We start from the raw sequence: 121,896 nt of genomic DNA, 5'->3' as shown, positions 1-121,896 counted from the left end.
GACCGAGCGGTGGCTGGCCCGAGGGCGAGGGAAGGGACCAGGGGCTCCAGCAGGTGTCCCGACGCAAAGAGGCAGATCGCTCACCCTGCCCCGACCTCTTCCCCCTCCGACCCCCCACCCCCCCGGCCCGCTTCCCCGCACCGTCAGCACTCAGTAGCACCTCCGGAAGGAGCAAGGGGTGGCTTGTCAGGGGTGGCGGGGTTTCTCCTGGCGGCAGCAGTGCAGCCGGAGAGTCCAAGCCCCTGCGGTGGCCGGACGTGCGGGCGTCTGTGGGTGGCCCCGCGTGAGGACAGAGGGTATCGCGCGCGCGCGCGTGCGCGCGGCCTCTCGGGTTTGGGACGGAGGAAGAGGGGGAGCCATGCGAGCGCCCAGGCGAGGCGCCGACGCGCTGCCGTTGGGCGGCCGGCCCGCTGGCGAGGCCAAAAGGGTTGGGCTGGCCGAGGCGACAGGGCAAGGCTTGGGCTCGGCCGTGCGCCTGGCCTTGTCTGGGCCCCGAGGCCGTGGGGCTAGCCGCGAGGCAAGGGAGAAGCCAGCCAGCTTCGGCTAAAAGGGGTGCGGATGCGCTGGGGAGAGGTCGGGAGGCCGAGAGGAAGAAGAAAGGCTTCCCTGACCGGGAATCGAACCCGGGCCGCGGCGGTGAGAGCGCCGAATCCTAACCACTAGACCACCAGGGAGCGTCGGGCTCTGCGCCTGGCCCGCGCGCCCTGGGCGCAGCGCCTCCAGACCACCCCGTCGCCTCCGCTTTGGCTCCAAGGCCCCTGCCTGGCCACGGCCAGCCGCCCGCCCGCCCTACCAACCCACCCGCCCTGCCGGCAGCACCCTCAAAACGCTGCGCACCTCCTTCCCTCCCTCACACACGCGCTCAGCCTCGGGCCACGCTCCGGCTCCGGGCTCTCGGCTCCCGGCTCCCGGCTCCCATCGGGCCTGGGCACGAGGGCCCTGGAGCCGTGCAAAAGGTTGGCCAGCTGCGTTGGCCGGGAATCGAACCCGGGTCAACTGCTTGGAAGGCAGCTATGCTCACCACTATACCACCAACGCTGCACAGCCCCGGCCGCCCCGAGACGCCGGCGCACGCTTCGCAGAGGCGCCTTCACGCCTTCTCGCCGCCGCCTGGGCCGCCTGGCGACGCCCTGCCCCGACGTGCCGCCGGTCGGCAGCTCTGCGCTGCCGCAGGCGCCAGCAGCGGCCGCCCCAGCCCCAGCCGCAGCCCCAGCGCCAGCCCCAGCCCCAGCCCCAGCCCCAGCGCCAGGCCCAGCCCCGCCAGCACGACGCCGCTGTGCGGCTCCGCAGGCCCGACCGCCCGCCGCCCGCCTCTGGGGGGCGCTCTGGCCGCCGTGCCGCTCCCCCGGCCCTCGGCTGCCGGCCGGGCATTCCCCGCCCCGCGAGACACGCTGCCCTCCGGCGACCCGCTCGCCCGGGCCCTTCTCCGCGGAGTGCCCGGCGAGGCCACATCCCGCACCCACAGAGGACCCGACCCAGCCGCCGCCCACCCCGTCCCCCGCGCCCATCCAGCACCGGGCAGCGTCGCGTCGCCGAGGAGCCCGTTGCGGCCAGTCACTCGTCAGGCGCCGGGGGCACGACAGGAGGCCCTGGCTGGGCCGTGGTGACCCCGCACGCGCGCGCGCGCGCGCCCGGGGTCACGAGGAAGGCAAAGGGGTGGGGGCGCTCGACGGTGGGCAAGCCGGGCACCCGTCGTCGCCCCGCGCTTCTCGCCGGACGCGCGAGGGAGGAGAAGGGCCCTGGGGGCAAGCGTTTGGACAGAGCGGCGGTGGCGCCGGCGACCAAAAAGGGCGTCTTGCCTCCCCGTCGGGGAATCGAACCCCGGTCTCCCGCGTGACAGGCGGGGATACTCACCACTATACTAACGAGGACGGCGGCGGCGGCCACCCGGGCGCCCGACCCCTCTCCGCCTGCCCGCCCACGCCTACCCCTGCCCTCGACGCCCTGCCTTACGCAGGCGCCCGCCACGTGCCACACCCGACCGGACCCCAAACCAACCGCGCCAGCCCGCACAGCAGCCCTCCCAGCCCGACTCGGAGTGGACCCCAGGCCCGGGCCCCGGACCCGGACGGCGCGGAACACTCCGAGTGCGCCGGCGCCTAGGGCCTGCCCGGCGCGGATCGCGCAGGGAGAAGAGGCCCGAGCGGGCAAGCAAGGATGCGAGCAGGAGGACGGGCGCCCCGGATGGGCAGGGGCGGAGGAGGGAGGGCGGCGAGGACCTAGTGGGGGTGGGGGGTGGGGGGTGGGGGGGGGCGGCGGCGGCCAGACAGGCTGGGCCGACGCCGGTCTCTGGGTGCGGGGCCGCGATGTGCGAGGGGGCGGGGCGGCGCGGGGCGAGGCGGCGGCGACGGCGGCGGCCGCGGCGGGCGCGGCGCCAGGCGAGGCGGCTGGCGCTGCTCCTGGTCGGCCGGGGCGCGCGTCCCGTCCCTTGCGCGCCCACACAGCCGCCAGCCGCCGCCAGCGTTCGCGCCGGGTCCCAGCCAGGCGAGCGGCGACGCGCCCAGGCCCGCCGTCAGGATGGCCGAGCGGTCTAAGGCGCTGCGTTCAGGTCGCAGTCTCCCCTGGAGGCGTGGGTTCGAATCCCACTCCTGACACGCCCACCTTTTGGCCCGCCCCACCAGGGCACCGGACCCCGGCGGGCCTGGAGCCACGCCCTATCGCAAGCCCGCTCCTGCCTGGCCCGCCGCTCCGGCCTTGCGCCCTAGCACAAAGGGCCCAGTGCCGAGCCCTGACGCCTCGACGCTCCTGGCCCCAGGCTTGGCGCACACACGCCCTCCCCCACCAGGTCACGCGCCTTTCCCGCCCGATCCCACGCCCACCCCCGCAGGCCTGGGCCACTTGGCAGCACGTCTCTCCTCACCTGCTTTCCGGGGGCTGCGTTTTCCTTCCTTCCTCCCTCGGGCTCCCGCTCCCGCTCCACTCCCGCGGCCCCCTGCAGACCAGCCGGCGGCGCAAATGCCCAAAGCCCTCCGCATTCCGTTCTCCACCAGACTGGTGCCTGCTGAAGAGCGCCTCGCTCTCAGAGCCGTGCACTCCCGCCACCAGGAGCACACCGTCCCACAGAGAGCCCGTCCGTCCTTTCCGCCGGCCCCCATTCCCTTCTCTCCACACCCTCCTCAGGTGGCCCGAGGTGCCCACGACGATTTGCCACCTTGATGACGCTTTACCCTGCCCACACCTGCCTGCCTCCCTCCCGGGACCCAGGCTGCCCAGCCACCTGCTCGCCGGCCCACGACAGGGCCCTCCCTTCAGTGGGCCTGGCCCGGGAGTCCAGCCCGGGCAGGTGGCTCCCGTGAGCGCTGAGCCCAAGGAAGCCCTGGATCCCCAGGCCACCCACCTGGGCGCCCCAGCGCATCTCCGCGCCGGCAGCCGCTGCCCGGCCGGGACCCGAGGACCCCAGCGCGCTCCCTCACCGCGCTGTCGGCCAGCTAGCCAGCAGCCACTCTGCCGGAGCGCTCCCGCCAGCCAAGGTCGCGCTCTTGCCTCACAACCACCGCCGCCCTCCCCACGCCCCCCGCCCCCCCGCCGAGCTGGCCCCCGAGGGAGCGCTGCGCGCCCGAGCTCACACACCTCGCTTCGCTCTCCTGGCCTGAGCGGCTACTCGGCGGCGCCGGCGGCGCTACGGGGCCTCCATCTCCTACACACGACACACGCGCCCGCCCACACCCACACCCACACACCCCACCCCGCGACAGCCCACCCCACGGCACCGCACGTGCGCACACAACCGGAGCTCCGGTCCGCCGCCCCGCCCGCCCTCGCACCCTCTGCCCCGGCCAGGAAGCCCTCGGCCAAAGGGGCTTTGGGTGGCGGCTGAGAGGAGCCGCGGAAGGCCACGGCCGTGCTCAGCCGCGCCTGCCACAGCCTCCCCCGCGCTGGGTGGGATTCGGGCGCTGGCCAGCCTGGGTCCGGCTCCCGGCTGCCCCTGGCCACCCCGGCAGGGCAGCGTCTCGCCGCGGCCCTCGACCGAGGAGAAAGCACCGCAGGAGCCTAGTCGGCCGGCGTGCGTCCCCGCCGCGCTCGGCCCGCCTGCGCCGCTCGCTAGGGCTCGGGACGTGCCTGGAGCCTCTGTCCCACACCGCGCGTCCGCCTCCTGCTCAAACGAAGCCGATGCTCCGAACAGGCCCGGACCCGGGTCTGGCCGCCGCTGGGGAGCGCCGCTGGGGAAGCCGTCTGGGGAGCGGCGCCATCGGTGCATGGGTGGTTCAGTGGTAGAATTCTCGCCTGCCACGCGGGAGGCCCGGGTTCGATTCCCGGCCCATGCAGCGCGCCGTCCCCTTTTGGCCGGCCCTGCAGCCCCAGCGCGCCCCCCGGCTTCCTCTGGCCCACGCTCAAGGCGCCTGGCCTAAACCAGCTCCGCTCCGGACCAGGCCGGAGCCCGCCCCTGCCCTTCCTCTCCGTCTCTCTCGCCCAGCGGACCAAACTCCACCCAGCGCCCGAGGCCCCTGGCCCGCCCACACGCCTCCCTTGCCCCTTTTCTCTTCAGGACCCTGAGCACCCCACTTCGCTCACCCGCTTCCCTTCCAGCGAGGCTCCCCCGCACCACCACACACCCGCACGGCGCCGCGCCGCACCAGAGCCCACGGGGCCGCGCCCCACCTCCACGCCTTTCATCACGGTTCCTCCCTCCCGGTCTCACTCTACCCACACTGCCAGAGTCCTCCTCTCTTTGCACAACCAGGGGCAACCAAGTTGCCACCCCGAGCCCTGATCCGTCCCATTCTCCTCCAGGGACCCTCACAAACTCACTGGGCTGCACCAGGAAGACCCGATGCATGGCACCACATGCTCCCGACGCGCGCCCTATAGTCTCTTGAGGCCCCGCTTGGCCGCAGTGGCCTTCCAACTCCGCCGCTCCTGCCACGCTAGGACCCCCGCCAACACCAGGTCCACCAACGCCCGCGCCAGCACTAGCACCAGCAGCACCAGTCTCCCCCTCCGCCGCCACCACCACCACCACCACCAGTCCTCCATCACCACACCGCGTCGGGCACCATCGCCCAGAGCAGGGAAGTTCTCCACCATCAGCACCACCCACCCCACCACCAAGTCCACCACCAAGTCCACCACCACGATCACCAGCAGGACCAAGTCCGCCACCAGCGCACCAGCTTGGCATCATTGCCAACGGTACCGAAGTCCTCCACGATCACCACCCCCACCCCCACCGCCACCACCGCCACCTCCACCATCACCAACACCGCCACCTCCAACATCGCCACCACCAACAACTCCACCACCACCGCCACCTCCAGCACCAGCACCACCACCATCACCAGCAGGACCAAGTCCACCGCCAGCTCACCAGCATGGGCATCATTGCCAACAGTACCGAAGTCCTCCACGATCACCACCCCCACCACCCCCGCCACCACCGCCACCACCACCAGCTCCACCACCACCACCGCCACCTCCACCACCACCACCACCACCATCACCAGCAGGACCAAGTCCACCGCCAGCTCAGCAGCATGGGCATCATTGCCAACGGTACCGAAGTCCTCCACGATCACCACCCCCGCCACCCCCGCCACCCCCGCCACCCCCGCCACCACCTCCACCAACTCCACCAGCTCCACCAACACCAGCTCCACCACCAAGTCCACCATCACCACACCGCGTCGGGCACCATCGCCAACACTCCTGGAGTCCATCACCACCGCCGCCGCCACCGGGACCGTGCACACCATCGCCACAGCAGCCCGCGCACCGGCACCAAGAGCACCGAGGTCAACCCCCAGCACCAGCAGCAGCAGCACCAAGTCGTCCTCCACCAGCAACACAAGCACCAGCACAGCCTGCACCTCCAGCCCCACCAGCCCCTCCTGCCCCAACATCCCCTCACGGTTCCCCTGCCTGCACGCCCCCTCCTCTCCAAGTCCTCACTGGTCAATGATCCTGTGTGGCATTTGTCCCTTTGGCCTCTCTGAATCTCAAGCCCAGGACGCCCCCTGACGCATGACTGGCTGTCCCGATGACAGGTGATCGAAGTCTCGGGGGCGGTGGAATCCCTCACCCCGTTGGGACGGCTCCTAGACCCGGGCCCGCCCTCTCTCTGTGTCTCCCTTCGGCCTGCCCGCCGGCCTGCTTCCCACCCACGCCCCCCACACCCCACCCCTTGGCCTGACCACCTTGCAGCACCGCACAGCAGTCTCCCCCCGCGCACCTCCTCCGCCACGGTCCTGTCCCGCCACGGGGGCCTCCAGCTCTCTTGCACCGGGGCCCGCTCCCCAGCACTTGCCACGCGCAGCTCCTGCCAGCCTCCAGGCTGGACCCCTCCCACCCACCCCCCACCCCCATCGCTCACATTCTCGGCTGGCAGTCCCGGCCTCCCACACGCTCCTCAGGCACACTCGTGCTCTCTCCCCTCCCCTACCTCAGAGCTCACCCTCCCGCACAGGTGCTCACGTCCATGCCTGGCATGGCGCCGGGGAAGGAGCTCTTCCCCCGCCCCACCGAAGCCTCTGCAGACACCCTGCCCGACTGTCCAGCCGCACTCTGGACCGGTCCCGCAAGCCCCACACCTCCCCGCGCCGGGCACCCCACCCACACACCCGGGCTGCCCCCGGCCCTCCCCTCCTTCTGGGATCCTCCTCGCTCTATGCCCTGACCCCCGTGGGAGGCCACCCACGTGAGTAAACACCTTCATCCCGCGGCATCCCCCACCACACACGCTCCACACACACCCCCCCACACACGCTCACACCCACACACCCCACACACACCCCACACGCACCCAGACACACCCCCACACGCTCACACCACACACACACACACACACACACACCCACACACCCACAGAAGCAATGGCGCTGAGGGAAGTTCCCGTGGTGATGGTCAGCGCCCGGCTGCCCACAGCGGCTCCTTTCCACCGCTGGGACGACCTTGCCCCAACCCAGCCAGTGTGGTGCCGCGGCAGGTTTGGCCGGTGCACGGGCTGTCCGCTTGGGCTCCTGAAGGAGACAATCTCTGAACAGACAGCAGACCCGTGGCGGACAGAGGCGTGCAAGTGTTTCTGGGAAGGAGACCGTGGTCTGCGATTTAGCTGGAGGAGCACCCGGACAAGACGACGGGCACAGGGCTGGAGACAGGGCTGGAGTAGCTCCTGGCTAGGTGTCGGCTAAGGCGCCAGTGGGAAAACCTTCAACGGGCAAACTCGGCCGTGGGCCTGCGCGGTGGCGGTCGGGGCTGGGGGAGGTGGAAGGCGTTCCAGGGAACACGCTTGCCACTTTGCCGTGGGACTCAAGGGATGGGTGATGCGATTTCAAGAACCTGTTGGCTACAAGTCCACCGTCTGTCTCCGGTGTGCCTCCACCCCCTCCCCCTGCTTGGCTGTTGGGTTTTCCCCACCGGCCTCCCGAATCTTCCTGCTGTCTCTCCTGCACTGCCCGTCGGTTCTGCTTCGTGCACGCGTCCACGTTCGCTCTCCCAACTCCACATCCCCGGCGCAACCGTGCCGCTCTCTGCTCGTGGTGGCCGGGAAGCTGGACCGAGCGGTGGCTGGCCCGAGGGCGAGGGAAGGGACCAGGGGCTCCAGCAGGTGTCCCGACGCAAAGAGGCAGATCGCTCACCCTGCCCCGACCTCTTCCCCCTCCGACCCCCCACCCCCCCGGCCCGCTTCCCCGCACCGTCAGCACTCAGTAGCACCTCCGGAAGGAGCAAGGGGTGGCTTGTCAGGGGTGGCGGGGTTTCTCCTGGCGGCAGCAGTGCAGCCGGAGAGTCCAAGCCCCTGCGGTGGCCGGACGTGCGGGCGTCTGTGGGTGGCCCCGCGTGAGGACAGAGGGTATCGCGCGCGCGCGCGCGCGTGCGCGCGGCCTCTCGGGTTTGGGACGGAGGAAGAGGGGGAGCCATGCGAGCGCCCAGGCGAGGCGCCGACGCGCTGCCGTTGGGCGGCCGGCCCGCTGGCGAGGCCAAAAGGGTTGGGCTGGCCGAGGCGACAGGGCAAGGCTTGGGCTCGGCCGTGCGCCTGGCCTTGTCTGGGCCCCGAGGCCGTGGGGCTAGCCGCGAGGCAAGGGAGAAGCCAGCCAGCTTCGGCTAAAAGGGGTGCGGATGCGCTGGGGAGAGGTCGGGAGGCCGAGAGGAAGAAGAAAGGCTTCCCTGACCGGGAATCGAACCCGGGCCGCGGCGGTGAGAGCGCCGAATCCTAACCACTAGACCACCAGGGAGCGTCGGGCTCTGCGCCTGGCCCGCGCGCCCTGGGCGCAGCGCCTCCAGACCACCCCGTCGCCTCCGCTTTGGCTCCAAGGCCCCTGCCTGGCCACGGCCAGCCGCCCGCCCGCCCTACCAACCCACCCGCCCTGCCGGCAGCACCCTCAAAACGCTGCGCACCTCCTTCCCTCCCTCACACACGCGCTCAGCCTCGGGCCACGCTCCGGCTCCGGGCTCTCGGCTCCCGGCTCCCGGCTCCCATCGGGCCTGGGCACGAGGGCCCTGGAGCCGTGCAAAAGGTTGGCCAGCTGCGTTGGCCGGGAATCGAACCCGGGTCAACTGCTTGGAAGGCAGCTATGCTCACCACTATACCACCAACGCTGCACAGCCCCGGCCGCCCCGAGACGCCGGCGCACGCTTCGCAGAGGCGCCTTCACGCCTTCTCGCCGCCGCCTGGGCCGCCTGGCGCCGCCCTGCCCCGACGTGCCGCCGGTCGGCAGCTCTGCGCTGCCGCAGGCGCCAGCAGCGGCCGCCCCAGCCCCAGCCGCAGCCCCAGCGCCAGCCCCAGCCCCAGCCCCAGCCCCAGCGCCAGGCCCAGCCCCGCCAGCACGACGCCGCTGTGCGGCTCCGCAGGCCCGACCGCCCGCCGCCCGCCTCTGGGGGGCGCTCTGGCCGCCGTGCCGCTCCCCCGGCCCTCGGCTGCCGGCCGGGCATTCCCCGCCCCGCGAGACACGCTGCCCTCCGGCGACCCGCTCGCCCGGGCCCTTCTCCGCGGAGTGCCCGGCGAGGCCACATCCCGCACCCACAGAGGACCCGACCCAGCCGCCGCCCACCCCGTCCCCCGCGCCCATCCAGCACCGGGCAGCGTCGCGTCGCCGAGGAGCCCGTTGCGGCCAGTCACTCGTCAGGCGCCGGGGGCACGACAGGAGGCCCTGGCTGGGCCGTGGTGACCCCGCACGCGCGCGCGCGCGCGCCCGGGGTCACGAGGAAGGCAAAGGGGTGGGGGCGCTCGACGGTGGGCAAGCCGGGCACCCGTCGTCGCCCCGCGCTTCTCGCCGGACGCGCGAGGGAGGAGAAGGGCCCTGGGGGCAAGCGTTTGGACAGAGCGGCGGTGGCGCCGGCGACCAAAAAGGGCGTCTTGCCTCCCCGTCGGGGAATCGAACCCCGGTCTCCCGCGTGACAGGCGGGGATACTCACCACTATACTAACGAGGACGGCGGCGGCGGCCACCCGGGCGCCCGACCCCTCTCCGCCTGCCCGCCCACGCCTACCCCTGCCCTCGACGCCCTGCCTTACGCAGGCGCCCGCCACGTGCCACACCCGACCGGACCCCAAACCAACCGCGCCAGCCCGCACAGCAGCCCTCCCAGCCCGACTCGGAGTGGACCCCAGGCCCGGGCCCCGGACCCGGACGGCGCGGAACACTCCGAGTGCGCCGGCGCCTAGGGCCTGCCCGGCGCGGATCGCGCAGGGAGAAGAGGCCCGAGCGGGCAAGCAAGGATGCGAGCAGGAGGACGGGCGCCCCGGATGGGCAGGGGCGGAGGAGGGAGGGCGGCGAGGACCTAGTGGGGGTGGGGGGTGGGGGGTGGGGGGGGGCGGCGGCGGCCAGACAGGCTGGGCCGACGCCGGTCTCTGGGTGCGGGGCCGCGATGTGCGAGGGGGCGGGGCGGCGCGGGGCGAGGCGGCGGCGACGGCGGCGGCCGCGGCGGGCGCGGCGCCAGGCGAGGCGGCTGGCGCTGCTCCTGGTCGGCCGGGGCGCGCGTCCCGTCCCTTGCGCGCCCACACAGCCGCCAGCCGCCGCCAGCGTTCGCGCCGGGTCCCAGCCAGGCGAGCGGCGACGCGCCCAGGCCCGCCGTCAGGATGGCCGAGCGGTCTAAGGCGCTGCGTTCAGGTCGCAGTCTCCCCTGGAGGCGTGGGTTCGAATCCCACTCCTGACACGCCCACCTTTTGGCCCGCACCACCAGGGCACCGGACCCCGGCGGGCCTGGAGCCACGCCCTATCGCAAGCCCGCTCCTGCCTGGCCCGCCGCTCCGGCCTTGCGCCCTAGCACAAAGGGCCCAGTGCCGAGCCCTGACGCCTCGACGCTCCTGGCCCCAGGCTTGGCGCACACACGCCCTCCCCCACCAGGTCACGCGCCTTTCCCGCCCGATCCCACGCCCACCCCCGCAGGCCTGGGCCACTTGGCAGCACGTCTCTCCTCACCTGCTTTCCGGGGGCTGCGTTTTCCTTCCTTCCTCCCTCGGGCTCCCGCTCCCGCTCCCGCTCCCGCTCCACTCCCGCGGCCCCCTGCAGACCAGCCGGCGGCGCAAATGCCCAAAGCCCTCCGCATTCCGTTCTCCACCAGACTGGTGCCTGCTGAAGAGCGCCTCGCTCTCAGAGCCGTGCACTCCCGCCACCAGGAGCACACCGTCCCACAGAGAGCCCGTCCGTCCTTTCCGCCGGCCCCCATTCCCTTCTCTCCACACCCTCCTCAGGTGGCCCGAGGTGCCCACGACGATTTGCCACCTTGATGACGCTTTACCCTGCCCACACCTGCCTGCCTCCCTCCCGGGACCCAGGCTGCCCAGCCACCTGCTCGCCGGCCCACGACAGGGCCCTCCCTTCAGTGGGCCTGGCCCGGGAGTCCAGCCCGGGCAGGTGGCTCCCGTGAGCGCTGAGCCCAAGGAAGCCCTGGATCCCCAGGCCACCCACCTGGGCGCCCCAGCGCATCTCCGCGCCGGCAGCCGCTGCCCGGCCGGGACCCGAGGACCCCAGCGCGCTCCCTCACCGCGCTGTCGGCCAGCTAGCCAGCAGCCACTCTGCCGGAGCGCTCCCGCCAGCCAAGGTCGCGCTCTTGCCTCACAACCACCGCCGCCCTCCCCACGCCCCCCGCCCCCCCGCCGAGCTGGCCCCCGAGGGAGCGCTGCGCGCCCGAGCTCACACACCTCGCTTCGCTCTCCTGGCCTGAGCGGCTACTCGGCGGCGCCGGCGGCGCTACGGGGCCTCCATCTCCTACACACGACACACGCGCCCGCCCACACCCACACCCACACACCCCACCCCGCGACAGCCCACCCCACGGCACCGCACGTGCGCACACAACCGGAGCTCCGGTCCGCCGCCCCGCCCGCCCTCGCACCCTCTGCCCCGGCCAGGAAGCCCTCGGCCAAAGGGGCTTTGGGTGGCGGCTGAGAGGAGCCGCGGAAGGCCACGGCCGTGCTCAGCCGCGCCTGCCACAGCCTCCCCCGCGCTGGGTGGGATTCGGGCGCTGGCCAGCCTGGGTCCGGCTCCCGGCTGCCCCTGGCCACCCCGGCAGGGCAGCGTCTCGCCGCGGCCCTCGACCGAGGAGAAAGCACCGCAGGAGCCTAGTCGGCCGGCGTGCGTCCCCGCCGCGCTCGGCCCGTCTGCGCCGCTCGCTAGGGCTCGGGACGTGCCTGGAGCCTCTGTCCCACACCGCGCGTCCGCCTCCTGCTCAAACGAAGCCGATGCTCCGAACAGGCCCGGACCCGGGTCTGGCCGCCGCTGGGGAGCGCCGCTGGGGAAGCCGTCTGGGGAGCGGCGCCATCGGTGCATGGGTGGTTCAGTGGTAGAATTCTCGCCTGCCACGCGGGAGGCCCGGGTTCGATTCCCGGCCCATGCAGCGCGCCGTCCCCTTTTGGCCGGCCCTGCAGCCCCAGCGCGCCCCCCGGCTTCCTCTGGCCCACGCTCAAGGCGCCTGGCCTAAACCAGCTCCGCTCCGGACCAGGCCGGAGCCCGCCCCTGCCCTTCCTCTCCGTCTCTCTCGCCCAGCGGACCAAACTCCACCCAGCGCCCGAGGCCCCTGGCCCGCCCACACGCCTCCCTTGCCCCTTTTCTCTTCAGGACCCTGAGCACCCCGCTTCGCTCACCCGCTTCCCTTCCAGCGAGGCTCCCCCGCACCACCACACACCCGCACGGCGCCGCGCCGCACCAGAGCCCACGGGGCCGCGCCCCACCTCCACGCCTTTCATCACGGTTCCTCCCTCCCGGTCTCACTCTACCCACACTGCCAGAGTCCTCCTCTCTTTGCACAACCAGGGGCAACCAAGTTGCCACCCCGAGCCCTGATCCGTCCCATTCTCCTCCAGGGACCCTCACAAACTCACTGGGCTGCACCAGGAAGACCCGATGCATGGCACCACATGCTCCCGACGCGCGCCCTATAGTCTCTTGAGGCCCCGCTTGGCCGCAGTGGCCTTCCAACTCCGCCGCTCCTGCCACGCTAGGACCCCCGCCAACACCAGGTCCACCAACGCCCGCGCCAGCACTAGCACCAGCAGCACCAGTCTCCCCCTCCGCCGCCACCACCACCACCACCACCAGTCCTCCATCACCACACCGCGTCGGGCACCATCGCCCAGAGCAGGGAAGTTCTCCACCATCAGCACCACCCACCCCACCACCAAGTCCACCACCAAGTCCACCACCACGATCACCCGCAGGACCAAGTCCGCCACCAGCGCACCAGCTTGGCATCATTGCCAACGGTACCGAAGTCCTCCACGATCACCACCCCCACCCCCACCGCCACCACCGCCACCTCCACCATCACCACCACCGCCACCTCCAACATCGCCACCACCAACAACTCCACCACCACCGCCACCTCGACCATCGCCACCACCACCACCACCACCACCAACTCCACCACCACCGCCACCTCCAGCACCAGCACCACCACCATCACCAGCAGGACCAAGTCCACCGCCAGCTCACCAGCATGGGCATCATTGCCAACAGTACCGAAGTCCTCCACGATCACCACCCCCACCACCCCCGCCACCACCGCCACCACCACCAGCTCCACCACCACCACCGCCACCTCCACCACCACCACCACCACCATCACCAGCAGGACCAAGTCCACCGCCAGCTCAGCAGCATGGGCATCATTGCCAACGGTACCGAAGTCCTCCACGATCACCACCCCCGCCACCCCCGCCACCCCCGCCACCCCCGCCACCACCTCCACCAACTCCACCAGCTCCACCAACACCAGCTCCACCACCAAGTCCACCATCACCACACCGCGTCGGGCACCATCGCCAACACTCCTGGAGTCCATCACCACCGCCGCCGCCACCGGGACCGTGCACACCATCGCCACAGCAGCCCGCGCACCGGCACCAAGAGCACCGAGGTCAACCCCCAGCACCAGCAGCAGCAGCACCAAGTCGTCCTCCACCAGCAACACAAGCACCAGCACAGCCTGCACCTCCAGCCCCACCAGCCCCTCCTGCCCCAACATCCCCTCACGGTTCCCCTGCCTGCACGCCCCCTCCTCTCCAAGTCCTCACTGGTCAATGATCCTGTGTGGCATTTGTCCCTTTGGCCTCTCTGAATCTCAAGCCCAGGACGCCCCCTGACGCATGACTGGCTGTCCCGATGACAGGTGATCGAAGTCTCGGGGGCGGTGGAATCCCTCACCCCGTTGGGACGGCTCCTAGACCCGGGCCCGCCCTCTCTCTGTGTCTCCCTTCGGCCTGCCCGCCGGCCTGCTTCCCACCCACGCCCCCCACACCCCACCCCTTGGCCTGACCACCTTGCAGCACCGCACAGCAGTCTCCCCCCGCGCACCTCCTCCGCCACGGTCCTGTCCCGCCACGGGGGCCTCCAGCTCTCTTGCACCGGGGCCCGCTCCCCAGCACTTGCCACGCGCAGCTCCTGCCAGCCTCCAGGCTGGACCCCTCCCACCCACCCCCCACCCCCATCGCTCACATTCTCGGCTGGCAGTCCCGGCCTCCCACACGCTCCTCAGGCACACTCGTGCTCTCTCCCCTCCCCTACCTCAGAGCTCACCCTCCCGCACAGGTGCTCACGTCCATGCCTGGCATGGCGCCGGGGAAGGAGCTCTTCCCCCGCCCCACCGAAGCCTCTGCAGACACCCTGCCCGACTGTCCAGCCGCACTCTGGACCGGTCCCGCAAGCCCCACACCTCCCCGCGCCGGGCACCCCACCCACACACCCGGGCTGCCCCCGGCCCTCCCCTCCTTCTGGGATCCTCCTCGCTCTATGCCCTGACCCCCGTGGGAGGCCACCCACGTGAGTAAACACCTTCATCCCGCGGCATCCCCCACCACACACGCTCCACACACACCCCCACACACACGCTCACACCCACACACCCCACACACACCCCACACACATCCAGACACACCCCCACACGCTCACACCACACACACACACACACACACACCCACACACCCACAGAAGCAATGGCGCTGAGGGAAGTTCCCGTGGTGATGGTCAGCGCCCGGCTGCCCACAGCGGCTCCTTTCCACCGCTGGGACGACCTTGCCCCAACCCAGCCAGTGTGGTGCCGCGGCAGGTTTGGCCGGTGCACGGGCTGTCCGCTTGGGCTCCTGAAGGAGACAATCTCTGAACAGACAGCAGACCCGTGGCGGACAGAGGCGTGCAAGTGTTTCTGGGAAGGAGACCGTGGTCTGCGATTTAGCTGGAGGAGCACCCGGACAAGACGACGGGCACAGGGCTGGAGACAGGGCTGGAGTAGCTCCTGGCTAGGTGTCGGCTAAGGCGCCAGTGGGAAAACCTTCAACGGGCAAACTCGGCCGTGGGCCTGCGCGGTGGCGGTCGGGGCTGGGGGAGGTGGAAGGCGTTCCAGGGAACACGCTTGCCACTTTGCCGTGGGACTCAAGGGATGGGTGATGCGATTTCAAGAACCTGTTGGCTACAAGTCCACCGTCTGTCTCCGGTGTGCCTCCACGCCCTCCCCCTGCTTGGCTGTTGGGTTTTCCCCACCGGCCTCCCGAATCTTCCTGCTGTCTCTCCTGCACTGCCCGTCGGTTCTGCTTCGTGCACGCGTCCACGTTCGCTCTCCCAACTCCACATCCCCGGCGCAACCGTGCCGCTCTCTGCTCGTGGTGGCCGGGAAGCTGGACCGAGCGGTGGCTGGCCCGAGGGCGAGGGAAGGGACCAGGGGCTCCAGCAGGTGTCCCGACGCAAAGAGGCAGATCGCTCACCCTGCCCCGACCTCTTCCCCCTCCGACCCCCCACCCCCCCGGCCCGCTTCCCCGCACCGTCAGCACTCAGTAGCACCTCCGGAAGGAGCAAGGGGTGGCTTGTCAGGGGTGGCGGGGTTTCTCCTGGCGGCAGCAGTGCAGCCGGAGAGTCCAAGCCCCTGCGGTGGCCGGACGTGCGGGCGTCTGTGGGTGGCCCCGCGTGAGGACAGAGGGTATCGCGCGCGCGCGCGCGCGTGCGCGCGGCCTCTCGGGTTTGGGACGGAGGAAGAGGGGGAGCCATGCGAGCGCCCAGGCGAGGCGCCGACGCGCTGCCGTTGGGCGGCCGGCCCGCTGGCGAGGCCAAAAGGGTTGGGCTGGCCGAGGCGACAGGGCAAGGCTTGGGCTCGGCCGTGCGCCTGGCCTTGTCTGGGCCCCGAGGCCGTGGGGCTAGCCGCGAGGCAAGGGAGAAGCCAGCCAGCTTCGGCTAAAAGGGGTGCGGATGCGCTGGGGAGAGGTCGGGAGGCCGAGAGGAAGAAGAAAGGCTTCCCTGACCGGGAATCGAACCCGGGCCGCGGCGGTGAGAGCGCCGAATCCTAACCACTAGACCACCAGGGAGCGTCGGGCTCTGCGCCTGGCCCGCGCGCCCTGGGCGCAGCGCCTCCAGACCACCCCGTCGCCTCCGCTTTGGCTCCAAGGCCCCTGCCTGGCCACGGCCAGCCGCCCGCCCGCCCTACCAACCCACCCGCCCTGCCGGCAGCACCCTCAAAACGCTGCGCACCTCCTTCCCTCCCTCACACACGCGCTCAGCCTCGGGCCACGCTCCGGCTCCGGGCTCTCGGCTCCCGGCTCCCGGCTCCCATCGGGCCTGGGCACGAGGGCCCTGGAGCCGTGCAAAAGGTTGGCCAGCTGCGTTGGCCGGGAATCGAACCCGGGTCAACTGCTTGGAAGGCAGCTATGCTCACCACTATACCACCAACGCTGCACAGCCCCGGCCGCCCCGAGACGCCGGCGCACGCTTCGCAGAGGCGCCTTCACGCCTTCTCGCCGCCGCCTGGGCCGCCTGGCGCCGCCCTGCCCCGACGTGCCGCCGGTCGGCAGCTCTGCGCTGCCGCAGGCGCCAGCAGCGGCCGCCCCAGCCCCAGCCGCAGCCCCAGCGCCAGCCCCAGCCCCAGCCCCAGCCCCAGCGCCAGGCCCAGCCCCGCCAGCACGACGCCGCTGTGCGGCTCCGCAGGCCCGACCGCCCGCCGCCCGCCTCTGGGGGGCGCTCTGGCCGCCGTGCCGCTCCCCCGGCCCTCGGCTGCCGGCCGGGCATTCCCCGCCCCGCGAGACACGCTGCCCTCCGGCGACCCGCTCGCCCGGGCCCTTCTCCGCGGAGTGCCCGGCGAGGCCACATCCCGCACCCACAGAGGACCCGACCCAGCCGCCGCCCACCCCGTCCCCCGCGCCCATCCAGCACCGGGCAGCGTCGCGTCGCCGAGGAGCCCGTTGCGGCCAGTCACTCGTCAGGCGCCGGGGGCACGACAGGAGGCCCTGGCTGGGCCGTGGTGACCCCGCACGCGCGCGCGCGCGCGCCCGGGGTCACGAGGAAGGCAAAGGGGTGGGGGCGCTCGACGGTGGGCAAGCCGGGCACCCGTCGTCGCCCCGCGCTTCTCGCCGGACGCGCGAGGGAGGAGAAGGGCCCTGGGGGCAAGCGTTTGGACAGAGCGGCGGTGGCGCCGGCGACCAAAAAGGGCGTCTTGCCTCCCCGTCGGGGAATCGAACCCCGGTCTCCCGCGTGACAGGCGGGGATACTCACCACTATACTAACGAGGACGGCGGCGGCGGCCACCCGGGCGCCCGACCCCTCTCCGCCTGCCCGCCCACGCCTACCCCTGCCCTCGACGCCCTGCCTTACGCAGGCGCCCGCCACGTGCCACACCCGACCGGACCCCAAACCAACCGCGCCAGCCCGCACAGCAGCCCTCCCAGCCCGACTCGGAGTGGACCCCAGGCCCGGGCCCCGGACCCGGACGGCGCGGAACACTCCGAGTGCGCCGGCGCCTAGGGCCTGCCGGGCGCGGATCGCGCAGGGAGAAGAGGCCCGAGCGGGCAAGCAAGGATGCGAGCAGGAGGACGGGCGCCCCGGATGGGCAGGGGCGGAGGAGGGAGGGCGGCGAGGACCTAGTGGGGGTGGGGGGTGGGGGGTGGGGGGCGGCGGCGGCGGCCAGACAGGCTGGGCCGACGCCGGTCTCTGGGTGCGGGGCCGCGATGTGCGAGGGGGCGGGGCGGCGCGGGGCGAGGCGGCGGCGACGGCGGCGGCCGCGGCGGGCGCGGCGCCAGGCGAGGCGGCTGGCGCTGCTCCTGGTCGGCCGGGGCGCGCGTCCCGTCCCTTGCGCGCCCACACAGCCGCCAGCCGCCGCCAGCGTTCGCGCCGGGTCCCAGCCAGGCGAGCGGCGACGCGCCCAGGCCCGCCGTCAGGATGGCCGAGCGGTCTAAGGCGCTGCGTTCAGGTCGCAGTCTCCCCTGGAGGCGTGGGTTCGAATCCCACTCCTGACACGCCCACCTTTTGGCCCGCCCCACCAGGGCACCGGACCCCGGCGGGCCTGGAGCCACGCCCTATCGCAAGCCCGCTCCTGCCTGGCCCGCCGCTCCGGCCTTGCGCCCTAGCACAAAGGGCCCAGTGCCGAGCCCTGACGCCTCGACGCTCCTGGCCCCAGGCTTGGCGCACACACGCCCTCCCCCACCAGGTCACGCGCCTTTCCCGCCCGATCCCACGCCCACCCCCGCAGGCCTGGGCCACTTGGCAGCACGTCTCTCCTCACCTGCTTTCCGGGGGCTGCGTTTTCCTTCCTTCCTCCCTCGGGCTCCCGCTCCCGCTCCCGCTCCCGCTCCACTCCCGCGGCCCCCTGCAGACCAGCCGGCGGCGCAAATGCCCAAAGCCCTCCGCATTCCGTTCTCCACCAGACTGGTGCCTGCTGAAGAGCGCCTCGCTCTCAGAGCCGTGCACTCCCGCCACCAGGAGCACACCGTCCCACAGAGAGCCCGTCCGTCCTTTCCGCCGGCCCCCATTCCCTTCTCTCCACACCCTCCTCAGGTGGCCCGAGGTGCCCACGACGATTTGCCACCTTGATGACGCTTTACCCTGCCCACACCTGCCTGCCTCCCTCCCGGGACCCAGGCTGCCCAGCCACCTGCTCGCCGGCCCACGACAGGGCCCTCCCTTCAGTGGGCCTGGCCCGGGAGTCCAGCCCGGGCAGGTGGCTCCCGTGAGCGCTGAGCCCAAGGAAGCCCTGGATCCCCAGGCCACCCACCTGGGCGCCCCAGCGCATCTCCGCGCCGGCAGCCGCTGCCCGGCCGGGACGCGAGGACCCCAGCGCGCTCCCTCACCGCGCTGTCGGCCAGCTAGCCAGCAGCCACTCTGCCGGAGCGCTCCCGCCAGCCAAGGTCGCGCTCTTGCCTCACAACCACCGCCGCCCTCCCCACGCCCCCCGCCCCCCCGCCGAGCTGGCCCCCGAGGGAGCGCTGCGCGCCCGAGCTCACACACCTCGCTTCGCTCTCCTGGCCTGAGCGGCTACTCGGCGGCGCCGGCGGCGCTACGGGGCCTCCATCTCCTACACACGACACACGCGCCCGCCCACACCCACACCCACACACCCCACCCCGCGACAGCCCACCCCACGGCACCGCACGTGCGCACACAACCGGAGCTCCGGTCCGCCGCCCCGCCCGCCCTCGCACCCTCTGCCCCGGCCAGGAAGCCCTCGGCCAAAGGGGCTTTGGGTGGCGGCTGAGAGGAGCCGCGGAAGGCCACGGCCGTGCTCAGCCGCGCCTGCCACAGCTTCCCCCGCGCTGGGTGGGATTCGGGCGCTGGCCAGCCTGGGTCCGGCTCCCGGCTGCCCCTGGCCACCCCGGCAGGGCAGCGTCTCGCCGCGGCCCTCGACCGAGGAGAAAGCACCGCAGGAGCCTAGTCGGCCGGCGTGCGTCCCCGCCGCGCTCGGCCCGTCTGCGCCGCTCGCTAGGGCTCGGGACGTGCCTGGAGCCTCTGTCCCACACCGCGCGTCCGCCTCCTGCTCAAACGAAGCCGATGCTCCGAACAGGCCCGGACCCGGGTCTGGCCGCCGCTGGGGAGCGCCGCTGGGGAAGCCGTCTGGGGAGCGGCGCCATCGGTGCATGGGTGGTTCAGTGGTAGAATTCTCGCCTGCCACGCGGGAGGCCCGGGTTCGATTCCCGGCCCATGCAGCGCGCCGTCCCCTTTTGGCCGGCCCTGCAGCCCCAGCGCGCCCCCCGGCTTTCTCTGGCCCACGCTCAAGGCGCCTGGCCTAAACCAGCTCCGCTCCGGACCAGGCCGGAGCCCGCCCCTGCCCTTCCTCTCCGTCTCTCTCGCCCAGCGGACCAAACTCCACCCAGCGCCCGAGGCCCCTGGCCCGCCCACACGCCTCCCTTGCCCCTTTTCTCTTCAGGACCCTGAGCACCCCGCTTCGCTCACCCGCTTCCCTTCCAGCGAGGCTCCCCCGCACCACCACACACCCGCACGGCGCCGCGCCGCACCAGAGCCCACGGGGCCGCGCCCCACCTCCACGCCTTTCATCACGGTTCCTCCCTCCCGGTCTCACTCTACCCACACTGCCAGAGTCCTCCTCTCTTTGCACAACCAGGGGCAACCAAGTTGCCACCCCGAGCCCTGATCCGTCCCATTCTCCTCCAGGGACCCTCACAAACTCACTGGGCTGCACCAGGAAGACCCGATGCATGGCACCACATGCTCCCGACGCGCGCCCTATAGTCTCTTGAGGCCCCGCTTGGCCGCAGTGGCCTTCCAACTCCGCCGCTCCTGCCACGCTAGGACCCCCGCCAACACCAGGTCCACCAACGCCCGCGCCAGCACTAGCACCAGCAGCACCAGTCTCCCCCTCCGCCGCCACCACCACCACCACCACCAGTCCTCCATCACCACACCGCGTCGGGCACCATCGCCCAGAGCAGGGAAGTTCTCCACCATCAGCACCACCCACCCCACCACCAAGTCCACCACCAAGTCCACCACCACGATCACCCGCAGGACCAAGTCCGCCACCAGCGCACCAGCTTGGCATCATTGCCAACGGTACCGAAGTCCTCCACGATCACCACCCCCACCCCCACCGCCACCACCGCCACCTCCACCATCACCACCACCGCCACCTCCAACATCGCCACCACCAACAACTCCACCACCACCGCCACCTCGACCATCGCCACCACCACCACCACCACCACCAACTCCACCACCACCGCCACCTCCAGCACCAGCACCACCACCATCACCAGCAGGACCAAGTCCACCGCCAGCTCACCAGCATGGGCATCATTGCCAACAGTACCGAAGTCCTCCACGATCACCACCCCCACCACCCCCGCCACCACCGCCACCACCACCAGCTCCACCACCACCACCGCCACCTCCACCACCACCACCACCACCATCACCAGCAGGACCAAGTCCACCGCCAGCTCAGCAGCATGGGCATCATTGCCAACGGTACCGAAGTCCTCCACGATCACCACCCCCGCCACCCCCGCCACCCCCGCCACTCCCGCCACCACCTCCACCAACTCCACCAGCTCCACCAACACCAGCTCCACCACCAAGTCCACCATCACCACACCGCGTCGGGCACCATCGCCAACACTCCTGGAGTCCATCACCACCGCCGCCGCCACCGGGACCGTGCACACCATCGCCACAGCAGCCCGCGCACCGGCACCAAGAGCACCGAGGTCAACCCCCAGCACCAGCAGCAGCAGCACCAAGTCGTCCTCCACCAGCAACACAAGCACCAGCACAGCCTGCACCTCCAGCCCCACCAGCCCCTCCTGCCCCAACATCCCCTCACGGTTCCCCTGCCTGCACGCCCCCTCCTCTCCAAGTCCTCACTGGTCAATGATCCTGTGTGGCATTTGTCCCTTTGGCCTCTCTGAATCTCAAGCCCAGGACGCCCCCTGACGCATGACTGGCTGTCCCGATGACAGGTGATCGAAGTCTCGGGGGCGGTGGAATCCCTCACCCCGTTGGGACGGCTCCTAGACCCGGGCCCGCCCTCTCTCTGTGTCTCCCTTCGGCCTGCCCGCCGGCCTGCTTCCCACCCACGCCCCCCACACCCCACCCCTTGGCCTGACCACCTTGCAGCACCGCACAGCAGTCTCCCCCCGCGCACCTCCTCCGCCACGGTCCTGTCCCGCCACGGGGGCCTCCAGCTCTCTTGCACCGGGGCCCGCTCCCCAGCACTTGCCACGCGCAGCTCCTGCCAGCCTCCAGGCTGGACCCCTCCCACCCACCCCCCACCCCCATCGCTCACATTCTCGGCTGGCAGTCCCGGCCTCCCACACGCTCCTCAGGCACACTCGTGCTCTCTCCCCTCCCCTACCTCAGAGCTCACCCTCCCGCACAGGTGCTCACGTCCATGCCTGGCATGGCGCCGGGGAAGGAGCTCTTCCCCCGCCCCACCGAAGCCTCTGCAGACACCCTGCCCGACTGTCCAGCCGCACTCTGGACCGGTCCCGCAAGCCCCACACCTCCCCGCGCCGGGCACCCCACCCACACACCCGGGCTGCCCCCGGCCCTCCCCTCCTTCTGGGATCCTCCTCGCTCTATGCCCTGACCCCCGTGGGAGGCCACCCACGTGAGTAAACACCTTCATCCCGCGGCATCCCCCACCACACACGCTCCACACACACCCCCACACACACGCTCACACCCACACACCCCACACACACCCCACACACATCCAGACACACCCCCACACGCTCACACCACACACACACACGCACACCCCCACACACCCACAGAAGCAATGGCGCTGAGGGAAGTTCCCGTGGTGATGGTCAGCGCCCGGCTGCCCACAGCGGCTCCTTTCCACCGCTGGGACGACCTTGCCCCAACCCAGCCAGTGTGGTGCCGCGGCAGGTTTGGCCGGTGCACGGGCTGTCCGCTTGGGCTCCTGAAGGAGACAATCTCTGAACAGACAGCAGACCCGTGGCGGACAGAGGCGTGCAAGTGTTTCTGGGAAGGAGACCGTGGTCTGCGATTTAGCTGGAGGAGCACCCGGACAAGACGACGGGCACAGGGCTGGAGACAGGGCTGGAGTAGCTCCTGGCTAGGTGTCGGCTAAGGCGCCAGTGGGAAAACCTTCAACGGGCAAACTCGGCCGTGGGCCTGCGCGGTGGCGGTCGGGGCTGGGGGAGGTGGAAGGCGTTCCAGGGAACACGCTTGCCACTTTGCCGTGGGACTCAAGGGATGGGTGATGCGATTTCAAGAACCTGTTGGCTACAAGTCCACCGTCTGTCTCCGGTGTGCCTCCACGCCCTCCCCCTGCTTGGCTGTTGGGTTTTCCCCACCGGCCTCCCGAATCTTCCTGCTGTCTCTCCTGCACTGCCCGTCGGTTCTGCTTCGTGCACGCGTCCACGTTCGCTCTCCCAACTCCACATCCCCGGCGCAACCGTGCCGCTCTCTGCTCGTGGTGGCCGGGAAGCTGGACCGAGCGGTGGCTGGCCCGAGGGCGAGGGAAGGGACCAGGGGCTCCAGCAGGTGTCCCGACGCAAAGAGGCAGATCGCTCACCCTGCCCCGACCTCTTCCCCCTCCGACCCCCCACCCCCCCGGCCCGCTTCCCCGCACCGTCAGCACTCAGTAGCACCTCCGGAAGGAGCAAGGGGTGGCTTGTCAGGGGTGGCGGGGTTTCTCCTGGCGGCAGCAGTGCAGCCGGAGAGTCCAAGCCCCTGCGGTGGCCGGACGTGCGGGCGTCTGTGGGTGGCCCCGCGTGAGGACAGAGGGTATCGCGCGCGCGCGCGCGCGTGCGCGCGGCCTCTCGGGTTTGGGACGGAGGAAGAGGGGGAGCCATGCGAGCGCCCAGGCGAGGCGCCGACGCGCTGCCGTTGGGCGGCCGGCCCGCTGGCGAGGCCAAAAGGGTTGGGCTGGCCGAGGCGACAGGGCAAGGCTTGGGCTCGGCCGTGCGCCTGGCCTTGTCTGGGCCCCGAGGCCGTGGGGCTAGCCGCGAGGCAAGGGAGAAGCCAGCCAGCTTCGGCTAAAAGGGGTGCGGATGCGCTGGGGAGAGGTCGGGAGGCCGAGAGGAAGAAGAAAGGCTTCCCTGACCGGGAATCGAACCCGGGCCGCGGCGGTGAGAGCGCCGAATCCTAACCACTAGACCACCAGGGAGCGTCGGGCTCTGCGCCTGGCCCGCGCGCCCTGGGCGCAGCGCCTCCAGACCACCCCGTCGCCTCCGCTTTGGCTCCAAGGCCCCTGCCTGGCCACGGCCAGCCGCCCGCCCGCCCTACCAACCCACCCGCCCTGCCGGCAGCACCCTCAAAACGCTGCGCACCTCCTTCCCTCCCTCACACACGCGCTCAGCCTCGGGCCACGCTCCGGCTCCGGGCTCTCGGCTCCCGGCTCCCGGCTCCCATCGGGCCTGGGCACGAGGGCCCTGGAGCCGTGCAAAAGGTTGGCCAGCTGCGTTGGCCGGGAATCGAACCCGGGTCAACTGCTTGGAAGGCAGCTATGCTCACCACTATACCACCAACGCTGCACAGCCCCGGCCGCCCCGAGACGCCGGCGCACGCTTCGCAGAGGCGCCTTCACGCCTTCTCGCCGCCGCCTGGGCCGCCTGGCGCCGCCCTGCCCCGACGTGCCGCCGGTCGGCAGCTCTGCGCTGCCGCAGGCGCCAGCAGCGGCCGCCCCAGCCCCAGCCGCAGCCCCAGCGCCAGCCCCAGCCCCAGCCCCAGCCCCAGCGCCAGGCCCAGCCCCGCCAGCACGACGCCGCTGTGCGGCTCCGCAGGCCCGACCGCCCGCCGCCCGCCTCTGGGGGGCGCTCTGGCCGCCGTGCCGCTCCCCCGGCCCTCGGCTGCCGGCCGGGCATTCCCCGCCCCGCGAGACACGCTGCCCTCCGGCGACCCGCTCGCCCGGGCCCTTCTCCGCGGAGTGCCCGGCGAGGCCACATCCCGCACCCACAGAGGACCCGACCCAGCCGCCGCCCACCCCGTCCCCCGCGCCCATCCAGCACCGGGCAGCGTCGCGTCGCCGAGGAGCCCGTTGCGGCCAGTCACTCGTCAGGCGCCGGGGGCACGACAGGAGGCCCTGGCTGGGCCGTGGTGACCCCGCACGCGCGCGCGCGCGCGCCCGGGGTCACGAGGAAGGCAAAGGGGTGGGGGCGCTCGACGGTGGGCAAGCCGGGCACCCGTCGTCGCCCCGCGCTTCTCGCCGGACGCGCGAGGGAGGAGAAGGGCCCTGGGGGCAAGCGTTTGGACAGAGCGGCGGTGGCGCCGGCGACCAAAAAGGGCGTCTTGCCTCCCCGTCGGGGAATCGAACCCCGGTCTCCCGCGTGACAGGCGGGGATACTCACCACTATACTAACGAGGACGGCGGCGGCGGCCACCCGGGCGCCCGACCCCTCTCCGCCTGCCCGCCCACGCCTACCCCTGCCCTCGACGCCCTGCCTTACGCAGGCGCCCGCCACGTGCCACACCCGACCGGACCCCAAACCAACCGCGCCAGCCCGCACAGCAGCCCTCCCAGCCCGACTCGGAGTGGACCCCAGGCCCGGGCCCCGGACCCGGACGGCGCGGAACACTCCGAGTGCGCCGGCGCCTAGGGCCTGCCGGGCGCGGATCGCGCAGGGAGAAGAGGCCCGAGCGGGCAAGCAAGGATGCGAGCAGGAGGACGGGCGCCCCGGATGGGCAGGGGCGGAGGAGGGAGGGCGGCGAGGACCTAGTGGGGGTGGGGGGTGGGGGGTGGGGGGCGGCGGCGGCGGCCAGACAGGCTGGGCCGACGCCGGTCTCTGGGTGCGGGGCCGCGATGTGCGAGGGGGCGGGGCGGCGCGGGGCGAGGCGGCGGCGACGGCGGCGGCCGCGGCGGGCGCGGCGCCAGGCGAGGCGGCTGGCGCTGCTCCTGGTCGGCCGGGGCGCGCGTCCCGTCCCTTGCGCGCCCACACAGCCGCCAGCCGCCGCCAGCGTTCGCGCCGGGTCCCAGCCAGGCGAGCGGCGACGCGCCCAGGCCCGCCGTCAGGATGGCCGAGCGGTCTAAGGCGCTGCGTTCAGGTCGCAGTCTCCCCTGGAGGCGTGGGTTCGAATCCCACTCCTGACACGCCCACCTTTTGGCCCGCCCCACCAGGGCACCGGACCCCGGCGGGCCTGGAGCCACGCCCTATCGCAAGCCCGCTCCTGCCTGGCCCGCCGCTCCGGCCTTGCGCCCTAGCACAAAGGGCCCAGTGCCGAGCCCTGACGCCTCGACGCTCCTGGCCCCAGGCTTGGCGCACACACGCCCTCCCCCACCAGGTCACGCGCCTTTCCCGCCCGATCCCACGCCCACCCCCGCAGGCCTGGGCCACTTGGCAGCACGTCTCTCCTCACCTGCTTTCCGGGGGCTGCGTTTTCCTTCCTTCCTCCCTCGGGCTCCCGCTCCCGCTCCCGCTCCCGCTCCACTCCCGCGGCCCCCTGCAGACCAGCCGGCGGCGCAAATGCCCAAAGCCCTCCGCATTCCGTTCTCCACCAGACTGGTGCCTGCTGAAGAGCGCCTCGCTCTCAGAGCCGTGCACTCCCGCCACCAGGAGCACACCGTCCCACAGAGAGCCCGTCCGTCCTTTCCGCCGGCCCCCATTCCCTTCTCTCCACACCCTCCTCAGGTGGCCCGAGGTGCCCACGACGATTTGCCACCTTGATGACGCTTTACCCTGCCCACACCTGCCTGCCTCCCTCCCGGGACCCAGGCTGCCCAGCCACCTGCTCGCCGGCCCACGACAGGGCCCTCCCTTCAGTGGGCCTGGCCCGGGAGTCCAGCCCGGGCAGGTGGCTCCCGTGAGCGCTGAGCCCAAGGAAGCCCTGGATCCCCAGGCCACCCACCTGGGCGCCCCAGCGCATCTCCGCGCCGGCAGCCGCTGCCCGGCCGGGACGCGAGGACCCCAGCGCGCTCCCTCACCGCGCTGTCGGCCAGCTAGCCAGCAGCCACTCTGCCGGAGCGCTCCCGCCAGCCAAGGTCGCGCTCTTGCCTCACAACCACCGCCGCCCTCCCCACGCCCCCCGCCCCCCCGCCGAGCTGGCCCCCGAGGGAGCGCTGCGCGCCCGAGCTCACACACCTCGCTTCGCTCTCCTGGCCTGAGCGGCTACTCGGCGGCGCCGGCGGCGCTACGGGGCCTCCATCTCCTACACACGACACACGCGCCCGCCCACACCCACACCCACACACCCCACCCCGCGACAGCCCACCCCACGGCACCGCACGTGCGCACACAACCGGAGCTCCGGTCCGCCGCCCCGCCCGCCCTCGCACCCTCTGCCCCGGCCAGGAAGCCCTCGGCCAAAGGGGCTTTGGGTGGCGGCTGAGAGGAGCCGCGGAAGGCCACGGCCGTGCTCAGCCGCGCCTGCCACAGCTTCCCCCGCGCTGGGTGGGATTCGGGCGCTGGCCAGCCTGGGTCCGGCTCCCGGCTGCCCCTGGCCACCCCGGCAGGGCAGCGTCTCGCCGCGGCCCTCGACCGAGGAGAAAGCACCGCAGGAGCCTAGTCGGCCGGCGTGCGTCCCCGCCGCGCTCGGCCCGTCTGCGCCGCTCGCTAGGGCTCGGGACGTGCCTGGAGCCTCTGTCCCACACCGCGCGTCCGCCTCCTGCTCAAACGAAGCCGATGCTCCGAACAGGCCCGGACCCGGGTCTGGCCGCCGCTGGGGAGCGCCGCTGGGGAAGCCGTCTGGGGAGCGGCGCCATCGGTGCATGGGTGGTTCAGTGGTAGAATTCTCGCCTGCCACGCGGGAGGCCCGGGTTCGATTCCCGGCCCATGCAGCGCGCCGTCCCCTTTTGGCCGGCCCTGCAGCCCCAGCGCGCCCCCCGGCTTTCTCTGGCCCACGCTCAAGGCGCCTGGCCTAAACCAGCTCCGCTCCGGACCAGGCCGGAGCCCGCCCCTGCCCTTCCTCTCCGTCTCTCTCGCCCAGCGGACCAAACTCCACCCAGCGCCCGAGGCCCCTGGCCCGCCCACACGCCTCCCTTGCCCCTTTTCTCTTCAGGACCCTGAGCACCCCGCTTCGCTCACCCGCTTCCCTTCCAGCGAGGCTCCCCCGCACCACCACACACCCGCACGGCGCCGCGCCGCACCAGAGCCCACGGGGCCGCGCCCCACCTCCACGCCTTTCATCACGGTTCCTCCCTCCCGGTCTCACTCTACCCACACTGCCAGAGTCCTCCTCTCTTTGCACAACCAGGGGCAACCAAGTTGCCACCCCGAGCCCTGATCCGTCCCATTCTCCTCCAGGGACCCTCACAAACTCACTGGGCTGCACCAGGAAGACCCGATGCATGGCACCACATGCTCCCGACGCGCGCCCTATAGTCTCTTGAGGCCCCGCTTGGCCGCAGTGGCCTTCCAACTCCGCCGCTCCTGCCACGCTAGGACCCCCGCCAACACCAGGTCCACCAACGCCCGCGCCAGCACTAGCACCAGCAGCACCAGTCTCCCCCTCCGCCGCCACCACCACCACCACCACCAGTCCTCCATCACCACACCGCGTCGGGCACCATCGCCCAGAGCAGGGAAGTTCTCCACCATCAGCACCACCCACCCCACCACCAAGTCCACCACCAAGTCCACCACCACGATCACCCGCAGGACCAAGTCCGCCACCAGCGCACCAGCTTGGCATCATTGCCAACGGTACCGAAGTCCTCCACGATCACCACCCCCACCCCCACCGCCACCACCGCCACCTCCACCATCACCACCACCGCCACCTCCAACATCGCCACCACCAACAACTCCACCACCACCGCCACCTCGACCATCGCCACCACCACCACCACCACCACCAACTCCACCACCACCGCCACCTCCAGCACCAGCACCACCACCATCACCAGCAGGACCAAGTCCACCGCCAGCTCACCAGCATGGGCATCATTGCCAACAGTACCGAAGTCCTCCACGATCACCACCCCCACCACCCCCGCCACCACCGCCACCACCACCAGCTCCACCACCACCACCGCCACCTCCACCACCACCACCACCACCATCACCAGCAGGACCAAGTCCACCGCCAGCTCAGCAGCATGGGCATCATTGCCAACGGTACCGAAGTCCTCCACGATCACCACCCCCGCCACCCCCGCCACCCCCGCCACTCCCGCCACCACCTCCACCAACTCCACCAGCTCCACCAACACCAGCTCCACCACCAAGTCCACCATCACCACACCGCGTCGGGCACCATCGCCAACACTCCTGGAGTCCATCACCACCGCCGCCGCCACCGGGACCGTGCACACCATCGCCACAGCAGCCCGCGCACCGGCACCAAGAGCACCGAGGTCAACCCCCAGCACCAGCAGCAGCAGCACCAAGTCGTCCTCCACCAGCAACACAAGCACCAGCACAGCCTGCACCTCCAGCCCCACCAGCCCCTCCTGCCCCAACATCCCCTCACGGTTCCCCTGCCTGCACGCCCCCTCCTCTCCAAGTCCTCACTGGTCAATGATCCTGTGTGGCATTTGTCCCTTTGGCCTCTCTGAATCTCAAGCCCAGGACGCCCCCTGACGCATGACTGGCTGTCCCGATGACAGGTGATCGAAGTCTCGGGGGCGGTGGAATCCCTCACCCCGTTGGGACGGCTCCTAGACCCGGGCCCGCCCTCTCTCTGTGTCTCCCTTCGGCCTGCCCGCCGGCCTGCTTCCCACCCACGCCCCCCACACCCCACCCCTTGGCCTGACCACCTTGCAGCACCGCACAGCAGTCTCCCCCCGCGCACCTCCTCCGCCACGGTCCTGTCCCGCCACGGGGGCCTCCAGCTCTCTTGCACCGGGGCCCGCTCCCCAGCACTTGCCACGCGCAGCTCCTGCCAGCCTCCAGGCTGGACCCCTCCCACCCACCCCCCACCCCCATCGCTCACATTCTCGGCTGGCAGTCCCGGCCTCCCACACGCTCCTCAGGCACACTCGTGCTCTCTCCCCTCCCCTACCTCAGAGCTCACCCTCCCGCACAGGTGCTCACGTCCATGCCTGGCATGGCGCCGGGGAAGGAGCTCTTCCCCCGCCCCACCGAAGCCTCTGCAGACACCCTGCCCGACTGTCCAGCCGCACTCTGGACCGGTCCCGCAAGCCCCACACCTCCCCGCGCCGGGCACCCCACCCACACACCCGGGCTGCCCCCGGCCCTCCCCTCCTTCTGGGATCCTCCTCGCTCTATGCCCTGACCCCCGTGGGAGGCCACCCACGTGAGTAAACACCTTCATCCCGCGGCATCCCCCACCACACACGCTCCACACACACCCCCACACACACGCTCACACCCACACACCCCACACACACCCCACACACATCCAGACACACCCCCACACGCTCACACCACACACACACACGCACACCCCCACACACCCACAGAAGCAATGGCGCTGAGGGAAGTTCCCGTGGTGATGGTCAGCGCCCGGCTGCCCACAGCGGCTCCTTTCCACCGCTGGGACGACCTTGCCCCAACCCAGCCAGTGTGGTGCCGCGGCAGGTTTGGCCGGTGCACGGGCTGTCCGCTTGGGCTCCTGAAGGAGACAATCTCTGAACAGACAGCAGACCCGTGGCGGACAGAGGCGTGCAAGTGTTTCTGGGAAGGAGACCGTGGTCTGCGATTTAGCTGGAGGAGCACCCGGACAAGACGACGGGCACAGGGCTGGAGACAGGGCTGGAGTAGCTCCTGGCTAGGTGTCGGCTAAGGCGCCAGTGGGAAAACCTTCAACGGGCAAACTCGGCCGTGGGCCTGCGCGGTGGCGGTCGGGGCTGGGGGAGGTGGAAGGCGTTCCAGGGAACACGCTTGCCACTTTGCCGTGGGACTCAAGGGATGGGTGATGCGATTTCAAGAACCTGTTGGCTACAAGTCCACCGTCTGTCTCCGGTGTGCCTCCACCCCCTCCCCCTGCTTGGCTGTTGGGTTTTCCCCACCGGCCTCCCGAATCTTCCTGCTGTCTCTCCTGCACTGCCCGTCGGTTCTGCTTCGTGCACGCGTCCACGTTCGCTCTCCCAACTCCACATCCCCGGCGCAACCGTGCCGCTCTCTGCTCGTGGTGGCCGGGAAGCTGGACCGAGCGGTGGCTGGCCCGAGGGCGAGGGAAGGGACCAGGGGCTCCAGCAGGTGTCCCGACGCAAAGAGGCAGATCGCTCACCCTGCCCCGACCTCTTCCCCCTCCGACCCCCCACCCCCCCGGCCCGCTTCCCCGCACCGTCAGCACTCAGTAGCACCTCCGGAAGGAGCAAGGGGTGGCTTGTCAGGGGTGGCGGGGTTTCTCCTGGCGGCAGCAGTGCAGCCGGAGAGTCCAAGCCCCTGCGGTGGCCGGACGTGCGGGCGTCTGTGGGTGGCCCCGCGTGAGGACAGAGGGTATCGCGCGCGCGCGTGCGCGCGGCCTCTCGGGTTTGGGACGGAGGAAGAGGGGGAGCCATGCGAGCGCCCAGGCGAGGCGCCGACGCGCTGCCGTTGGGCGGCCGGCCCGCTGGCGAGGCCAAAAGGGTTGGGCTGGCCGAGGCGACAGGGCAAGGCTTGGGCTCGGCCGTGCGCCTGGCCTTGTCTGGGCCCCGAGGCCGTGGGGCTAGCCGCGAGGCAAGGGAGAAGCCAGCCAGCTTCGGCTAAAAGGGGTGCGGATGCGCTGGGGAGAGGTCGGGAGGCCGAGAGGAAGAAGAAAGGCTTCCCTGACCGGGAATCGAACCCGGGCCGCGGCGGTGAGAGCGCCGAATCCTAACCACTAGACCACCAGGGAGCGTCGGGCTCTGCGCCTGGCCCGCGCGCCCTGGGCGCAGCGCCTCCAGACCACCCCGTCGCCTCCGCTTTGGCTCCAAGGCCCCTGCCTGGCCACGGCCAGCCGCCCGCCCGCCCTACCAACCCACCCGCCCTGCCGGCAGCACCCTCAAAACGCTGCGCACCTCCTTCCCTCCCTCACACACGCGCTCAGCCTCGGGCCACGCTCCGGCTCCGGGCTCTCGGCTCCCGGCTCCCGGCTCCCATCGGGCCTGGGCACGAGGGCCCTGGAGCCGTGCAAAAGGTTGGCCAGCTGCGTTGGCCGGGAATCGAACCCGGGTCAACTGCTTGGAAGGCAGCTATGCTCACCACTATACCACCAACGCTGCACAGCCCCGGCCGCCCCGAGACGCCGGCGCACGCTTCGCAGAGGCGCCTTCACGCCTTCTCGCCGCCGCCTGGGCCGCCTGGCGCCGCCCTGCCCCGACGTGCCGCCGGTCGGCAGCTCTGCGCTGCCGCAGGCGCCAGCAGCGGCCGCCCCAGCCCCAGCCGCAGCCCCAGCGCCAGCCCCAGCCCCAGCCGCAGCCCCAGCGCCAGGCCCAGCCCCGCCAGCACGACGCCGCTGTGCGGCTCCGCAGGCCCGACCGCCCGCCGCCCGCCTCTGGGGGGCGCTCTGGCCGCCGTGCCGCTCCCCCGGCCCTCGGCTGCCGGCCGGGCATTCCCCGCCCCGCGAGACACGCTGCCCTCCGGCGACCCGCTCGCCCGGGCCCTTCTCCGCGGAGTGCCCGGCGAGGCCACATCCCGCACCCACAGAGGACCCGACCCAGCCGCCGCCCACCCCGTCCCCCGCGCCCATCCAGCACCGGGCAGCGTCGCGTCGCCGAGGAGCCCGTTGCGGCCAGTCACTCGTCAGGCGCCGGGGGCACGACAGGAGGCCCTGGCTGGGCCGTGGTGACCCCGCACGCGCGCGCGCGCGCGCCCGGGGTCACGAGGAAGGCAAAGGGGTGGGGGCGCTCGACGGTGGGCAAGCCGGGCACCCGTCGTCGCCCCGCGCTTCTCGCCGGACGCGCGAGGGAGGAGAAGGGCCCTGGGGGCAAGCGTTTGGACAGAGCGGCGGTGGCGCCGGCGACCAAAAAGGGCGTCTTGCCTCCCCGTCGGGGAATCGAACCCCGGTCTCCCGCGTGACAGGCGGGGATACTCACCACTATACTAACGAGGACGGCGGCGGCGGCCACCCGGGCGCCCGACCCCTCTCCGCCTGCCCGCCCACGCCTACCCCTGCCCTCGACGCCCTGCCTTACGCAGGCGCCCGCCACGTGCCACACCCGACCGGACCCCAAACCAACCGCGCCAGCCCGCACAGCAGCCCTCCCAGCCCGACTCGGAGTGGACCCCAGGCCCGGGCCCCGGACCCGGACGGCGCGGAACACTCCGAGTGCGCCGGCGCCTAGGGCCTGCCGGGCGCGGATCGCGCAGGGAGAAGAGGCCCGAGCGGGCAAGCAAGGATGCGAGCAGGAGGACGGGCGCCCCGGATGGGCAGGGGCGGAGGAGGGAGGGCGGCGAGGACCTAGTGGGGGTGGGGGGTGGGGGGTGGGGGGCGGCGGCGGCGGCCAGACAGGCTGGGCCGACGCCGGTCTCTGGGTGCGGGGCCGCGATGTGCGAGGGGGCGGGGCGGCGCGGGGCGAGGCGGCGGCGACGGCGGCGGCCGCGGCGGGCGCGGCGCCAGGCGAGGCGGCGGGCGCGGCGCCAGGCGAGGCGGCTGGCGCTGCTCCTGGTCGGCCGGGGCGCGCGTCCCGTCCCTTGCGCGCCCACACAGCCGCCAGCCGCCGCCAGCGTTCGCGCCGGGTCCCAGCCAGGCGAGCGGCGACGCGCCCAGGCCCGCCGTCAGGATGGCCGAGCGGTCTAAGGCGCTGCGTTCAGGTCGCAGTCTCCCCTGGAGGCGTGGGTTCGAATCCCACTCCTGACACGCCCACCTTTTGGCCCGCCCCACCAGGGCACCGGACCCCGGCGGGCCTGGAGCCACGCCCTATCGCAAGCCCGCTCCTGCCTGGCCCGCCGCTCCGGCCTTGCGCCCTAGCACAAAGGGCCCAGTGCCGAGCCCTGACGCCTCGACGCTCCTGGCCCCAGGCTTGGCGCACACACGCCCTCCCCCACCAGGTCACGCGCCTTTCCCGCCCGATCCCACGCCCACCCCCGCAGGCCTGGGCCACTTGGCAGCACGTCTCTCCTCACCTGCTTTCCGGGGGCTGCGTTTTCCTTCCTTCCTCCCTCGGGCTCCCGCTCCCGCTCCCGCTCCACTCCCGCGGCCCCCTGCAGACCAGCCGGCGGCGCAAATGCCCAAAGCCCTCCGCATTCCGTTCTCCACCAGACTGGTGCCTGCTGAAGAGCGCCTCGCTCTCAGAGCCGTGCACTCCCGCCACCAGGAGCACACCGTCCCACAGAGAGCCCGTCCGTCCTTTCCGCCGGCCCCCATTCCCTTCTCTCCACACCCTCCTCAGGTGGCCCGAGGTGCCCACGACGATTTGCCACCTTGATGACGCTTTACCCTGCCCACACCTGCCTGCCTCCCTCCCGGGACCCAGGCTGCCCAGCCACCTGCTCGCCGGCCCACGACAGGGCCCTCCCTTCAGTGGGCCTGGCCCGGGAGTCCAGCCCGGGCAGGTGGCTCCCGTGAGCGCTGAGCCCAAGGAAGCCCTGGATCCCCAGGCCACCCACCTGGGCGCCCCAGCGAATCTCCGCGCCGGCAGCCGCTGCCCGGCCGGGACCCGAGGACCCCAGCGCGCTCCCTCACCGCGCTGTCGGCCAGCTAGCCAGCAGCCACTCTGCCGGAGCGCTCCCGCCAGCCAAGGTCGCGCTCTTGCCTCACAACCACCGCCGCCCTCCCCACGCCCCCCGCCCCCCCGCCGAGCTGGCCCCCGAGGGAGCGCTGCGCGCCCGAGATCACACACCTCGCTTCGCTCTCCTGGCCTGAGCGGCTACTCGGCGGCGCCGGCGGCGCTACGGGGCCTCCATCTCCTACACACGACACACGCGCCCGCCCACACCCACACCCACACACCCCACCCCGCGACAGCCCACCCCACGGCACCGCACGTGCGCACACAACCGGAGCTCCGGTCCGCCGCCCCGCCCGCCCTCGCACCCTCTGCCCCGGCCAGGAAGCCCTCGGCCAAAGGGGCTTTGGGTGGCGGCTGAGAGGAGCCGCGGAAGGCCACGGCCGTGCTCAGCCGCGCCTGCCACAGCCTCCCCCGCGCTGGGTGGGATTCGGGCGCTGGCCAGCCTGGGTCCGGCTCCCGGCTGCCCCTGGCCACCCCGGCAGGGCAGCGTCTCGCCGCGGCCCTCGACCGAGGAGAAAGCACCGCAGGAGCCTAGTCGGCCGGCGTGCGTCCCCGCCGCGCTCGGCCCGTCTGCGCCGCTCGCTAGGGCTCGGGACGTGCCTGGAGCCTCTGTCCCACACCGCGCGTCCGCCTCCTGCTCAAACGAAGCCGATGCTCCGAACAGGCCCGGACCCGGGTCTGGCCGCCGCTGGGGAGCGCCGCTGGGGAAGCCGTCTGGGGAGCGGCGCCATCGGTGCATGGGTGGTTCAGTGGTAGAATTCTCGCCTGCCACGCGGGAGGCCCGGGTTCGATTCCCGGCCCATGCAGCGCGCCGTCCCCTTTTGGCCGGCCCTGCAGCCCCAGCGCGCCCCCCGGCTTCCTCTGGCCCACGCTCAAGGCGCCTGGCCTAAACCAGCTCCGCTCCGGACCAGGCCGGAGCCCGCCCCTGCCCTTCCTCTCCGTCTCTCTCGCCCAGCGGACCAAACTCCACCCAGCGCCCGAGGCCCCTGGCCCGCCCACACGCCTCCCTTGCCCCTTTTCTCTTCAGGACCCTGAGCACCCCGCTTCGCTCACCCGCTTCCCTTCCAGCGAGGCTCCCCCGCACCACCACACACCCGCACGGCGCCGCGCCGCACCAGAGCCCACGGGGCCGCGCCCCACCTCCACGCCTTTCATCACGGTTCCTCCCTCCCGGTCTCACTCTACCCACACTGCCAGAGTCCTCCTCTCTTTGCACAACCAGGGGCAACCAAGTTGCCACCCCGAGCCCTGATCCGTCCCATTCTCCTCCAGGGACCCTCACAAACTCACTGGGCTGCACCAGGAAGACCCGATGCATGGCACCACATGCTCCCGACGCGCGCCCTATAGTCTCTTGAGGCCCCGCTTGGCCGCAGTGGCCTTCCAACTCCGCCGCTCCTGCCACGCTAGGACCCCCGCCAACACCAGGTCCACCAACGCCCGCGCCAGCACTAGCACCAGCAGCACCAGTCTCCCCCTCCGCCGCCACCACCACCACCACCACCAGTCCTCCATCACCACACCGCGTCGGGCACCATCGCCCAGAGCAGGGAAGTTCTCCACCATCAGCACCACCCACCCCACCACCAAGTCCACCACCAAGTCCACCACCACGATCACCAGCAGGACCAAGTCCGCCACCAGCGCACCAGCTTGGCATCATTGCCAACGGTACCAAAGTCCTCCACGATCACCACCCCCACCCCCACCGCCACCACCGCCACCTCCACCATCACCAACACCGCCACCTCCAACATCGCCACCACCAACAACTCCACCACCACCGCCACCTCCAGCACCAGCACCACCACCATCACCAGCAGGACCAAGTCCACCGCCAGCTCACCAGCATGGGCATCATTGCCAACAGTACCGAAGTCCTCCACGATCACCACCCCCACCACCCCCGCCACCACCGCCACCACCACCAGCTCCACCACCACCACCGCCACCTCCACCACCACCACCACCACCATCACCAGCAGGACCAAGTCCACCGCCAGCTCAGCAGCATGGGCATCATTGCCAACGGTACCGAAGTCCTCCACGATCACCACCCCCGCCACCCCCGCCACCCCCGCCACCCCCGCCACCACCTCCACCAACTCCACCAGCTCCACCAACACCAGCTCCACCACCAAGTCCACCATCACCACACCGCGTCGGGCACCATCGCCAACACTCCTGGAGTCCATCACCACCGCCGCCGCCACCGGGACCGTGCACACCATCGCCACAGCAGCCCGCGCACCGGCACCAAGAGCACCGAGGTCAACCCCCAGCACCAGCAGCAGCAGCACCAAGTCGTCCTCCACCAGCAACACAAGCACCAGCACAGCCTGCACCTCCAGCCCCACCAGCCCCTCCTGCCCCAACATCCCCTCACGGTTCCCCTGCCTGCACGCCCCCTCCTCTCCAAGTCCTCACTGGTCAATGATCCTGTGTGGCATTTGTCCCTTTGGCCTCTCTGAATCTCAAGCCCAGGACGCCCCCTGACGCATGACTGGCTGTCCCGATGACAGGTGATCGAAGTCTCGGGGGCGGTGGAATCCCTCACCCCGTTGGGACGGCTCCTAGACCCGGGCCCGCCCTCTCTCTGTGTCTCCCTTCGGCCTGCCCGCCGGCCTGCTTCCCACCCACGCCCCCCACACCCCACCCCTTGGCCTGACCACCTTGCAGCACCGCACAGCAGTCTCCCCCCGCGCACCTCCTCCGCCACGGTCCTGTCCCGCCACGGGGGCCTCCAGCTCTCTTGCACCGGGGCCCGCTCCCCAGCACTTGCCACGCGCAGCTCCTGCCAGCCTCCAGGCTGGACCCCTCCCACCCACCCCCCACCCCCATCGCTCACATTCTCGGCTGGCAGTCCCGGCCTCCCACACGCTCCTCAGGCACACTCGTGCTCTCTCCCCTCCCCTACCTCAGAGCTCACCCTCCCGCACAGGTGCTCACGTCCATGCCTGGCATGGCGCCGGGGAAGGAGCTCTTCCCCCGCCCCACCGAAGCCTCTGCAGACACCCTGCCCGACTGTCCAGCCGCACTCTGGACCGGTCCCGCAAGCCCCACACCTCCCCGCGCCGGGCACCCCACCCACACACCCGGGCTGCCCCCGGCCCTCCCCTCCTTCTGGGATCCTCCTCGCTCTATGCCCTGACCCCCGTGGGAGGCCACCCACGTGAGTAAACACCTTCATCCCGCGGCATCCCCCACCACACACGCTCCACACACACCCCCCCACACACGCTCACACCCACACACCCCACACACACCCCACACGCACCCAGACACACCCCCACACGCTCACACCACACACACACACACACACACACACCCACACACCCACAGAAGCAATGGCGCTGAGGGAAGTTCCCGTGGTGATGGTCAGCGCCCGGCTGCCCACAGCGGCTCCTTTCCACCGCTGGGACGACCTTGCCCCAACCCAGCCAGTGTGGTGCCGCGGCAGGTTTGGCCGGTGCACGGGCTGTCCGCTTGGGCTCCTGAAGGAGACAATCTCTGAACAGACAGCAGACCCGTGGCGGACAGAGGCGTGCAAGTGTTTCTGGGAAGGAGACCGTGGTCTGCGATTTAGCTGGAGGAGCACCCGGACAAGACGACGGGCACAGGGCTGGAGACAGGGCTGGAGTAGCTCCTGGCTAGGTGTCGGCTAAGGCGCCAGTGGGAAAACCTTCAACGGGCAAACTCGGCCGTGGGCCTGCGCGGTGGCGGTCGGGGCTGGGGGAGGTGGAAGGCGTTCCAGGGAACACGCTTGCCACTTTGCCGTGGGACTCAAGGGATGGGTGATGCGATTTCAAGAACCTGTTGGCTACAAGTCCACCGTCTGTCTCCGGTGTGCCTCCACCCCCTCCCCCTGCTTGGCTGTTGGGTTTTCCCCACCGGCCTCCCGAATCTTCCTGCTGTCTCTCCTGCACTGCCCGTCGGTTCTGCTTCGTGCACGCGTCCACGTTCGCTCTCCCAACTCCACATCCCCGGCGCAACCGTGCCGCTCTCTGCTCGTGGTGGCCGGGAAGCTGGACCGAGCGGTGGCTGGCCCGAGGGCGAGGGAAGGGACCAGGGGCTCCAGCAGGTGTCCCGACGCAAAGAGGCAGATCGCTCACCCTGCCCCGACCTCTTCCCCCTCCGACCCCCCACCCCCCCGGCCCGCTTCCCCGCACCGTCAGCACTCAGTAGCACCTCCGGAAGGAGCAAGGGGTGGCTTGTCAGGGGTGGCGGGGTTTCTCCTGGCGGCAGCAGTGCAGCCGGAGAGTCCAAGCCCCTGCGGTGGCCGGACGTGCGGGCGTCTGTGGGTGGCCCCGCGTGAGGACAGAGGGTATCGCGCGCGCGCGCGCGCGTGCGCGCGGCCTCTCGGGTTTGGGACGGAGGAAGAGGGGGAGCCATGCGAGCGCCCAGGCGAGGCGCCGACGCGCTGCCGTTGGGCGGCCGGCCCGCTGGCGAGGCCAAAAGGGTTGGGCTGGCCGAGGCGACAGGGCAAGGCTTGGGCTCGGCCGTGCGCCTGGCCTTGTCTGGGCCCCGAGGCCGTGGGGCTAGCCGCGAGGCAAGGGAGAAGCCAGCCAGCTTCGGCTAAAAGGGGTGCGGATGCGCTGGGGAGAGGTCGGGAGGCCGAGAGGAAGAAGAAAGGCTTCCCTGACCGGGAATCGAACCCGGGCCGCGGCGGTGAGAGCGCCGAATCCTAACCACTAGACCACCAGGGAGCGTCGGGCTCTGCGCCTGGCCCGCGCGCCCTGGGCGCAGCGCCTCCAGACCACCCCGTCGCCTCCGCTTTGGCTCCAAGGCCCCTGCCTGGCCACGGCCAGCCGCCCGCCCGCCCTACCAACCCACCCGCCCTGCCGGCAGCACCCTCAAAACGCTGCGCACCTCCTTCCCTCCCTCACACACGCGCTCAGCCTCGGGCCACGCTCCGGCTCCGGGCTCTCGGCTCCCGGCTCCCGGCTCCCATCGGGCCTGGGCACGAGGGCCCTGGAGCCGTGCAAAAGGTTGGCCAGCTGCGTTGGCCGGGAATCGAACCCGGGTCAACTGCTTGGAAGGCAGCTATGCTCACCACTATACCACCAACGCTGCACAGCCCCGGCCGCCCCGAGACGCCGGCGCACGCTTCGCAGAGGCGCCTTCACGCCTTCTCGCCGCCGCCTGGGCCGCCTGGCGCCGCCCTGCCCCGACGTGCCGCCGGTCGGCAGCTCTGCGCTGCCGCAGGCGCCAGCAGCGGCCGCCCCAGCCCCAGCCGCAGCCCCAGCGCCAGCCCCAGCCCCAGCCCCAGCCCCAGCGCCAGGCCCAGCCCCGCCAGCACGACGCCGCTGTGCGGCTCCGCAGGCCCGACCGCCCGCCGCCCGCCTCTGGGGGGCGCTCTGGCCGCCGTGCCGCTCCCCCGGCCCTCGGCTGCCGGCCGGGCATTCCCCGCCCCGCGAGACACGCTGCCCTCCGGCGACCCGCTCGCCCGGGCCCTTCTCCGCGGAGTGCCCGGCGAGGCCACATCCCGCACCCACAGAGGACCCGACCCAGCCGCCGCCCACCCCGTCCCCCGCGCCCATCCAGCACCGGGCAGCGTCGCGTCGCCGAGGAGCCCGTTGCGGCCAGTCACTCGTCAGGCGCCGGGGGCACGACAGGAGGCCCTGGCTGGGCCGTGGTGACCCCGCACGCGCGCGCGCGCGCGCGCCGGGGTCACGAGGAAGGCAAAGGGGTGGGGGCGCTCGACGGTGGGCAAGCCGGGCACCCGTCGTCGCCCCGCGCTTCTCGCCGGACGCGCGAGGGAGGAGAAGGGCCCTGGGGGCAAGCGTTTGGACAGAGCGGCGGTGGCGCCGGCGACCAAAAAGGGCGTCTTGCCTCCCCGTCGGGGAATCGAACCCCGGTCTCCCGCGTGACAGGCGGGGATACTCACCACTATACTAACGAGGACGGCGGCGGCGGCCACCCGGGCGCCCGCCCCCTCTCCGCCTGCCCGCCCACGCCTACCCCTGCCCTCGACGCCCTGCCTTACGCAGGCGCCCGCCACGTGCCACACCCGACCGGACCCCAAACCAACCGCGCCAGCCCGCACAGCAGCCCTCCCAGCCCGACTCGGAGTGGACCCCAGGCCCGGGCCCCGGACCCGGACGGCGCGGAACACTCCGAGTGCGCCGGCGCCTAGGGCCTGCCCGGCGCGGATCGCGCAGGGAGAAGAGGCCCGAGCGGGCAAGCAAGGATGCGAGCAGGAGGACGGGCGCCCCGGATGGGCAGGGGCGGAGGAGGGAGGGCGGCGAGGACCTAGTGGGGGTGGGGGGTGGGGGGTGGGGGGCGGCGGCGGCGGCCAGACAGGCTGGGCCGACGCCGGTCTCTGGGTGCGGGGCCGCGATGTGCGAGGGGGCGGGGCGGCGCGGGGCGAGGCGGCGGCGACGGCGGCGGCCGCGGCGGGCGCGGCGCCAGGCGAGGCGGCTGGCGCTGCTCCTGGTCGGCCGGGGCGCGCGTCCCGTCCCTTGCGCGCCCACACAGCCGCCAGCCGCCGCCAGCGTTCGCGCCGGGTCCCAGCCAGGCGAGCGGCGACGCGCCCAGGCCCGCCGTCAGGATGGCCGAGCGGTCTAAGGCGCTGCGTTCAGGTCGCAGTCTCCCCTGGAGGCGTGGGTTCGAATCCCACTCCTGACACGCCCACCTTTTGGCCCGCCCCACCAGGGCACCGGACCCCGGCGGGCCTGGAGCCACGCCCTATCGCAAGCCCGCTCCTGCCTGGCCCGCCGCTCCGGCCTTGCGCCCTAGCACAAAGGGCCCAGTGCCGAGCCCTGACGCCTCGACGCTCCTGGCCCCAGGCTTGGCGCACACACGCCCTCCCCCACCAGGTCACGCGCCTTTCCCGCCCGATCCCACGCCCACCCCCGCAGGCCTGGGCCACTTGGCAGCACGTCTCTCCTCACCTGCTTTCCGGGGGCTGCGTTTTCCTTCCTTCCTCCCTCGGGCTCCCGCTCCCGCTCCACTCCCGCGGCCCCCTGCAGACCAGCCGGCGGCGCAAATGCCCAAAGCCCTCCGCATTCCGTTCTCCACCAGACTGGTGCCTGCTGAAGAGCGCCTCGCTCTCAGAGCCGTGCACTCCCGCCACCAGGAGCACACCGTCCCACAGAGAGCCCGTCCGTCCTTTCCGCCGGCCCCCATTCCCTTCTCTCCACACCCTCCTCAGGTGGCCCGAGGTGCCCACGACGATTTGCCACCTTGATGACGCTTTACCCTGCCCACACCTGCCTGCCTCCCTCCCGGGACCCAGGCTGCCCAGCCACCTGCTCGCCGGCCCACGACAGGGCCCTCCCTTCAGTGGGCCTGGCCCGGGAGTCCAGCCCGGGCAGGTGGCTCCCGTGAGCGCTGAGCCCAAGGAAGCCCTGGATCCCCAGGCCACCCACCTGGGCGCCCCAGCGCATCTCCGCGCCGGCAGCCGCTGCCCGGCCGGGACCCGAGGACCCCAGCGCGCTCCCTCACCGCGCTGTCGGCCAGCTAGCCAGCAGCCACTCTGCCGGAGCGCTCCCGCCAGCCAAGGTCGCGCTCTTGCCTCACAACCACCGCCGCCCTCCCCACGCCCCCCGCCCCCCCGCCGAGCTGGCCCCCGAGGGAGCGCTGCGCGCCCGAGCTCACACACCTCGCTTCGCTCTCCTGGCCTGAGCGGCTACTCGGCGGCGCCGGCGGCGCTACGGGGCCTCCATCTCCTACACACGACACACGCGCCCGCCCACACCCACACCCACACACCCCACCCCGCGACAGCCCACCCCACGGCACCGCACGTGCGCACACAACCGGAGCTCCGGTCCGCCGCCCCGCCCGCCCTCGCACCCTCTGCCCCGGCCAGGAAGCCCTCGGCCAAAGGGGCTTTGGGTGGCGGCTGAGAGGAGCCGCGGAAGGCCACGGCCGTGCTCAGCCGCGCCTGCCACAGCCTCCCCCGCGCTGGGTGGGATTCGGGCGCTGGCCAGCCTGGGTCCGGCTCCCGGCTGCCCCTGGCCACCCCGGCAGGGCAGCGTCTCGCCGCGGCCCTCGACCGAGGAGAAAGCACCGCAGGAGCCTAGTCGGCCGGCGTGCGTCCCCGCCGCGCTCGGCCCGTCTGCGCCGCTCGCTAGGGCTCGGGACGTGCCTGGAGCCTCTGTCCCACACCGCGCGTCCGCCTCCTGCTCAAACGAAGCCGATGCTCCGAACAGGCCCGGACCCGGGTCTGGCCGCCGCTGGGGAGCGCCGCTGGGGAAGCCGTCTGGGGAGCGGCGCCATCGGTGCATGGGTGGTTCAGTGGTAGAATTCTCGCCTGCCACGCGGGAGGCCCGGGTTCGATTCCCGGCCCATGCAGCGCGCCGTCCCCTTTTGGCCGGCCCTGCAGCCCCAGCGCGCCCCCCGGCTTCCTCTGGCCCACGCTCAAGGCGCCTGGCCTAAACCAGCTCCGCTCCGGACCAGGCCGGAGCCCGCCCCTGCCCTTCCTCTCCGTCTCTCTCGCCCAGCGGACCAAACTCCACCCAGCGCCCGAGGCCCCTGGCCCGCCCACACGCCTCCCTTGCCCCTTTTCTCTTCAGGACCCTGAGCACCCCGCTTCGCTCACCCGCTTCCCTTCCAGCGAGGCTCCCCCGCACCACCACACACCCGCACGGCGCCGCGCCGCACCAGAGCCCACGGGGCCGCGCCCCACCTCCACGCCTTTCATCACGGTTCCTCCCTCCCGGTCTCACTCTACCCACACTGCCAGAGTCCTCCTCTCTTTGCACAACCAGGGGCAACCAAGTTGCCACCCCGAGCCCTGATCCGTCCCATTCTCCTCCAGGGACCCTCACAAACTCACTGGGCTGCACCAGGAAGACCCGATGCATGGCACCACATGCTCCCGACGCGCGCCCTATAGTCTCTTGAGGCCCCGCTTGGCCGCAGTGGCCTTCCAACTCCGCCGCTCCTGCCACGCTAGGACCCCCGCCAACACCAGGTCCACCAACGCCCGCGCCAGCACTAGCACCAGCAGCACCAGTCTCCCCCTCCGCCGCCACCACCACCACCACCACCAGTCCTCCATCACCACACCGCGTCGGGCACCATCGCCCAGAGCAGGGAAGTTCTCCACCATCAGCACCACCCACCCCACCACCAAGTCCACCACCAAGTCCACCACCACGATCACCAGCAGGACCAAGTCCGCCACCAGCGCACCAGCTTGGCATCATTGCCAACGGTACCGAAGTCCTCCACGATCACCACCCCCACCCCCACCGCCACCACCGCCACCTCCACCATCACCACCACCGCCACCTCCAACATCGCCACCACCAACAACTCCACCACCACCGCCACCTCGACCATCGCCACCACCACCACCACCACCACCAACTCCACCACCACCGCCACCTCCAGCACCAGCACCACCACCATCACCAGCAGGACCAAGTCCACCGCCAGCTCACCAGCATGGGCATCATTGCCAACAGTACCGAAGTCCTCCACGATCACCACCCCCACCACCCCCGCCACCACCGCCACCACCACCAGCTCCACCACCACCACCGCCACCTCCACCACCACCACCACCACCATCACCAGCAGGACCAAGTCCACCGCCAGCTCAGCAGCATGGGCATCATTGCCAACGGTACCGAAGTCCTCCACGATCACCACCCCCGCCACCCCCGCCACCCCCGCCACCCCCGCCACCACCTCCACCAACTCCACCAGCTCCACCAACACCAGCTCCACCACCAAGTCCACCATCACCACACCGCGTCGGGCACCATCGCCAACACTCCTGGAGTCCATCACCACCGCCGCCGCCACCGGGACCGTGCACACCATCGCCACAGCAGCCCGCGCACCGGCACCAAGAGCACCGAGGTCAACCCCCAGCACCAGCAGCAGCAGCACCAAGTCGTCCTCCACCAGCAACACAAGCACCAGCACAGCCTGCACCTCCAGCCCCACCAGCCCCTCCTGCCCCAACATCCCCTCACGGTTCCCCTGCCTGCACGCCCCCTCCTCTCCAAGTCCTCACTGGTCAATGATCCTGTGTGGCATTTGTCCCTTTGGCCTCTCTGAATCTCAAGCCCAGGACGCCCCCTGACGCATGACTGGCTGTCCCGATGACAGGTGATCGAAGTCTCGGGGGCGGTGGAATCCCTCACCCCGTTGGGACGGCTCCTAGACCCGGGCCCGCCCTCTCTCTGTGTCTCCCTTCGGCCTGCCCGCCGGCCTGCTTCCCACCCACGCCCCCCACACCCCACCCCTTGGCCTGACCACCTTGCAGCACCGCACAGCAGTCTCCCCCCGCGCACCTCCTCCGCCACGGTCCTGTCCCGCCACGGGGGCCTCCAGCTCTCTTGCACCGGGGCCCGCTCCCCAGCACTTGCCACGCGCAGCTCCTGCCAGCCTCCAGGCTGGACCCCTCCCACCCACCCCCCACCCCCATCGCTCACATTCTCGGCTGGCAGTCCCGGCCTCCCACACGCTCCTCAGGCACACTCGTGCTCTCTCCCCTCCCCTACCTCAGAGCTCACCCTCCCGCACAGGTGCTCACGTCCATGCCTGGCATGGCGCCGGGGAAGGAGCTCTTCCCCCGCCCCACCGAAGCCTCTGCAGACACCCTGCCCGACTGTCCAGCCGCACTCTGGACCGGTCCCGCAAGCCCCACACCTCCCCGCGCCGGGCACCCCACCCACACACCCGGGCTGCCCCCGGCCCTCCCCTCCTTCTGGGATCCTCCTCGCTCTATGCCCTGACCCCCGTGGGAGGCCACCCACGTGAGTAAACACCTTCATCCCGCGGCATCCCCCACCACACACGCTCCACACACACCCCCCCACACACGCTCACACCCACACACCCCACACACACCCCACACGCATCCAGACACACCCCCACACGCTCACACCACACACACACACACACACACACCCACACACCCACAGAAGCAATGGCGCTGAGGGAAGTTCCCGTGGTGATGGTCAGCGCCCGGCTGCCCACAGCGGCTCCTTTCCACCGCTGGGACGACCTTGCCCCAACCCAGCCAGTGTGGTGCCGCGGCAGGTTTGGCCGGTGCACGGGCTGTCCGCTTGGGCTCCTGAAGGAGACAATCTCTGAACAGACAGCAGACCCGTGGCGGACAGAGGCGTGCAAGTGTTTCTGGGAAGGAGACCGTGGTCTGCGATTTAGCTGGAGGAGCACCCGGACAAGACGACGGGCACAGGGCTGGAGACAGGGCTGGAGTAGCTCCTGGCTAGGTGTCGGCTAAGGCGCCAGTGGGAAAACCTTCAACGGGCAAACTCGGCCGTGGGCCTGCGCGGTGGCGGTCGGGGCTGGGGGAGGTGGAAGGCGTTCCAGGGAACACGCTTGCCACTTTGCCGTGGGACTCAAGGGATGGGTGATGCGATTTCAAGAACCTGTTGGCTACAAGTCCACCGTCTGTCTCCGGTGTGCCTCCACGCCCTCCCCCTGCTTGGCTGTTGGGTTTTCCCCACCGGCCTCCCGAATCTTCCTGCTGTCTCTCCTGCACTGCCCGTCGGTTCTGCTTCGTGCACGCGTCCACGTTCGCTCTCCCAACTCCACATCCCCGGCGCAACCGTGCCGCTCTCTGCTCGTGGTGGCCGGGAAGCTGGACCGAGCGGTGGCTGGCCCGAGGGCGAGGGAAGGGACCAGGGGCTCCAGCAGGTGTCCCGACGCAAAGAGGCAGATCGCTCACCCTGCCCCGACCTCTTCCCCCTCCGACCCCCCACCCCCCCGGCCCACTTCCCCGCACCGTCAGCACTCAGTAGCACCTCCGGAAGGAGCAAGGGGTGGCTTGTCAGGGGTGGCGGGGTTTCTCCTGGCGGCAGCAGTGCAGCCGGAGAGTCCAAGCCCCTGCGGTGGCCGGACGTGCGGGCGTCTGTGGGTGGCCCCGCGTGAGGACAGAGGGTATCGCGCGCGCGCGTGCGCGCGGCCTCTCGGGTTTGGGACGGAGGAAGAGGGGGAGCCATGCGAGCGCCCAGGCGAGGCGCCGACGCGCTGCCGTTGGGCGGCCGGCCCGCTGGCGAGGCCAAAAGGGTTGGGCTGGCCGAGGCGACAGGGCAAGGCTTGGGCTCGGCCGTGCGCCTGGCCTTGTCTGGGCCCCGAGGCCGTGGGGCTAGCCGCGAGGCAAGGGAGAAGCCAGCCAGCTTCGGCTAAAAGGGGTGCGGATGCGCTGGGGAGAGGTCGGGAGGCCGAGAGGAAGAAGAAAGGCTTCCCTGACCGGGAATCGAACCCGGGCCGCGGCGGTGAGAGCGCCGAATCCTAACCACTAGACCACCAGGGAGCGTCGGGCTCTGCGCCTGGCCCGCGCGCCCTGGGCGCAGCGCCTCCAGACCACCCCGTCGCCTCCGCTTTGGCTCCAAGGCCCCTGCCTGGCCACGGCCAGCCGCCCGCCCGCCCTACCAACCCACCCGCCCTGCCGGCAGCACCCTCAAAACGCTGCGCACCTCCTTCCCTCCCTCACACACGCGCTCAGCCTCGGGCCACGCTCCGGCTCCGGGCTCTCGGCTCCCGGCTCCCGGCTCCCATCGGGCCTGGGCACGAGGGCCCTGGAGCCGTGCAAAAGGTTGGCCAGCTGCGTTGGCCGGGAATCGAACCCGGGTCAACTGCTTGGAAGGCAGCTATGCTCACCACTATACCACCAACGCTGCACAGCCCCGGCCGCCCCGAGACGCCGGCGCACGCTTCGCAGAGGCGCCTTCACGCCTTCTCGCCGCCGCCTGGGCCGCCTGGCGCCGCCCTGCCCCGACGTGCCGCCGGTCGGCAGCTCTGCGCTGCCGCAGGCGCCAGCAGCGGCCGCCCCAGCCCCAGCCGCAGCCCCAGCGCCAGCCCCAGCCCCAGCCGCAGCCCCAGCGCCAGGCCCAGCCCCGCCAGCACGACGCCCCTGTGCGGCTCCGCAGGCCCGACCGCCCGCCGCCCGCCTCTGGGGGGCGCTCTGGCCGCCGTGCCGCTCCCCCGGCCCTCGGCTGCCGGCCGGGCATTCCCCGCCCCGCGAGACACGCTGCCCTCCGGCGACCCGCTCGCCCGGGCCCTTCTCCGCGGAGTGCCCGGCGAGGCCACATCCCGCACCCACAGAGGACCCGACCCAGCCGCCGCCCACCCCGTCCCCCGCGCCCATCCAGCACCGGGCAGCGTCGCGTCGCCGAGGAGCCCGTTGCGGCCAGTCACTCGTCAGGCGCCGGGGGCACGACAGGAGGCCCTGGCTGGGCCGTGGTGACCCCGCACGCGCGCGCGCGCGCGCCCGGGGTCACGAGGAAGGCAAAGGGGTGGGGGCGCTCGACGGTGGGCAAGCCGGGCACCCGTCGTCGCCCCGCGCTTCTCGCCGGACGCGCGAGGGAGGAGAAGGGCCCTGGGGGCAAGCGTTTGGACAGAGCGGCGGTGGCGCCGGCGACCAAAAAGGGCGTCTTGCCTCCCCGTCGGGGAATCGAACCCCGGTCTCCCGCGTGACAGGCGGGGATACTCACCACTATACTAACGAGGACGGCGGCGGCGGCCACCCGGGCGCCCGCCCCCTCTCCGCCTGCCCGCCCACGCCTACCCCTGCCCTCGACGCCCTGCCTTACGCAGGCGCCCGCCACGTGCCACACCCGACCGGACCCCAAACCAACCGCGCCAGCCCGCACAGCAGCCCTCCCAGCCCGACTCGGAGTGGACCCCAGGCCCGGGCCCCGGACCCGGACGGCGCGGAACACTCCGAGTGCGCCGGCGCCTAGGGCCTGCCCGGCGCGGATCGCGCAGGGAGAAGAGGCCCGAGCGGGCAAGCAAGGATGCGAGCAGGAGGACGGGCGCCCCGGATGGGCAGGGGCGGAGGAGGGAGGGCGGCGAGGACCTAGTGGGGGTGGGGGGTGGGGGGTGGGGGGCGGCGGCGGCGGCCAGACAGGCTGGGCCGACGCCGGTCTCTGGGTGCGGGGCCGCGATGTGCGAGGGGGCGGGGCGGCGCGGGGCGAGGCGGCGGCGACGGCGGCGGCCGCGGCGGGCGCGGCGCCAGGCGAGGCGGCTGGCGCTGCTCCTGGTCGGCCGGGGCGCGCGTCCCGTCCCTTGCGCGCCCACACAGCCGCCAGCCGCCGCCAGCGTTCGCGCCGGGTCCCAGCCAGGCGAGCGGCGACGCGCCCAGGCCCGCCGTCAGGATGGCCGAGCGGTCTAAGGCGCTGCGTTCAGGTCGCAGTCTCCCCTGGAGGCGTGGGTTCGAATCCCACTCCTGACACGCCCACCTTTTGGCCCGCCCCACCAGGGCACCGGACCCCGGCGGGCCTGGAGCCACGCCCTATCGCAAGCCCGCTCCTGCCTGGCCCGCCGCTCCGGCCTTGCGCCCTAGCACAAAGGGCCCAGTGCCGAGCCCTGACGCCTCGACGCTCCTGGCCCCAGGCTTGGCGCACACACGCCCTCCCCCACCAGGTCACGCGCCTTTCCCGCCCGATCCCACGCCCACCCCCGCAGGCCTGGGCCACTTGGCAGCACGTCTCTCCTCACCTGCTTTCCGGGGGCTGCGTTTTCCTTCCTTCCTCCCTCGGGCTCCCGCTCCCGCTCCACTCCCGCGGCCCCCTGCAGACCAGCCGGCGGCGCAAATGCCCAAAGCCCTCCGCATTCCGTTCTCCACCAGACTGGTGCCTGCTGAAGAGCGCCTCGCTCTCAGAGCCGTGCACTCCCGCCACCAGGAGCACACCGTCCCACAGAGAGCCCGTCCGTCCTTTCCGCCGGCCCCCATTCCCTTCTCTCCACACCCTCCTCAGGTGGCCCGAGGTGCCCACGACGATTTGCCACCTTGATGACGCTTTACCCTGCCCACACCTGCCTGCCTCCCTCCCGGGACCCAGGCTGCCCAGCCACCTGCTCGCCGGCCCACGACAGGGCCCTCCCTTCAGTGGGCCTGGCCCGGGAGTCCAGCCCGGGCAGGTGGCTCCCGTGAGCGCTGAGCCCAAGGAAGCCCTGGATCCCCAGGCCACCCACCTGGGCGCCCCAGCGCATCTCCGCGCCGGCAGCCGCTGCCCGGCCGGGACCCGAGGACCCCAGCGCGCTCCCTCACCGCGCTGTCGGCCAGCTAGCCAGCAGCCACTCTGCCGGAGCGCTCCCGCCAGCCAAGGTCGCGCTCTTGCCTCACAACCACCGCCGCCCTCCCCACGCCCCCCGCCCCCCCGCCGAGCTGGCCCCCGAGGGAGCGCTGCGCGCCCGAGCTCACACACCTCGCTTCGCTCTCCTGGCCTGAGCGGCTACTCGGCGGCGCCGGCGGCGCTACGGGGCCTCCATCTCCTACACACGACACACGCGCCCGCCCACACCCACACCCACACACCCCACCCCGCGACAGCCCACCCCACGGCACCGCACGTGCGCACACAACCGGAGCTCCGGTCCGCCGCCCCGCCCGCCCTCGCACCCTCTGCCCCGGCCAGGAAGCCCTCGGCCAAAGGGGCTTTGGGTGGCGGCTGAGAGGAGCCGCGGAAGGCCACGGCCGTGCTCAGCCGCGCCTGCCACAGCCTCCCCCGCGCTGGGTGGGATTCGGGCGCTGGCCAGCCTGGGTCCGGCTCCCGGCTGCCCCTGGCCACCCCGGCAGGGCAGCGTCTCGCCGCGGCCCTCGACCGAGGAGAAAGCACCGCAGGAGCCTAGTCGGCCGGCGTGCGTCCCCGCCGCGCTCGGCCCGTCTGCGCCGCTCGCTAGGGCTCGGGACGTGCCTGGAGCCTCTGTCCCACACCGCGCGTCCGCCTCCTGCTCAAACGAAGCCGATGCTCCGAACAGGCCCGGACCCGGGTCTGGCCGCCGCTGGGGAGCGCCGCTGGGGAAGCCGTCTGGGGAGCGGCGCCATCGGTGCATGGGTGGTTCAGTGGTAGAATTCTCGCCTGCCACGCGGGAGGCCCGGGTTCGATTCCCGGCCCATGCAGCGCGCCGTCCCCTTTTGGCCGGCCCTGCAGCCCCAGCGCGCCCCCCGGCTTCCTCTGGCCCACGCTCAAGGCGCCTGGCCTAAACCAGCTCCGCTCCGGACCAGGCCGGAGCCCGCCCCTGCCCTTCCTCTCCGTCTCTCTCGCCCAGCGGACCAAACTCCACCCAGCGCCCGAGGCCCCTGGCCCGCCCACACGCCTCCCTTGCCCCTTTTCTCTTCAGGACCCTGAGCACCCCGCTTCGCTCACCCGCTTCCCTTCCAGCGAGGCTCCCCCGCACCACCACACACCCGCACGGCGCCGCGCCGCACCAGAGCCCACGGGGCCGCGCCCCACCTCCACGCCTTTCATCACGGTTCCTCCCTCCCGGTCTCACTCTACCCACACTGCCAGAGTCCTCCTCTCTTTGCACAACCAGGGGCAACCAAGTTGCCACCCCGAGCCCTGATCCGTCCCATTCTCCTCCAGGGACCCTCACAAACTCACTGGGCTGCACCAGGAAGACCCGATGCATGGCACCACATGCTCCCGACGCGCGCCCTATAGTCTCTTGAGGCCCCGCTTGGCCGCAGTGGCCTTCCAACTCCGCCGCTCCTGCCACGCTAGGACCCCCGCCAACACCAGGTCCACCAACGCCCGCGCCAGCACTAGCACCAGCAGCACCAGTCTCCCCCTCCGCCGCCACCACCACCACCACCACCAGTCCTCCATCACCACACCGCGTCGGGCACCATCGCCCAGAGCAGGGAAGTTCTCCACCATCAGCACCACCCACCCCACCACCAAGTCCACCACCAAGTCCACCACCACGATCACCAGCAGGACCAAGTCCGCCACCAGCGCACCAGCTTGGCATCATTGCCAACGGTACCGAAGTCCTCCACGATCACCACCCCCACCCCCACCGCCACCACCGCCACCTCCACCATCACCACCACCGCCACCTCCAACATCGCCACCACCAACAACTCCACCACCACCGCCACCTCGACCATCGCCACCACCACCACCACCACCACCAACTCCACCACCACCGCCACCTCCAGCACCAGCACCACCACCATCACCAGCAGGACCAAGTCCACCGCCAGCTCACCAGCATGGGCATCATTGCCAACAGTACCGAAGTCCTCCACGATCACCACCCCCACCACCCCCGCCACCACCGCCACCACCACCAGCTCCACCACCACCACCGCCACCTCCACCACCACCACCACCACCATCACCAGCAGGACCAAGTCCACCGCCAGCTCAGCAGCATGGGCATCATTGCCAACGGTACCGAAGTCCTCCACGATCACCACCCCCGCCACCCCCGCCACCCCCGCCACCCCCGCCACCACCTCCACCAACTCCACCAGCTCCACCAACACCAGCTCCACCACCAAGTCCACCATCACCACACCGCGTCGGGCACCATCGCCAACACTCCTGGAGTCCATCACCACCGCCGCCGCCACCGGGACCGTGCACACCATCGCCACAGCAGCCCGCGCACCGGCACCAAGAGCACCGAGGTCAACCCCCAGCACCAGCAGCAGCAGCACCAAGTCGTCCTCCACCAGCAACACAAGCACCAGCACAGCCTGCACCTCCAGCCCCACCAGCCCCTCCTGCCCCAACATCCCCTCACGGTTCCCCTGCCTGCACGCCCCCTCCTCTCCAAGTCCTCACTGGTCAATGATCCTGTGTGGCATTTGTCCCTTTGGCCTCTCTGAATCTCAAGCCCAGGACGCCCCCTGACGCATGACTGGCTGTCCCGATGACAGGTGATCGAAGTCTCGGGGGCGGTGGAATCCCTCACCCCGTTGGGACGGCTCCTAGACCCGGGCCCGCCCTCTCTCTGTGTCTCCCTTCGGCCTGCCCGCCGGCCTGCTTCCCACCCACGCCCCCCACACCCCACCCCTTGGCCTGACCACCTTGCAGCACCGCACAGCAGTCTCCCCCCGCGCACCTCCTCCGCCACGGTCCTGTCCCGCCACGGGGGCCTCCAGCTCTCTTGCACCGGGGCCCGCTCCCCAGCACTTGCCACGCGCAGCTCCTGCCAGCCTCCAGGCTGGACCCCTCCCACCCACCCCCCACCCCCATCGCTCACATTCTCGGCTGGCAGTCCCGGCCTCCCACACGCTCCTCAGGCACACTCGTGCTCTCTCCCCTCCCCTACCTCAGAGCTCACCCTCCCGCACAGGTGCTCACGTCCATGCCTGGCATGGCGCCGGGGAAGGAGCTCTTCCCCCGCCCCACCGAAGCCTCTGCAGACACCCTGCCCGACTGTCCAGCCGCACTCTGGACCGGTCCCGCAAGCCCCACACCTCCCCGCGCCGGGCACCCCACCCACACACCCGGGCTGCCCCCGGCCCTCCCCTCCTTCTGGGATCCTCCTCGCTCTATGCCCTGACCCCCGTGGGAGGCCACCCACGTGAGTAAACACCTTCATCCCGCGGCATCCCCCACCACACACGCTCCACACACACCCCCCCACACACGCTCACACCCACACACCCCACACACACCCCACACGCACCCAGACACACCCCCACACGCTCACACCACACACACACACACACACACACACCCACACACCCACAGAAGCAATGGCGCTGAGGGAAGTTCCCGTGGTGATGGTCAGCGCCCGGCTGCCCACAGCGGCTCCTTTCCACCGCTGGGACGACCTTGCCCCAACCCAGCCAGTGTGGTGCCGCGGCAGGTTTGGCCGGTGCACGGGCTGTCCGCTTGGGCTCCTGAAGGAGACAATCTCTGAACAGACAGCAGACCCGTGGCGGACAGAGGCGTGCAAGTGTTTCTGGGAAGGAGACCGTGGTCTGCGATTTAGCTGGAGGAGCACCCGGACAAGACGACGGGCACAGGGCTGGAGACAGGGCTGGAGTAGCTCCTGGCTAGGTGTCGGCTAAGGCGCCAGTGGGAAAACCTTCAACGGGCAAACTCGGCCGTGGGCCTGCGCGGTGGCGGTCGGGGCTGGGGGAGGTGGAAGGCGTTCCAGGGAACACGCTTGCCACTTTGCCGTGGGACTCAAGGGATGGGTGATGCGATTTCAAGAACCTGTTGGCTACAAGTCCACCGTCTGTCTCCGGTGTGCCTCCACCCCCTCCCCCTGCTTGGCTGTTGGGTTTTCCCCACCGGCCTCCCGAATCTTCCTGCTGTCTCTCCTGCACTGCCCGTCGGTTCTGCTTCGTGCACGCGTCCACGTTCGCTCTCCCAACTCCACATCCCCGGCGCAACCGTGCCGCTCTCTGCTCGTGGTGGCCGGGAAGCTGGACCGAGCGGTGGCTGGCCCGAGGGCGAGGGAAGGGACCAGGGGCTCCAGCAGGTGTCCCGACGCAAAGAGGCAGATCGCTCACCCTGCCCCGACCTCTTCCCCCTCCGACCCCCCACCCCCCCGGCCCGCTTCCCCGCACCGTCAGCACTCAGTAGCACCTCCGGAAGGAGCAAGGGGTGGCTTGTCAGGGGTGGCGGGGTTTCTCCTGGCGGCAGCAGTGCAGCCGGAGAGTCCAAGCCCCTGCGGTGGCCGGACGTGCGGGCGTCTGTGGGTGGCCCCGCGTGAGGACAGAGGGTATCGCGCGCGCGCGCGCGCGCGTGCGCGCGGCCTCTCGGGTTTGGGACGGAGGAAGAGGGGGAGCCATGCGAGCGCCCAGGCGAGGCGCCGACGCGCTGCCGTTGGGCGGCCGGCCCGCTGGCGAGGCCAAAAGGGTTGGGCTGGCCGAGGCGACAGGGCAAGGCTTGGGCTCGGCCGTGCGCCTGGCCTTGTCTGGGCCCCGAGGCCGTGGGGCTAGCCGCGAGGCAAGGGAGAAGCCAGCCAGCTTCGGCTAAAAGGGGTGCGGATGCGCTGGGGAGAGGTCGGGAGGCCGAGAGGAAGAAGAAAGGCTTCCCTGACCGGGAATCGAACCCGGGCCGCGGCGGTGAGAGCGCCGAATCCTAACCACTAGACCACCAGGGAGCGTCGGGCTCTGCGCCTGGCCCGCGCGCCCTGGGCGCAGCGCCTCCAGACCACCCCGTCGCCTCCGCTTTGGCTCCAAGGCCCCTGCCTGGCCACGGCCAGCCGCCCGCCCGCCCTACCAACCCACCCGCCCTGCCGGCAGCACCCTCAAAACGCTGCGCACCTCCTTCCCTCCCTCACACACGCGCTCAGCCTCGGGCCACGCTCCGGCTCCGGGCTCTCGGCTCCCGGCTCCCGGCTCCCATCGGGCCTGGGCACGAGGGCCCTGGAGCCGTGCAAAAGGTTGGCCAGCTGCGTTGGCCGGGAATCGAACCCGGGTCAACTGCTTGGAAGGCAGCTATGCTCACCACTATACCACCAACGCTGCACAGCCCCGGCCGCCCCGAGACGCCGGCGCACGCTTCGCAGAGGCGCCTTCACGCCTTCTCGCCGCCGCCTGGGCCGCCTGGCGCCGCCCTGCCCCGACGTGCCGCCGGTCGGCAGCTCTGCGCTGCCGCAGGCGCCAGCAGCGGCCGCCCCAGCCCCAGCCGCAGCCCCAGCGCCAGCCCCAGCCCCAGCCCCAGCCCCAGCGCCAGGCCCAGCCCCGCCAGCACGACGCCGCTGTGCGGCTCCGCAGGCCCGACCGCCCGCCGCCCGCCTCTGGGGGGCGCTCTGGCCGCCGTGCCGCTCCCCCGGCCCTCGGCTGCCGGCCGGGCATTCCCCGCCCCGCGAGACACGCTGCCCTCCGGCGACCCGCTCGCCCGGGCCCTTCTCCGCGGAGTGCCCGGCGAGGCCACATCCCGCACCCACAGAGGACCCGACCCAGCCGCCGCCCACCCCGTCCCCCGCGCCCATCCAGCACCGGGCAGCGTCGCGTCGCCGAGGAGCCCGTTGCGGCCAGTCACTCGTCAGGCGCCGGGGGCACGACAGGAGGCCCTGGCTGGGCCGTGGTGACCCCGCACGCGCGCGCGCGCGCGCCCGGGGTCACGAGGAAGGCAAAGGGGTGGGGGCGCTCGACGGTGGGCAAGCCGGGCACCCGTCGTCGCCCCGCGCTTCTCGCCGGACGCGCGAGGGAGGAGAAGGGCCCTGGGGGCAAGCGTTTGGACAGAGCGGCGGTGGCGCCGGCGACCAAAAAGGGCGTCTTGCCTCCCCGTCGGGGAATCGAACCCCGGTCTCCCGCGTGACAGGCGGGGATACTCACCACTATACTAACGAGGACGGCGGCGGCGGCCACCCGGGCGCCCGACCCCTCTCCGCCTGCCCGCCCACGCCTACCCCTGCCCTCGACGCCCTGCCTTACGCAGGCGCCCGCCACGTGCCACACCCGACCGGACCCCAAACCAACCGCGCCAGCCCGCACAGCAGCCCTCCCAGCCCGACTCGGAGTGGACCCCAGGCCCGGGCCCCGGACCCGGACGGCGCGGAACACTCCGAGTGCGCCGGCGCCTAGGGCCTGCCCGGCGCGGATCGCGCAGGGAGAAGAGGCCCGAGCGGGCAAGCAAGGATGCGAGCAGGAGGACGGGCGCCCCGGATGGGCAGGGGCGGAGGAGGGAGGGCGGCGAGGACCTAGTGGGGGTGGGGGGTGGGGGGTGGGGGGGGGCGGCGGCGGCCAGACAGGCTGGGCCGACGCCGGTCTCTGGGTGCGGGGCCGCGATGTGCGAGGGGGCGGGGCGGCGCGGGGCGAGGCGGCGGCGACGGCGGCGGCCGCGGCGGGCGCGGCGCCAGGCGAGGCGGCTGGCGCTGCTCCTGGTCGGCCGGGGCGCGCGTCCCGTCCCTTGCGCGCCCACACAGCCGCCAGCCGCCGCCAGCGTTCGCGCCGGGTCCCAGCCAGGCGAGCGGCGACGCGCCCAGGCCCGCCGTCAGGATGGCCGAGCGGTCTAAGGCGCTGCGTTCAGGTCGCAGTCTCCCCTGGAGGCGTGGGTTCGAATCCCACTCCTGACACGCCCACCTTTTGGCCCGCCCCACCAGGGCACCGGACCCCGGCGGGCCTGGAGCCACGCCCTATCGCAAGCCCGCTCCTGCCTGGCCCGCCGCTCCGGCCTTGCGCCCTAGCACAAAGGGCCCAGTGCCGAGCCCTGACGCCTCGACGCTCCTGGCCCCAGGCTTGGCGCACACACGCCCTCCCCCACCAGGTCACGCGCCTTTCCCGCCCGATCCCACGCCCACCCCCGCAGGCCTGGGCCACTTGGCAGCACGTCTCTCCTCACCTGCTTTCCGGGGGCTGCGTTTTCCTTCCTTCCTCCCTCGGGCTCCCGCTCCCGCTCCCGCTCCCGCTCCACTCCCGCGGCCCCCTGCAGACCAGCCGGCGGCGCAAATGCCCAAAGCCCTCCGCATTCCGTTCTCCACCAGACTGGTGCCTGCTGAAGAGCGCCTCGCTCTCAGAGCCGTGCACTCCCGCCACCAGGAGCACACCGTCCCACAGAGAGCCCGTCCGTCCTTTCCGCCGGCCCCCATTCCCTTCTCTCCACACCCTCCTCAGGTGGCCCGAGGTGCCCACGACGATTTGCCACCTTGATGACGCTTTACCCTGCCCACACCTGCCTGCCTCCCTCCCGGGACCCAGGCTGCCCAGCCACCTGCTCGCCGGCCCACGACAGGGCCCTCCCTTCAGTGGGCCTGGCCCGGGAGTCCAGCCCGGGCAGGTGGCTCCCGTGAGCGCTGAGCCCAAGGAAGCCCTGGATCCCCAGGCCACCCACCTGGGCGCCCCAGCGCATCTCCGCGCCGGCAGCCGCTGCCCGGCCGGGACCCGAGGACCCCAGCGCGCTCCCTCACCGCGCTGTCGGCCAGCTAGCCAGCAGCCACTCTGCCGGAGCGCTCCCGCCAGCCAAGGTCGCGCTCTTGCCTCACAACCACCGCCGCCCTCCCCACGCCCCCCGCCCCCCCGCCGAGCTGGCCCCCGAGGGAGCGCTGCGCGCCCGAGCTCACACACCTCGCTTCGCTCTCCTGGCCTGAGCGGCTACTCGGCGGCGCCGGCGGCGCTACGGGGCCTCCATCTCCTACACACGACACACGCGCCCGCCCACACCCACACCCACACACCCCACCCCGCGACAGCCCACCCCACGGCACCGCACGTGCGCACACAACCGGAGCTCCGGTCCGCCGCCCCGCCCGCCCTCGCACCCTCTGCCCCGGCCAGGAAGCCCTCGGCCAAAGGGGCTTTGGGTGGCGGCTGAGAGGAGCCGCGGAAGGCCACGGCCGTGCTCAGCCGCGCCTGCCACAGCCTCCCCCGCGCTGGGTGGGATTCGGGCGCTGGCCAGCCTGGGTCCGGCTCCCGGCTGCCCCTGGCCACCCCGGCAGGGCAGCGTCTCGCCGCGGCCCTCGACCGAGGAGAAAGCACCGCAGGAGCCTAGTCGGCCGGCGTGCGTCCCCGCCGCGCTCGGCCCGTCTGCGCCGCTCGCTAGGGCTCGGGACGTGCCTGGAGCCTCTGTCCCACACCGCGCGTCCGCCTCCTGCTCAAACGAAGCCGATGCTCCGAACAGGCCCGGACCCGGGTCTGGCCGCCGCTGGGGAGCGCCGCTGGGGAAGCCGTCTGGGGAGCGGCGCCATCGGTGCATGGGTGGTTCAGTGGTAGAATTCTCGCCTGCCACGCGGGAGGCCCGGGTTCGATTCCCGGCCCATGCAGCGCGCCGTCCCCTTTTGGCCGGCCCTGCAGCCCCAGCGCGCCCCCCGGCTTCCTCTGGCCCACGCTCAAGGCGCCTGGCCTAAACCAGCTCCGCTCCGGACCAGGCCGGAGCCCGCCCCTGCCCTTCCTCTCCGTCTCTCTCGCCCAGCGGACCAAACTCCACCCAGCGCCCGAGGCCCCTGGCCCGCCCACACGCCTCCCTTGCCCCTTTTCTCTTCAGGACCCTGAGCACCCCGCTTCGCTCACCCGCTTCCCTTCCAGCGAGGCTCCCCCGCACCACCACACACCCGCACGGCGCCGCGCCGCACCAGAGCCCACGGGGCCGCGCCCCACCTCCACGCCTTTCATCACGGTTCCTCCCTCCCGGTCTCACTCTACCCACACTGCCAGAGTCCTCCTCTCTTTGCACAACCAGGGGCAACCAAGTTGCCACCCCGAGCCCTGATCCGTCCCATTCTCCTCCAGGGACCCTCACAAACTCACTGGGCTGCACCAGGAAGACCCGATGCATGGCACCACATGCTCCCGACGCGCGCCCTATAGTCTCTTGAGGCCCCGCTTGGCCGCAGTGGCCTTCCAACTCCGCCGCTCCTGCCACGCTAGGACCCCCGCCAACACCAGGTCCACCAACGCCCGCGCCAGCACTAGCACCAGCAGCACCAGTCTCCCCCTCCGCCGCCACCACCACCACCACCACCAGTCCTCCATCACCACACCGCGTCGGGCACCATCGCCCAGAGCAGGGAAGTTCTCCACCATCAGCACCACCCACCCCACCACCAAGTCCACCACCAAGTCCACCACCACGATCACCAGCAGGACCAAGTCCGCCACCAGCGCACCAGCTTGGCATCATTGCCAACGGTACCGAAGTCCTCCACGATCACCACCCCCACCCCCACCGCCACCACCGCCACCTCCACCATCACCACCACCGCCACCTCCAACATCGCCACCACCAACAACTCCACCACCACCGCCACCTCGACCATCGCCACCACCACCACCACCACCACCAACTCCACCACCACCGCCACCTCCAGCACCAGCACCACCACCATCACCAGCAGGACCAAGTCCACCGCCAGCTCACCAGCATGGGCATCATTGCCAACAGTACCGAAGTCCTCCACGATCACCACCCCCACCACCCCCGCCACCACCGCCACCACCACCAGCTCCACCACCACCACCGCCACCTCCACCACCACCACCACCACCATCACCAGCAGGACCAAGTCCACCGCCAGCTCAGCAGCATGGGCATCATTGCCAACGGTACCGAAGTCCTCCACGATCACCACCCCCGCCACCCCCGCCACCCCCGCCACCCCCGCCACCACCTCCACCAACTCCACCAGCTCCACCAACACCAGCTCCACCACCAAGTCCACCATCACCACACCGCGTCGGGCACCATCGCCAACACTCCTGGAGTCCATCACCACCGCCGCCGCCACCGGGACCGTGCACACCATCGCCACAGCAGCCCGCGCACCGGCACCAAGAGCACCGAGGTCAACCCCCAGCACCAGCAGCAGCAGCACCAAGTCGTCCTCCACCAGCAACACAAGCACCAGCACAGCCTGCACCTCCAGCCCCACCAGCCCCTCCTGCCCCAACATCCCCTCACGGTTCCCCTGCCTGCACGCCCCCTCCTCTCCAAGTCCTCACTGGTCAATGATCCTGTGTGGCATTTGTCCCTTTGGCCTCTCTGAATCTCAAGCCCAGGACGCCCCCTGACGCATGACTGGCTGTCCCGATGACAGGTGATCGAAGTCTCGGGGGCGGTGGAATCCCTCACCCCGTTGGGACGGCTCCTAGACCCGGGCCCGCCCTCTCTCTGTGTCTCCCTTCGGCCTGCCCGCCGGCCTGCTTCCCACCCACGCCCCCCACACCCCACCCCTTGGCCTGACCACCTTGCAGCACCGCACAGCAGTCTCCCCCCGCGCACCTCCTCCGCCACGGTCCTGTCCCGCCACGGGGGCCTCCAGCTCTCTTGCACCGGGGCCCGCTCCCCAGCACTTGCCACGCGCAGCTCCTGCCAGCCTCCAGGCTGGACCCCTCCCACCCACCCCCCACCCCCATCGCTCACATTCTCGGCTGGCAGTCCCGGCCTCCCACACGCTCCTCAGGCACACTCGTGCTCTCTCCCCTCCCCTACCTCAGAGCTCACCCTCCCGCACAGGTGCTCACGTCCATGCCTGGCATGGCGCCGGGGAAGGAGCTCTTCCCCCGCCCCACCGAAGCCTCTGCAGACACCCTGCCCGACTGTCCAGCCGCACTCTGGACCGGTCCCGCAAGCCCCACACCTCCCCGCGCCGGGCACCCCACCCACACACCCGGGCTGCCCCCGGCCCTCCCCTCCTTCTGGGATCCTCCTCGCTCTATGCCCTGACCCCCGTGGGAGGCCACCCACGTGAGTAAACACCTTCATCCCGCGGCATCCCCCACCACACACGCTCCACACACACCCCCCCACACACGCTCACACCCACACACCCCACACACACCCCACACGCACCCAGACACACCCCCACACGCTCACACCACACACACACACACACACACACACCCACACACCCACAGAAGCAATGGCGCTGAGGGAAGTTCCCGTGGTGATGGTCAGCGCCCGGCTGCCCACAGCGGCTCCTTTCCACCGCTGGGACGACCTTGCCCCAACCCAGCCAGTGTGGTGCCGCGGCAGGTTTGGCCGGTGCACGGGCTGTCCGCTTGGGCTCCTGAAGGAGACAATCTCTGAACAGACAGCAGACCCGTGGCGGACAGAGGCGTGCAAGTGTTTCTGGGAAGGAGACCGTGGTCTGCGATTTAGCTGGAGGAGCACCCGGACAAGACGACGGGCACAGGGCTGGAGACAGGGCTGGAGTAGCTCCTGGCTAGGTGTCGGCTAAGGCGCCAGTGGGAAAACCTTCAACGGGCAAACTCGGCCGTGGGCCTGCGCGGTGGCGGTCGGGGCTGGGGGAGGTGGAAGGCGTTCCAGGGAACACGCTTGCCACTTTGCCGTGGGACTCAAGGGATGGGTGATGCGATTTCAAGAACCTGTTGGCTACAAGTCCACCGTCTGTCTCCGGTGTGCCTCCACCCCCTCCCCCTGCTTGGCTGTTGGGTTTTCCCCACCGGCCTCCCGAATCTTCCTGCTGTCTCTCCTGCACTGCCCGTCGGTTCTGCTTCGTGCACGCGTCCACGTTCGCTCTCCCAACTCCACATCCCCGGCGCAACCGTGCCGCTCTCTGCTCGTGGTGGCCGGGAAGCTGGACCGAGCGGTGGCTGGCCCGAGGGCGAGGGAAGGGACCAGGGGCTCCAGCAGGTGTCCCGACGCAAAGAGGCAGATCGCTCACCCTGCCCCGACCTCTTCCCCCTCCGACCCCCCACCCCCCCGGCCCGCTTCCCCGCACCGTCAGCACTCAGTAGCACCTCCGGAAGGAGCAAGGGGTGGCTTGTCAGGGGTGGCGGGGTTTCTCCTGGCGGCAGCAGTGCAGCCGGAGAGTCCAAGCCCCTGCGGTGGCCGGACGTGCGGGCGTCTGTGGGTGGCCCCGCGTGAGGACAGAGGGTATCGCGCGCGCGCGCGCGCGTGCGCGCGGCCTCTCGGGTTTGGGACGGAGGAAGAGGGGGAGCCATGCGAGCGCCCAGGCGAGGCGCCGACGCGCTGCCGTTGGGCGGCCGGCCCGCTGGCGAGGCCAAAAGGGTTGGGCTGGCCGAGGCGACAGGGCAAGGCTTGGGCTCGGCCGTGCGCCTGGCCTTGTCTGGGCCCCGAGGCCGTGGGGCTAGCCGCGAGGCAAGGGAGAAGCCAGCCAGCTTCGGCTAAAAGGGGTGCGGATGCGCTGGGGAGAGGTCGGGAGGCCGAGAGGAAGAAGAAAGGCTTCCCTGACCGGGAATCGAACCCGGGCCGCGGCGGTGAGAGCGCCGAATCCTAACCACTAGACCACCAGGGAGCGTCGGGCTCTGCGCCTGGCCCGCGCGCCCTGGGCGCAGCGCCTCCAGACCACCCCGTCGCCTCCGCTTTGGCTCCAAGGCCCCTGCCTGGCCACGGCCAGCCGCCCGCCCGCCCTACCAACCCACCCGCCCTGCCGGCAGCACCCTCAAAACGCTGCGCACCTCCTTCCCTCCCTCACACACGCGCTCAGCCTCGGGCCACGCTCCGGCTCCGGGCTCTCGGCTCCCGGCTCCCGGCTCCCATCGGGCCTGGGCACGAGGGCCCTGGAGCCGTGCAAAAGGTTGGCCAGCTGCGTTGGCCGGGAATCGAACCCGGGTCAACTGCTTGGAAGGCAGCTATGCTCACCACTATACCACCAACGCTGCACAGCCCCGGCCGCCCCGAGACGCCGGCGCACGCTTCGCAGAGGCGCCTTCACGCCTTCTCGCCGCCGCCTGGGCCGCCTGGCGCCGCCCTGCCCCGACGTGCCGCCGGTCGGCAGCTCTGCGCTGCCGCAGGCGCCAGCAGCGGCCGCCCCAGCCCCAGCCGCAGCCCCAGCGCCAGCCCCAGCCCCAGCCCCAGCCCCAGCGCCAGGCCCAGCCCCGCCAGCACGACGCCGCTGTGCGGCTCCGCAGGCCCGACCGCCCGCCGCCCGCCTCTGGGGGGCGCTCTGGCCGCCGTGCCGCTCCCCCGGCCCTCGGCTGCCGGCCGGGCATTCCCCGCCCCGCGAGACACGCTGCCCTCCGGCGACCCGCTCGCCCGGGCCCTTCTCCGCGGAGTGCCCGGCGAGGCCACATCCCGCACCCACAGAGGACCCGACCCAGCCGCCGCCCACCCCGTCCCCCGCGCCCATCCAGCACCGGGCAGCGTCGCGTCGCCGAGGAGCCCGTTGCGGCCAGTCACTCGTCAGGCGCCGGGGGCACGACAGGAGGCCCTGGCTGGGCCGTGGTGACCCCGCACGCGCGCGCGCGCGCGCCCGGGGTCACGAGGAAGGCAAAGGGGTGGGGGCGCTCGACGGTGGGCAAGCCGGGCACCCGTCGTCGCCCCGCGCTTCTCGCCGGACGCGCGAGGGAGGAGAAGGGCCCTGGGGGCAAGCGTTTGGACAGAGCGGCGGTGGCGCCGGCGACCAAAAAGGGCGTCTTGCCTCCCCGTCGGGGAATCGAACCCCGGTCTCCCGCGTGACAGGCGGGGATACTCACCACTATACTAACGAGGACGGCGGCGGCGGCCACCCGGGCGCCCGACCCCTCTCCGCCTGCCCGCCCACGCCTACCCCTGCCCTCGACGCCCTGCCTTACGCAGGCGCCCGCCACGTGCCACACCCGACCGGACCCCAAACCAACCGCGCCAGCCCGCACAGCAGCCCTCCCAGCCCGACTCGGAGTGGACCCCAGGCCCGGGCCCCGGACCCGGACGGCGCGGAACACTCCGAGTGCGCCGGCGCCTAGGGCCTGCCCGGCGCGGATCGCGCAGGGAGAAGAGGCCCGAGCGGGCAAGCAAGGATGCGAGCAGGAGGACGGGCGCCCCGGATGGGCAGGGGCGGAGGAGGGAGGGCGGCGAGGACCTAGTGGGGGTGGGGGGTGGGGGGTGGGGGGGGGCGGCGGCGGCCAGACAGGCTGGGCCGACGCCGGTCTCTGGGTGCGGGGCCGCGATGTGCGAGGGGGCGGGGCGGCGCGGGGCGAGGCGGCGGCGACGGCGGCGGCCGCGGCGGGCGCGGCGCCAGGCGAGGCGGCTGGCGCTGCTCCTGGTCGGCCGGGGCGCGCGTCCCGTCCCTTGCGCGCCCACACAGCCGCCAGCCGCCGCCAGCGTTCGCGCCGGGTCCCAGCCAGGCGAGCGGCGACGCGCCCAGGCCCGCCGTCAGGATGGCCGAGCGGTCTAAGGCGCTGCGTTCAGGTCGCAGTCTCCCCTGGAGGCGTGGGTTCGAATCCCACTCCTGACACGCCCACCTTTTGGCCCGCACCACCAGGGCACCGGACCCCGGCGGGCCTGGAGCCACGCCCTATCGCAAGCCCGCTCCTGCCTGGCCCGCCGCTCCGGCCTTGCGCCCTAGCACAAAGGGCCCAGTGCCGAGCCCTGACGCCTCGACGCTCCTGGCCCCAGGCTTGGCGCACACACGCCCTCCCCCACCAGGTCACGCGCCTTTCCCGCCCGATCCCACGCCCACCCCCGCAGGCCTGGGCCACTTGGCAGCACGTCTCTCCTCACCTGCTTTCCGGGGGCTGCGTTTTCCTTCCTTCCTCCCTCGGGCTCCCGCTCCCGCTCCCGCTCCCGCTCCACTCCCGCGGCCCCCTGCAGACCAGCCGGCGGCGCAAATGCCCAAAGCCCTCCGCATTCCGTTCTCCACCAGACTGGTGCCTGCTGAAGAGCGCCTCGCTCTCAGAGCCGTGCACTCCCGCCACCAGGAGCACACCGTCCCACAGAGAGCCCGTCCGTCCTTTCCGCCGGCCCCCATTCCCTTCTCTCCACACCCTCCTCAGGTGGCCCGAGGTGCCCACGACGATTTGCCACCTTGATGACGCTTTACCCTGCCCACACCTGCCTGCCTCCCTCCCGGGACCCAGGCTGCCCAGCCACCTGCTCGCCGGCCCACGACAGGGCCCTCCCTTCAGTGGGCCTGGCCCGGGAGTCCAGCCCGGGCAGGTGGCTCCCGTGAGCGCTGAGCCCAAGGAAGCCCTGGATCCCCAGGCCACCCACCTGGGCGCCCCAGCGCATCTCCGCGCCGGCAGCCGCTGCCCGGCCGGGACCCGAGGACCCCAGCGCGCTCCCTCACCGCGCTGTCGGCCAGCTAGCCAGCAGCCACTCTGCCGGAGCGCTCCCGCCAGCCAAGGTCGCGCTCTTGCCTCACAACCACCGCCGCCCTCCCCACGCCCCCCGCCCCCCCGCCGAGCTGGCCCCCGAGGGAGCGCTGCGCGCCCGAGCTCACACACCTCGCTTCGCTCTCCTGGCCTGAGCGGCTACTCGGCGGCGCCGGCGGCGCTACGGGGCCTCCATCTCCTACACACGACACACGCGCCCGCCCACACCCACACCCACACACCCCACCCCGCGACAGCCCACCCCACGGCACCGCACGTGCGCACACAACCGGAGCTCCGGTCCGCCGCCCCGCCCGCCCTCGCACCCTCTGCCCCGGCCAGGAAGCCCTCGGCCAAAGGGGCTTTGGGTGGCGGCTGAGAGGAGCCGGCCGTGCTCAGCCGCGCCTGCCACAGCCTCCCCCGCGCTGGGTGGGATTCGGGCGCTGGCCAGCCTGGGTCCGGCTCCCGGCTGCCCCTGGCCACCCCGGCAGGGCAGCGTCTCGCCGCGGCCCTCGACCGAGGAGAAAGCACCGCAGGAGCCTAGTCGGCCGGCGTGCGTCCCCGCCGCGCTCGGCCCGTCTGCGCCGCTCGCTAGGGCTCGGGACGTGCCTGGAGCCTCTGTCCCACACCGCGCGTCCGCCTCCTGCTCAAACGAAGCCGATGCTCCGAACAGGCCCGGACCCGGGTCTGGCCGCCGCTGGGGAGCGCCGCTGGGGAAGCCGTCTGGGGAGCGGCGCCATCGGTGCATGGGTGGTTCAGTGGTAGAATTCTCGCCTGCCACGCGGGAGGCCCGGGTTCGATTCCCGGCCCATGCAGCGCGCCGTCCCCTTTTGGCCGGCCCTGCAGCCCCAGCGCGCCCCCCGGCTTCCTCTGGCCCACGCTCAAGGCGCCTGGCCTAAACCAGCTCCGCTCCGGACCAGGCCGGAGCCCGCCCCTGCCCTTCCTCTCCGTCTCTCTCGCCCAGCGGACCAAACTCCACCCAGCGCCCGAGGCCCCTGGCCCGCCCACACGCCTCCCTTGCCCCTTTTCTCTTCAGGACCCTGAGCACCCCGCTTCGCTCACCCGCTTCCCTTCCAGCGAGGCTCCCCCGCACCACCACACACCCGCACGGCGCCGCGCCGCACCAGAGCCCACGGGGCCGCGCCCCACCTCCACGCCTTTCATCACGGTTCCTCCCTCCCGGTCTCACTCTACCCACACTGCCAGAGTCCTCCTCTCTTTGCACAACCAGGGGCAACCAAGTTGGCAACCAAGTTGCCACCCCGAGCCCTGATCCGTCCCATTCTCCTCCAGGGACCCTCACAAACTCACTGGGCTGCACCAGGAAGACCCGATGCATGGCACCACATGCTCCCGACGCGCGCCCTATAGTCTCTTGAGGCCCCGCTTGGCCGCAGTGGCCTTCCAACTCCGCCGCTCCTGCCACGCTAGGACCCCCGCCAACACCAGGTCCACCAACGCCCGCGCCAGCACTAGCACCAGCAGCACCAGTCTCCCCCTCCGCCGCCACCACCACCACCACCACCAGTCCTCCATCACCACACCGCGTCGGGCACCATCGCCCAGAGCAGGGAAGTTCTCCACCATCAGCACCACCCACCCCACCACCAAGTCCACCACCAAGTCCACCACCACGATCACCCGCAGGACCAAGTCCGCCACCAGCGCACCAGCTTGGCATCATTGCCAACGGTACCGAAGTCCTCCACGATCACCACCCCCACCCCCACCGCCACCACCGCCACCTCCACCATCACCACCACCGCCACCTCCAACATCGCCACCACCAACAACTCCACCACCACCGCCACCTCGACCATCGCCACCACCACCACCACCACCACCAACTCCACCACCACCGCCACCTCCAGCACCAGCACCACCACCATCACCAGCAGGACCAAGTCCACCGCCAGCTCACCAGCATGGGCATCATTGCCAACAGTACCGAAGTCCTCCACGATCACCACCCCCACCACCCCCGCCACCACCGCCACCACCACCAGCTCCACCACCACCACCGCCACCTCCACCACCACCACCACCACCATCACCAGCAGGACCAAGTCCACCGCCAGCTCAGCAGCATGGGCATCATTGCCAACGGTACCGAAGTCCTCCACGATCACCACCCCCGCCACCCCCGCCACCCCCGCCACCCCCGCCACCACCTCCACCAACTCCACCAGCTCCACCAACACCAGCTCCACCACCAAGTCCACCATCACCACACCGCGTCGGGCACCATCGCCAACACTCCTGGAGTCCATCACCACCGCCGCCGCCACCGGGACCGTGCACACCATCGCCACAGCAGCCCGCGCACCGGCACCAAGAGCACCGAGGTCAACCCCCAGCACCAGCAGCAGCAGCACCAAGTCGTCCTCCACCAGCAACACAAGCACCAGCACAGCCTGCACCTCCAGCCCCACCAGCCCCTCCTGCCCCAACATCCCCTCACGGTTCCCCTGCCTGCACGCCCCCTCCTCTCCAAGTCCTCACTGGTCAATGATCCTGTGTGGCATTTGTCCCTTTGGCCTCTCTGAATCTCAAGCCCAGGACGCCCCCTGACGCATGACTGGCTGTCCCGATGACAGGTGATCGAAGTCTCGGGGGCGGTGGAATCCCTCACCCCGTTGGGACGGCTCCTAGACCCGGGCCCGCCCTCTCTCTGTGTCTCCCTTCGGCCTGCCCGCCGGCCTGCTTCCCACCCACGCCCCCCACACCCCACCCCTTGGCCTGACCACCTTGCAGCACCGCACAGCAGTCTCCCCCCGCGCACCTCCTCCGCCACGGTCCTGTCCCGCCACGGGGGCCTCCAGCTCTCTTGCACCGGGGCCCGCTCCCCAGCACTTGCCACGCGCAGCTCCTGCCAGCCTCCAGGCTGGACCCCTCCCACCCACCCCCCACCCCCATCGCTCACATTCTCGGCTGGCAGTCCCGGCCTCCCACACGCTCCTCAGGCACACTCGTGCTCTCTCCCCTCCCCTACCTCAGAGCTCACCCTCCCGCACAGGTGCTCACGTCCATGCCTGGCATGGCGCCGGGGAAGGAGCTCTTCCCCCGCCCCACCGAAGCCTCTGCAGACACCCTGCCCGACTGTCCAGCCGCACTCTGGACCGGTCCCGCAAGCCCCACACCTCCCCGCGCCGGGCACCCCACCCACACACCCGGGCTGCCCCCGGCCCTCCCCTCCTTCTGGGATCCTCCTCGCTCTATGCCCTGACCCCCGTGGGAGGCCACCCACGTGAGTAAACACCTTCATCCCGCGGCATCCCCCACCACACACGCTCCACACACACCCCCACACACACGCTCACACCCACACACCCCACACACACCCCACACACATCCAGACACACCCCCACACGCTCACACCACACACACACACGCACACCCCCACACACCCACAGAAGCAATGGCGCTGAGGGAAGTTCCCGTGGTGATGGTCAGCGCCCGGCTGCCCACAGCGGCTCCTTTCCACCGCTGGGACGACCTTGCCCCAACCCAGCCAGTGTGGTGCCGCGGCAGGTTTGGCCGGTGCACGGGCTGTCCGCTTGGGCTCCTGAAGGAGACAATCTCTGAACAGACAGCAGACCCGTGGCGGACAGAGGCGTGCAAGTGTTTCTGGGAAGGAGACCGTGGTCTGCGATTTAGCTGGAGGAGCACCCGGACAAGACGACGGGCACAGGGCTGGAGACAGGGCTGGAGTAGCTCCTGGCTAGGTGTCGGCTAAGGCGCCAGTGGGAAAACCTTCAACGGGCAAACTCGGCCGTGGGCCTGCGCGGTGGCGGTCGGGGCTGGGGGAGGTGGAAGGCGTTCCAGGGAACACGCTTGCCACTTTGCCGTGGGACTCAAGGGATGGGTGATGCGATTTCAAGAACCTGTTGGCTACAAGTCCACCGTCTGTCTCCGGTGTGCCTCCACGCCCTCCCCCTGCTTGGCTGTTGGGTTTTCCCCACCGGCCTCCCGAATCTTCCTGCTGTCTCTCCTGCACTGCCCGTCGGTTCTGCTTCGTGCACGCGTCCACGTTCGCTCTCCCAACTCCACATCCCCGGCGCAACCGTGCCGCTCTCTGCTCGTGGTGGCCGGGAAGCTGGACCGAGCGGTGGCTGGCCCGAGGGCGAGGGAAGGGACCAGGGGCTCCAGCAGGTGTCCCGACGCAAAGAGGCAGATCGCTCACCCTGCCCCGACCTCTTCCCCCTCCGACCCCCCACCCCCCCGGCCCGCTTCCCCGCACCGTCAGCACTCAGTAGCACCTCCGGAAGGAGCAAGGGGTGGCTTGTCAGGGGTGGCGGGGTTTCTCCTGGCGGCAGCAGTGCAGCCGGAGAGTCCAAGCCCCTGCGGTGGCCGGACGTGCGGGCGTCTGTGGGTGGCCCCGCGTGAGGACAGAGGGTATCGCGCGCAGCGCGCGCGCGTGCGCGCGGCCTCTCGGGTTTGGGACGGAGGAAGAGGGGGAGCCATGCGAGCGCCCAGGCGAGGCGCCGACGCGCTGCCGTTGGGCGGCCGGCCCGCTGGCGAGGCCAAAAGGGTTGGGCTGGCCGAGGCGACAGGGCAAGGCTTGGGCTCGGCCGTGCGCCTGGCCTTGTCTGGGCCCCGAGGCCGTGGGGCTAGCCGCGAGGCAAGGGAGAAGCCAGCCAGCTTCGGCTAAAAGGGGTGCGGATGCGCTGGGGAGAGGTCGGGAGGCCGAGAGGAAGAAGAAAGGCTTCCCTGACCGGGAATCGAACCCGGGCCGCGGCGGTGAGAGCGCCGAATCCTAACCACTAGACCACCAGGGAGCGTCGGGCTCTGCGCCTGGCCCGCGCGCCCTGGGCGCAGCGCCTCCAGACCACCCCGTCGCCTCCGCTTTGGCTCCAAGGCCCCTGCCTGGCCACGGCCAGCCGCCCGCCCGCCCTACCAACCCACCCGCCCTGCCGGCAGCACCCTCAAAACGCTGCGCACCTCCTTCCCTCCCTCACACACGCGCTCAGCCTCGGGCCACGCTCCGGCTCCGGGCTCTCGGCTCCCGGCTCCCGGCTCCCATCGGGCCTGGGCACGAGGGCCCTGGAGCCGTGCAAAAGGTTGGCCAGCTGCGTTGGCCGGGAATCGAACCCGGGTCAACTGCTTGGAAGGCAGCTATGCTCACCACTATACCACCAACGCTGCACAGCCCCGGCCGCCCCGAGACGCCGGCGCACGCTTCGCAGAGGCGCCTTCACGCCTTCTCGCCGCCGCCTGGGCCGCCTGGCGCCGCCCTGCCCCGACGTGCCGCCGGTCGGCAGCTCTGCGCTGCCGCAGGCGCCAGCAGCGGCCGCCCCAGCCCCAGCCGCAGCCCCAGCGCCAGCCCCAGCCCCAGCCCCAGCCCCAGCGCCAGGCCCAGCCCCGCCAGCACGACGCCGCTGTGCGGCTCCGCAGGCCCGACCGCCCGCCGCCCGCCTCTGGGGGGCGCTCTGGCCGCCGTGCCGCTCCCCCGGCCCTCGGCTGCCGGCCGGGCATTCCCCGCCCCGCGAGACACGCTGCCCTCCGGCGACCCGCTCGCCCGGGCCCTTCTCCGCGGAGTGCCCGGCGAGGCCACATCCCGCACCCACAGAGGACCCGACCCAGCCGCCGCCCACCCCGTCCCCCGCGCCCATCCAGCACCGGGCAGCGTCGCGTCGCCGAGGAGCCCGTTGCGGCCAGTCACTCGTCAGGCGCCGGGGGCACGACAGGAGGCCCTGGCTGGGCCGTGGTGACCCCGCACGCGCGCGCGCGCGCGCCCGGGGTCACGAGGAAGGCAAAGGGGTGGGGGCGCTCGACGGTGGGCAAGCCGGGCACCCGTCGTCGCCCCGCGCTTCTCGCCGGACGCGCGAGGGAGGAGAAGGGCCCTGGGGGCAAGCGTTTGGACAGAGCGGCGGTGGCGCCGGCGACCAAAAAGGGCGTCTTGCCTCCCCGTCGGGGAATCGAACCCCGGTCTCCCGCGTGACAGGCGGGGATACTCACCACTATACTAACGAGGACGGCGGCGGCGGCCACCCGGGCGCCCGACCCCTCTCCGCCTGCCCGCCCACGCCTACCCCTGCCCTCGACGCCCTGCCTTACGCAGGCGCCCGCCACGTGCCACACCCGACCGGACCCCAAACCAACCGCGCCAGCCCGCACAGCAGCCCTCCCAGCCCGACTCGGAGTGGACCCCAGGCCCGGGCCCCGGACCCGGACGGCGCGGAACACTCCGAGTGCGCCGGCGCCTAGGGCCTGCCGGGCGCGGATCGCGCAGGGAGAAGAGGCCCGAGCGGGCAAGCAAGGATGCGAGCAGGAGGACGGGCGCCCCGGATGGGCAGGGGCGGAGGAGGGAGGGCGGCGAGGACCTAGTGGGGGTGGGGGGTGGGGGGTGGGGGGCGGCGGCGGCGGCCAGACAGGCTGGGCCGACGCCGGTCTCTGGGTGCGGGGCCGCGATGTGCGAGGGGGCGGGGCGGCGCGGGGCGAGGCGGCGGCGACGGCGGCGGCCGCGGCGGGCGCGGCGCCAGGCGAGGCGGCTGGCGCTGCTCCTGGTCGGCCGGGGCGCGCGTCCCGTCCCTTGCGCGCCCACACAGCCGCCAGCCGCCGCCAGCGTTCGCGCCGGGTCCCAGCCAGGCGAGCGGCGACGCGCCCAGGCCCGCCGTCAGGATGGCCGAGCGGTCTAAGGCGCTGCGTTCAGGTCGCAGTCTCCCCTGGAGGCGTGGGTTCGAATCCCACTCCTGACACGCCCACCTTTTGGCCCGCCCCACCAGGGCACCGGACCCCGGCGGGCCTGGAGCCACGCCCTATCGCAAGCCCGCTCCTGCCTGGCCCGCCGCTCCGGCCTTGCGCCCTAGCACAAAGGGCCCAGTGCCGAGCCCTGACGCCTCGACGCTCCTGGCCCCAGGCTTGGCGCACACACGCCCTCCCCCACCAGGTCACGCGCCTTTCCCGCCCGATCCCACGCCCACCCCCGCAGGCCTGGGCCACTTGGCAGCACGTCTCTCCTCACCTGCTTTCCGGGGGCTGCGTTTTCCTTCCTTCCTCCCTCGGGCTCCCGCTCCCGCTCCCGCTCCCGCTCCACTCCCGCGGCCCCCTGCAGACCAGCCGGCGGCGCAAATGCCCAAAGCCCTCCGCATTCCGTTCTCCACCAGACTGGTGCCTGCTGAAGAGCGCCTCGCTCTCAGAGCCGTGCACTCCCGCCACCAGGAGCACACCGTCCCACAGAGAGCCCGTCCGTCCTTTCCGCCGGCCCCCATTCCCTTCTCTCCACACCCTCCTCAGGTGGCCCGAGGTGCCCACGACGATTTGCCACCTTGATGACGCTTTACCCTGCCCACACCTGCCTGCCTCCCTCCCGGGACCCAGGCTGCCCAGCCACCTGCTCGCCGGCCCACGACAGGGCCCTCCCTTCAGTGGGCCTGGCCCGGGAGTCCAGCCCGGGCAGGTGGCTCCCGTGAGCGCTGAGCCCAAGGAAGCCCTGGATCCCCAGGCCACCCACCTGGGCGCCCCAGCGCATCTCCGCGCCGGCAGCCGCTGCCCGGCCGGGACGCGAGGACCCCAGCGCGCTCCCTCACCGCGCTGTCGGCCAGCTAGCCAGCAGCCACTCTGCCGGAGCGCTCCCGCCAGCCAAGGTCGCGCTCTTGCCTCACAACCACCGCCGCCCTCCCCACGCCCCCCGCCCCCCCGCCGAGCTGGCCCCCGAGGGAGCGCTGCGCGCCCGAGCTCACACACCTCGCTTCGCTCTCCTGGCCTGAGCGGCTACTCGGCGGCGCCGGCGGCGCTACGGGGCCTCCATCTCCTACACACGACACACGCGCCCGCCCACACCCACACCCACACACCCCACCCCGCGACAGCCCACCCCACGGCACCGCACGTGCGCACACAACCGGAGCTCCGGTCCGCCGCCCCGCCCGCCCTCGCACCCTCTGCCCCGGCCAGGAAGCCCTCGGCCAAAGGGGCTTTGGGTGGCGGCTGAGAGGAGCCGCGGAAGGCCACGGCCGTGCTCAGCCGCGCCTGCCACAGCTTCCCCCGCGCTGGGTGGGATTCGGGCGCTGGCCAGCCTGGGTCCGGCTCCCGGCTGCCCCTGGCCACCCCGGCAGGGCAGCGTCTCGCCGCGGCCCTCGACCGAGGAGAAAGCACCGCAGGAGCCTAGTCGGCCGGCGTGCGTCCCCGCCGCGCTCGGCCCGTCTGCGCCGCTCGCTAGGGCTCGGGACGTGCCTGGAGCCTCTGTCCCACACCGCGCGTCCGCCTCCTGCTCAAACGAAGCCGATGCTCCGAACAGGCCCGGACCCGGGTCTGGCCGCCGCTGGGGAGCGCCGCTGGGGAAGCCGTCTGGGGAGCGGCGCCATCGGTGCATGGGTGGTTCAGTGGTAGAATTCTCGCCTGCCACGCGGGAGGCCCGGGTTCGATTCCCGGCCCATGCAGCGCGCCGTCCCCTTTTGGCCGGCCCTGCAGCCCCAGCGCGCCCCCCGGCTTTCTCTGGCCCACGCTCAAGGCGCCTGGCCTAAACCAGCTCCGCTCCGGACCAGGCCGGAGCCCGCCCCTGCCCTTCCTCTCCGTCTCTCTCGCCCAGCGGACCAAACTCCACCCAGCGCCCGAGGCCCCTGGCCCGCCCACACGCCTCCCTTGCCCCTTTTCTCTTCAGGACCCTGAGCACCCCGCTTCGCTCACCCGCTTCCCTTCCAGCGAGGCTCCCCCGCACCACCACACACCCGCACGGCGCCGCGCCGCACCAGAGCCCACGGGGCCGCGCCCCACCTCCACGCCTTTCATCACGGTTCCTCCCTCCCGGTCTCACTCTACCCACACTGCCAGAGTCCTCCTCTCTTTGCACAACCAGGGGCAACCAAGTTGCCACCCCGAGCCCTGATCCGTCCCATTCTCCTCCAGGGACCCTCACAAACTCACTGGGCTGCACCAGGAAGACCCGATGCATGGCACCACATGCTCCCGACGCGCGCCCTATAGTCTCTTGAGGCCCCGCTTGGCCGCAGTGGCCTTCCAACTCCGCCGCTCCTGCCACGCTAGGACCCCCGCCAACACCAGGTCCACCAACGCCCGCGCCAGCACTAGCACCAGCAGCACCAGTCTCCCCCTCCGCCGCCACCACCACCACCACCACCAGTCCTCCATCACCACACCGCGTCGGGCACCATCGCCCAGAGCAGGGAAGTTCTCCACCATCAGCACCACCCACCCCACCACCAAGTCCACCACCAAGTCCACCACCACGATCACCCGCAGGACCAAGTCCGCCACCAGCGCACCAGCTTGGCATCATTGCCAACGGTACCGAAGTCCTCCACGATCACCACCCCCACCCCCACCGCCACCACCGCCACCTCCACCATCACCACCACCGCCACCTCCAACATCGCCACCACCAACAACTCCACCACCACCGCCACCTCGACCATCGCCACCACCACCACCACCACCACCAACTCCACCACCACCGCCACCTCCAGCACCAGCACCACCACCATCACCAGCAGGACCAAGTCCACCGCCAGCTCACCAGCATGGGCATCATTGCCAACAGTACCGAAGTCCTCCACGATCACCACCCCCACCACCCCCGCCACCACCGCCACCACCACCAGCTCCACCACCACCACCGCCACCTCCACCACCACCACCACCACCATCACCAGCAGGACCAAGTCCACCGCCAGCTCAGCAGCATGGGCATCATTGCCAACGGTACCGAAGTCCTCCACGATCACCACCCCCGCCACCCCCGCCACCCCCGCCACTCCCGCCACCACCTCCACCAACTCCACCAGCTCCACCAACACCAGCTCCACCACCAAGTCCACCATCACCACACCGCGTCGGGCACCATCGCCAACACTCCTGGAGTCCATCACCACCGCCGCCGCCACCGGGACCGTGCACACCATCGCCACAGCAGCCCGCGCACCGGCACCAAGAGCACCGAGGTCAACCCCCAGCACCAGCAGCAGCAGCACCAAGTCGTCCTCCACCAGCAACACAAGCACCAGCACAGCCTGCACCTCCAGCCCCACCAGCCCCTCCTGCCCCAACATCCCCTCACGGTTCCCCTGCCTGCACGCCCCCTCCTCTCCAAGTCCTCACTGGTCAATGATCCTGTGTGGCATTTGTCCCTTTGGCCTCTCTGAATCTCAAGCCCAGGACGCCCCCTGACGCATGACTGGCTGTCCCGATGACAGGTGATCGAAGTCTCGGGGGCGGTGGAATCCCTCACCCCGTTGGGACGGCTCCTAGACCCGGGCCCGCCCTCTCTCTGTGTCTCCCTTCGGCCTGCCCGCCGGCCTGCTTCCCACCCACGCCCCCCACACCCCACCCCTTGGCCTGACCACCTTGCAGCACCGCACAGCAGTCTCCCCCCGCGCACCTCCTCCGCCACGGTCCTGTCCCGCCACGGGGGCCTCCAGCTCTCTTGCACCGGGGCCCGCTCCCCAGCACTTGCCACGCGCAGCTCCTGCCAGCCTCCAGGCTGGACCCCTCCCACCCACCCCCCACCCCCATCGCTCACATTCTCGGCTGGCAGTCCCGGCCTCCCACACGCTCCTCAGGCACACTCGTGCTCTCTCCCCTCCCCTACCTCAGAGCTCACCCTCCCGCACAGGTGCTCACGTCCATGCCTGGCATGGCGCCGGGGAAGGAGCTCTTCCCCCGCCCCACCGAAGCCTCTGCAGACACCCTGCCCGACTGTCCAGCCGCACTCTGGACCGGTCCCGCAAGCCCCACACCTCCCCGCGCCGGGCACCCCACCCACACACCCGGGCTGCCCCCGGCCCTCCCCTCCTTCTGGGATCCTCCTCGCTCTATGCCCTGACCCCCGTGGGAGGCCACCCACGTGAGTAAACACCTTCATCCCGCGGCATCCCCCACCACACACGCTCCACACACACCCCCACACACACGCTCACACCCACACACCCCACACACACCCCACACACATCCAGACACACCCCCACACGCTCACACCACACACACACACGCACACCCCCACACACCCACAGAAGCAATGGCGCTGAGGGAAGTTCCCGTGGTGATGGTCAGCGCCCGGCTGCCCACAGCGGCTCCTTTCCACCGCTGGGACGACCTTGCCCCAACCCAGCCAGTGTGGTGCCGCGGCAGGTTTGGCCGGTGCACGGGCTGTCCGCTTGGGCTCCTGAAGGAGACAATCTCTGAACAGACAGCAGACCCGTGGCGGACAGAGGCGTGCAAGTGTTTCTGGGAAGGAGACCGTGGTCTGCGATTTAGCTGGAGGAGCACCCGGACAAGACGACGGGCACAGGGCTGGAGACAGGGCTGGAGTAGCTCCTGGCTAGGTGTCGGCTAAGGCGCCAGTGGGAAAACCTTCAACGGGCAAACTCGGCCGTGGGCCTGCGCGGTGGCGGTCGGGGCTGGGGGAGGTGGAAGGCGTTCCAGGGAACACGCTTGCCACTTTGCCGTGGGACTCAAGGGATGGGTGATGCGATTTCAAGAACCTGTTGGCTACAAGTCCACCGTCTGTCTCCGGTGTGCCTCCACCCCCTCCCCCTGCTTGGCTGTTGGGTTTTCCCCACCGGCCTCCCGAATCTTCCTGCTGTCTCTCCTGCACTGCCCGTCGGTTCTGCTTCGTGCACGCGTCCACGTTCGCTCTCCCAACTCCACATCCCCGGCGCAACCGTGCCGCTCTCTGCTCGTGGTGGCCGGGAAGCTGGACCGAGCGGTGGCTGGCCCGAGGGCGAGGGAAGGGACCAGGGGCTCCAGCAGGTGTCCCGACGCAAAGAGGCAGATCGCTCACCCTGCCCCGACCTCTTCCCCCTCCGACCCCCCACCCCCCCGGCCCGCTTCCCCGCACCGTCAGCACTCAGTAGCACCTCCGGAAGGAGCAAGGGGTGGCTTGTCAGGGGTGGCGGGGTTTCTCCTGGCGGCAGCAGTGCAGCCGGAGAGTCCAAGCCCCTGCGGTGGCCGGACGTGCGGGCGTCTGTGGGTGGCCCCGCGTGAGGACAGAGGGTATCGCGCGCGCGCGCGCGCGCGTGCGCGCGGCCTCTCGGGTTTGGGACGGAGGAAGAGGGGGAGCCATGCGAGCGCCCAGGCGAGGCGCCGACGCGCTGCCGTTGGGCGGCCGGCCCGCTGGCGAGGCCAAAAGGGTTGGGCTGGCCGAGGCGACAGGGCAAGGCTTGGGCTCGGCCGTGCGCCTGGCCTTGTCTGGGCCCCGAGGCCGTGGGGCTAGCCGCGAGGCAAGGGAGAAGCCAGCCAGCTTCGGCTAAAAGGGGTGCGGATGCGCTGGGGAGAGGTCGGGAGGCCGAGAGGAAGAAGAAAGGCTTCCCTGACCGGGAATCGAACCCGGGCCGCGGCGGTGAGAGCGCCGAATCCTAACCACTAGACCACCAGGGAGCGTCGGGCTCTGCGCCTGGCCCGCGCGCCCTGGGCGCAGCGCCTCCAGACCACCCCGTCGCCTCCGCTTTGGCTCCAAGGCCCCTGCCTGGCCACGGCCAGCCGCCCGCCCGCCCTACCAACCCACCCGCCCTGCCGGCAGCACCCTCAAAACGCTGCGCACCTCCTTCCCTCCCTCACACACGCGCTCAGCCTCGGGCCACGCTCCGGCTCCGGGCTCTCGGCTCCCGGCTCCCGGCTCCCATCGGGCCTGGGCACGAGGGCCCTGGAGCCGTGCAAAAGGTTGGCCAGCTGCGTTGGCCGGGAATCGAACCCGGGTCAACTGCTTGGAAGGCAGCTATGCTCACCACTATACCACCAACGCTGCACAGCCCCGGCCGCCCCGAGACGCCGGCGCACGCTTCGCAGAGGCGCCTTCACGCCTTCTCGCCGCCGCCTGGGCCGCCTGGCGCCGCCCTGCCCCGACGTGCCGCCGGTCGGCAGCTCTGCGCTGCCGCAGGCGCCAGCAGCGGCCGCCCCAGCCCCAGCCGCAGCCCCAGCGCCAGCCCCAGCCCCAGCCCCAGCCCCAGCGCCAGGCCCAGCCCCGCCAGCACGACGCCGCTGTGCGGCTCCGCAGGCCCGACCGCCCGCCGCCCGCCTCTGGGGGGCGCTCTGGCCGCCGTGCCGCTCCCCCGGCCCTCGGCTGCCGGCCGGGCATTCCCCGCCCCGCGAGACACGCTGCCCTCCGGCGACCCGCTCGCCCGGGCCCTTCTCCGCGGAGTGCCCGGCGAGGCCACATCCCGCACCCACAGAGGACCCGACCCAGCCGCCGCCCACCCCGTCCCCCGCGCCCATCCAGCACCGGGCAGCGTCGCGTCGCCGAGGAGCCCGTTGCGGCCAGTCACTCGTCAGGCGCCGGGGGCACGACAGGAGGCCCTGGCTGGGCCGTGGTGACCCCGCACGCGCGCGCGCGCGCGCGCCCGGGGTCACGAGGAAGGCAAAGGGGTGGGGGCGCTCGACGGTGGGCAAGCCGGGCACCCGTCGTCGCCCCGCGCTTCTCGCCGGACGCGCGAGGGAGGAGAAGGGCCCTGGGGGCAAGCGTTTGGACAGAGCGGCGGTGGCGCCGGCGACCAAAAAGGGCGTCTTGCCTCCCCGTCGGGGAATCGAACCCCGGTCTCCCGCGTGACAGGCGGGGATACTCACCACTATACTAACGAGGACGGCGGCGGCGGCCACCCGGGCGCCCGACCCCTCTCCGCCTGCCCGCCCACGCCTACCCCTGCCCTCGACGCCCTGCCTTACGCAGGCGCCCGCCACGTGCCACACCCGACCGGACCCCAAACCAACCGCGCCAGCCCGCACAGCAGCCCTCCCAGCCCGACTCGGAGTGGACCCCAGGCCCGGGCCCCGGACCCGGACGGCGCGGAACACTCCGAGTGCGCCGGCGCCTAGGGCCTGCCGGGCGCGGATCGCGCAGGGAGAAGAGGCCCGAGCGGGCAAGCAAGGATGCGAGCAGGAGGACGGGCGCCCCGGATGGGCAGGGGCGGAGGAGGGAGGGCGGCGAGGACCTAGTGGGGGTGGGGGGTGGGGGGTGGGGGGCGGCGGCGGCGGCCAGACAGGCTGGGCCGACGCCGGTCTCTGGGTGCGGGGCCGCGATGTGCGAGGGGGCGGGGCGGCGCGGGGCGAGGCGGCGGCGACGGCGGCGGCCGCGGCGGGCGCGGCGCCAGGCGAGGCGGCGGGCGCGGCGCCAGGCGAGGCGGCTGGCGCTGCTCCTGGTCGGCCGGGGCGCGCGTCCCGTCCCTTGCGCGCCCACACAGCCGCCAGCCGCCGCCAGCGTTCGCGCCGGGTCCCAGCCAGGCGAGCGGCGACGCGCCCAGGCCCGCCGTCAGGATGGCCGAGCGGTCTAAGGCGCTGCGTTCAGGTCGCAGTCTCCCCTGGAGGCGTGGGTTCGAATCCCACTCCTGACACGCCCACCTTTTGGCCCGCCCCACCAGGGCACCGGACCCCGGCGGGCCTGGAGCCACGCCCTATCGCAAGCCCGCTCCTGCCTGGCCCGCCGCTCCGGCCTTGCGCCCTAGCACAAAGGGCCCAGTGCCGAGCCCTGACGCCTCGACGCTCCTGGCCCCAGGCTTGGCGCACACACGCCCTCCCCCACCAGGTCACGCGCCTTTCCCGCCCGATCCCACGCCCACCCCCGCAGGCCTGGGCCACTTGGCAGCACGTCTCTCCTCACCTGCTTTCCGGGGGCTGCGTTTTCCTTCCTTCCTCCCTCGGGCTCCCGCTCCCGCTCCACTCCCGCGGCCCCCTGCAGACCAGCCGGCGGCGCAAATGCCCAAAGCCCTCCGCATTCCGTTCTCCACCAGACTGGTGCCTGCTGAAGAGCGCCTCGCTCTCAGAGCCGTGCACTCCCGCCACCAGGAGCACACCGTCCCACAGAGAGCCCGTCCGTCCTTTCCGCCGGCCCCCATTCCCTTCTCTCCACACCCTCCTCAGGTGGCCCGAGGTGCCCACGACGATTTGCCACCTTGATGACGCTTTACCCTGCCCACACCTGCCTGCCTCCCTCCCGGGACCCAGGCTGCCCAGCCACCTGCTCGCCGGCCCACGACAGGGCCCTCCCTTCAGTGGGCCTGGCCCGGGAGTCCAGCCCGGGCAGGTCCCGTGAGCGCTGAGCCCAAGGAAGCCCTGGATCCCCAGGCCACCCACCTGGGCGCCCCAGCGAATCTCCGCGCCGGCAGCCGCTGCCCGGCCGGGACCCGAGGACCCCAGCGCGCTCCCTCACCGCGCTGTCGGCCAGCTAGCCAGCAGCCACTCTGCCGGAGCGCTCCCGCCAGCCAAGGTCGCGCTCTTGCCTCACAACCACCGCCGCCCTCCCCACGCCCCCCGCCCCCCCGCCGAGCTGGCCCCCGAGGGAGCGCTGCGCGCCCGAGATCACACACCTCGCTTCGCTCTCCTGGCCTGAGCGGCTACTCGGCGGCGCCGGCGGCGCTACGGGGCCTCCATCTCCTACACACGACACACGCGCCCGCCCACACCCACACCCACACACCCCACCCCGCGACAGCCCACCCCACGGCACCGCACGTGCGCACACAACCGGAGCTCCGGTCCGCCGCCCCGCCCGCCCTCGCACCCTCTGCCCCGGCCAGGAAGCCCTCGGCCAAAGGGGCTTTGGGTGGCGGCTGAGAGGAGCCGCGGAAGGCCACGGCCGTGCTCAGCCGCGCCTGCCACAGCCTCCCCCGCGCTGGGTGGGATTCGGGCGCTGGCCAGCCTGGGTCCGGCTCCCGGCTGCCCCTGGCCACCCCGGCAGGGCAGCGTCTCGCCGCGGCCCTCGACCGAGGAGAAAGCACCGCAGGAGCCTAGTCGGCCGGCGTGCGTCCCCGCCGCGCTCGGCCCGTCTGCGCCGCTCGCTAGGGCTCGGGACGTGCCTGGAGCCTCTGTCCCACACCGCGCGTCCGCCTCCTGCTCAAACGAAGCCGATGCTCCGAACAGGCCCGGACCCGGGTCTGGCCGCCGCTGGGGAGCGCCGCTGGGGAAGCCGTCTGGGGAGCGGCGCCATCGGTGCATGGGTGGTTCAGTGGTAGAATTCTCGCCTGCCACGCGGGAGGCCCGGGTTCGATTCCCGGCCCATGCAGCGCGCCGTCCCCTTTTGGCCGGCCCTGCAGCCCCAGCGCGCCCCCCGGCTTCCTCTGGCCCACGCTCAAGGCGCCTGGCCTAAACCAGCTCCGCTCCGGACCAGGCCGGAGCCCGCCCCTGCCCTTCCTCTCCGTCTCTCTCGCCCAGCGGACCAAACTCCACCCAGCGCCCGAGGCCCCTGGCCCGCCCACACGCCTCCCTTGCCCCTTTTCTCTTCAGGACCCTGAGCACCCCGCTTCGCTCACCCGCTTCCCTTCCAGCGAGGCTCCCCCGCACCACCACACACCCGCACGGCGCCGCGCCGCACCAGAGCCCACGGGGCCGCGCCCCACCTCCACGCCTTTCATCACGGTTCCTCCCTCCCGGTCTCACTCTACCCACACTGCCAGAGTCCTCCTCTCTTTGCACAACCAGGGGCAACCAAGTTGCCACCCCGAGCCCTGATCCGTCCCATTCTCCTCCAGGGACCCTCACAAACTCACTGGGCTGCACCAGGAAGACCCGATGCATGGCACCACATGCTCCCGACGCGCGCCCTATAGTCTCTTGAGGCCCCGCTTGGCCGCAGTGGCCTTCCAACTCCGCCGCTCCTGCCACGCTAGGACCCCCGCCAACACCAGGTCCACCAACGCCCGCGCCAGCACTAGCACCAGCAGCACCAGTCTCCCCCTCCGCCGCCACCACCACCACCACCACCAGTCCTCCATCACCACACCGCGTCGGGCACCATCGCCCAGAGCAGGGAAGTTCTCCACCATCAGCACCACCCACCCCACCACCAAGTCCACCACCAAGTCCACCACCACGATCACCAGCAGGACCAAGTCCGCCACCAGCGCACCAGCTTGGCATCATTGCCAACGGTACCAAAGTCCTCCACGATCACCACCCCCACCCCCACCGCCACCACCGCCACCTCCACCATCACCAACACCGCCACCTCCAACATCGCCACCACCAACAACTCCACCACCACCGCCACCTCCAGCACCAGCACCACCACCATCACCAGCAGGACCAAGTCCACCGCCAGCTCACCAGCATGGGCATCATTGCCAACAGTACCGAAGTCCTCCACGATCACCACCCCCACCACCCCCGCCACCACCGCCACCACCACCAGCTCCACCACCACCACCGCCACCTCCACCACCACCACCACCACCATCACCAGCAGGACCAAGTCCACCGCCAGCTCAGCAGCATGGGCATCATTGCCAACGGTACCGAAGTCCTCCACGATCACCACCCCCGCCACCCCCGCCACCCCCGCCACCCCCGCCACCACCTCCACCAACTCCACCAGCTCCACCAACACCAGCTCCACCACCAAGTCCACCATCACCACACCGCGTCGGGCACCATCGCCAACACTCCTGGAGTCCATCACCACCGCCGCCGCCACCGGGACCGTGCACACCATCGCCACAGCAGCCCGCGCACCGGCACCAAGAGCACCGAGGTCAACCCCCAGCACCAGCAGCAGCAGCACCAAGTCGTCCTCCACCAGCAACACAAGCACCAGCACAGCCTGCACCTCCAGCCCCACCAGCCCCTCCTGCCCCAACATCCCCTCACGGTTCCCCTGCCTGCACGCCCCCTCCTCTCCAAGTCCTCACTGGTCAATGATCCTGTGTGGCATTTGTCCCTTTGGCCTCTCTGAATCTCAAGCCCAGGACGCCCCCTGACGCATGACTGGCTGTCCCGATGACAGGTGATCGAAGTCTCGGGGGCGGTGGAATCCCTCACCCCGTTGGGACGGCTCCTAGACCCGGGCCCGCCCTCTCTCTGTGTCTCCCTTCGGCCTGCCCGCCGGCCTGCTTCCCACCCACGCCCCCCACACCCCACCCCTTGGCCTGACCACCTTGCAGCACCGCACAGCAGTCTCCCCCCGCGCACCTCCTCCGCCACGGTCCTGTCCCGCCACGGGGGCCTCCAGCTCTCTTGCACCGGGGCCCGCTCCCCAGCACTTGCCACGCGCAGCTCCTGCCAGCCTCCAGGCTGGACCCCTCCCACCCACCCCCCACCCCCATCGCTCACATTCTCGGCTGGCAGTCCCGGCCTCCCACACGCTCCTCAGGCACACTCGTGCTCTCTCCCCTCCCCTACCTCAGAGCTCACCCTCCCGCACAGGTGCTCACGTCCATGCCTGGCATGGCGCCGGGGAAGGAGCTCTTCCCCCGCCCCACCGAAGCCTCTGCAGACACCCTGCCCGACTGTCCAGCCGCACTCTGGACCGGTCCCGCAAGCCCCACACCTCCCCGCGCCGGGCACCCCACCCACACACCCGGGCTGCCCCCGGCCCTCCCCTCCTTCTGGGATCCTCCTCGCTCTATGCCCTGACCCCCGTGGGAGGCCACCCACGTGAGTAAACACCTTCATCCCGCGGCATCCCCCACCACACACGCTCCACACACACCCCCCCACACACGCTCACACCCACACACCCCACACACACCCCACACGCACCCAGACACACCCCCACACGCTCACACCACACACACACACACACACACACACCCACACACCCACAGAAGCAATGGCGCTGAGGGAAGTTCCCGTGGTGATGGTCAGCGCCCGGCTGCCCACAGCGGCTCCTTTCCACCGCTGGGACGACCTTGCCCCAACCCAGCCAGTGTGGTGCCGCGGCAGGTTTGGCCGGTGCACGGGCTGTCCGCTTGGGCTCCTGAAGGAGACAATCTCTGAACAGACAGCAGACCCGTGGCGGACAGAGGCGTGCAAGTGTTTCTGGGAAGGAGACCGTGGTCTGCGATTTAGCTGGAGGAGCACCCGGACAAGACGACGGGCACAGGGCTGGAGACAGGGCTGGAGTAGCTCCTGGCTAGGTGTCGGCTAAGGCGCCAGTGGGAAAACCTTCAACGGGCAAACTCGGCCGTGGGCCTGCGCGGTGGCGGTCGGGGCTGGGGGAGGTGGAAGGCGTTCCAGGGAACACGCTTGCCACTTTGCCGTGGGACTCAAGGGATGGGTGATGCGATTTCAAGAACCTGTTGGCTACAAGTCCACCGTCTGTCTCCGGTGTGCCTCCACCCCCTCCCCCTGCTTGGCTGTTGGGTTTTCCCCACCGGCCTCCCGAATCTTCCTGCTGTCTCTCCTGCACTGCCCGTCGGTTCTGCTTCGTGCACGCGTCCACGTTCGCTCTCCCAACTCCACATCCCCGGCGCAACCGTGCCGCTCTCTGCTCGTGGTGGCCGGGAAGCTGGACCGAGCGGTGGCTGGCCCGAGGGCGAGGGAAGGGACCAGGGGCTCCAGCAGGTGTCCCGACGCAAAGAGGCAGATCGCTCACCCTGCCCCGACCTCTTCCCCCTCCGACCCCCCACCCCCCCGGCCCGCTTCCCCGCACCGTCAGCACTCAGTAGCACCTCCGGAAGGAGCAAGGGGTGGCTTGTCAGGGGTGGCGGGGTTTCTCCTGGCGGCAGCAGTGCAGCCGGAGAGTCCAAGCCCCTGCGGTGGCCGGACGTGCGGGCGTCTGTGGGTGGCCCCGCGTGAGGACAGAGGGTATCGCGCGCGCGCGCGCGCGTGCGCGCGGCCTCTCGGGTTTGGGACGGAGGAAGAGGGGGAGCCATGCGAGCGCCCAGGCGAGGCGCCGACGCGCTGCCGTTGGGCGGCCGGCCCGCTGGCGAGGCCAAAAGGGTTGGGCTGGCCGAGGCGACAGGGCAAGGCTTGGGCTCGGCCGTGCGCCTGGCCTTGTCTGGGCCCCGAGGCCGTGGGGCTAGCCGCGAGGCAAGGGAGAAGCCAGCCAGCTTCGGCTAAAAGGGGTGCGGATGCGCTGGGGAGAGGTCGGGAGGCCGAGAGGAAGAAGAAAGGCTTCCCTGACCGGGAATCGAACCCGGGCCGCGGCGGTGAGAGCGCCGAATCCTAACCACTAGACCACCAGGGAGCGTCGGGCTCTGCGCCTGGCCCGCGCGCCCTGGGCGCAGCGCCTCCAGACCACCCCGTCGCCTCCGCTTTGGCTCCAAGGCCCCTGCCTGGCCACGGCCAGCCGCCCGCCCGCCCTACCAACCCACCCGCCCTGCCGGCAGCACCCTCAAAACGCTGCGCACCTCCTTCCCTCCCTCACACACGCGCTCAGCCTCGGGCCACGCTCCGGCTCCGGGCTCTCGGCTCCCGGCTCCCGGCTCCCATCGGGCCTGGGCACGAGGGCCCTGGAGCCGTGCAAAAGGTTGGCCAGCTGCGTTGGCCGGGAATCGAACCCGGGTCAACTGCTTGGAAGGCAGCTATGCTCACCACTATACCACCAACGCTGCACAGCCCCGGCCGCCCCGAGACGCCGGCGCACGCTTCGCAGAGGCGCCTTCACGCCTTCTCGCCGCCGCCTGGGCCGCCTGGCGCCGCCCTGCCCCGACGTGCCGCCGGTCGGCAGCTCTGCGCTGCCGCAGGCGCCAGCAGCGGCCGCCCCAGCCCCAGCCGCAGCCCCAGCGCCAGCCCCAGCCCCAGCCCCAGCCCCAGCGCCAGGCCCAGCCCCGCCAGCACGACGCCGCTGTGCGGCTCCGCAGGCCCGACCGCCCGCCGCCCGCCTCTGGGGGGCGCTCTGGCCGCCGTGCCGCTCCCCCGGCCCTCGGCTGCCGGCCGGGCATTCCCCGCCCCGCGAGACACGCTGCCCTCCGGCGACCCGCTCGCCCGGGCCCTTCTCCGCGGAGTGCCCGGCGAGGCCACATCCCGCACCCACAGAGGACCCGACCCAGCCGCCGCCCACCCCGTCCCCCGCGCCCATCCAGCACCGGGCAGCGTCGCGTCGCCGAGGAGCCCGTTGCGGCCAGTCACTCGTCAGGCGCCGGGGGCACGACAGGAGGCCCTGGCTGGGCCGTGGTGACCCCGCACGCGCGCGCGCGCGCGCGCCGGGGTCACGAGGAAGGCAAAGGGGTGGGGGCGCTCGACGGTGGGCAAGCCGGGCACCCGTCGTCGCCCCGCGCTTCTCGCCGGACGCGCGAGGGAGGAGAAGGGCCCTGGGGGCAAGCGTTTGGACAGAGCGGCGGTGGCGCCGGCGACCAAAAAGGGCGTCTTGCCTCCCCGTCGGGGAATCGAACCCCGGTCTCCCGCGTGACAGGCGGGGATACTCACCACTATACTAACGAGGACGGCGGCGGCGGCCACCCGGGCGCCCGCCCCCTCTCCGCCTGCCCGCCCACGCCTACCCCTGCCCTCGACGCCCTGCCTTACGCAGGCGCCCGCCACGTGCCACACCCGACCGGACCCCAAACCAACCGCGCCAGCCCGCACAGCAGCCCTCCCAGCCCGACTCGGAGTGGACCCCAGGCCCGGGCCCCGGACCCGGACGGCGCGGAACACTCCGAGTGCGCCGGCGCCTAGGGCCTGCCCGGCGCGGATCGCGCAGGGAGAAGAGGCCCGAGCGGGCAAGCAAGGATGCGAGCAGGAGGACGGGCGCCCCGGATGGGCAGGGGCGGAGGAGGGAGGGCGGCGAGGACCTAGTGGGGGTGGGGGGTGGGGGGTGGGGGGCGGCGGCGGCGGCCAGACAGGCTGGGCCGACGCCGGTCTCTGGGTGCGGGGCCGCGATGTGCGAGGGGGCGGGGCGGCGCGGGGCGAGGCGGCGGCGACGGCGGCGGCCGCGGCGGGCGCGGCGCCAGGCGAGGCGGCTGGCGCTGCTCCTGGTCGGCCGGGGCGCGCGTCCCGTCCCTTGCGCGCCCACACAGCCGCCAGCCGCCGCCAGCGTTCGCGCCGGGTCCCAGCCAGGCGAGCGGCGACGCGCCCAGGCCCGCCGTCAGGATGGCCGAGCGGTCTAAGGCGCTGCGTTCAGGTCGCAGTCTCCCCTGGAGGCGTGGGTTCGAATCCCACTCCTGACACGCCCACCTTTTGGCCCGCCCCACCAGGGCACCGGACCCCGGCGGGCCTGGAGCCACGCCCTATCGCAAGCCCGCTCCTGCCTGGCCCGCCGCTCCGGCCTTGCGCCCTAGCACAAAGGGCCCAGTGCCGAGCCCTGACGCCTCGACGCTCCTGGCCCCAGGCTTGGCGCACACACGCCCTCCCCCACCAGGTCACGCGCCTTTCCCGCCCGATCCCACGCCCACCCCCGCAGGCCTGGGCCACTTGGCAGCACGTCTCTCCTCACCTGCTTTCCGGGGGCTGCGTTTTCCTTCCTTCCTCCCTCGGGCTCCCGCTCCCGCTCCACTCCCGCGGCCCCCTGCAGACCAGCCGGCGGCGCAAATGCCCAAAGCCCTCCGCATTCCGTTCTCCACCAGACTGGTGCCTGCTGAAGAGCGCCTCGCTCTCAGAGCCGTGCACTCCCGCCACCAGGAGCACACCGTCCCACAGAGAGCCCGTCCGTCCTTTCCGCCGGCCCCCATTCCCTTCTCTCCACACCCTCCTCAGGTGGCCCGAGGTGCCCACGACGATTTGCCACCTTGATGACGCTTTACCCTGCCCACACCTGCCTGCCTCCCTCCCGGGACCCAGGCTGCCCAGCCACCTGCTCGCCGGCCCACGACAGGGCCCTCCCTTCAGTGGGCCTGGCCCGGGAGTCCAGCCCGGGCAGGTGGCTCCCGTGAGCGCTGAGCCCAAGGAAGCCCTGGATCCCCAGGCCACCCACCTGGGCGCCCCAGCGCATCTCCGCGCCGGCAGCCGCTGCCCGGCCGGGACCCGAGGACCCCAGCGCGCTCCCTCACCGCGCTGTCGGCCAGCTAGCCAGCAGCCACTCTGCCGGAGCGCTCCCGCCAGCCAAGGTCGCGCTCTTGCCTCACAACCACCGCCGCCCTCCCCACGCCCCCCGCCCCCCCGCCGAGCTGGCCCCCGAGGGAGCGCTGCGCGCCCGAGCTCACACACCTCGCTTCGCTCTCCTGGCCTGAGCGGCTACTCGGCGGCGCCGGCGGCGCTACGGGGCCTCCATCTCCTACACACGACACACGCGCCCGCCCACACCCACACCCACACACCCCACCCCGCGACAGCCCACCCCACGGCACCGCACGTGCGCACACAACCGGAGCTCCGGTCCGCCGCCCCGCCCGCCCTCGCACCCTCTGCCCCGGCCAGGAAGCCCTCGGCCAAAGGGGCTTTGGGTGGCGGCTGAGAGGAGCCGCGGAAGGCCACGGCCGTGCTCAGCCGCGCCTGCCACAGCCTCCCCCGCGCTGGGTGGGATTCGGGCGCTGGCCAGCCTGGGTCCGGCTCCCGGCTGCCCCTGGCCACCCCGGCAGGGCAGCGTCTCGCCGCGGCCCTCGACCGAGGAGAAAGCACCGCAGGAGCCTAGTCGGCCGGCGTGCGTCCCCGCCGCGCTCGGCCCGTCTGCGCCGCTCGCTAGGGCTCGGGACGTGCCTGGAGCCTCTGTCCCACACCGCGCGTCCGCCTCCTGCTCAAACGAAGCCGATGCTCCGAACAGGCCCGGACCCGGGTCTGGCCGCCGCTGGGGAGCGCCGCTGGGGAAGCCGTCTGGGGAGCGGCGCCATCGGTGCATGGGTGGTTCAGTGGTAGAATTCTCGCCTGCCACGCGGGAGGCCCGGGTTCGATTCCCGGCCCATGCAGCGCGCCGTCCCCTTTTGGCCGGCCCTGCAGCCCCAGCGCGCCCCCCGGCTTCCTCTGGCCCACGCTCAAGGCGCCTGGCCTAAACCAGCTCCGCTCCGGACCAGGCCGGAGCCCGCCCCTGCCCTTCCTCTCCGTCTCTCTCGCCCAGCGGACCAAACTCCACCCAGCGCCCGAGGCCCCTGGCCCGCCCACACGCCTCCCTTGCCCCTTTTCTCTTCAGGACCCTGAGCACCCCGCTTCGCTCACCCGCTTCCCTTCCAGCGAGGCTCCCCCGCACCACCACACACCCGCACGGCGCCGCGCCGCACCAGAGCCCACGGGGCCGCGCCCCACCTCCACGCCTTTCATCACGGTTCCTCCCTCCCGGTCTCACTCTACCCACACTGCCAGAGTCCTCCTCTCTTTGCACAACCAGGGGCAACCAAGTTGCCACCCCGAGCCCTGATCCGTCCCATTCTCCTCCAGGGACCCTCACAAACTCACTGGGCTGCACCAGGAAGACCCGATGCATGGCACCACATGCTCCCGACGCGCGCCCTATAGTCTCTTGAGGCCCCGCTTGGCCGCAGTGGCCTTCCAACTCCGCCGCTCCTGCCACGCTAGGACCCCCGCCAACACCAGGTCCACCAACGCCCGCGCCAGCACTAGCACCAGCAGCACCAGTCTCCCCCTCCGCCGCCACCACCACCACCACCACCAGTCCTCCATCACCACACCGCGTCGGGCACCATCGCCCAGAGCAGGGAAGTTCTCCACCATCAGCACCACCCACCCCACCACCAAGTCCACCACCAAGTCCACCACCACGATCACCAGCAGGACCAAGTCCGCCACCAGCGCACCAGCTTGGCATCATTGCCAACGGTACCGAAGTCCTCCACGATCACCACCCCCACCCCCACCGCCACCACCGCCACCTCCACCATCACCACCACCGCCACCTCCAACATCGCCACCACCAACAACTCCACCACCACCGCCACCTCGACCATCGCCACCACCACCACCACCACCACCAACTCCACCACCACCGCCACCTCCAGCACCAGCACCACCACCATCACCAGCAGGACCAAGTCCACCGCCAGCTCACCAGCATGGGCATCATTGCCAACAGTACCGAAGTCCTCCACGATCACCACCCCCACCACCCCCGCCACCACCGCCACCACCACCAGCTCCACCACCACCACCGCCACCTCCACCACCACCACCACCACCATCACCAGCAGGACCAAGTCCACCGCCAGCTCAGCAGCATGGGCATCATTGCCAACGGTACCGAAGTCCTCCACGATCACCACCCCCGCCACCCCCGCCACCCCCGCCACCCCCGCCACCACCTCCACCAACTCCACCAGCTCCACCAACACCAGCTCCACCACCAAGTCCACCATCACCACACCGCGTCGGGCACCATCGCCAACACTCCTGGAGTCCATCACCACCGCCGCCGCCACCGGGACCGTGCACACCATCGCCACAGCAGCCCGCGCACCGGCACCAAGAGCACCGAGGTCAACCCCCAGCACCAGCAGCAGCAGCACCAAGTCGTCCTCCACCAGCAACACAAGCACCAGCACAGCCTGCACCTCCAGCCCCACCAGCCCCTCCTGCCCCAACATCCCCTCACGGTTCCCCTGCCTGCACGCCCCCTCCTCTCCAAGTCCTCACTGGTCAATGATCCTGTGTGGCATTTGTCCCTTTGGCCTCTCTGAATCTCAAGCCCAGGACGCCCCCTGACGCATGACTGGCTGTCCCGATGACAGGTGATCGAAGTCTCGGGGGCGGTGGAATCCCTCACCCCGTTGGGACGGCTCCTAGACCCGGGCCCGCCCTCTCTCTGTGTCTCCCTTCGGCCTGCCCGCCGGCCTGCTTCCCACCCACGCCCCCCACACCCCACCCCTTGGCCTGACCACCTTGCAGCACCGCACAGCAGTCTCCCCCCGCGCACCTCCTCCGCCACGGTCCTGTCCCGCCACGGGGGCCTCCAGCTCTCTTGCACCGGGGCCCGCTCCCCAGCACTTGCCACGCGCAGCTCCTGCCAGCCTCCAGGCTGGACCCCTCCCACCCACCCCCCACCCCCATCGCTCACATTCTCGGCTGGCAGTCCCGGCCTCCCACACGCTCCTCAGGCACACTCGTGCTCTCTCCCCTCCCCTACCTCAGAGCTCACCCTCCCGCACAGGTGCTCACGTCCATGCCTGGCATGGCGCCGGGGAAGGAGCTCTTCCCCCGCCCCACCGAAGCCTCTGCAGACACCCTGCCCGACTGTCCAGCCGCACTCTGGACCGGTCCCGCAAGCCCCACACCTCCCCGCGCCGGGCACCCCACCCACACACCCGGGCTGCCCCCGGCCCTCCCCTCCTTCTGGGATCCTCCTCGCTCTATGCCCTGACCCCCGTGGGAGGCCACCCACGTGAGTAAACACCTTCATCCCGCGGCATCCCCCACCACACACGCTCCACACACACCCCCCCACACACGCTCACACCCACACACCCCACACACACCCCACACGCATCCAGACACACCCCCACACGCTCACACCACACACACACACACACACACACCCACACACCCACAGAAGCAATGGCGCTGAGGGAAGTTCCCGTGGTGATGGTCAGCGCCCGGCTGCCCACAGCGGCTCCTTTCCACCGCTGGGACGACCTTGCCCCAACCCAGCCAGTGTGGTGCCGCGGCAGGTTTGGCCGGTGCACGGGCTGTCCGCTTGGGCTCCTGAAGGAGACAATCTCTGAACAGACAGCAGACCCGTGGCGGACAGAGGCGTGCAAGTGTTTCTGGGAAGGAGACCGTGGTCTGCGATTTAGCTGGAGGAGCACCCGGACAAGACGACGGGCACAGGGCTGGAGACAGGGCTGGAGTAGCTCCTGGCTAGGTGTCGGCTAAGGCGCCAGTGGGAAAACCTTCAACGGGCAAACTCGGCCGTGGGCCTGCGCGGTGGCGGTCGGGGCTGGGGGAGGTGGAAGGCGTTCCAGGGAACACGCTTGCCACTTTGCCGTGGGACTCAAGGGATGGGTGATGCGATTTCAAGAACCTGTTGGCTACAAGTCCACCGTCTGTCTCCGGTGTGCCTCCACGCCCTCCCCCTGCTTGGCTGTTGGGTTTTCCCCACCGGCCTCCCGAATCTTCCTGCTGTCTCTCCTGCACTGCCCGTCGGTTCTGCTTCGTGCACGCGTCCACGTTCGCTCTCCCAACTCCACATCCCCGGCGCAACCGTGCCGCTCTCTGCTCGTGGTGGCCGGGAAGCTGGACCGAGCGGTGGCTGGCCCGAGGGCGAGGGAAGGGACCAGGGGCTCCAGCAGGTGTCCCGACGCAAAGAGGCAGATCGCTCACCCTGCCCCGACCTCTTCCCCCTCCGACCCCCCACCCCCCCGGCCCACTTCCCCGCACCGTCAGCACTCAGTAGCACCTCCGGAAGGAGCAAGGGGTGGCTTGTCAGGGGTGGCGGGGTTTCTCCTGGCGGCAGCAGTGCAGCCGGAGAGTCCAAGCCCCTGCGGTGGCCGGACGTGCGGGCGTCTGTGGGTGGCCCCGCGTGAGGACAGAGGGTATCGCGCGCGCGCGTGCGCGCGGCCTCTCGGGTTTGGGACGGAGGAAGAGGGGGAGCCATGCGAGCGCCCAGGCGAGGCGCCGACGCGCTGCCGTTGGGCGGCCGGCCCGCTGGCGAGGCCAAAAGGGTTGGGCTGGCCGAGGCGACAGGGCAAGGCTTGGGCTCGGCCGTGCGCCTGGCCTTGTCTGGGCCCCGAGGCCGTGGGGCTAGCCGCGAGGCAAGGGAGAAGCCAGCCAGCTTCGGCTAAAAGGGGTGCGGATGCGCTGGGGAGAGGTCGGGAGGCCGAGAGGAAGAAGAAAGGCTTCCCTGACCGGGAATCGAACCCGGGCCGCGGCGGTGAGAGCGCCGAATCCTAACCACTAGACCACCAGGGAGCGTCGGGCTCTGCGCCTGGCCCGCGCGCCCTGGGCGCAGCGCCTCCAGACCACCCCGTCGCCTCCGCTTTGGCTCCAAGGCCCCTGCCTGGCCACGGCCAGCCGCCCGCCCGCCCTACCAACCCACCCGCCCTGCCGGCAGCACCCTCAAAACGCTGCGCACCTCCTTCCCTCCCTCACACACGCGCTCAGCCTCGGGCCACGCTCCGGCTCCGGGCTCTCGGCTCCCGGCTCCCGGCTCCCATCGGGCCTGGGCACGAGGGCCCTGGAGCCGTGCAAAAGGTTGGCCAGCTGCGTTGGCCGGGAATCGAACCCGGGTCAACTGCTTGGAAGGCAGCTATGCTCACCACTATACCACCAACGCTGCACAGCCCCGGCCGCCCCGAGACGCCGGCGCACGCTTCGCAGAGGCGCCTTCACGCCTTCTCGCCGCCGCCTGGGCCGCCTGGCGCCGCCCTGCCCCGACGTGCCGCCGGTCGGCAGCTCTGCGCTGCCGCAGGCGCCAGCAGCGGCCGCCCCAGCCCCAGCCGCAGCCCCAGCGCCAGCCCCAGCCCCAGCCGCAGCCCCAGCGCCAGGCCCAGCCCCGCCAGCACGACGCCCCTGTGCGGCTCCGCAGGCCCGACCGCCCGCCGCCCGCCTCTGGGGGGCGCTCTGGCCGCCGTGCCGCTCCCCCGGCCCTCGGCTGCCGGCCGGGCATTCCCCGCCCCGCGAGACACGCTGCCCTCCGGCGACCCGCTCGCCCGGGCCCTTCTCCGCGGAGTGCCCGGCGAGGCCACATCCCGCACCCACAGAGGACCCGACCCAGCCGCCGCCCACCCCGTCCCCCGCGCCCATCCAGCACCGGGCAGCGTCGCGTCGCCGAGGAGCCCGTTGCGGCCAGTCACTCGTCAGGCGCCGGGGGCACGACAGGAGGCCCTGGCTGGGCCGTGGTGACCCCGCACGCGCGCGCGCGCGCGCCCGGGGTCACGAGGAAGGCAAAGGGGTGGGGGCGCTCGACGGTGGGCAAGCCGGGCACCCGTCGTCGCCCCGCGCTTCTCGCCGGACGCGCGAGGGAGGAGAAGGGCCCTGGGGGCAAGCGTTTGGACAGAGCGGCGGTGGCGCCGGCGACCAAAAAGGGCGTCTTGCCTCCCCGTCGGGGAATCGAACCCCGGTCTCCCGCGTGACAGGCGGGGATACTCACCACTATACTAACGAGGACGGCGGCGGCGGCCACCCGGGCGCCCGCCCCCTCTCCGCCTGCCCGCCCACGCCTACCCCTGCCCTCGACGCCCTGCCTTACGCAGGCGCCCGCCACGTGCCACACCCGACCGGACCCCAAACCAACCGCGCCAGCCCGCACAGCAGCCCTCCCAGCCCGACTCGGAGTGGACCCCAGGCCCGGGCCCCGGACCCGGACGGCGCGGAACACTCCGAGTGCGCCGGCGCCTAGGGCCTGCCCGGCGCGGATCGCGCAGGGAGAAGAGGCCCGAGCGGGCAAGCAAGGATGCGAGCAGGAGGACGGGCGCCCCGGATGGGCAGGGGCGGAGGAGGGAGGGCGGCGAGGACCTAGTGGGGGTGGGGGGTGGGGGGTGGGGGGCGGCGGCGGCGGCCAGACAGGCTGGGCCGACGCCGGTCTCTGGGTGCGGGGCCGCGATGTGCGAGGGGGCGGGGCGGCGCGGGGCGAGGCGGCGGCGACGGCGGCGGCCGCGGCGGGCGCGGCGCCAGGCGAGGCGGCTGGCGCTGCTCCTGGTCGGCCGGGGCGCGCGTCCCGTCCCTTGCGCGCCCACACAGCCGCCAGCCGCCGCCAGCGTTCGCGCCGGGTCCCAGCCAGGCGAGCGGCGACGCGCCCAGGCCCGCCGTCAGGATGGCCGAGCGGTCTAAGGCGCTGCGTTCAGGTCGCAGTCTCCCCTGGAGGCGTGGGTTCGAATCCCACTCCTGACACGCCCACCTTTTGGCCCGCCCCACCAGGGCACCGGACCCCGGCGGGCCTGGAGCCACGCCCTATCGCAAGCCCGCTCCTGCCTGGCCCGCCGCTCCGGCCTTGCGCCCTAGCACAAAGGGCCCAGTGCCGAGCCCTGACGCCTCGACGCTCCTGGCCCCAGGCTTGGCGCACACACGCCCTCCCCCACCAGGTCACGCGCCTTTCCCGCCCGATCCCACGCCCACCCCCGCAGGCCTGGGCCACTTGGCAGCACGTCTCTCCTCACCTGCTTTCCGGGGGCTGCGTTTTCCTTCCTTCCTCCCTCGGGCTCCCGCTCCCGCTCCACTCCCGCGGCCCCCTGCAGACCAGCCGGCGGCGCAAATGCCCAAAGCCCTCCGCATTCCGTTCTCCACCAGACTGGTGCCTGCTGAAGAGCGCCTCGCTCTCAGAGCCGTGCACTCCCGCCACCAGGAGCACACCGTCCCACAGAGAGCCCGTCCGTCCTTTCCGCCGGCCCCCATTCCCTTCTCTCCACACCCTCCTCAGGTGGCCCGAGGTGCCCACGACGATTTGCCACCTTGATGACGCTTTACCCTGCCCACACCTGCCTGCCTCCCTCCCGGGACCCAGGCTGCCCAGCCACCTGCTCGCCGGCCCACGACAGGGCCCTCCCTTCAGTGGGCCTGGCCCGGGAGTCCAGCCCGGGCAGGTGGCTCCCGTGAGCGCTGAGCCCAAGGAAGCCCTGGATCCCCAGGCCACCCACCTGGGCGCCCCAGCGCATCTCCGCGCCGGCAGCCGCTGCCCGGCCGGGACCCGAGGACCCCAGCGCGCTCCCTCACCGCGCTGTCGGCCAGCTAGCCAGCAGCCACTCTGCCGGAGCGCTCCCGCCAGCCAAGGTCGCGCTCTTGCCTCACAACCACCGCCGCCCTCCCCACGCCCCCCGCCCCCCCGCCGAGCTGGCCCCCGAGGGAGCGCTGCGCGCCCGAGCTCACACACCTCGCTTCGCTCTCCTGGCCTGAGCGGCTACTCGGCGGCGCCGGCGGCGCTACGGGGCCTCCATCTCCTACACACGACACACGCGCCCGCCCACACCCACACCCACACACCCCACCCCGCGACAGCCCACCCCACGGCACCGCACGTGCGCACACAACCGGAGCTCCGGTCCGCCGCCCCGCCCGCCCTCGCACCCTCTGCCCCGGCCAGGAAGCCCTCGGCCAAAGGGGCTTTGGGTGGCGGCTGAGAGGAGCCGCGGAAGGCCACGGCCGTGCTCAGCCGCGCCTGCCACAGCCTCCCCCGCGCTGGGTGGGATTCGGGCGCTGGCCAGCCTGGGTCCGGCTCCCGGCTGCCCCTGGCCACCCCGGCAGGGCAGCGTCTCGCCGCGGCCCTCGACCGAGGAGAAAGCACCGCAGGAGCCTAGTCGGCCGGCGTGCGTCCCCGCCGCGCTCGGCCCGTCTGCGCCGCTCGCTAGGGCTCGGGACGTGCCTGGAGCCTCTGTCCCACACCGCGCGTCCGCCTCCTGCTCAAACGAAGCCGATGCTCCGAACAGGCCCGGACCCGGGTCTGGCCGCCGCTGGGGAGCGCCGCTGGGGAAGCCGTCTGGGGAGCGGCGCCATCGGTGCATGGGTGGTTCAGTGGTAGAATTCTCGCCTGCCACGCGGGAGGCCCGGGTTCGATTCCCGGCCCATGCAGCGCGCCGTCCCCTTTTGGCCGGCCCTGCAGCCCCAGCGCGCCCCCCGGCTTCCTCTGGCCCACGCTCAAGGCGCCTGGCCTAAACCAGCTCCGCTCCGGACCAGGCCGGAGCCCGCCCCTGCCCTTCCTCTCCGTCTCTCTCGCCCAGCGGACCAAACTCCACCCAGCGCCCGAGGCCCCTGGCCCGCCCACACGCCTCCCTTGCCCCTTTTCTCTTCAGGACCCTGAGCACCCCGCTTCGCTCACCCGCTTCCCTTCCAGCGAGGCTCCCCCGCACCACCACACACCCGCACGGCGCCGCGCCGCACCAGAGCCCACGGGGCCGCGCCCCACCTCCACGCCTTTCATCACGGTTCCTCCCTCCCGGTCTCACTCTACCCACACTGCCAGAGTCCTCCTCTCTTTGCACAACCAGGGGCAACCAAGTTGCCACCCCGAGCCCTGATCCGTCCCATTCTCCTCCAGGGACCCTCACAAACTCACTGGGCTGCACCAGGAAGACCCGATGCATGGCACCACATGCTCCCGACGCGCGCCCTATAGTCTCTTGAGGCCCCGCTTGGCCGCAGTGGCCTTCCAACTCCGCCGCTCCTGCCACGCTAGGACCCCCGCCAACACCAGGTCCACCAACGCCCGCGCCAGCACTAGCACCAGCAGCACCAGTCTCCCCCTCCGCCGCCACCACCACCACCACCACCAGTCCTCCATCACCACACCGCGTCGGGCACCATCGCCCAGAGCAGGGAAGTTCTCCACCATCAGCACCACCCACCCCACCACCAAGTCCACCACCAAGTCCACCACCACGATCACCAGCAGGACCAAGTCCGCCACCAGCGCACCAGCTTGGCATCATTGCCAACGGTACCGAAGTCCTCCACGATCACCACCCCCACCCCCACCGCCACCACCGCCACCTCCACCATCACCACCACCGCCACCTCCAACATCGCCACCACCAACAACTCCACCACCACCGCCACCTCGACCATCGCCACCACCACCACCACCACCACCAACTCCACCACCACCGCCACCTCCAGCACCAGCACCACCACCATCACCAGCAGGACCAAGTCCACCGCCAGCTCACCAGCATGGGCATCATTGCCAACAGTACCGAAGTCCTCCACGATCACCACCCCCACCACCCCCGCCACCACCGCCACCACCACCAGCTCCACCACCACCACCGCCACCTCCACCACCACCACCACCACCATCACCAGCAGGACCAAGTCCACCGCCAGCTCAGCAGCATGGGCATCATTGCCAACGGTACCGAAGTCCTCCACGATCACCACCCCCGCCACCCCCGCCACCCCCGCCACCCCCGCCACCACCTCCACCAACTCCACCAGCTCCACCAACACCAGCTCCACCACCAAGTCCACCATCACCACACCGCGTCGGGCACCATCGCCAACACTCCTGGAGTCCATCACCACCGCCGCCGCCACCGGGACCGTGCACACCATCGCCACAGCAGCCCGCGCACCGGCACCAAGAGCACCGAGGTCAACCCCCAGCACCAGCAGCAGCAGCACCAAGTCGTCCTCCACCAGCAACACAAGCACCAGCACAGCCTGCACCTCCAGCCCCACCAGCCCCTCCTGCCCCAACATCCCCTCACGGTTCCCCTGCCTGCACGCCCCCTCCTCTCCAAGTCCTCACTGGTCAATGATCCTGTGTGGCATTTGTCCCTTTGGCCTCTCTGAATCTCAAGCCCAGGACGCCCCCTGACGCATGACTGGCTGTCCCGATGACAGGTGATCGAAGTCTCGGGGGCGGTGGAATCCCTCACCCCGTTGGGACGGCTCCTAGACCCGGGCCCGCCCTCTCTCTGTGTCTCCCTTCGGCCTGCCCGCCGGCCTGCTTCCCACCCACGCCCCCCACACCCCACCCCTTGGCCTGACCACCTTGCAGCACCGCACAGCAGTCTCCCCCCGCGCACCTCCTCCGCCACGGTCCTGTCCCGCCACGGGGGCCTCCAGCTCTCTTGCACCGGGGCCCGCTCCCCAGCACTTGCCACGCGCAGCTCCTGCCAGCCTCCAGGCTGGACCCCTCCCACCCACCCCCCACCCCCATCGCTCACATTCTCGGCTGGCAGTCCCGGCCTCCCACACGCTCCTCAGGCACACTCGTGCTCTCTCCCCTCCCCTACCTCAGAGCTCACCCTCCCGCACAGGTGCTCACGTCCATGCCTGGCATGGCGCCGGGGAAGGAGCTCTTCCCCCGCCCCACCGAAGCCTCTGCAGACACCCTGCCCGACTGTCCAGCCGCACTCTGGACCGGTCCCGCAAGCCCCACACCTCCCCGCGCCGGGCACCCCACCCACACACCCGGGCTGCCCCCGGCCCTCCCCTCCTTCTGGGATCCTCCTCGCTCTATGCCCTGACCCCCGTGGGAGGCCACCCACGTGAGTAAACACCTTCATCCCGCGGCATCCCCCACCACACACGCTCCACACACACCCCCCCACACACGCTCACACCCACACACCCCACACACACCCCACACGCACCCAGACACACCCCCACACGCTCACACCACACACACACACACACACACACACCCACACACCCACAGAAGCAATGGCGCTGAGGGAAGTTCCCGTGGTGATGGTCAGCGCCCGGCTGCCCACAGCGGCTCCTTTCCACCGCTGGGACGACCTTGCCCCAACCCAGCCAGTGTGGTGCCGCGGCAGGTTTGGCCGGTGCACGGGCTGTCCGCTTGGGCTCCTGAAGGAGACAATCTCTGAACAGACAGCAGACCCGTGGCGGACAGAGGCGTGCAAGTGTTTCTGGGAAGGAGACCGTGGTCTGCGATTTAGCTGGAGGAGCACCCGGACAAGACGACGGGCACAGGGCTGGAGACAGGGCTGGAGTAGCTCCTGGCTAGGTGTCGGCTAAGGCGCCAGTGGGAAAACCTTCAACGGGCAAACTCGGCCGTGGGCCTGCGCGGTGGCGGTCGGGGCTGGGGGAGGTGGAAGGCGTTCCAGGGAACACGCTTGCCACTTTGCCGTGGGACTCAAGGGATGGGTGATGCGATTTCAAGAACCTGTTGGCTACAAGTCCACCGTCTGTCTCCGGTGTGCCTCCACCCCCTCCCCCTGCTTGGCTGTTGGGTTTTCCCCACCGGCCTCCCGAATCTTCCTGCTGTCTCTCCTGCACTGCCCGTCGGTTCTGCTTCGTGCACGCGTCCACGTTCGCTCTCCCAACTCCACATCCCCGGCGCAACCGTGCCGCTCTCTGCTCGTGGTGGCCGGGAAGCTGGACCGAGCGGTGGCTGGCCCGAGGGCGAGGGAAGGGACCAGGGGCTCCAGCAGGTGTCCCGACGCAAAGAGGCAGATCGCTCACCCTGCCCCGACCTCTTCCCCCTCCGACCCCCCACCCCCCCGGCCCGCTTCCCCGCACCGTCAGCACTCAGTAGCACCTCCGGAAGGAGCAAGGGGTGGCTTGTCAGGGGTGGCGGGGTTTCTCCTGGCGGCAGCAGTGCAGCCGGAGAGTCCAAGCCCCTGCGGTGGCCGGACGTGCGGGCGTCTGTGGGTGGCCCCGCGTGAGGACAGAGGGTATCGCGCGCGCGCGCGCGCGCGTGCGCGCGGCCTCTCGGGTTTGGGACGGAGGAAGAGGGGGAGCCATGCGAGCGCCCAGGCGAGGCGCCGACGCGCTGCCGTTGGGCGGCCGGCCCGCTGGCGAGGCCAAAAGGGTTGGGCTGGCCGAGGCGACAGGGCAAGGCTTGGGCTCGGCCGTGCGCCTGGCCTTGTCTGGGCCCCGAGGCCGTGGGGCTAGCCGCGAGGCAAGGGAGAAGCCAGCCAGCTTCGGCTAAAAGGGGTGCGGATGCGCTGGGGAGAGGTCGGGAGGCCGAGAGGAAGAAGAAAGGCTTCCCTGACCGGGAATCGAACCCGGGCCGCGGCGGTGAGAGCGCCGAATCCTAACCACTAGACCACCAGGGAGCGTCGGGCTCTGCGCCTGGCCCGCGCGCCCTGGGCGCAGCGCCTCCAGACCACCCCGTCGCCTCCGCTTTGGCTCCAAGGCCCCTGCCTGGCCACGGCCAGCCGCCCGCCCGCCCTACCAACCCACCCGCCCTGCCGGCAGCACCCTCAAAACGCTGCGCACCTCCTTCCCTCCCTCACACACGCGCTCAGCCTCGGGCCACGCTCCGGCTCCGGGCTCTCGGCTCCCGGCTCCCGGCTCCCATCGGGCCTGGGCACGAGGGCCCTGGAGCCGTGCAAAAGGTTGGCCAGCTGCGTTGGCCGGGAATCGAACCCGGGTCAACTGCTTGGAAGGCAGCTATGCTCACCACTATACCACCAACGCTGCACAGCCCCGGCCGCCCCGAGACGCCGGCGCACGCTTCGCAGAGGCGCCTTCACGCCTTCTCGCCGCCGCCTGGGCCGCCTGGCGCCGCCCTGCCCCGACGTGCCGCCGGTCGGCAGCTCTGCGCTGCCGCAGGCGCCAGCAGCGGCCGCCCCAGCCCCAGCCGCAGCCCCAGCGCCAGCCCCAGCCCCAGCCCCAGCCCCAGCGCCAGGCCCAGCCCCGCCAGCACGACGCCGCTGTGCGGCTCCGCAGGCCCGACCGCCCGCCGCCCGCCTCTGGGGGGCGCTCTGGCCGCCGTGCCGCTCCCCCGGCCCTCGGCTGCCGGCCGGGCATTCCCCGCCCCGCGAGACACGCTGCCCTCCGGCGACCCGCTCGCCCGGGCCCTTCTCCGCGGAGTGCCCGGCGAGGCCACATCCCGCACCCACAGAGGACCCGACCCAGCCGCCGCCCACCCCGTCCCCCGCGCCCATCCAGCACCGGGCAGCGTCGCGTCGCCGAGGAGCCCGTTGCGGCCAGTCACTCGTCAGGCGCCGGGGGCACGACAGGAGGCCCTGGCTGGGCCGTGGTGACCCCGCACGCGCGCGCGCGCGCGCCCGGGGTCACGAGGAAGGCAAAGGGGTGGGGGCGCTCGACGGTGGGCAAGCCGGGCACCCGTCGTCGCCCCGCGCTTCTCGCCGGACGCGCGAGGGAGGAGAAGGGCCCTGGGGGCAAGCGTTTGGACAGAGCGGCGGTGGCGCCGGCGACCAAAAAGGGCGTCTTGCCTCCCCGTCGGGGAATCGAACCCCGGTCTCCCGCGTGACAGGCGGGGATACTCACCACTATACTAACGAGGACGGCGGCGGCGGCCACCCGGGCGCCCGACCCCTCTCCGCCTGCCCGCCCACGCCTACCCCTGCCCTCGACGCCCTGCCTTACGCAGGCGCCCGCCACGTGCCACACCCGACCGGACCCCAAACCAACCGCGCCAGCCCGCACAGCAGCCCTCCCAGCCCGACTCGGAGTGGACCCCAGGCCCGGGCCCCGGACCCGGACGGCGCGGAACACTCCGAGTGCGCCGGCGCCTAGGGCCTGCCCGGCGCGGATCGCGCAGGGAGAAGAGGCCCGAGCGGGCAAGCAAGGATGCGAGCAGGAGGACGGGCGCCCCGGATGGGCAGGGGCGGAGGAGGGAGGGCGGCGAGGACCTAGTGGGGGTGGGGGGTGGGGGGTGGGGGGGGGCGGCGGCGGCCAGACAGGCTGGGCCGACGCCGGTCTCTGGGTGCGGGGCCGCGATGTGCGAGGGGGCGGGGCGGCGCGGGGCGAGGCGGCGGCGACGGCGGCGGCCGCGGCGGGCGCGGCGCCAGGCGAGGCGGCTGGCGCTGCTCCTGGTCGGCCGGGGCGCGCGTCCCGTCCCTTGCGCGCCCACACAGCCGCCAGCCGCCGCCAGCGTTCGCGCCGGGTCCCAGCCAGGCGAGCGGCGACGCGCCCAGGCCCGCCGTCAGGATGGCCGAGCGGTCTAAGGCGCTGCGTTCAGGTCGCAGTCTCCCCTGGAGGCGTGGGTTCGAATCCCACTCCTGACACGCCCACCTTTTGGCCCGCCCCACCAGGGCACCGGACCCCGGCGGGCCTGGAGCCACGCCCTATCGCAAGCCCGCTCCTGCCTGGCCCGCCGCTCCGGCCTTGCGCCCTAGCACAAAGGGCCCAGTGCCGAGCCCTGACGCCTCGACGCTCCTGGCCCCAGGCTTGGCGCACACACGCCCTCCCCCACCAGGTCACGCGCCTTTCCCGCCCGATCCCACGCCCACCCCCGCAGGCCTGGGCCACTTGGCAGCACGTCTCTCCTCACCTGCTTTCCGGGGGCTGCGTTTTCCTTCCTTCCTCCCTCGGGCTCCCGCTCCCGCTCCCGCTCCCGCTCCACTCCCGCGGCCCCCTGCAGACCAGCCGGCGGCGCAAATGCCCAAAGCCCTCCGCATTCCGTTCTCCACCAGACTGGTGCCTGCTGAAGAGCGCCTCGCTCTCAGAGCCGTGCACTCCCGCCACCAGGAGCACACCGTCCCACAGAGAGCCCGTCCGTCCTTTCCGCCGGCCCCCATTCCCTTCTCTCCACACCCTCCTCAGGTGGCCCGAGGTGCCCACGACGATTTGCCACCTTGATGACGCTTTACCCTGCCCACACCTGCCTGCCTCCCTCCCGGGACCCAGGCTGCCCAGCCACCTGCTCGCCGGCCCACGACAGGGCCCTCCCTTCAGTGGGCCTGGCCCGGGAGTCCAGCCCGGGCAGGTGGCTCCCGTGAGCGCTGAGCCCAAGGAAGCCCTGGATCCCCAGGCCACCCACCTGGGCGCCCCAGCGCATCTCCGCGCCGGCAGCCGCTGCCCGGCCGGGACCCGAGGACCCCAGCGCGCTCCCTCACCGCGCTGTCGGCCAGCTAGCCAGCAGCCACTCTGCCGGAGCGCTCCCGCCAGCCAAGGTCGCGCTCTTGCCTCACAACCACCGCCGCCCTCCCCACGCCCCCCGCCCCCCCGCCGAGCTGGCCCCCGAGGGAGCGCTGCGCGCCCGAGCTCACACACCTCGCTTCGCTCTCCTGGCCTGAGCGGCTACTCGGCGGCGCCGGCGGCGCTACGGGGCCTCCATCTCCTACACACGACACACGCGCCCGCCCACACCCACACCCACACACCCCACCCCGCGACAGCCCACCCCACGGCACCGCACGTGCGCACACAACCGGAGCTCCGGTCCGCCGCCCCGCCCGCCCTCGCACCCTCTGCCCCGGCCAGGAAGCCCTCGGCCAAAGGGGCTTTGGGTGGCGGCTGAGAGGAGCCGCGGAAGGCCACGGCCGTGCTCAGCCGCGCCTGCCACAGCCTCCCCCGCGCTGGGTGGGATTCGGGCGCTGGCCAGCCTGGGTCCGGCTCCCGGCTGCCCCTGGCCACCCCGGCAGGGCAGCGTCTCGCCGCGGCCCTCGACCGAGGAGAAAGCACCGCAGGAGCCTAGTCGGCCGGCGTGCGTCCCCGCCGCGCTCGGCCCGTCTGCGCCGCTCGCTAGGGCTCGGGACGTGCCTGGAGCCTCTGTCCCACACCGCGCGTCCGCCTCCTGCTCAAACGAAGCCGATGCTCCGAACAGGCCCGGACCCGGGTCTGGCCGCCGCTGGGGAGCGCCGCTGGGGAAGCCGTCTGGGGAGCGGCGCCATCGGTGCATGGGTGGTTCAGTGGTAGAATTCTCGCCTGCCACGCGGGAGGCCCGGGTTCGATTCCCGGCCCATGCAGCGCGCCGTCCCCTTTTGGCCGGCCCTGCAGCCCCAGCGCGCCCCCCGGCTTCCTCTGGCCCACGCTCAAGGCGCCTGGCCTAAACCAGCTCCGCTCCGGACCAGGCCGGAGCCCGCCCCTGCCCTTCCTCTCCGTCTCTCTCGCCCAGCGGACCAAACTCCACCCAGCGCCCGAGGCCCCTGGCCCGCCCACACGCCTCCCTTGCCCCTTTTCTCTTCAGGACCCTGAGCACCCCGCTTCGCTCACCCGCTTCCCTTCCAGCGAGGCTCCCCCGCACCACCACACACCCGCACGGCGCCGCGCCGCACCAGAGCCCACGGGGCCGCGCCCCACCTCCACGCCTTTCATCACGGTTCCTCCCTCCCGGTCTCACTCTACCCACACTGCCAGAGTCCTCCTCTCTTTGCACAACCAGGGGCAACCAAGTTGCCACCCCGAGCCCTGATCCGTCCCATTCTCCTCCAGGGACCCTCACAAACTCACTGGGCTGCACCAGGAAGACCCGATGCATGGCACCACATGCTCCCGACGCGCGCCCTATAGTCTCTTGAGGCCCCGCTTGGCCGCAGTGGCCTTCCAACTCCGCCGCTCCTGCCACGCTAGGACCCCCGCCAACACCAGGTCCACCAACGCCCGCGCCAGCACTAGCACCAGCAGCACCAGTCTCCCCCTCCGCCGCCACCACCACCACCACCACCAGTCCTCCATCACCACACCGCGTCGGGCACCATCGCCCAGAGCAGGGAAGTTCTCCACCATCAGCACCACCCACCCCACCACCAAGTCCACCACCAAGTCCACCACCACGATCACCAGCAGGACCAAGTCCGCCACCAGCGCACCAGCTTGGCATCATTGCCAACGGTACCGAAGTCCTCCACGATCACCACCCCCACCCCCACCGCCACCACCGCCACCTCCACCATCACCACCACCGCCACCTCCAACATCGCCACCACCAACAACTCCACCACCACCGCCACCTCGACCATCGCCACCACCACCACCACCACCACCAACTCCACCACCACCGCCACCTCCAGCACCAGCACCACCACCATCACCAGCAGGACCAAGTCCACCGCCAGCTCACCAGCATGGGCATCATTGCCAACAGTACCGAAGTCCTCCACGATCACCACCCCCACCACCCCCGCCACCACCGCCACCACCACCAGCTCCACCACCACCACCGCCACCTCCACCACCACCACCACCACCATCACCAGCAGGACCAAGTCCACCGCCAGCTCAGCAGCATGGGCATCATTGCCAACGGTACCGAAGTCCTCCACGATCACCACCCCCGCCACCCCCGCCACCCCCGCCACCCCCGCCACCACCTCCACCAACTCCACCAGCTCCACCAACACCAGCTCCACCACCAAGTCCACCATCACCACACCGCGTCGGGCACCATCGCCAACACTCCTGGAGTCCATCACCACCGCCGCCGCCACCGGGACCGTGCACACCATCGCCACAGCAGCCCGCGCACCGGCACCAAGAGCACCGAGGTCAACCCCCAGCACCAGCAGCAGCAGCACCAAGTCGTCCTCCACCAGCAACACAAGCACCAGCACAGCCTGCACCTCCAGCCCCACCAGCCCCTCCTGCCCCAACATCCCCTCACGGTTCCCCTGCCTGCACGCCCCCTCCTCTCCAAGTCCTCACTGGTCAATGATCCTGTGTGGCATTTGTCCCTTTGGCCTCTCTGAATCTCAAGCCCAGGACGCCCCCTGACGCATGACTGGCTGTCCCGATGACAGGTGATCGAAGTCTCGGGGGCGGTGGAATCCCTCACCCCGTTGGGACGGCTCCTAGACCCGGGCCCGCCCTCTCTCTGTGTCTCCCTTCGGCCTGCCTGCCGGCCTGCTTCCCACCCACGCCCCCCACACCCCACCCCTTGGCCTGACCACCTTGCAGCACCGCACAGCAGTCTCCCCCCGCGCACCTCCTCCGCCACGGTCCTGTCCCGCCACGGGGGCCTCCAGCTCTCTTGCACCGGGGCCCGCTCCCCAGCACTTGCCACGCGCAGCTCCTGCCAGCCTCCAGGCTGGACCCCTCCCACCCACCCCCCACCCCCATCGCTCACATTCTCGGCTGGCAGTCCCGGCCTCCCACACGCTCCTCAGGCACACTCGTGCTCTCTCCCCTCCCCTACCTCAGAGCTCACCCTCCCGCACAGGTGCTCACGTCCATGCCTGGCATGGCGCCGGGGAAGGAGCTCTTCCCCCGCCCCACCGAAGCCTCTGCAGACACCCTGCCCGACTGTCCAGCCGCACTCTGGACCGGTCCCGCAAGCCCCACACCTCCCCGCGCCGGGCACCCCACCCACACACCCGGGCTGCCCCCGGCCCTCCCCTCCTTCTGGGATCCTCCTCGCTCTATGCCCTGACCCCCGTGGGAGGCCACCCACGTGAGTAAACACCTTCATCCCGCGGCATCCCCCACCACACACGCTCCACACACACCCCCCCACACACGCTCACACCCACACACCCCACACACACCCCACACGCACCCAGACACACCCCCACACGCTCACACCACACACACACACACACACACACACCCACACACCCACAGAAGCAATGGCGCTGAGGGAAGTTCCCGTGGTGATGGTCAGCGCCCGGCTGCCCACAGCGGCTCCTTTCCACCGCTGGGACGACCTTGCCCCAACCCAGCCAGTGTGGTGCCGCGGCAGGTTTGGCCGGTGCACGGGCTGTCCGCTTGGGCTCCTGAAGGAGACAATCTCTGAACAGACAGCAGACCCGTGGCGGACAGAGGCGTGCAAGTGTTTCTGGGAAGGAGACCGTGGTCTGCGATTTAGCTGGAGGAGCACCCGGACAAGACGACGGGCACAGGGCTGGAGACAGGGCTGGAGTAGCTCCTGGCTAGGTGTCGGCTAAGGCGCCAGTGGGAAAACCTTCAACGGGCAAACTCGGCCGTGGGCCTGCGCGGTGGCGGTCGGGGCTGGGGGAGGTGGAAGGCGTTCCAGGGAACACGCTTGCCACTTTGCCGTGGGACTCAAGGGATGGGTGATGCGATTTCAAGAACCTGTTGGCTACAAGTCCACCGTCTGTCTCCGGTGTGCCTCCACCCCCTCCCCCTGCTTGGCTGTTGGGTTTTCCCCACCGGCCTCCCGAATCTTCCTGCTGTCTCTCCTGCACTGCCCGTCGGTTCTGCTTCGTGCACGCGTCCACGTTCGCTCTCCCAACTCCACATCCCCGGCGCAACCGTGCCGCTCTCTGCTCGTGGTGGCCGGGAAGCTGGACCGAGCGGTGGCTGGCCCGAGGGCGAGGGAAGGGACCAGGGGCTCCAGCAGGTGTCCCGACGCAAAGAGGCAGATCGCTCACCCTGCCCCGACCTCTTCCCCCTCCGACCCCCCACCCCCCCGGCCCGCTTCCCCGCACCGTCAGCACTCAGTAGCACCTCCGGAAGGAGCAAGGGGTGGCTTGTCAGGGGTGGCGGGGTTTCTCCTGGCGGCAGCAGTGCAGCCGGAGAGTCCAAGCCCCTGCGGTGGCCGGACGTGCGGGCGTCTGTGGGTGGCCCCGCGTGAGGACAGAGGGTATCGCGCGCGCGCGCGCGCGTGCGCGCGGCCTCTCGGGTTTGGGACGGAGGAAGAGGGGGAGCCATGCGAGCGCCCAGGCGAGGCGCCGACGCGCTGCCGTTGGGCGGCCGGCCCGCTGGCGAGGCCAAAAGGGTTGGGCTGGCCGAGGCGACAGGGCAAGGCTTGGGCTCGGCCGTGCGCCTGGCCTTGTCTGGGCCCCGAGGCCGTGGGGCTAGCCGCGAGGCAAGGGAGAAGCCAGCCAGCTTCGGCTAAAAGGGGTGCGGATGCGCTGGGGAGAGGTCGGGAGGCCGAGAGGAAGAAGAAAGGCTTCCCTGACCGGGAATCGAACCCGGGCCGCGGCGGTGAGAGCGCCGAATCCTAACCACTAGACCACCAGGGAGCGTCGGGCTCTGCGCCTGGCCCGCGCGCCCTGGGCGCAGCGCCTCCAGACCACCCCGTCGCCTCCGCTTTGGCTCCAAGGCCCCTGCCTGGCCACGGCCAGCCGCCCGCCCGCCCTACCAACCCACCCGCCCTGCCGGCAGCACCCTCAAAACGCTGCGCACCTCCTTCCCTCCCTCACACACGCGCTCAGCCTCGGGCCACGCTCCGGCTCCGGGCTCTCGGCTCCCGGCTCCCGGCTCCCATCGGGCCTGGGCACGAGGGCCCTGGAGCCGTGCAAAAGGTTGGCCAGCTGCGTTGGCCGGGAATCGAACCCGGGTCAACTGCTTGGAAGGCAGCTATGCTCACCACTATACCACCAACGCTGCACAGCCCCGGCCGCCCCGAGACGCCGGCGCACGCTTCGCAGAGGCGCCTTCACGCCTTCTCGCCGCCGCCTGGGCCGCCTGGCGCCGCCCTGCCCCGACGTGCCGCCGGTCGGCAGCTCTGCGCTGCCGCAGGCGCCAGCAGCGGCCGCCCCAGCCCCAGCCGCAGCCCCAGCGCCAGCCCCAGCCCCAGCCCCAGCCCCAGCGCCAGGCCCAGCCCCGCCAGCACGACGCCGCTGTGCGGCTCCGCAGGCCCGACCGCCCGCCGCCCGCCTCTGGGGGGCGCTCTGGCCGCCGTGCCGCTCCCCCGGCCCTCGGCTGCCGGCCGGGCATTCCCCGCCCCGCGAGACACGCTGCCCTCCGGCGACCCGCTCGCCCGGGCCCTTCTCCGCGGAGTGCCCGGCGAGGCCACATCCCGCACCCACAGAGGACCCGACCCAGCCGCCGCCCACCCCGTCCCCCGCGCCCATCCAGCACCGGGCAGCGTCGCGTCGCCGAGGAGCCCGTTGCGGCCAGTCACTCGTCAGGCGCCGGGGGCACGACAGGAGGCCCTGGCTGGGCCGTGGTGACCCCGCACGCGCGCGCGCGCGCGCGCCGGGGTCACGAGGAAGGCAAAGGGGTGGGGGCGCTCGACGGTGGGCAAGCCGGGCACCCGTCGTCGCCCCGCGCTTCTCGCCGGACGCGCGAGGGAGGAGAAGGGCCCTGGGGGCAAGCGTTTGGACAGAGCGGCGGTGGCGCCGGCGACCAAAAAGGGCGTCTTGCCTCCCCGTCGGGGAATCGAACCCCGGTCTCCCGCGTGACAGGCGGGGATACTCACCACTATACTAACGAGGACGGCGGCGGCGGCCACCCGGGCGCCCGACCCCTCTCCGCCTGCCCGCCCACGCCTACCCCTGCCCTCGACGCCCTGCCTTACGCAGGCGCCCGCCACGTGCCACACCCGACCGGACCCCAAACCAACCGCGCCAGCCCGCACAGCAGCCCTCCCAGCCCGACTCGGAGTGGACCCCAGGCCCGGGCCCCGGACCCGGACGGCGCGGAACACTCCGAGTGCGCCGGCGCCTAGGGCCTGCCCGGCGCGGATCGCGCAGGGAGAAGAGGCCCGAGCGGGCAAGCAAGGATGCGAGCAGGAGGACGGGCGCCCCGGATGGGCAGGGGCGGAGGAGGGAGGGCGGCGAGGACCTAGTGGGGGTGGGGGGTGGGGGGTGGGGGGGTGGCGGCGGCGGCCAGACAGGCTGGGCCGACGCCGGTCTCTGGGTGCGGTGGGCCGCGATGTGCGAGGGGGCGGGGCGGCGCGGGGCGAGGCGGCGGCGACGGCGGCGGCCGCGGCGGGACGCGGCGCCAGGCGAGGCGGCTGGCGCTGCTCCTGGTCGGCCGGGGCGCGCGTCCCGTCCCTTGCGCGCCCACACAGCCGCCAGCCGCCGCCAGCGTTCGCGCCGGGTCCCAGCCAGGCGAGCAGGCGACGCGCCCAGGCCCGCCGTCAGGATGGCCGAGCGGTCTAAGGCGCTGCGTTCAGGTCGCAGTCTCCCCTGGAGGCGTGGGTTCGAATCCCACTCCTGACAGCGCCCACCTTTTGGCCCGCCCCACCAGGGCACCGGACCCCGGCGGGGCCTGGAGCCACGCCCTATCGCAAGCCCGCTCCTGCCTGGCCCGCCGCTCCGGCCTTGCGCCCTAGCACAAAGGGCCCAGTGCCGAGCCCTGACAGCCTCGACGCTCCTGGCCCCAGGCTTGGCGCACACCACGCCCTCCCCCACCAGGTCACGCGCCTTTCCCGCCCCGATCCCACGCCCACCCCCGCAGGCCTGGGCCACTTGGCAGCACGTCTCCTCCTCACCTGCTTTCCGGGGGCTGCGTTTTCCTTCCTTCCTCCCTCGGGCTCCCGCTCCCGCTCACCGCTCCCCGCTCCACTCCCGCGGCCCCCTGCAGACCAGCCGGCGGCGCAAATGCCCAAAGCCCTCCGCATTCCGTTCTCCACCAGACTGGTGCCTGCTGAAGAGCGCCTCGCTCTCAGAGCCGTGCACTCCCGCCACCAGGAGCACACCGTCCCACAGAGAGCCCGTCCGTCCTTTCCGCGGCCCCCATTCCCTTCTCTCCACACCCTCCTCAGGTGGCCCGAGGTGCCCACGACGATTTGCCACCTTGATGACGCTTTACCCTGCCCACACCTGCCTGCCTCCCTCCCGGGACCCAGGCTGCCCAGCCACCTGCTCGCCGGCCCACGACAGGGCCCTCCCTTCAGTGGGCCTGGCCCGGGGAGTCCAGCCCGGGCAGGTGGCTCCCGTGAGCGCTGAGCCCAAGGAAGCCCTGGATCCCCAGGCCACCCACCTGGGCGCCCCAGCGCATCTCCGCGCCGGCAGCCGCTGCCCGGCCGGGACCCGAGGACCCCAGCGCGCTCCCTCACCGCGCTGTCGGCCAGCTAGCCAGCAGCCACTCTGCCGGAGCGCTCCCGCCAGCCAAGGTCGCGCTCTTGCCTCACAACCACCGCCGCCCTCCCCACGCCCCCCGCCCCCCCGCCGAGCTGGCCCCCGAGGGAGCGCTGCGCGCCCGAGCTCACACACCTCGCTTCGCTCTCCTGGCCTGAGCGGCTACTCGGCGGCGCCGGCGGCGCTACGGGGCCTCCATCTCCTACACACGACACACGCGCCCGCCCACACCCACACCCACACACCCCACCCCGCGACAGCCCACCCCACGGCACCGCACGTGCGCACACAACCGGAGCTCCGGTCCGCCGCCCCGCCCGCCCTCGCACCCTCTGCCCCGGCCAGGAAGCCCTCGGCCAAAGGGGCTTTGGGTGGCGGCTGAGAGGAGCCGCGGAAGGCCACGGCCGTGCTCAGCCGCGCCTGCCACAGCCCTCCCCCGCGCTGGGTGGGATTCGGGCGGCTGGCCAGCCTGGGTCCGGCTCCCCGGCTGCCCCTGGCCACCCCCGGCAGGGCAGCGTCTCGCCGCGGCCCTCGACCGAGGAGAAAGCACCGCAGGAGCCTAGTCGGCCGGCGTGCGTCCCCGCCGCGCTCGGCCCGTCTGCGCCGCTCGCTAGGGCTCGGGACGTGCCTGGAGCCTCTGTCCCACACCGCGCGTCCGCCTCCTGCTCAAACGAAGCCGATGCTCCGAACAGGCCCGGACCCGGGTCTGGCCGCCGCTGGGGAGCGCCGCTGGGGAAGCCGTCTGGGGAGCGGCGCCATCGGTGCATGGGTGGTTCAGTGGTAGAATTCTCGCCTGCCACGCGGGAGGCCCGGGTTCGATTCCCGGCCCATGCAGCGCGCCGTCCCCTTTTGGCCGGCCCTGCAGCCCCAGCGCGCCCCCCCGGCTTCCTCTGGCCCACGCTCAAGGCGCCTGGCCTAAACCAGCTCCGCTCCGGACCAGGCCGGAGCCCGCCCCTGCCCTTCCTCTCCGTCTCTCTCGCCCAGCGGACCAAACTCCACCCAGCGCCCGAGGCCCCTGGCCCGCCCACCTACGCCTCCCTTGCCCCTTTTCTCTTCAGGACCCTGAGCACCCCGCTTCGCTCACCCGCTTCCCTTCCAGCGAGGCTCCCCCGCACCACCACACACCCGCACGGCGCCGCGCCGCACCAGAGCCCACGGGGCCGCGCCCCACCTCCACGCCTTTCATCACGGTTCCTCCCTCCCGGTCTCACTCTACCCACACTGCCAGAGTCCTCCTCTCTTTGCACAACCAGGGGCAACCAAGTTGCCACCCCGAGCCCTGATCCGTCCCATTCTCCTCCAGGACCCTCACAAACTCACTGGGCTGCACCAGGAAGACCCGATGCATGGCACCACATGCTCCCGACGCGCGCCCTATAGTCTCTTGAGGCCCCGCTTGCCGCAGTGGCCTTCCAACTCCGCCGCTCCTGCCACGCTAGGACCCCCCGCCAACACCAGGTCCACCAACGCCCCGCGCCAGCACTAGCACCAGCAGCACCAGTCTCCCCCTCCGCCGCCACCACCACCACCACCACCAGTCCTCCATCACCACACCGCGTCGGGCACCATCGCCCAGAGCAGGGAAGTTCTCCACCATCAGCACCACCCACCCCACCACCAAGTCCACCACCAAGTCCACCACCACGATCAACCAGCAGGACCAAGTCCGCCACCAGCGCACCAGCTTGGCATCATTGCCAACGGTACCGAAGTCCTCCACGATCACCACCCCCCACCCCCACCGCCACCACCGCCACCTCCACCATCACCACCACCGCCACCTCCAACATCGCCACCACCAACAACTCCACCACCACCGCCACCTCGACCATCGCCACCACCCACCACCACCACCACCAACTCCACCACCACCGCCACCTCCAGCACCAGCACCACCACCATCACCAGCAGGACCAAGTCCACCGCCAGCTCACCAGCATGGGCATCATTGCCAACAGTACCGAAGTCCCTCCACGATCACCACCCCCACCACCCCGCCACCACCGCCACCACCACCAGCTCCACCACCACCACCGCCACCTCCACCACCACCACCACCACCATCACCAGCAGGACCAAGTCCACCGCCAGCTCAGCAGCATGGGCATCATTGCCAACGGTACCGAAGTCCTCCACGATCACCACCCCCGCCACCCCCGCCACCCCCGCCACCCCCGCCACCACCTCCACCAACTCCACCAGCTCCACCAACACCAGCTCCACCACCAAGTCCACCATCACCACACCGCGTCGGGCACCATCGCCAACACTCCCTGGAGTCCATCACCACCGCCGCCGCCACCGGGACCGTGCACACCATCGCCACAGCAGCCCGCGCACCGGCACCAAGAGCACCGAGGTCAACCCCCAGCACCAGCAGCAGCAGCACCAAGTCGTCCTCCACCAGCAACACAAGCACCAGCACAGCCTGCACCTCCAGCCCCACCAGCCCCTCCTGCCCCAACATCCCCTCATCCTCTCCAAGTCCTCACTGGTCAATGATCCTGTGTGGCATTTGTCCCTTTGGCCTCTCTGAATCTCAAGCCCAGGACGCCCCCTGACGCATGACTGGCTGTCCCGATGACAGGTGATCGAAGTCTCGGGGGCGGTGGAATCCCTCACCCCGTTGGGACGGCTCCTAGACCCGGGCCCGCCCTCTCTCTGTGTCTCCCTTCGGCCTGCCTGCCGGCCTGCTTCCCACCCACGCCCCCCACACCCCACCCCTTGGCCTGACCACCTTGCAGCACCGCACAGCAGTCTCCCCCCGCGCACCTCCTCCGCCACGGTCCTGTCCCGCCACGGGGGCCTCCAGCTCTCTTGCACCGGGGCCCGCTCCCCAGCACTTGCCACGCGCAGCTCCTGCCAGCCTCCAGGCTGGACCCCTCCCACCCACCCCCCACCCCCATCGCTCACATTCTCGGCTGGCAGTCCCGGCCTCCCACACGCTCCTCAGGCACACTCGTGCTCTCTCCCCTCCCCTACCTCAGAGCTCACCCTCCCGCACAGGTGCTCACGTCCATGCCTGGCATGGCGCCGGGGAAGGAGCTCTTCCCCCGCCCCACCGAAGCCTCTGCAGACACCCTGCCCGACTGTCCAGCCGCACTCTGGACCGGTCCCGCAAGCCCCACACCTCCCCGCGCCGGGCACCCCACCCACACACCCGGGCTGCCCCCGGCCCTCCCCTCCTTCTGGGATCCTCCTCGCTCTATGCCCTGACCCCCGTGGGAGGCCACCCACGTGAGTAAACACCTTCATCCCGCGGCATCCCCCACCACACACGCTCCACACACACCCCCCCACACACGCTCACACCCACACACCCCACACACACCCCACACGCACCCAGACACACCCCCACACGCTCACACCACACACACACACACACACACACACCCACACACCCACAGAAGCAATGGCGCTGAGGGAAGTTCCCGTGGTGATGGTCAGCGCCCGGCTGCCCACAGCGGCTCCTTTCCACCGCTGGGACGACCTTGCCCCAACCCAGCCAGTGTGGTGCCGCGGCAGGTTTGGCCGGTGCACGGGCTGTCCGCTTGGGCTCCTGAAGGAGACAATCTCTGAACAGACAGCAGACCCGTGGCGGACAGAGGCGTGCAAGTGTTTCTGGGAAGGAGACCGTGGTCTGCGATTTAGCTGGAGGAGCACCCGGACAAGACGACGGGCACAGGGCTGGAGACAGGGCTGGAGTAGCTCCTGGCTAGGTGTCGGCTAAGGCGCCAGTGGGAAAACCTTCAACGGGCAAACTCGGCCGTGGGCCTGCGCGGTGGCGGTCGGGGCTGGGGGAGGTGGAAGGCGTTCCAGGGAACACGCTTGCCACTTTGCCGTGGGACTCAAGGGATGGGTGATGCGATTTCAAGAACCTGTTGGCTACAAGTCCACCGTCTGTCTCCGGTGTGCCTCCACCCCCTCCCCCTGCTTGGCTGTTGGGTTTTCCCCACCGGCCTCCCGAATCTTCCTGCTGTCTCTCCTGCACTGCCCGTCGGTTCTGCTTCGTGCACGCGTCCACGTTCGCTCTCCCAACTCCACATCCCCGGCGCAACCGTGCCGCTCTCTGCTCGTGGTGGCCGGGAAGCTGGACCGAGCGGTGGCTGGCCCGAGGGCGAGGGAAGGGACCAGGGGCTCCAGCAGGTGTCCCGACGCAAAGAGGCAGATCGCTCACCCTGCCCCGACCTCTTCCCCCTCCGACCCCCCACCCCCCCGGCCCGCTTCCCCGCACCGTCAGCACTCAGTAGCACCTCCGGAAGGAGCAAGGGGTGGCTTGTCAGGGGTGGCGGGGTTTCTCCTGGCGGCAGCAGTGCAGCCGGAGAGTCCAAGCCCCTGCGGTGGCCGGACGTGCGGGCGTCTGTGGGTGGCCCCGCGTGAGGACAGAGGGTATCGCGCGCGCGCGCGCGCGTGCGCGCGGCCTCTCGGGTTTGGGACGGAGGAAGAGGGGGAGCCATGCGAGCGCCCAGGCGAGGCGCCGACGCGCTGCCGTTGGGCGGCCGGCCCGCTGGCGAGGCCAAAAGGGTTGGGCTGGCCGAGGCGACAGGGCAAGGCTTGGGCTCGGCCGTGCGCCTGGCCTTGTCTGGGCCCCGAGGCCGTGGGGCTAGCCGCGAGGCAAGGGAGAAGCCAGCCAGCTTCGGCTAAAAGGGGTGCGGATGCGCTGGGGAGAGGTCGGGAGGCCGAGAGGAAGAAGAAAGGCTTCCCTGACCGGGAATCGAACCCGGGCCGCGGCGGTGAGAGCGCCGAATCCTAACCACTAGACCACCAGGGAGCGTCGGGCTCTGCGCCTGGCCCGCGCGCCCTGGGCGCAGCGCCTCCAGACCACCCCGTCGCCTCCGCTTTGGCTCCAAGGCCCCTGCCTGGCCACGGCCAGCCGCCCGCCCGCCCTACCAACCCACCCGCCCTGCCGGCAGCACCCTCAAAACGCTGCGCACCTCCTTCCCTCCCTCACACACGCGCTCAGCCTCGGGCCACGCTCCGGCTCCGGGCTCTCGGCTCCCGGCTCCCGGCTCCCATCGGGCCTGGGCACGAGGGCCCTGGAGCCGTGCAAAAGGTTGGCCAGCTGCGTTGGCCGGGAATCGAACCCGGGTCAACTGCTTGGAAGGCAGCTATGCTCACCACTATACCACCAACGCTGCACAGCCCCGGCCGCCCCGAGACGCCGGCGCACGCTTCGCAGAGGCGCCTTCACGCCTTCTCGCCGCCGCCTGGGCCGCCTGGCGCCGCCCTGCCCCGACGTGCCGCCGGTCGGCAGCTCTGCGCTGCCGCAGGCGCCAGCAGCGGCCGCCCCAGCCCCAGCCGCAGCCCCAGCGCCAGCCCCAGCCCCAGCCCCAGCCCCAGCGCCAGGCCCAGCCCCGCCAGCACGACGCCGCTGTGCGGCTCCGCAGGCCCGACCGCCCGCCGCCCGCCTCTGGGGGGCGCTCTGGCCGCCGTGCCGCTCCCCCGGCCCTCGGCTGCCGGCCGGGCATTCCCCGCCCCGCGAGACACGCTGCCCTCCGGCGACCCGCTCGCCCGGGCCCTTCTCCGCGGAGTGCCCGGCGAGGCCACATCCCGCACCCACAGAGGACCCGACCCAGCCGCCGCCCACCCCGTCCCCCGCGCCCATCCAGCACCGGGCAGCGTCGCGTCGCCGAGGAGCCCGTTGCGGCCAGTCACTCGTCAGGCGCCGGGGGCACGACAGGAGGCCCTGGCTGGGCCGTGGTGACCCCGCACGCGCGCGCGCGCGCGCCCGGGGTCACGAGGAAGGCAAAGGGGTGGGGGCGCTCGACGGTGGGCAAGCCGGGCACCCGTCGTCGCCCCGCGCTTCTCGCCGGACGCGCGAGGGAGGAGAAGGGCCCTGGGGGCAAGCGTTTGGACAGAGCGGCGGTGGCGCCGGCGACCAAAAAGGGCGTCTTGCCTCCCCGTCGGGGAATCGAACCCCGGTCTCCCGCGTGACAGGCGGGGATACTCACCACTATACTAACGAGGACGGCGGCGGCGGCCACCCGGGCGCCCGACCCCTCTCCGCCTGCCCGCCCACGCCTACCCCTGCCCTCGACGCCCTGCCTTACGCAGGCGCCCGCCACGTGCCACACCCGACCGGACCCCAAACCAACCGCGCCAGCCCGCACAGCAGCCCTCCCAGCCCGACTCGGAGTGGACCCCAGGCCCGGGCCCCGGACCCGGACGGCGCGGAACACTCCGAGTGCGCCGGCGCCTAGGGCCTGCCCGGCGCGGATCGCGCAGGGAGAAGAGGCCCGAGCGGGCAAGCAAGGATGCGAGCAGGAGGACGGGCGCCCCGGATGGGCAGGGGCGGAGGAGGGAGGGCGGCGAGGACCTAGTGGGGGTGGGGGGTGGGGGGTGGGGGGGGGCGGCGGCGGCCAGACAGGCTGGGCCGACGCCGGTCTCTGGGTGCGGGGCCGCGATGTGCGAGGGGGCGGGGCGGCGCGGGGCGAGGCGGCGGCGACGGCGGCGGCCGCGGCGGGCGCGGCGCCAGGCGAGGCGGCTGGCGCTGCTCCTGGTCGGCCGGGGCGCGCGTCCCGTCCCTTGCGCGCCCACACAGCCGCCAGCCGCCGCCAGCGTTCGCGCCGGGTCCCAGCCAGGCGAGCGGCGACGCGCCCAGGCCCGCCGTCAGGATGGCCGAGCGGTCTAAGGCGCTGCGTTCAGGTCGCAGTCTCCCCTGGAGGCGTGGGTTCGAATCCCACTCCTGACACGCCCACCTTTTGGCCCGCACCACCAGGGCACCGGACCCCGGCGGGCCTGGAGCCACGCCCTATCGCAAGCCCGCTCCTGCCTGGCCCGCCGCTCCGGCCTTGCGCCCTAGCACAAAGGGCCCAGTGCCGAGCCCTGACGCCTCGACGCTCCTGGCCCCAGGCTTGGCGCACACACGCCCTCCCCCACCAGGTCACGCGCCTTTCCCGCCCGATCCCACGCCCACCCCCGCAGGCCTGGGCCACTTGGCAGCACGTCTCTCCTCACCTGCTTTCCGGGGGCTGCGTTTTCCTTCCTTCCTCCCTCGGGCTCCCGCTCCCGCTCCCGCTCCCGCTCCACTCCCGCGGCCCCCTGCAGACCAGCCGGCGGCGCAAATGCCCAAAGCCCTCCGCATTCCGTTCTCCACCAGACTGGTGCCTGCTGAAGAGCGCCTCGCTCTCAGAGCCGTGCACTCCCGCCACCAGGAGCACACCGTCCCACAGAGAGCCCGTCCGTCCTTTCCGCCGGCCCCCATTCCCTTCTCTCCACACCCTCCTCAGGTGGCCCGAGGTGCCCACGACGATTTGCCACCTTGATGACGCTTTACCCTGCCCACACCTGCCTGCCTCCCTCCCGGGACCCAGGCTGCCCAGCCACCTGCTCGCCGGCCCACGACAGGGCCCTCCCTTCAGTGGGCCTGGCCCGGGAGTCCAGCCCGGGCAGGTGGCTCCCGTGAGCGCTGAGCCCAAGGAAGCCCTGGATCCCCAGGCCACCCACCTGGGCGCCCCAGCGCATCTCCGCGCCGGCAGCCGCTGCCCGGCCGGGACCCGAGGACCCCAGCGCGCTCCCTCACCGCGCTGTCGGCCAGCTAGCCAGCAGCCACTCTGCCGGAGCGCTCCCGCCAGCCAAGGTCGCGCTCTTGCCTCACAACCACCGCCGCCCTCCCCACGCCCCCCGCCCCCCCGCCGAGCTGGCCCCCGAGGGAGCGCTGCGCGCCCGAGCTCACACACCTCGCTTCGCTCTCCTGGCCTGAGCGGCTACTCGGCGGCGCCGGCGGCGCTACGGGGCCTCCATCTCCTACACACGACACACGCGCCCGCCCACACCCACACCCACACACCCCACCCCGCGACAGCCCACCCCACGGCACCGCACGTGCGCACACAACCGGAGCTCCGGTCCGCCGCCCCGCCCGCCCTCGCACCCTCTGCCCCGGCCAGGAAGCCCTCGGCCAAAGGGGCTTTGGGTGGCGGCTGAGAGGAGCCGCGGAAGGCCACGGCCGTGCTCAGCCGCGCCTGCCACAGCCTCCCCCGCGCTGGGTGGGATTCGGGCGCTGGCCAGCCTGGGTCCGGCTCCCGGCTGCCCCTGGCCACCCCGGCAGGGCAGCGTCTCGCCGCGGCCCTCGACCGAGGAGAAAGCACCGCAGGAGCCTAGTCGGCCGGCGTGCGTCCCCGCCGCGCTCGGCCCGTCTGCGCCGCTCGCTAGGGCTCGGGACGTGCCTGGAGCCTCTGTCCCACACCGCGCGTCCGCCTCCTGCTCAAACGAAGCCGATGCTCCGAACAGGCCCGGACCCGGGTCTGGCCGCCGCTGGGGAGCGCCGCTGGGGAAGCCGTCTGGGGAGCGGCGCCATCGGTGCATGGGTGGTTCAGTGGTAGAATTCTCGCCTGCCACGCGGGAGGCCCGGGTTCGATTCCCGGCCCATGCAGCGCGCCGTCCCCTTTTGGCCGGCCCTGCAGCCCCAGCGCGCCCCCCGGCTTCCTCTGGCCCACGCTCAAGGCGCCTGGCCTAAACCAGCTCCGCTCCGGACCAGGCCGGAGCCCGCCCCTGCCCTTCCTCTCCGTCTCTCTCGCCCAGCGGACCAAACTCCACCCAGCGCCCGAGGCCCCTGGCCCGCCCACACGCCTCCCTTGCCCCTTTTCTCTTCAGGACCCTGAGCACCCCGCTTCGCTCACCCGCTTCCCTTCCAGCGAGGCTCCCCCGCACCACCACACACCCGCACGGCGCCGCGCCGCACCAGAGCCCACGGGGCCGCGCCCCACCTCCACGCCTTTCATCACGGTTCCTCCCTCCCGGTCTCACTCTACCCACACTGCCAGAGTCCTCCTCTCTTTGCACAACCAGGGGCAACCAAGTTGCCACCCCGAGCCCTGATCCGTCCCATTCTCCTCCAGGGACCCTCACAAACTCACTGGGCTGCACCAGGAAGACCCGATGCATGGCACCACATGCTCCCGACGCGCGCCCTATAGTCTCTTGAGGCCCCGCTTGGCCGCAGTGGCCTTCCAACTCCGCCGCTCCTGCCACGCTAGGACCCCCGCCAACACCAGGTCCACCAACGCCCGCGCCAGCACTAGCACCAGCAGCACCAGTCTCCCCCTCCGCCGCCACCACCACCACCACCACCAGTCCTCCATCACCACACCGCGTCGGGCACCATCGCCCAGAGCAGGGAAGTTCTCCACCATCAGCACCACCCACCCCACCACCAAGTCCACCACCAAGTCCACCACCACGATCACCCGCAGGACCAAGTCCGCCACCAGCGCACCAGCTTGGCATCATTGCCAACGGTACCGAAGTCCTCCACGATCACCACCCCCACCCCCACCGCCACCACCGCCACCTCCACCATCACCACCACCGCCACCTCCAACATCGCCACCACCAACAACTCCACCACCACCGCCACCTCGACCATCGCCACCACCACCACCACCACCACCAACTCCACCACCACCGCCACCTCCAGCACCAGCACCACCACCATCACCAGCAGGACCAAGTCCACCGCCAGCTCACCAGCATGGGCATCATTGCCAACAGTACCGAAGTCCTCCACGATCACCACCCCCACCACCCCCGCCACCACCGCCACCACCACCAGCTCCACCACCACCACCGCCACCTCCACCACCACCACCACCACCATCACCAGCAGGACCAAGTCCACCGCCAGCTCAGCAGCATGGGCATCATTGCCAACGGTACCGAAGTCCTCCACGATCACCACCCCCGCCACCCCCGCCACCCCCGCCACCCCCGCCACCACCTCCACCAACTCCACCAGCTCCACCAACACCAGCTCCACCACCAAGTCCACCATCACCACACCGCGTCGGGCACCATCGCCAACACTCCTGGAGTCCATCACCACCGCCGCCGCCACCGGGACCGTGCACACCATCGCCACAGCAGCCCGCGCACCGGCACCAAGAGCACCGAGGTCAACCCCCAGCACCAGCAGCAGCAGCACCAAGTCGTCCTCCACCAGCAACACAAGCACCAGCACAGCCTGCACCTCCAGCCCCACCAGCCCCTCCTGCCCCAACATCCCCTCACGGTTCCCCTGCCTGCACGCCCCCTCCTCTCCAAGTCCTCACTGGTCAATGATCCTGTGTGGCATTTGTCCCTTTGGCCTCTCTGAATCTCAAGCCCAGGACGCCCCCTGACGCATGACTGGCTGTCCCGATGACAGGTGATCGAAGTCTCGGGGGCGGTGGAATCCCTCACCCCGTTGGGACGGCTCCTAGACCCGGGCCCGCCCTCTCTCTGTGTCTCCCTTCGGCCTGCCCGCCGGCCTGCTTCCCACCCACGCCCCCCACACCCCACCCCTTGGCCTGACCACCTTGCAGCACCGCACAGCAGTCTCCCCCCGCGCACCTCCTCCGCCACGGTCCTGTCCCGCCACGGGGGCCTCCAGCTCTCTTGCACCGGGGCCCGCTCCCCAGCACTTGCCACGCGCAGCTCCTGCCAGCCTCCAGGCTGGACCCCTCCCACCCACCCCCCACCCCCATCGCTCACATTCTCGGCTGGCAGTCCCGGCCTCCCACACGCTCCTCAGGCACACTCGTGCTCTCTCCCCTCCCCTACCTCAGAGCTCACCCTCCCGCACAGGTGCTCACGTCCATGCCTGGCATGGCGCCGGGGAAGGAGCTCTTCCCCCGCCCCACCGAAGCCTCTGCAGACACCCTGCCCGACTGTCCAGCCGCACTCTGGACCGGTCCCGCAAGCCCCACACCTCCCCGCGCCGGGCACCCCACCCACACACCCGGGCTGCCCCCGGCCCTCCCCTCCTTCTGGGATCCTCCTCGCTCTATGCCCTGACCCCCGTGGGAGGCCACCCACGTGAGTAAACACCTTCATCCCGCGGCATCCCCCACCACACACGCTCCACACACACCCCCACACACACGCTCACACCCACACACCCCACACACACCCCACACACATCCAGACACACCCCCACACGCTCACACCACACACACACACGCACACCCCCACACACCCACAGAAGCAATGGCGCTGAGGGAAGTTCCCGTGGTGATGGTCAGCGCCCGGCTGCCCACAGCGGCTCCTTTCCACCGCTGGGACGACCTTGCCCCAACCCAGCCAGTGTGGTGCCGCGGCAGGTTTGGCCGGTGCACGGGCTGTCCGCTTGGGCTCCTGAAGGAGACAATCTCTGAACAGACAGCAGACCCGTGGCGGACAGAGGCGTGCAAGTGTTTCTGGGAAGGAGACCGTGGTCTGCGATTTAGCTGGAGGAGCACCCGGACAAGACGACGGGCACAGGGCTGGAGACAGGGCTGGAGTAGCTCCTGGCTAGGTGTCGGCTAAGGCGCCAGTGGGAAAACCTTCAACGGGCAAACTCGGCCGTGGGCCTGCGCGGTGGCGGTCGGGGCTGGGGGAGGTGGAAGGCGTTCCAGGGAACACGCTTGCCACTTTGCCGTGGGACTCAAGGGATGGGTGATGCGATTTCAAGAACCTGTTGGCTACAAGTCCACCGTCTGTCTCCGGTGTGCCTCCACGCCCTCCCCCTGCTTGGCTGTTGGGTTTTCCCCACCGGCCTCCCGAATCTTCCTGCTGTCTCTCCTGCACTGCCCGTCGGTTCTGCTTCGTGCACGCGTCCACGTTCGCTCTCCCAACTCCACATCCCCGGCGCAACCGTGCCGCTCTCTGCTCGTGGTGGCCGGGAAGCTGGACCGAGCGGTGGCTGGCCCGAGGGCGAGGGAAGGGACCAGGGGCTCCAGCAGGTGTCCCGACGCAAAGAGGCAGATCGCTCACCCTGCCCCGACCTCTTCCCCCTCCGACCCCCCACCCCCCCGGCCCGCTTCCCCGCACCGTCAGCACTCAGTAGCACCTCCGGAAGGAGCAAGGGGTGGCTTGTCAGGGGTGGCGGGGTTTCTCCTGGCGGCAGCAGTGCAGCCGGAGAGTCCAAGCCCCTGCGGTGGCCGGACGTGCGGGCGTCTGTGGGTGGCCCCGCGTGAGGACAGAGGGTATCGCGCGCGGCGCGCGCGCGTGCGCGCGGCCTCTCGGGTTTGGGACGGAGGAAGAGGGGGAGCCATGCGAGCGCCCAGGCGAGGCGCCGACGCGCTGCCGTTGGGCGGCCGGCCCGCTGGCGAGGCCAAAAGGGTTGGGCTGGCCGAGGCGACAGGGCAAGGCTTGGGCTCGGCCGTGCGCCTGGCCTTGTCTGGGCCCCGAGGCCGTGGGGCTAGCCGCGAGGCAAGGGAGAAGCCAGCCAGCTTCGGCTAAAAGGGGTGCGGATGCGCTGGGGAGAGGTCGGGAGGCCGAGAGGAAGAAGAAAGGCTTCCCTGACCGGGAATCGAACCCGGGCCGCGGCGGTGAGAGCGCCGAATCCTAACCACTAGACCACCAGGGAGCGTCGGGCTCTGCGCCTGGCCCGCGCGCCCTGGGCGCAGCGCCTCCAGACCACCCCGTCGCCTCCGCTTTGGCTCCAAGGCCCCTGCCTGGCCACGGCCAGCCGCCCGCCCGCCCTACCAACCCACCCGCCCTGCCGGCAGCACCCTCAAAACGCTGCGCACCTCCTTCCCTCCCTCACACACGCGCTCAGCCTCGGGCCACGCTCCGGCTCCGGGCTCTCGGCTCCCGGCTCCCGGCTCCCATCGGGCCTGGGCACGAGGGCCCTGGAGCCGTGCAAAAGGTTGGCCAGCTGCGTTGGCCGGGAATCGAACCCGGGTCAACTGCTTGGAAGGCAGCTATGCTCACCACTATACCACCAACGCTGCACAGCCCCGGCCGCCCCGAGACGCCGGCGCACGCTTCGCAGAGGCGCCTTCACGCCTTCTCGCCGCCGCCTGGGCCGCCTGGCGCCGCCCTGCCCCGACGTGCCGCCGGTCGGCAGCTCTGCGCTGCCGCAGGCGCCAGCAGCGGCCGCCCCAGCCCCAGCCGCAGCCCC

At 71.6% G+C, this 121,896-nt stretch overlaps 82 non-coding genes across 82 annotated transcripts; 32 read left to right on the top strand and 50 right to left on the bottom strand.

Annotated features, from left to right (window-relative positions):
• Positions 1 to 602: 602 nt before the first annotated feature.
• Positions 603 to 674, bottom strand: TRNAE-CUC (transfer RNA glutamic acid (anticodon CUC)). Its single transcript has one exon. It is a non-coding gene; the product is annotated as a tRNA-Glu (tRNA).
• Positions 675 to 966: 292 nt separating this feature from the next.
• TRNAG-UCC (transfer RNA glycine (anticodon UCC)) lies at positions 967 to 1,038 on the bottom strand. The gene has a single exon. It is a non-coding gene; the product is annotated as a tRNA-Gly (tRNA).
• A 761-nt stretch (positions 1,039 to 1,799) lies between these two features.
• On the bottom strand, positions 1,800 to 1,871 carry TRNAD-GUC (transfer RNA aspartic acid (anticodon GUC)). Its single transcript has one exon. It is a non-coding gene; the product is annotated as a tRNA-Asp (tRNA).
• Positions 1,872 to 2,511: 640 nt separating this feature from the next.
• On the top strand, positions 2,512 to 2,594 carry TRNAL-CAG (transfer RNA leucine (anticodon CAG)). The gene has a single exon. It is a non-coding gene; the product is annotated as a tRNA-Leu (tRNA).
• Positions 2,595 to 4,194: 1,600 nt separating this feature from the next.
• Positions 4,195 to 4,265, top strand: TRNAG-GCC (transfer RNA glycine (anticodon GCC)). The gene has a single exon. It is a non-coding gene; the product is annotated as a tRNA-Gly (tRNA).
• A 3,828-nt stretch (positions 4,266 to 8,093) lies between these two features.
• On the bottom strand, positions 8,094 to 8,165 carry TRNAE-CUC (transfer RNA glutamic acid (anticodon CUC)). Its single transcript has one exon. It is a non-coding gene; the product is annotated as a tRNA-Glu (tRNA).
• Positions 8,166 to 8,457: 292 nt separating this feature from the next.
• Positions 8,458 to 8,529, bottom strand: TRNAG-UCC (transfer RNA glycine (anticodon UCC)). Its single transcript has one exon. It is a non-coding gene; the product is annotated as a tRNA-Gly (tRNA).
• Positions 8,530 to 9,290: 761 nt separating this feature from the next.
• Positions 9,291 to 9,362, bottom strand: TRNAD-GUC (transfer RNA aspartic acid (anticodon GUC)). Its single transcript has one exon. It is a non-coding gene; the product is annotated as a tRNA-Asp (tRNA).
• Positions 9,363 to 10,002: 640 nt separating this feature from the next.
• Positions 10,003 to 10,085, top strand: TRNAL-CAG (transfer RNA leucine (anticodon CAG)). The gene has a single exon. It is a non-coding gene; the product is annotated as a tRNA-Leu (tRNA).
• A 1,612-nt stretch (positions 10,086 to 11,697) lies between these two features.
• Positions 11,698 to 11,768, top strand: TRNAG-GCC (transfer RNA glycine (anticodon GCC)). Its single transcript has one exon. It is a non-coding gene; the product is annotated as a tRNA-Gly (tRNA).
• A 3,880-nt stretch (positions 11,769 to 15,648) lies between these two features.
• On the bottom strand, positions 15,649 to 15,720 carry TRNAE-CUC (transfer RNA glutamic acid (anticodon CUC)). The gene has a single exon. It is a non-coding gene; the product is annotated as a tRNA-Glu (tRNA).
• Positions 15,721 to 16,012: 292 nt separating this feature from the next.
• Positions 16,013 to 16,084, bottom strand: TRNAG-UCC (transfer RNA glycine (anticodon UCC)). The gene has a single exon. It is a non-coding gene; the product is annotated as a tRNA-Gly (tRNA).
• A 761-nt stretch (positions 16,085 to 16,845) lies between these two features.
• On the bottom strand, positions 16,846 to 16,917 carry TRNAD-GUC (transfer RNA aspartic acid (anticodon GUC)). The gene has a single exon. It is a non-coding gene; the product is annotated as a tRNA-Asp (tRNA).
• Positions 16,918 to 17,557: 640 nt separating this feature from the next.
• TRNAL-CAG (transfer RNA leucine (anticodon CAG)) lies at positions 17,558 to 17,640 on the top strand. The gene has a single exon. It is a non-coding gene; the product is annotated as a tRNA-Leu (tRNA).
• A 1,612-nt stretch (positions 17,641 to 19,252) lies between these two features.
• On the top strand, positions 19,253 to 19,323 carry TRNAG-GCC (transfer RNA glycine (anticodon GCC)). Its single transcript has one exon. It is a non-coding gene; the product is annotated as a tRNA-Gly (tRNA).
• Positions 19,324 to 23,201: 3,878 nt separating this feature from the next.
• TRNAE-CUC (transfer RNA glutamic acid (anticodon CUC)) lies at positions 23,202 to 23,273 on the bottom strand. Its single transcript has one exon. It is a non-coding gene; the product is annotated as a tRNA-Glu (tRNA).
• Positions 23,274 to 23,565: 292 nt separating this feature from the next.
• Positions 23,566 to 23,637, bottom strand: TRNAG-UCC (transfer RNA glycine (anticodon UCC)). The gene has a single exon. It is a non-coding gene; the product is annotated as a tRNA-Gly (tRNA).
• A 761-nt stretch (positions 23,638 to 24,398) lies between these two features.
• TRNAD-GUC (transfer RNA aspartic acid (anticodon GUC)) lies at positions 24,399 to 24,470 on the bottom strand. The gene has a single exon. It is a non-coding gene; the product is annotated as a tRNA-Asp (tRNA).
• Positions 24,471 to 25,110: 640 nt separating this feature from the next.
• On the top strand, positions 25,111 to 25,193 carry TRNAL-CAG (transfer RNA leucine (anticodon CAG)). The gene has a single exon. It is a non-coding gene; the product is annotated as a tRNA-Leu (tRNA).
• Positions 25,194 to 26,805: 1,612 nt separating this feature from the next.
• TRNAG-GCC (transfer RNA glycine (anticodon GCC)) lies at positions 26,806 to 26,876 on the top strand. The gene has a single exon. It is a non-coding gene; the product is annotated as a tRNA-Gly (tRNA).
• A 3,872-nt stretch (positions 26,877 to 30,748) lies between these two features.
• On the bottom strand, positions 30,749 to 30,820 carry TRNAE-CUC (transfer RNA glutamic acid (anticodon CUC)). Its single transcript has one exon. It is a non-coding gene; the product is annotated as a tRNA-Glu (tRNA).
• A 292-nt stretch (positions 30,821 to 31,112) lies between these two features.
• Positions 31,113 to 31,184, bottom strand: TRNAG-UCC (transfer RNA glycine (anticodon UCC)). Its single transcript has one exon. It is a non-coding gene; the product is annotated as a tRNA-Gly (tRNA).
• Positions 31,185 to 31,945: 761 nt separating this feature from the next.
• On the bottom strand, positions 31,946 to 32,017 carry TRNAD-GUC (transfer RNA aspartic acid (anticodon GUC)). The gene has a single exon. It is a non-coding gene; the product is annotated as a tRNA-Asp (tRNA).
• A 664-nt stretch (positions 32,018 to 32,681) lies between these two features.
• Positions 32,682 to 32,764, top strand: TRNAL-CAG (transfer RNA leucine (anticodon CAG)). Its single transcript has one exon. It is a non-coding gene; the product is annotated as a tRNA-Leu (tRNA).
• A 1,606-nt stretch (positions 32,765 to 34,370) lies between these two features.
• TRNAG-GCC (transfer RNA glycine (anticodon GCC)) lies at positions 34,371 to 34,441 on the top strand. The gene has a single exon. It is a non-coding gene; the product is annotated as a tRNA-Gly (tRNA).
• A 3,828-nt stretch (positions 34,442 to 38,269) lies between these two features.
• Positions 38,270 to 38,341, bottom strand: TRNAE-CUC (transfer RNA glutamic acid (anticodon CUC)). The gene has a single exon. It is a non-coding gene; the product is annotated as a tRNA-Glu (tRNA).
• Positions 38,342 to 38,633: 292 nt separating this feature from the next.
• Positions 38,634 to 38,705, bottom strand: TRNAG-UCC (transfer RNA glycine (anticodon UCC)). The gene has a single exon. It is a non-coding gene; the product is annotated as a tRNA-Gly (tRNA).
• A 762-nt stretch (positions 38,706 to 39,467) lies between these two features.
• Positions 39,468 to 39,539, bottom strand: TRNAD-GUC (transfer RNA aspartic acid (anticodon GUC)). The gene has a single exon. It is a non-coding gene; the product is annotated as a tRNA-Asp (tRNA).
• A 640-nt stretch (positions 39,540 to 40,179) lies between these two features.
• TRNAL-CAG (transfer RNA leucine (anticodon CAG)) lies at positions 40,180 to 40,262 on the top strand. Its single transcript has one exon. It is a non-coding gene; the product is annotated as a tRNA-Leu (tRNA).
• Positions 40,263 to 41,862: 1,600 nt separating this feature from the next.
• Positions 41,863 to 41,933, top strand: TRNAG-GCC (transfer RNA glycine (anticodon GCC)). The gene has a single exon. It is a non-coding gene; the product is annotated as a tRNA-Gly (tRNA).
• Positions 41,934 to 45,807: 3,874 nt separating this feature from the next.
• Positions 45,808 to 45,879, bottom strand: TRNAE-CUC (transfer RNA glutamic acid (anticodon CUC)). Its single transcript has one exon. It is a non-coding gene; the product is annotated as a tRNA-Glu (tRNA).
• A 292-nt stretch (positions 45,880 to 46,171) lies between these two features.
• On the bottom strand, positions 46,172 to 46,243 carry TRNAG-UCC (transfer RNA glycine (anticodon UCC)). The gene has a single exon. It is a non-coding gene; the product is annotated as a tRNA-Gly (tRNA).
• Positions 46,244 to 47,004: 761 nt separating this feature from the next.
• TRNAD-GUC (transfer RNA aspartic acid (anticodon GUC)) lies at positions 47,005 to 47,076 on the bottom strand. The gene has a single exon. It is a non-coding gene; the product is annotated as a tRNA-Asp (tRNA).
• Positions 47,077 to 47,716: 640 nt separating this feature from the next.
• TRNAL-CAG (transfer RNA leucine (anticodon CAG)) lies at positions 47,717 to 47,799 on the top strand. Its single transcript has one exon. It is a non-coding gene; the product is annotated as a tRNA-Leu (tRNA).
• A 1,600-nt stretch (positions 47,800 to 49,399) lies between these two features.
• TRNAG-GCC (transfer RNA glycine (anticodon GCC)) lies at positions 49,400 to 49,470 on the top strand. Its single transcript has one exon. It is a non-coding gene; the product is annotated as a tRNA-Gly (tRNA).
• A 3,884-nt stretch (positions 49,471 to 53,354) lies between these two features.
• Positions 53,355 to 53,426, bottom strand: TRNAE-CUC (transfer RNA glutamic acid (anticodon CUC)). The gene has a single exon. It is a non-coding gene; the product is annotated as a tRNA-Glu (tRNA).
• Positions 53,427 to 53,718: 292 nt separating this feature from the next.
• TRNAG-UCC (transfer RNA glycine (anticodon UCC)) lies at positions 53,719 to 53,790 on the bottom strand. Its single transcript has one exon. It is a non-coding gene; the product is annotated as a tRNA-Gly (tRNA).
• A 761-nt stretch (positions 53,791 to 54,551) lies between these two features.
• TRNAD-GUC (transfer RNA aspartic acid (anticodon GUC)) lies at positions 54,552 to 54,623 on the bottom strand. Its single transcript has one exon. It is a non-coding gene; the product is annotated as a tRNA-Asp (tRNA).
• A 640-nt stretch (positions 54,624 to 55,263) lies between these two features.
• On the top strand, positions 55,264 to 55,346 carry TRNAL-CAG (transfer RNA leucine (anticodon CAG)). The gene has a single exon. It is a non-coding gene; the product is annotated as a tRNA-Leu (tRNA).
• Positions 55,347 to 56,958: 1,612 nt separating this feature from the next.
• TRNAG-GCC (transfer RNA glycine (anticodon GCC)) lies at positions 56,959 to 57,029 on the top strand. The gene has a single exon. It is a non-coding gene; the product is annotated as a tRNA-Gly (tRNA).
• A 3,882-nt stretch (positions 57,030 to 60,911) lies between these two features.
• On the bottom strand, positions 60,912 to 60,983 carry TRNAE-CUC (transfer RNA glutamic acid (anticodon CUC)). The gene has a single exon. It is a non-coding gene; the product is annotated as a tRNA-Glu (tRNA).
• A 292-nt stretch (positions 60,984 to 61,275) lies between these two features.
• TRNAG-UCC (transfer RNA glycine (anticodon UCC)) lies at positions 61,276 to 61,347 on the bottom strand. Its single transcript has one exon. It is a non-coding gene; the product is annotated as a tRNA-Gly (tRNA).
• Positions 61,348 to 62,108: 761 nt separating this feature from the next.
• TRNAD-GUC (transfer RNA aspartic acid (anticodon GUC)) lies at positions 62,109 to 62,180 on the bottom strand. Its single transcript has one exon. It is a non-coding gene; the product is annotated as a tRNA-Asp (tRNA).
• Positions 62,181 to 62,820: 640 nt separating this feature from the next.
• On the top strand, positions 62,821 to 62,903 carry TRNAL-CAG (transfer RNA leucine (anticodon CAG)). Its single transcript has one exon. It is a non-coding gene; the product is annotated as a tRNA-Leu (tRNA).
• A 1,600-nt stretch (positions 62,904 to 64,503) lies between these two features.
• Positions 64,504 to 64,574, top strand: TRNAG-GCC (transfer RNA glycine (anticodon GCC)). The gene has a single exon. It is a non-coding gene; the product is annotated as a tRNA-Gly (tRNA).
• Positions 64,575 to 68,465: 3,891 nt separating this feature from the next.
• TRNAE-CUC (transfer RNA glutamic acid (anticodon CUC)) lies at positions 68,466 to 68,537 on the bottom strand. Its single transcript has one exon. It is a non-coding gene; the product is annotated as a tRNA-Glu (tRNA).
• Positions 68,538 to 68,829: 292 nt separating this feature from the next.
• On the bottom strand, positions 68,830 to 68,901 carry TRNAG-UCC (transfer RNA glycine (anticodon UCC)). Its single transcript has one exon. It is a non-coding gene; the product is annotated as a tRNA-Gly (tRNA).
• A 761-nt stretch (positions 68,902 to 69,662) lies between these two features.
• On the bottom strand, positions 69,663 to 69,734 carry TRNAD-GUC (transfer RNA aspartic acid (anticodon GUC)). The gene has a single exon. It is a non-coding gene; the product is annotated as a tRNA-Asp (tRNA).
• A 640-nt stretch (positions 69,735 to 70,374) lies between these two features.
• TRNAL-CAG (transfer RNA leucine (anticodon CAG)) lies at positions 70,375 to 70,457 on the top strand. Its single transcript has one exon. It is a non-coding gene; the product is annotated as a tRNA-Leu (tRNA).
• Positions 70,458 to 72,069: 1,612 nt separating this feature from the next.
• TRNAG-GCC (transfer RNA glycine (anticodon GCC)) lies at positions 72,070 to 72,140 on the top strand. The gene has a single exon. It is a non-coding gene; the product is annotated as a tRNA-Gly (tRNA).
• Positions 72,141 to 76,020: 3,880 nt separating this feature from the next.
• TRNAE-CUC (transfer RNA glutamic acid (anticodon CUC)) lies at positions 76,021 to 76,092 on the bottom strand. Its single transcript has one exon. It is a non-coding gene; the product is annotated as a tRNA-Glu (tRNA).
• Positions 76,093 to 76,384: 292 nt separating this feature from the next.
• Positions 76,385 to 76,456, bottom strand: TRNAG-UCC (transfer RNA glycine (anticodon UCC)). The gene has a single exon. It is a non-coding gene; the product is annotated as a tRNA-Gly (tRNA).
• Positions 76,457 to 77,219: 763 nt separating this feature from the next.
• Positions 77,220 to 77,291, bottom strand: TRNAD-GUC (transfer RNA aspartic acid (anticodon GUC)). The gene has a single exon. It is a non-coding gene; the product is annotated as a tRNA-Asp (tRNA).
• A 664-nt stretch (positions 77,292 to 77,955) lies between these two features.
• TRNAL-CAG (transfer RNA leucine (anticodon CAG)) lies at positions 77,956 to 78,038 on the top strand. The gene has a single exon. It is a non-coding gene; the product is annotated as a tRNA-Leu (tRNA).
• A 1,596-nt stretch (positions 78,039 to 79,634) lies between these two features.
• On the top strand, positions 79,635 to 79,705 carry TRNAG-GCC (transfer RNA glycine (anticodon GCC)). Its single transcript has one exon. It is a non-coding gene; the product is annotated as a tRNA-Gly (tRNA).
• A 3,828-nt stretch (positions 79,706 to 83,533) lies between these two features.
• On the bottom strand, positions 83,534 to 83,605 carry TRNAE-CUC (transfer RNA glutamic acid (anticodon CUC)). Its single transcript has one exon. It is a non-coding gene; the product is annotated as a tRNA-Glu (tRNA).
• Positions 83,606 to 83,897: 292 nt separating this feature from the next.
• Positions 83,898 to 83,969, bottom strand: TRNAG-UCC (transfer RNA glycine (anticodon UCC)). The gene has a single exon. It is a non-coding gene; the product is annotated as a tRNA-Gly (tRNA).
• Positions 83,970 to 84,731: 762 nt separating this feature from the next.
• Positions 84,732 to 84,803, bottom strand: TRNAD-GUC (transfer RNA aspartic acid (anticodon GUC)). Its single transcript has one exon. It is a non-coding gene; the product is annotated as a tRNA-Asp (tRNA).
• Positions 84,804 to 85,443: 640 nt separating this feature from the next.
• TRNAL-CAG (transfer RNA leucine (anticodon CAG)) lies at positions 85,444 to 85,526 on the top strand. Its single transcript has one exon. It is a non-coding gene; the product is annotated as a tRNA-Leu (tRNA).
• Positions 85,527 to 87,126: 1,600 nt separating this feature from the next.
• On the top strand, positions 87,127 to 87,197 carry TRNAG-GCC (transfer RNA glycine (anticodon GCC)). Its single transcript has one exon. It is a non-coding gene; the product is annotated as a tRNA-Gly (tRNA).
• Positions 87,198 to 91,071: 3,874 nt separating this feature from the next.
• On the bottom strand, positions 91,072 to 91,143 carry TRNAE-CUC (transfer RNA glutamic acid (anticodon CUC)). The gene has a single exon. It is a non-coding gene; the product is annotated as a tRNA-Glu (tRNA).
• A 292-nt stretch (positions 91,144 to 91,435) lies between these two features.
• Positions 91,436 to 91,507, bottom strand: TRNAG-UCC (transfer RNA glycine (anticodon UCC)). Its single transcript has one exon. It is a non-coding gene; the product is annotated as a tRNA-Gly (tRNA).
• A 761-nt stretch (positions 91,508 to 92,268) lies between these two features.
• Positions 92,269 to 92,340, bottom strand: TRNAD-GUC (transfer RNA aspartic acid (anticodon GUC)). Its single transcript has one exon. It is a non-coding gene; the product is annotated as a tRNA-Asp (tRNA).
• Positions 92,341 to 92,980: 640 nt separating this feature from the next.
• Positions 92,981 to 93,063, top strand: TRNAL-CAG (transfer RNA leucine (anticodon CAG)). Its single transcript has one exon. It is a non-coding gene; the product is annotated as a tRNA-Leu (tRNA).
• Positions 93,064 to 94,663: 1,600 nt separating this feature from the next.
• On the top strand, positions 94,664 to 94,734 carry TRNAG-GCC (transfer RNA glycine (anticodon GCC)). The gene has a single exon. It is a non-coding gene; the product is annotated as a tRNA-Gly (tRNA).
• Positions 94,735 to 98,618: 3,884 nt separating this feature from the next.
• Positions 98,619 to 98,690, bottom strand: TRNAE-CUC (transfer RNA glutamic acid (anticodon CUC)). The gene has a single exon. It is a non-coding gene; the product is annotated as a tRNA-Glu (tRNA).
• A 292-nt stretch (positions 98,691 to 98,982) lies between these two features.
• Positions 98,983 to 99,054, bottom strand: TRNAG-UCC (transfer RNA glycine (anticodon UCC)). Its single transcript has one exon. It is a non-coding gene; the product is annotated as a tRNA-Gly (tRNA).
• Positions 99,055 to 99,815: 761 nt separating this feature from the next.
• Positions 99,816 to 99,887, bottom strand: TRNAD-GUC (transfer RNA aspartic acid (anticodon GUC)). The gene has a single exon. It is a non-coding gene; the product is annotated as a tRNA-Asp (tRNA).
• Positions 99,888 to 100,527: 640 nt separating this feature from the next.
• Positions 100,528 to 100,610, top strand: TRNAL-CAG (transfer RNA leucine (anticodon CAG)). Its single transcript has one exon. It is a non-coding gene; the product is annotated as a tRNA-Leu (tRNA).
• Positions 100,611 to 102,222: 1,612 nt separating this feature from the next.
• On the top strand, positions 102,223 to 102,293 carry TRNAG-GCC (transfer RNA glycine (anticodon GCC)). The gene has a single exon. It is a non-coding gene; the product is annotated as a tRNA-Gly (tRNA).
• A 3,882-nt stretch (positions 102,294 to 106,175) lies between these two features.
• Positions 106,176 to 106,247, bottom strand: TRNAE-CUC (transfer RNA glutamic acid (anticodon CUC)). Its single transcript has one exon. It is a non-coding gene; the product is annotated as a tRNA-Glu (tRNA).
• A 292-nt stretch (positions 106,248 to 106,539) lies between these two features.
• On the bottom strand, positions 106,540 to 106,611 carry TRNAG-UCC (transfer RNA glycine (anticodon UCC)). Its single transcript has one exon. It is a non-coding gene; the product is annotated as a tRNA-Gly (tRNA).
• A 762-nt stretch (positions 106,612 to 107,373) lies between these two features.
• TRNAD-GUC (transfer RNA aspartic acid (anticodon GUC)) lies at positions 107,374 to 107,445 on the bottom strand. Its single transcript has one exon. It is a non-coding gene; the product is annotated as a tRNA-Asp (tRNA).
• A 645-nt stretch (positions 107,446 to 108,090) lies between these two features.
• On the top strand, positions 108,091 to 108,173 carry TRNAL-CAG (transfer RNA leucine (anticodon CAG)). Its single transcript has one exon. It is a non-coding gene; the product is annotated as a tRNA-Leu (tRNA).
• A 1,624-nt stretch (positions 108,174 to 109,797) lies between these two features.
• On the top strand, positions 109,798 to 109,868 carry TRNAG-GCC (transfer RNA glycine (anticodon GCC)). Its single transcript has one exon. It is a non-coding gene; the product is annotated as a tRNA-Gly (tRNA).
• Positions 109,869 to 113,733: 3,865 nt separating this feature from the next.
• Positions 113,734 to 113,805, bottom strand: TRNAE-CUC (transfer RNA glutamic acid (anticodon CUC)). Its single transcript has one exon. It is a non-coding gene; the product is annotated as a tRNA-Glu (tRNA).
• Positions 113,806 to 114,097: 292 nt separating this feature from the next.
• TRNAG-UCC (transfer RNA glycine (anticodon UCC)) lies at positions 114,098 to 114,169 on the bottom strand. The gene has a single exon. It is a non-coding gene; the product is annotated as a tRNA-Gly (tRNA).
• Positions 114,170 to 114,930: 761 nt separating this feature from the next.
• TRNAD-GUC (transfer RNA aspartic acid (anticodon GUC)) lies at positions 114,931 to 115,002 on the bottom strand. Its single transcript has one exon. It is a non-coding gene; the product is annotated as a tRNA-Asp (tRNA).
• Positions 115,003 to 115,642: 640 nt separating this feature from the next.
• TRNAL-CAG (transfer RNA leucine (anticodon CAG)) lies at positions 115,643 to 115,725 on the top strand. Its single transcript has one exon. It is a non-coding gene; the product is annotated as a tRNA-Leu (tRNA).
• Positions 115,726 to 117,337: 1,612 nt separating this feature from the next.
• TRNAG-GCC (transfer RNA glycine (anticodon GCC)) lies at positions 117,338 to 117,408 on the top strand. Its single transcript has one exon. It is a non-coding gene; the product is annotated as a tRNA-Gly (tRNA).
• Positions 117,409 to 121,287: 3,879 nt separating this feature from the next.
• On the bottom strand, positions 121,288 to 121,359 carry TRNAE-CUC (transfer RNA glutamic acid (anticodon CUC)). The gene has a single exon. It is a non-coding gene; the product is annotated as a tRNA-Glu (tRNA).
• Positions 121,360 to 121,651: 292 nt separating this feature from the next.
• On the bottom strand, positions 121,652 to 121,723 carry TRNAG-UCC (transfer RNA glycine (anticodon UCC)). The gene has a single exon. It is a non-coding gene; the product is annotated as a tRNA-Gly (tRNA).
• Positions 121,724 to 121,896: the final 173 nt, after the last annotated feature.

Source organism: Mirounga angustirostris, unplaced genomic scaffold (assembly GCF_029215605.1).
Source record: "Mirounga angustirostris isolate CCGP_5_RB_7025 unplaced genomic scaffold, mMirAng1.0.hap1 SCAF_6, whole genome shotgun sequence".
NCBI classification, from domain to species: domain Eukaryota; kingdom Metazoa; phylum Chordata; class Mammalia; order Carnivora; family Phocidae; genus Mirounga; species Mirounga angustirostris.
This window is presented reverse-complemented; position numbering and strand designations above follow the sequence as displayed.